The 141,699-nt window shown below is 54.6% G+C and overlaps 2 protein-coding genes and 1 non-coding gene across 3 annotated transcripts; 2 read left to right on the top strand and 1 right to left on the bottom strand.

Moving 5' to 3' along the window:
- Nucleotides 1-2,067: 2,067 nt before the first annotated feature.
- Nucleotides 2,068-3,627, top strand: LOC109575911 (vomeronasal type-1 receptor 90). Its single transcript, XM_019984150.2, has one exon. The coding sequence runs from the start codon at nucleotides 2,286-2,288 to the stop codon at nucleotides 3,198-3,200; it is 915 nt and encodes a 304-aa protein (XP_019839709.2). The 5' UTR covers nucleotides 2,068-2,285; the 3' UTR covers nucleotides 3,201-3,627.
- Nucleotides 3,628-22,699: 19,072 nt separating this feature from the next.
- TRNAC-ACA (transfer RNA cysteine (anticodon ACA)) lies at nucleotides 22,700-22,771 on the bottom strand. Its single transcript has one exon. It is a non-coding gene; the product is annotated as a tRNA-Cys (tRNA).
- Nucleotides 22,772-29,564: 6,793 nt separating this feature from the next.
- Nucleotides 29,565-95,448, top strand: WNT7A (Wnt family member 7A). The gene is made up of 4 exons (XM_019985155.2): nucleotides 29,565-29,884; nucleotides 34,535-34,761; nucleotides 51,317-51,588; nucleotides 93,107-95,448. The coding sequence occupies exons 1-4, from the start codon at nucleotides 29,814-29,816 to the stop codon at nucleotides 93,584-93,586; spliced, it is 1,050 nt and encodes a 349-aa protein (XP_019840714.1). The 5' UTR covers nucleotides 29,565-29,813; the 3' UTR covers nucleotides 93,587-95,448.
- Nucleotides 95,449-141,699: the final 46,251 nt, after the last annotated feature.

The raw sequence follows: 141,699 nt of genomic DNA on the forward strand, positions 1-141,699 counted from the left end.
GCATTGTTATGATCCTGTTGCAGATGAAAAAGCGCACACGTCCTTTCTTCTCTTCTCCTGGTGTCTATGAAATATTCAAATCCTCCAGGATGTTTTCTAATAAAAACACTATGTTAGCACAGAAATGGCCACATATCTTCATAATGCAGTCAGTTCTCTGTATGTGTGGGTTTCATATCCACAGAGTCAACCAACCAGGGTGGAAAATATTTTTTGTAATTCCAGAAAATTCCAAAAACCAACACTTGAATTTGCCACATGCTGGCAACTAGTTACACAGCATTACATTGTTTTAAGTATTGTAAGTAACCTAGAGATAATTTGGGGCTTCCCTGGTAGCTCTGCTGGTAAAGAATTTGCCTGCCATGCCGGAGACTCCAGGTCAATTCCTGAGTCGGGAAGATCTTCAGGGGAAGCGATAGGCTACCCACTCCAGTATTCATGGGCTTCCCTGGTGGCTCAGCTGGTAAAGAATCTGTCTGCAACATGGGATATCTGGGTTTGATCCCGGCGTCGGGAAGATCCCCTGAAGAAAGGAATGACAACCCACTCCAGTATTCTTGCCTGGAGAATCCCACGGACAGTGGAGTCTAGTGGACTATCCACAGGGTCGCAAAGAGCTGGACATGACTGAGCAACTACGCACAGCACAGCATGTTCAGAGCAACTAAGCAATAGAACTTCTTGCTAAGTACCTGTGAAAATATCATAGCCCTATACTCTTGATTTACAGATAACAGATCTGTGAAAATGTCTAAAGCCATTTTATGATGCTAGGTACCTCATATTTATAAGGCTTGACTTAAAGTAAATACATGCATCGCACAGATAAGATATCCCAATAGGCTATCACCAAACTCTTGAGTATGAACTGTGTGCTCGGTCCTCCTGACTATCGAGATAGCAGTGCTTGCTTGAAGGACACCTGCCGGCTTGAAGTCCTGTACTGAAGCCCTATGAAAGAAACCTCCTTCAGGGTGGGGTGAACACCAGTTTTCTAATTAAAACCTGCAAAGAAAACAATCCATAATCTATTTAAACTGCTGTTATATTTACCACCCTGGTACCACACGTCAAGGGGCGGAGAGAAAAGAAATCTGTTCCTGCTAATGACTGACAACTCAGAGTCATAAAGTAGTGTTTTCAGGTTAGATAATGAAATATATGTAGGATGTGAAGTTACCTTGGAGGATTCCAAGAAAAGAGCAACACTCCATCAGGGCACGATGTACAGAGATTTTTTAAATGGTCCCCAGTTTTCGTAGTGATTCCCCTCTCACCTGAGGCAGGAGCAGGGCTAAGGAATTATTAAGAGAACTGCACCAACTCTCCCAAGTCACATGTATGAGGAACTAGATAATACTAAATTCTATAATTCTATAGAGACTTATATGCATCATACACTCTTCTGTTATATTATGCACGCTTAATCTGTTTATTTTCATAATATCTTTAGCATAGAGGTAATGTGTTTACCGTGTTCTACACAAGAGATAAACAGTTGAGGCTCAGACGTAAAGTGGCTGCTGGAGCCACACTTGCACTCGGTGTCCACTCACACATTTAATCTCAAGCTGCCTCTCAGGGACTGTGCCTGTCAACATTTAGTCTTTGTATATTTGGTCTGACAATCAATAAGCTAGAGGAAAGAGAGAACCGAGATAAAACAACTCTGTGCGTGGCCATCTAGTTGACACCCTTTGTTTAAGAGGACCTGCGGTCCACCCGTAGGCATTTCTCCTCATTCTAATTCAACAAAAGCGATAGAGCTCTTTTTACACATGTAGCCTTACATCACGTTTCTGCAGATGAAAGGCAAACTATTTCTCACTATAGAGGAAGTCTCAGGTACTATGCAAGTCCAGCAATGACATACACAAGCCAGTGAAGACTGGGAAGTAGTCAGGCTAGAGGAATACTGGGGATGGTGTTGGGGCAGGGGATAGGTAAAGCAGTCTTGTGCACTGAATAGTGGTGAAGCGTAGACTGGGGTCAGCCCACCTGCTCCTTTTTAGTGTCCACTCATTTATGGAGCTGCACCTGGCCTTAGTTGTGGCACGTGGGGTCTAGTTCCCCGACCAGGGATAGAACCCGGGCCCCCTGCCTTGGGAGCTCAGAGTCTTAGCCAATGGACCACCAGGGGAGTCCAAGCCACCTATTCAGACAGTGGCAATAGTGCCAGCTGAGGTTGTTGATATTGGTCATATTATAAAGAGTTAAAGATAAAGAGTTTTCCTTGAGTTTCTCCACAGGTACTCACTACATGCTTATTTTCCTCCACAAAGATGAATAAAAATAGACTTTCCAGTTTCATTGACATAAGAAATGCCTTTTTCTCCGAAGTTGCCATTGGGATCTTGGCCAACACCATCCTTCTTCTCTTCCATGCCCACAACTTCCTTCTTGAGCACAGACCCAAGTCCACTGACCTGACCATGGGTCACTTGGCCCTAATCCACATAGTCATGCTACTAACCGTGGCATTTATGGCTACAGACACCTTTGGGTCTCAGAAAACCTGGGATGACATCCAATGTAAGTTGGTTGTCCACCTGTACAGTTCGATGAGGGGCCTCTCCATTTGCGCCACCTGCCTGCTGAGTGTCCTCCGGGCCATCACCCTCAGCCCCAGAAACTCCCGTCTGGCAAAGTTCAAACCTCACTCATCCCATCACAACCTGTACTGCACTCTCTTCCTGTGGGTCTTCAACATGTTCATCAGTGGTTACTTCTTAGTGTCCACTGTCGCCACCCCCAGTGTGACCTCAGCCCATCTTCTACGTGTCACTGAATCCTGCTCACTTTGCCCCGTGATTCACTTCCTTAGGTACGTACACTTTGTACTGAGGACCTTCCAAGACGTCTGCTTGTTGGGGCTCATGGCCCTCTCAAGTGGATACATGGTGACTCTCTTGTACAGGCATAAGAGGCAGACCCAGCATCTTCAGAGCACCAAGCTTTCTCCAAAAGCACCCCCAGAAGAAAGGGCCACTCAGACCATTCTGTTGCTCATGAGTTTCTTTGTGGTCATGTACTTTTTGGACATAACTGTCTCTTGGTTCTCAAGAAAGTTGTGGGATATTGACTCTGTGCATATGTGTGTCCAGATGCTCGTGGGAAACGGCTATGCTAGCATCAGTCCTTTGGTGCTAATCAGTGCTGAAAAACAAATAATCAAGGTCTTAAAATACATATGGTGAAATGGCATTAAATATGTAATTATTCTGCAACGGAAGTGAGAGTTGCTAAGTCATGTCCGACTTGTTACAACCCCATGGACTGTAGCCCACCAGGCTCCTCTGTCCATGTGATTCTCCAGACAAGAATACTAGAGTGGTACCCATTTCCTTCGCCAGAGGATCTTCCTAACCAAGGGATTGAACATGGATCTACTGCATTGAAGGCAGATTCTTTACCACTGGTGCCACCTGGGAAGCCCATTCTGCAATGAATGAGCCGTTTAAAAGATGATGTAAGGTACTGACTTCAAAATTATTAATCACAGTGTGCAGCCTGTGCTCTCTGGGTTAACTGAAATATATGGCTTAGGCTTTGTCTGTTAAGTCTCTTCACTTTGATACATGTAGCTCACAAACACATGGAAGGTCATTTAACAGCATATCTGTTTGAGATAATTCATGAGTTTCACTCGAATCCCAGTCTTAAGATCTAAACCTCTTACCCAGTAACAAACTGTAAAGGGATAGAAAGGATATCAATGACTGTCTGGGAATGCATGAGGGGAAAAAAGAAAAGCAGAGTAAGATTTACAAATGGCGTGAAGAAAATTTGGGGGATTGTGACAGTTGTTTTACATGTTTAATACACATTGAAAAGAATCCATTCAGTTCAGTTCATTTCAGTCGCTCAGTCGTGTCCAGCTCTTTGCGACCCCATGAATCGCAGCACGCCAGGCCGCCCTGTCCATCCCCAACTCCCGGAGTTCACGCAAACTCATGTGCATCGAGTCGGTGATGCCATCCAGCCGTCTCATCCTCTGTCGTCCCCTTCTCCTCCTGCCCCCAATCCCTCCCAGCATCAGGGTCTTTTCCAATGAGTCAACTCTTTGTATGAGGTGGCCAAAGTATTGGAGTTTCAGCCTCGGCATCAGTCCTTCCAATGAACACCCAGGATTGGTCTCCTTTAGGATGGACTGGTTGGATCTCCTTGCTGTCCAAGGGACTCTCAAGAGTCTTCTCCAACACCACAGTTCAAAAACATCAATTCTTCGGTGTTCAGCTTTCTTCACAGTCCAATTCTCACATCCATAGAATCCATTGGCATGCTTCAAATTCATACAGTTTACTATATATCAGATAAATCAAACAAGGTGTTAAACAACAAAGTTAAAGAAGACCAAAGACAGCACAAGGAAAGAAGTCATAAAGATCAGGCAGAAATAGAGACAGAAAAAAAAAAGGAGAGAAAAGTTCAATGAAACCAAAAGCTCTTTTTTAAAAGATAAACAAAATTGGTAAGCTTTTCAGTTCAGTTCAGTCACTCAGTCATGTCTGACTCTTTGTGACCCCATGGACTGCAGCACACCAAGCCTCCTTGTTCATCACCAACTCCCAGAGCTTGTTCAAACTCAAGTCCATTGAGTCAGTGATGCCATCCAACCCTCTCATCCTCTATCATCCCCTTCTCCTCCTGCCTTCAATCTTTCCCAGCACTGGGGTCTTTTCTAATGAATCAGTTCTTCATATCAGGTCACCAAATATTGTAGAGTCAGCTTCAGCATCAGTCCTTCCAATGAATATTCAGGACTGATTTCCTTTAGGATGGACTGGTTGGATCTCCTTGCTGTCCAAGGGATTCTCAAGAGTCTTCTCCAACACCACAGCATCAATTCTTCGGTGCTCAACTTTCTTTTTAGTCAAACTCTCACATCCATATATGACTACTGGAAAAACCATAGCTTTGACTAGATGAATCTTTGTTGGCAAAGTAATGTCTCTGCTTTTCAATATGCTGTTTAGGTTGGTCATAGCTCTTCTTACAAGGAGCAAGCATCTTTAAATTTCATGGTCGCAGTCACCACCTGCAGTGATTTTGAAGCCCCCCAAAATAAAGTCTGTCACTGTTTCCATTGTCTCTCCATCTATTTGCCATGGAGTAATAGGACCGGATGCCCTGATCTTCGTTTTTTGAATGTTGAGCTTTAAGGCAGCTTTTTCACTCTCTTCTTTCATTTTCATCAAGAAGCTCTTTAGTTCCTCTTCACTTTCTGCCAGAAAGGTGGTGTCATCTGTGTATCTGAGGTTATTGGTATTTCTCCCGGCAACCTTGATTCCAGCTTGTGCTTCATTCAGCCCAGCATTTCACATGATGTGCTCTGCATATAAGTTAAATAAGCAGGGTGACAGTATACAGCCTTGATGTTTTCCTTTCCCGATTTGGAGCCAGTCTGTTGTTCCATGTCCAGTTCTAACTGTTGCTTCTTGACCTACATACAGATTTCTCAGGAGCCAGGTAAGGTGGTCTGGTATTACCATCTCTTTAAGAATTTTCCACAGTTTGTTGTGATCTACACAGACAAATGCTTTGGCATAATCAATAAAGCAGAAGCAGATGTCTTTCTGGAACTCTCTTGCTTTTTCGATGATCCAATAGATGTTGGCAATTTGATCTCTGGTTCCTCTGCCTTTTCTAAAACCAGCTTGAACATCTGGAAGTTCATGGTTCACATTCTACTGAAGCCTGGCTTGGAAAATTTTGAGCATTACTTTACTAGTATGTGAGATGAATGTAATTGTGCAGTAGTCTGAACATTCTTTGGCATTGCTGTTCTTTGGGATTGGTAAGTTTTTAGACACCTTCATTTAAAAAAAAGAGGGAGGACACAAATAAATGGAATAATACATGATAAAGGAAAAGTTATAACTAATATCACAGAGACACAAAGAGTCATAAGAGAACTCTATAAATAGTCATATGACAATAAGTTGGACAACCAAAAAGAAATAGATTCCTAGAAACAGATAATCTCCCAACACTGAATCAGGACAAATAGACAATCTGAAAAGGCTGATTGATATTATATAGTAATTATAGTAATCAAAAAACTAACAATGTCTGAGACCAGGATGCTTCACAGGGAACTTCCACTGAACTTTTAATGAGCTACTACCTATTCTTTTCAAATGATTCGAAAGTATGTGGGAGGAGGGAACACTCCCAAATTCATTCTACGAGGCCACGATTATTACCTTGTTACCAAAAGCAGACAAAGGGATTAAAAAAAAAAAAAGAAAATTATAGACCAATATTTCTGGTAAATATAGACGTAAAAATTCTCAACAAAATATTAGCAAACCAAATTCAACATTACATTAAAAAAAAAGTCACACACCATGATCAAGTAGGATTTTTTTCCCCAGGGATGTAAGGATGGTTCGATATTCCAGAAATCAATCAATGTAGGACACCATATTAACAAAAGGACAGGAAAAACAAATCACACAATCATCTCAATAGATGCAGAAAAATCAGTAGACAAAATTCAACATCCATTCATAATAAACTCTATCAAACTGGATATAGAGGGAACAAACGTCAATAAAATAAAAGTTATGACAAACCCATAGTTAACAGCATACTCAATGGTGAAAAGCTGAAATCTTTTTCTCTAAAATTAGAAACAAGACAAGGATGCCCACACCTGCCACTTGTATTTAACATAGTGTTAGAAGTCCTAGCCACAGCAATCAGACAAGAAATAAAAAGCGCTCAGATTAGAAGGGAAGAAGAAAAAAGCCACTATTTTCTGATGACATGATACTATCTAGAGAACACACTAGAGTTTCCATCAAAAAACTATTACAACTAATGAAAGAATTGGTAAAGTTGCAGGATACAAATTAACATACAGAAATCTGTTATTTTTCTATACACAATAATGAACTATAGGAAGAGAAAGCAAGAAAACAATGCTGTTTAAAATTACATCAAAAAGAAAAAAATACCTAGGAATAAACTTAACTAAGGAGGTGAAACACATATACTTTGGCAACTGTAAAACACTGATGAAGGAAACTGAAGATGATACAAAGAAGTGGAGAGATATTCTGTCTTAACAAATTGGAAGGAATAATATTGTTAAAATGTCCATACTACCCAAAAGAATCTACAGATTTAATACCATTCTTATCAAAATACTCATGATATTTTTTGAAGAATTAAAACAAGTAAGCCTTTAGGATTTTAATGTATACTGAACCACAAAAGACCCTACATAGCCAAAGCAAACTTGGGGAAAAGAAGAAAGCTGGAGATATCATGCCCCCTGACTTCAGACTATACTACAAAGCTGTAGTAATCAAAACTGCCTGGTACAGGTAGAAAAACAGACATACAGATCGTAGAGAGCTCAGAAATAAACCCATATACCTATAGTCAATTAGCCTAGGACAAGAAGGCAAGAATACTCAATGGGGAAAAGACAGTCTCTTCAATAAATGGTGCTGGGGAAACTGGACAGCTACATGTAAAAGAATGAAACTGGAACATTTTCTCACAACATATACAAAAGTAAACTCAAAATGGATTATAGACTTAAATATAAAACCTGAAATCACAAAACTTCTAGAAGAAAACACAAGCAGTATACTCTTTGATATTGGCCTTAGCAGAAAAAAAAAATTACATTTCTCCTCAGTTAAGGGAAACTAAAGCAAAAGTAAACAAAGAGGACTACAAACTAAAAATACCCTGTGCAAAAAGACCGTTTATTGAATAGGATGAAATATTTGCCAGTGCCATATCAGATAAGAGGTTAATACCCAAAATATACAAAGAACTCATACAACTCAACATCAAAAAATAAACAACCCAGTTAAAAAGTGGGCAGAGGAACTGAATAGACATTTTCCCAAAGAAGACGTACAGATGGCCAACAGGCACAATGAAAGATGCTCAACATCCTCATTGTCAGACAAAAGCAGATCAAAACCATAAGATATCATCTCACACCTGGCTATTGTGAAAAACACAAAAAACAAGTGTTGGTGACGATGTGTAGAAAAGGGAACCCTCATGGTGGGAACGTAAATTGCTGTAGCCACTGTGGAAAACAGTATGCAGGTTCCTCAAAAAACTAAAAAGACAACTGCCATAGGACCCAGCAATTCTACTCTGAGACATTTATCCAAAGAAGACACAAAGACTAATTAGAAAAGACATATGCACTTTATGTTCAGTGCAGTTATTTTTATAATAACCAAGATATGGAAGTAACCTAAGTGTCCATGTGGTTTATATATACACAACAGTGGAAATCTTGCCATTTACAAGGCATGGTTGTACCAAGAGGGTATAGGTGAAATAAATCAGACAGAGAAAATCAAATATTGTATGATTTTAGTTATACGTGGAACCTAAAAAACAAAACAGATGAACAAACCTAACAAAACAGAAGCAGAGTCATAGACACAGGGAACAAACAGGTGCTTGCCAGAGGGGAAGAGGTGGGGGAAAAGAGAGAAATAGTGAGGGAAATAAGAGGTACAAGCTTGCAGTTACAAAATAAATGAGTCATAGGGATGAAATGCACAGTGTAGGGATTACAGTCAATAATTACGTGACATCTTGGAATGTTGACAGATGGTAATGAGATTTCTGTGGTGATCCTTTTGAAACGTATGGGAATATCAAGTCCTTGTGCTGCGCGTCTGGAACTAACACAGTGCTGCGGGCCAACTGCACTTCAGGACTGAACAAGCAGACTCATGGACAGGAGAGGAGCTCTGTGGTGCCCAGAGGAGAGTGGGGGGAGAGGAAGTGTGAACGGGGTGATGGTGCTTAAAAGGTACAACATTTCAATTATAAGACAGGGAAGTACCTGAGATGCAGCTGCTGCATGTTACATAGGAAAGTTGTTAAGAGAGTAAGAAGAGTTCCCATCACAAGGGAAACGTTTTTTCCATTTCTTTAACTTTGTACTGTATGAAATGATGGATGTTCACTAAACTTACTGTGGTCATCATTTCATGATGTATATAACTGAAATCATTTGCTGTACACCTTAAATTTTTACAGTGCTGTGTGTTGATTATATCTCAATAAAACCGAAAGAAAAGAAAAGATATTGGAAGACTTCCAAAATGTAAAGAGTAAACATAATAAATAACTTACTATATTTTAAAAAATAAATAGATGATCGTCATAAAACTACCCAAATGTGATTACAAACGTGGATTTCAGCAAACTTCAAACAGGAAAAATTAAAAGAAAACCATCCCTGGGCAGATCATGATTAAACTAAAGATAAAAATCATAGATACATATTGGGAAACAATGATTCATATGACCATAGATTTCTCCTCAGCAATAACAGACATCAAAAGACAGTGGAAGATATTTTTAAGAGCCAGAAGGGAAAAAAAGAAGACCAAAAACCCTGTTTTATACCCAGAAACAATATATTTCAGGAAAAACAGTAAAATGAATTAATTCTCAAAGTACAACTGAGAGGATTTGCCAACCAATTGGCTCCTGGAGGAAGGCTGAACAACTTCATGCCGAAGGGAAACACGGTACCTCAGAAATTAAAGGAGAGCCCAGAAATGGTAAACAGCTGGGTGCCTAGGAAAGATTATTTTTATCTCTTCTCAGATTTTCATTCAAATACACAGAACAGTTTAAAGCAAAATGTGTAACATGGACTAGTGGGAGTTTCATTATATGTAATAAATGTAACAGCGATGGTGCTGTGATAAACCTATAGGGTACTGAGGGTCTGAGAAATTACACGAAGTGCTACTATGTTAATTCTAAACTGACTGGAAATATTAAAAATGCATATTGTAATGCCCTGGGCTACAGCAAATAAAAATGTTCAAAGACATATTGCCAAAATGTCATTTGTTAACAGAATATTAATATTATTCAAATAGGGACTTCCCTGGCGATCCAGTGGTTAGCACTCTGTGCTTTCCATGCGGGGGGCAGAGGTTTGGTTCCTGGTCAGGGAACTAAGATGCCACATGCACACAGTGCACCCAAAAAAATAAAAATTAAAGGCATATATTATTCAAATAATTCAAAAGAAAGCAAAGGCGAGAGAAAAATAAACAGAGGAGAAAAATAGAAAAAACATAAAACATGATAGATCCCAAAATGTTAAAATCATCTAAAGCATCCAAATAAATGCAAAGATGGAGAATGATTTTTGGAAGTCCATATTAGCTGTATCCTAAGATAGGAACACTTTAATACAGAGTGAGACAGACACCACATAGAGAGTGAGCAGGAGGAGTTTCTCTTTAATGTCAGGTAAAATAAACATAGGGTCAATGCATTTACTTTTTAAAAACTGGGATAAAATACACAAAACAAAAAATGTAACATGTTCACCATGTTTAAATGTATAGTATAGTATAGAGGCTGAGCAAGCATACACACCACCCATTGAAAGAACTCTCTGCACTTTGAATAACTGAAGCTCTGTCCCCATTACACACAACTTCCCAGCCACTTCCCCAACTCCTGGCACCCACCATCCTATCAGTGCTTCCTGTCTCTATGACACTCACTATTCTAGGTCCTCATGTAAGTGGAATCATTCAGTACTTGTTCTTATGTCACTCAGCACAATGTCCTCAAGGCTCATCCTCACTGCAGCAGGAATCACAATTTCCTTCCGACTCTCAGAGGCCCCTCCTCCTGTCTGCTCTTTGTCAAAACAACACGGTTTCTGAGAAAAGAAACGGGAAACTCACCCTCATGCAGTGTCCATCTCCAAAATGCTCCTTCCATAACTGGCCCACTTTTGTTTACTTTTCAGAGATCTTCAGAGTTGTCTTTTATACTTTGTCCAAAGATTTTATGTGCAATCAGCAAGAGCAATGGGTCTCACTATAGCACAACTGAAGCATTTCCACTGCATTTTCACTTCAGTTTACTTTTTCATTTAATCTCCAGAACTATGGGATTATGAATCTCCTTCATGTTGGTTTTGACTTCGGATTAACAAGCATATGCGATAAAGGATATATATTCTCTGAACTATGAGATTATGAATCTCCTTCGTGTCGGTTCTGACTTGGGATTAACAAGCATATGCGATAAGGATATATATTCTCTGAATTATGGGATTATGAATCTCCTTCGTGTTGGTCTGACTTCGGATTAACAAGCACATGCGATAAGAATATATATTCTCTGAATTATGGGATTATGAATCTCCTTCGTGTTGGTTTGACTTGGGATTAACAAGCACATGCGATAAAGAATATATATTCTCCAGTTGTTACTCCTCCAGAGCAAGAAAGAAGCAAATAACAATTCAGTCATAAAACATTCTCCAGAAGATGAGCTACATATGAGCAAAAAACCCTAAATTTTCCACACACTGAAAAATCAAGTATCTGTTGAAATTAAAGAGGAAAGAACTATGTATCTCTAAAAATACAGATCCTGTAACGATCAAGTATGTAACATAAGCATAAAAACATTAAAGAAGCAAGTATGGGAATTTAAACATGAGCAGAGGTCTAAGGACTTTAAAAATACATAAAAAAAATAAGGTTCCTATTTCTTCTCTCTCATGGATTTTTTTTTCACCCATGAATTGGCCTGGCAGTAGTAATAGGAACTGTAGCCATCTGGATGGAGGATCCAGAAGAGATGCCTTTGAGGGCCAGAGAGTGTGGGAGGGAATTCCAGAGGGGAAAACCTACAGAGGGGTCCTAATTCCACGTGTGCGCCTGCAGGTGTCTCAGCCTAACCCCGAACACACCCAGCTTACACCCACAAGAAGAGCTCGTGGGTCCAACACACGGAAGCGGATCTAGACACACAGGCTGAACCACACCAGGCTAACGGCCTTCCACAGCAAAAGATCTCAAAAGGGAGAGAACAGGGCTGAAACATAATACAACATTCAAAATGTCCAAATACAATTTAAAGTTATTCACTATACAAAGAATCAGGATAATGTGACCAATTTTAAGGGATAAACAGGATCAATGGATGCCAAACCTTCACCACACAGATGCTGAAAATATTAGACATTTGTTACATCAGAAGATCAGACTTCAAAATTGGATTTAATGAAAAGCACAAAATTACAGAAAGAAGTCCAATTCATATTTCAGCATTATTTCAGATTTTTGGTAGAATGAGAAAGACTTCATTTTGTTTAGGGTTCAAATTCAATGCTCTTTCTCTCTATACGTAAGGAAATATTACTGAATTGCCATGTAGATGAGCGGCTCTACAACTCACTTATGACCCACATCTCAACATCTCTGATTCATGTTGGATCTTACAAACATTGAACTGACACAGCTTGATTGGGAAATTTTTTTTAAAAAGTCTTAATGATACATACGGAGAATTCTGGCAATGGCACCCCACTCCAGTACTCTTGCCTGGAGAATCCCATAGATGGAGGAGCCTGGTAGGCTGCAGTCCATGGGGGTCTGTTAAGAGTCCAACATAGCTGAGCGACTTCACTTTCACTTTTCACTTTCACGCATTGGAGAAGGAAATGGCACCCCACTCCAATACTCTTGCCTAGAGAATCCCAAGGATGGGGGAGCCTGGTGGGCTGCCATCTATGGGACCGCACAGAGTCGGACACGACTGAAGCGACTTAGCAGCAGCAGCAGCAGTGATACATAAAATAATGTTACTTCTTAAAATATGTAACAATTCTAGTTTGATATGTGGTACATGACCCTCATAAAAATACATATTTTTTAATTTGTTGTTTAAAAGTGAAGTAAGATACTGAAAGTTATAACTTCCAGTTATAACTGAAAAATATAACTGAAGTTATATACTAGTATATTCCTATTCCATTCAAATATATGGAATTTTTACACTGTTACCCGAATTATTTAACATGGAAAAAATTATAAACTTTATCCTGAAGGCTTATGGTCTTATAAGTTTTTATCTTTAGTTTGGTATCAAACAATACCAACTTTTGAATATGTTTATATGAGTTTCACATTTTCCAAATTAATAAAATAATTAGGTTTGTACACAACAGAAATTTAGTGATGAACAAAGAGGTTTCATTTCCAGATGATTTTCCCAGACTGGTTTTTCCACTTAAATGTATCTCACCTATTTTGTACTCACATGCATGAGTTCTTGCATGATAAGGAACTTAGGGGCTTGCACACATTCTGATGAATTTCGTACATTAGTAAGGGTAGTGTGGCTTCCCAGGTGGCTCAAGTGGTAAAAAAAAATTCAGCCATTATGGAAAACAGTAAGGAGGTCCCTCAAAAAATTAAAAACAGAACTACCATATGATCCAGCAATTCCACTTCTGGGTATTCACTCAAAGAAAACAAAAAACAGTAATTTTAAAAGATATCTGTACGTCCATGTCCACTGCAGCATTATTTACAATAGCCAAGATATGGGGAAAAAACCTGTATCCATCTATGGATGAATAGATTTTTAAAATGTGATATATATATGAAATACATACAATGAAATATTATCCAGTCATAATAAGGAATGAAATCTAGTCTTTGTGCCATAGATGGACATTGATGGCGTTATGCTAAGTAAAATAAGTCAGAGAAGGATTGTACAAATGCTGTGTAGTTTCACTTATATGTGGAACCAAAAAAGAAAAATGAAAGAAACAAAAAAACCCCCAACACCTCAGCTCTCTACAGAGAACAGACGTGATTACTAGAAGTGAGGGTTGGGGGACAAAGTGGGTGTAGGGGGTCAAAGGGCATAAACTTCCAGTTATAAAACAAATAAGTCCTGGGGATATAATGTAGAGCATGGTGACTATAGTTAATAATGCTATATTGCAATTTGACTGCTGTTAAGACAGTAAGTCTTTTTTTTCTTTTTGTTTTTTTTTCAGTTTTATTTATTTCACTTTACAATATTGTATTGGTTTTTGCCATACATTGACATAAATCCGCCATGGGTGTACATGTGTTCCCCATCCTGAACTCCCCCTCCCACCTGCCTCCCCATCCCATCCCTCTGGGTCATCCCAGTGCACAAGCCCCGAGCACCCTATATCATGCATCGAACCTGGACTGGCGACTCATTTCACATATGATAATATACATGTTTCAGTGCCATTCTCCCAAATCATCCCACCCTCACCCTTTCCCACAGAGTCCAAAAGACTGTTCTATACATCTGTGTCTCTTTTGCTCTCTTGCATACAGGGTTATCGTTACCATCTTTCTAAATTCCATATACACGCATTCAGTTCAGTTCAGTCACTCAGTCGTGTTCGACTCTTTGCGACCCCATGAATCGCAGCACGCCAGGCCTCCCTGTCCATCACCAACTCCCAGAGTTCACTCAGACTCACGTCCATCGAGTCAGTGATGCCATCCAGCCATCTCATCCTCTGTCGTCCCCTTCTCCTCCTGCTCCCAATCCCTCCCAGCATCAGAGTCTTTTCCAATGAGTCAACTCTTCGCATGAGGTGGCCAAAGTACTGGAGTTTCAGCTTTAGCATCATTCCTTCCAAAGAAATCTCAGGGCTGATCTCCTTCAGAATGGACTGGTTGGATCTCCTTGCAGTCCAAGGGACTCTCAAGAGTCTTCTCCAACACCACAGTTCAAAAGCATCAATTCTTTGGCGCTCAGCCTTCTTTACAGTCCAACTCTCACATCGATACATGACCACTGGAAAAACCATAGCCTTGACTAGACGGACCTTTGTTGGCAAAGTAACGTCTCTGCTTTTGAATATGCTATCTAGGTTGGTCATAACTTTCCTTCCAAGGAGTAAGCGTCTTTTAATTTCATGGCTGCAGTCACCATCTGCAGTGATTTTGGAGCCCCCCCCCAAAAGTCTGACACTGTTTCCACTGTTTCCCCATCTATTTCCCATAAAGTGATGGGACCAGATGCCATGATCTTCGTTTTCTGAATGTTGAGCTTTAAGCCAACTTTTTCACTCTCCTCTTTCACTTTCATCAAGAGGCTTTTTAGTTCCTCTTCACTTTCTGCCATAAGGGTGGTGTCATCTGCATATCTGAAGTTATTGATATTTCTCCTGGCAATCTTGATTCCAGCTTGTGCTTCTTCCAGCCCAGCGTTTCTCATGATGTACTCTGCATAGAAGTTAAATAAGCAGGGTGACAATATACAGCCTTGAGGTACTCCTTTCCCTATTTGGAACCAGTCTGTTGTTCCATGTCCAGTTCTAACTGTTGCTTCCTGACCTGCATACAGATTTCTCAAGAGGCAGGTCAGGTAGTCTGGTATTCCTATCTCTTTCAGAATTTTCCACAGTTTATTGTGATCCACACAGTCAAAGGCTTTGGCATAGTCAATAAAGCATTATGCATTAGTATACTGTATTGGTGTTTTTCTTTCTGGTTTACTTCACTCTGTATAATAGGCTCCAGTTTCATCCACTTCATTAGAATTGATTCAAATGTATTCTTTTTAATGGCCATGTAATATTCCATTGTGTATATGTACCACAGGTTTCTTATCCATTCGTCTGCTGATGGACATCTAGGTTGCTTCCATGTCCTGGCTATTATAAACAGTGCTGCAATGAACATTGGGGTACACATGTCTCTTTCAATTCTGGTTTCCTCGGTGTGTATGCCCAGCAGTGGGATTGCTGGGTCATATGGCAGTTCTATTTCCAGTTTTTTAAGAAATCTCCACACTGTTCTCCATAGTGGCTGTACTAGTTTGCATTCCCACCAACAGTGTAAGAGGGTTCCCTTTTCTCCACATCCTCTCCAGTGTTTATTGCTTGTAGACTTTTGGATCGCAGCCATTCTGACTGGCGTGAAATGGTACCTCATTGTGGTTTTGATTTGCATTAAGACAGTAGATCTTAAAAGTCCTTATCACAAGAAAACAAAGAATTTGTAACTATGTATGGTAATGGATGTTACCTAAACTTATTTTGCAATACATACTGATAACAGATCATTATGTTGTACACCTGAAAGTAATATAACATTATATGCCAATTTTACCTCAGTATAAACATAAAAATATATTAATAAGTTTGAAATCTTTGAGGTAAATGGGCTCCACTTTCCTGCTAAAGTTTTGCTGACATTATACTCTTGGGATTTCTGTCCAGTGTGCAGTTTCTGTGGTTAATGAGGCATCTGAAAGCTTTTAAATATTGATTACATTCAGAAGATTTATATACACTATGAATTTTTCTTATTGAATAAAAGAGAAGTTATTTTGAAAAGTTTTTCCCCATTAATTGCAGTTATAGATGAGTACTCTCTAGGATGAATTCTCCAATTCCTAACGAGGATCATTTAGAGTTGAAGACTTTCCTACACTGTCTGCACCCAACGGAGTTCTTACAACTGCTGGAAAAGAGTTGAGCTATAGCTGAAGGATTTCCCACATTTACTACATTCCTAAGAGTTTAATGGATTGAATGGTGTCCCCTTCAAATTTAGAAGTTTTATAATTGGTTAAACAGCAACCTCCAAAATTCACCCAGAACTTCAAAAGGTTGTCCTATTTGGAAATGAAGTCTTTGAAGATACAATTATTTAAGACAAGGTCGTACTAGACCAGGGTGGGTCCTAACTCCACTGACTGGTTTCCTTATAAGAAGCAAGAGGACACACAGACGCATGAAGGAAGAACAGCACAAGGAAGGATGCTGAAGGTTACTGGTGATCCGGAAGGCTGGGAAAGAGGCATGGGACACGAGGAACTAACCTCAACTACACCTGTTTTTCAGCTTCAGGTTTATTTGCTCAACTGTGAGAGAATAAACTAATATGTGTTCAAGCCTAGGTGTGCATGAACAGTACGTCCATTCATTCGTGTCTGACTCTTTGTGACCTCATGGACTGTAGCCCTCCAGGCTTCTCTGTCCATGGGATTCTCCAAGCAAGAATACTGGAGTGGGTTGCCATTTCCTCCTCCAGGGGATCGTCCTGACCCAGGAATCGAACCCGCATCTCCTAAGTCTTCTGCATCAGCAAGCAGGTTCTTTACCGCTAGCGCCATCTGGGAAGCCCATTTAGGTTCATATTTGGAAAATTAATTAGATACATAAAATTCATTGAGAGGTGTGCTAAAAAGATACAAACTGCTAATAAAACAAGTTTTAAGTGGCTTTCTAAAAGGCCCAACAACCGAGCCAGTTCCCATGTTCAGTGGGCGCTAGAGAAAGCCTTAGGAGAAGGCAATGGCACCCCACTCCAGTACTCTTGCCTGGAGAATCCCATGGATGGAGGAGCCTGGTGGGCTGCAGTCCATGGGATCGCTAAGAGTCGGACACGACTGAGCGACTTCGCTTTCACTTTTCACTTTCATGCATTGGAGAAGGAAATGGCAACCCATTCCAGTGTTCTTGCCTGGAGAATCCCAGGGATCGGGGAGCCTGGTGGGCTGCCGTCTATGGGGTCGCAGAGAGTCGGACACGACTGAAGCGACTTAGCAGCAACAACAGCAGCAGCAGAAAAAGCCTTGCGCACAGTTTTGGCGCCATCTCGTGTCAACACCGAGCCGAGCACGTCTAAATATTCTAAACAAGAAAGCGGGTGAAAAAAATGCAAAGAGCAGAGGGATGTAGCCAAGCGTTCCTGAAAATCTGGGGAGGGAAAGGAGATGCGCCTGAAAAGGCAGGCAGGGCCAGCTCTGAGGGAGGCCTTTATCTCATTGGCACCGAAGGGCTCTTAGCACCTAAGTGACACGATCAAATGTATGTTTTAGAACAAACCATCCTAGGAATACAGGCACGGACTGTGAGAAGGGATCAGATGACACGTGGACAGCTGGTCCAAGCTGTGCTTCTGCCTGAATTTTGGGGCCAGATCACAGGAATAGCTGCCTCCTACCAGAATACAAGCAGGGATTACTCGGTTATATGTTCATGTCTATGCCCCCCATCCCACCCCGGCTTAAACAGTGCCTGGCACGTAACACTTTTTATTAGGAATTAAAAGGGGTGACATCTTACCACATACAGACCACAGGATAATACTGCCGAAGTCCTTACCCCGAGCATCCCCCAAGCCTCTTTCTGAACATTCCGACAGGAGGGCGGGTCCACCCATCTCACGGGTGAGGTCGCCCCCGCCCGGGCCAAGGCCGTCCTCCGACTCCCGACTCCTTCACCGCCCGGAGCCCAGGGAGCGCCTCCCACATCAGGTCCAAACGCCGGCGCAGCCCAGGCTCGGCTGGGGTCGTTTGTCCGTCCCACCCCCGCCCCGGACCGGGGACACGTCCACCAGACGACGAGGCGGGGACGCGCTTCTCCGAACAACCTGACGGGCAATTTCAGCCTGAGACCTGTCCCCCAGGACCCCTCCCAGGTTAACCGGACCCGAGGGCCCCAACCCAGAGAGGTGATACCCAGTCCCGGCAGACAGGGCACAAGGTCTCCACCATCCACAGCCCGAGCTGTGCAAACCGGGAAACCGAAGCCGCCACAGGAAAAGACTCCTCTGACGTTACCTCAGGGGCCTAGCGAACGAAGCGCCCCGCTTCCCCTGTTTAGCCTGAAAAGGTGGGGTCTAAACGCGAAGGATCGCAGGACTTCCAGAGCAGCTTCACCCCTATCAAGTCCCGCCACCGCCTCCACTAGGCGTGACCCACTCAGTCACCCTTGCGGTCACCCGCTCGCCTCCCGGGGACTAGCTCGGCCCCGCTCGGCCCCGCTCGGCTCCGCTCCGCTCTTCTCAGCTCCCCTCGGCCCCGCTCGGCCCCGACCGGCTCTACCCGACCGGCTCTGTCCACCTGCTCGGCTCCACTCGGCTCCCCTCAGCCCCGCTCGGCTCCTCTCGGCCTCGCTCGGCTCTACCCGACCGGCTCTGTCCACCTGCTCGGCTCCGCTCGGCTCTCCTCAGCCCCGCTCGGCTGCTCTCGGCTCCGTTCGGCTCTACCCGACAGGCTCTGTCCACCTGCTCGGCTCCACTCGGCTCTCCTAAGTCCCGCTCGGCTCCTCTCGGCTCCGCTCGGCTCTACCCGACAGGCTCTGTCCGCCTGCTCGGCTCCGCTCGGCTCTCCTCAGCCCCGCTCGGCTGCTCTCGGCTCCGTTCGGCTCTACCCGACAGGCTCTGTCCACCTGCTCGGCTCCACTCGGCTCTCCTAAGTCCCGCTCGGCTCCTCTCGGCTCCGCTCGGCTCTACCCGACAGGCTCTGTCCGCCTGCTCGGCTCCGCTCGGCTCTCCTCAGCCCCGCTCGGCCCCGCTCGGCTCCGCTCGGCTCTCCTCAGCCCCGCTCGGCCCCACTCGGCTCCACTCGGCTCCGCTCGGCTCTACCCGACAGGCTCTGGCCAGCTGCTCGGCTCCGCTCGGCTCTCCTCAGCCCCGCTCGGCTCCGCTCGGCCTCGCTCGGCTCTACCCGACAGGCTCTGTCCACCTGCTCGGCTCCGCTCGGCTCTCCTCAGCCCCGCTCGGCCGCACTCGGCTCCGCTCGGCTCCGCTCGGCTCTACTCGACAGGTTCTGTCCACCTGCTCGGCTCCGCTCGGCTCTCCTCAGCCCCGCTCGGCTCCGCTCGGCCCACCTGCTCTGCCGCTGTCGACCCGTGGAACAATCGCGATTCGCGCGCTTCCCTGGCTGGGCGCTACGGTCCTTGCTGGGTCCAGCTCGGCCCTATTTGGCCTCCCTTCGGCTTGTGTCCCGCACAGCCGTCTCCACCCGCAGCCTCGTCGCCTTCGGTCACCCGAGGAGCCCCCTGCCCCTGTCCACCCGTCAGCGGCCGGGCCGCTCTGAGAGAGCCGGTCGTACACCACCCCGCAGAGGCCACGCGGGCTGAGGGGCAGCCCCTGGGTTTCGGACCGTCGCGGCCTCGGCTCGCGTCCAGGCCCCCACATCGCAACCGGAGGACCTTGGGGCCGACCCGTCCCCGCCGAGTCTCGGTCTCTGCATCTGCGGACTGGAGCTGCTGATAGCCCCGTGGTCCCGGGGCTCGCGGCGGGGCTGAGGAGCCGGGGAGCGCGTGTCGCTCTGTGAGCTAGACGGAGGGTGGACGCAGGGGAGAGCCGGGGACGGGGCCCCCAGAGCCCGGGCCCTGAGTGCGGAGACGTGCACGGAGACCCGGCCCGCTGCCTGTCCGTCCAGAGCTGTGTGTCTTCCAGTAAGTCGCCCGGTTTCCTCATTAAAGGACCAGTTCCTTTACAAGCACGAACTCTGGGCGCCCCTGCCCAGGACCTGGAAGAATGAGGCTGCACACGTCTCAGTCCCATTCCGTGTCCTTCAGAAGGTTGGGTGGAGGGAAGGATAGCCCATAGCCTCCACTGAGTTTCATCCACAAACCTTTCCTAGCCTGTAACTCAAAGCTGGGGAGGCAGGGCAACAGGTGGGTACTTGAATTGCAAGCTGCAGAAACTGGATTTAGGAATTTAAATGAAAATAATTGTTTGAAAGGATATACTGAAAGGTTGGGGAATTAAGGGAGGCCTGAAGACAAAAAAACAGTAGAAGTCAGTACCCAAGACCTCTGAACATTAACCCTGGGACTCTGAGCTGTCACTGCTTGGACTGTGTCCAGAGTAGAGGATCTGATTAATGGGACATATGTGTCAGGAAATTCTTCACATTGGAGTCGGCTTTGAAGGATGAATAGACATTTGCCAAAGGGAGAAGAATGGGGCTTCCACGTGGGAGGAGCAGGGACAGGACATGATATGACAAGGCAGGGATCTGGGGACCACGCTACACCAGGTGCTTTCCTGGTCATCTTATTCAATGCTCACAAACCCTATGAACTAAGTGCTGTTAATTTTGGGGGGAAATGATTTTATCTTCATAAAATTGCTAAATGCCTTTCTAAAGAATTCAAGCTAGATAGCAAAATGCTGCGAAAATTGGGGGTGGGGGTAGGGGTAATCATAGCAAATTCTAGTACCCCAAATGTCCAACATTAATATTAGCAACATCATCACAGATATCTTTGTAGGCCTATATATGGCAGGAGGCAAGAAGGAGAAAAAACTGGGGGGAGATTGGATGGAAGGGAGGGAGGGCAAAAGGAATCAGAAAGAATTCTGTGAAGGGGATCACACTATTTGCTAAATTTTAAAATATATGAAGCTTATTGAATTTAACAAAGAGAATTTAAATGAAATAAAAGCAGTTGCTAATTTGATTGTTTGCTACCATAACAGATATTTCCTACAAGACTCCCCCCGCCAAGATTATGAAGAACATTGAGAAGTTGGGGGTCACTGATTCTCTTTAAGTTACACGTTTTGCTCTTGGCTCAATTTTTCCCTACTATGAAAGTGAAGTTGCTCAGTCATGTACGACTCTTTGTGATCCCATTGACTGTACTCTACCAGGCTCCTCTGTCCATGGCATTTTCCAGGCAAAAGTACTGGAATGGGTTACCATTTCCTTCTCCAGGGGATCTTTCTGACCCGGGGATCGAACCCAGGTCTCCCGCATTGCAGGCAGATGCTTTACCCTCTGAGCCACCAGGGAAGCCCTTTTCCCTAATACGGAGCATGAAAAAAGTAAGTTCCTCACATTTTCTTCATGCCCACACCCAACATTCTGCTGTTGGGCTATTGTTTTCATAATTCCAAGGCCTTTGATATTACATTTACTCTGCTGCCTCCCTTCCCTTGGATATTTAATTTCAGTTCTGGGTTTATTGGGAGCATTACTCACCTCCAGCCCTATTACCTTGGCTTTTCCCCCTCTGATATACATGCTTAGTTTTATCTCTTGGTGGGCACAGCCTCGACTGATGAATGTGAACCTCGAGCTTTGTTCAAAGACACGTTGCCTATGGCAGATCAGTGGAGGAGTCAAGATTCCGAGTTAGATTTTCCTGACTCCAAAGACTACCCAGGAGACAGGAGCTTTTGGTACGAGGTTGGCATCTGGGGAAGGGGAGAGTCACTCTCTCTCCTTGAACCTTCTGGGGAGGCCAGAGGGGGCTGGACAAGACATATAGCTAATTCTGCCCCAGGGCTCAGTTTCAGAGCTGGGCAGATTCCCTATGGTGCCTCTAACCCAGCCCCAGAGGTCTGAGGAGGGAATGAGTGACACAGGCTGCTAGTCTTGTCCTAGATTTACCTGGAGGCTGAGAGCTGTGGACAGAGAGCAGGACAATGAGGAATTTCAGCGCATCCCCTTTCCTATCGTAGAAACAAAAGTTCCCAACCAGGGGTCTACGCCAAGTTTCTTTCGCTTGGGGGAAAATAATGAAGCCCAGAGTTGGGCAGCCTGAGCTGCAATGGCAGCTCGACCACGTCCCCGGATCCTTCTTGTTTTCCAGTCTGCCACCTTTCTCAAGATGGTGGCCAGAGGTCAGCAAAGAAGGGGGAACCCAAGGGACCAGGAGCCTGGAGACTTGCACCTGAGTCTCCCTGGCCAGAACAGAGTTCTGCGGACAATGCTGGGAAATGTAGCTTTTTAAGTCAAAAGACAGAAGCTTCATCTTCAATGGTAACTTGTGTTTCTTCATCACCTTTTAATCTATAGTCACAACAGCCTCATCATTTACTCACAGATGTTTGAAGTGCCAGCTGTGGGTCAGGCACAGACTTGTTGGATGTTTAGTGGTGACTGGATAAGGGTCCATCCTCACAGGGTCACTTGAGTGCTTCCTAAGTGCCAAGCAGCTGGTAGGAATCACTCCCTTTAACTCTCCTACCAGCACTGGGAAAGAAAGTGAAGTCGCTTAGTCCTGTCCGACTCTTTGCGACCGCATGAACTGTAGCCTACAATGCTCCTCCGTCCATGGAATTTTCCAGGCAAGAGCACTGGAGTGGGTTGCCATTTCCTTCTCCAGAGGATCTTCCCAACCCAGGGATCGAACCTGGGTCTCCCGCATTGTAGGCAGATGCTTTACCATCTGAGCCACCAGGGAAGTCCTTGATGACTTCACTGGGAAGTGAGTACTATTTTCCCATCTGATGGACAAGTCAACGGAGTTTCTAAGAGGCTAATGATCTATTCAAGGCACCGTCATTATATAACAGAGCCAGAATTCAAACCCATGTTGGTCTGCTTTAAAGCTTTGGCAATTCACCATTTTTTCCATCCTTCACTGTGTTCAGTGCCTGGGACCTACCCCTCAGAAATGCTGATTTACTGCTTGGAGGTAGAACCTGGGCATCAGTGTACCTGTATTACCTTCTTTAGTCTCACAGCAACTGGAGATGGTATTTTCTATTTAAAATTGGGGAAGCTAAGATCGGAGAGGTAGACTCGCTTGCCTAAAGTCACAGAGCAAGTTCTCTGTGGAGCTGGGAGGTGTGTGCCCATCTCCTGACCTTCTCCAAAGAGCTGTCCTTGGCTCCAGAAAAAGATCGCTTCCACAAACTTGGGGGGAAGCTTCCACACTGGCCAAGCCCTCTGCCCCAGCCAGGCCGGAAGCCGCCCTGGAGATGTGTGTGCCCGAGGGGTAGGGTACCACGTGGCAGCCGGGTGATAAAGGGCCAGGCTGGGCCAGGATGTGCGGCGGAAGCCCAGCCCACTGAAGGCAGAGGCGCGGCTGGACCAGGGTGGGGGCCAGACATAGGAATGCACTTTTTCCCCAGCACAACACGCTGCGGGTTTCCTCCGCCCCGACTGAGCCCTGCCTAGTATGTCAGGCCCAAAATGGGTCCCCAGCCAGGGACTGGAGGACTGGCTGGCGGGCAGGGGCTCACGGCCAGTCCCCGGAGGAAGTCACATGGTGTGTGGGGGGGTCACAGGCCTGACCCAGGAATGGTGGAGGGAGGGAGATATTTCAGGCCCAAGAGGAAGGACCCAGCCCATGAGATGAATCACCAGGGACAGATTATCCTGAGGAAGACCTTGGGGGCGGAATTGTGATAAGCACCTTGCTCCCAAGGTGACCAGAAGCCCACGTGAGCTGCCAGCAGTCCTTGAGGCCCGTGCGGCTGGAGCACTCAGATGTGTGTTTAAGAATAGCTCCAGGTGCTTTCCAAAAGGGGCTTCTCAGGGACCTTACAGCAGAAGGATGAGCGCCTGTGGCAGGAAGAGGAGAAAACAGAGTCTTGGGGATGAGTCGCTCGTTCAAGGTCACACGGGCAGAAATGGGCTCTGAAGGGGGACTTGGCCTCTTCATCTGTTGCCACCAGCTCCTCGTGTTCCTGGTACTCTGGCCTGGACGTGAAGTCTCACAGATAAAACCACTGGCTGCAGACTCCTCATGGCAAACAGGCGTCCGGTCCTATACGTGCCTCTGGAAGATGCACTAGACTTGCCCAAGCTGCTCAGCGTACAGACGGGAAGGATGGAGTCCAGAAGTGACAAACAGGATTCCGGTACCACCAAGCTCCAAGCTCCCCATCCCCTCCCACACACTATAGTTAGTGTACAATGGCCTTGTAATGACTTTAACCCCAAGGTCAGTGGAAAATCCCATGTGAGGCTCCACCTATGGGCTCACAAACCATGACAGTCCTCGGAAACAATCATGGACAGTGCTTCTCGAGCTTGAGGAGGCTGTCTGTGTGTTCCTCCCCTCCACCAAATGTTCACTTGACCAATTTTTGTTACAGGCATGCCTCGCTGTAGTGGTTCAAAGATTTTTTTATTTTTATTTTTCACAAATTGAAGGTTTGTGGCAACCCTGTGTTCAGTAAATCTATCAACGCCCATTTTCCAATGGCATTTGCTCGCTTTGGGTCTCTGTGCTACATTCTGGTAATTCTCGAAATATTTCAACTTTTTCAACGTTATTCTATTTGTTAAGGTGATCTCTGATGGGTGGGCATTACGTTACTGTTGCAAAAAGGCCACAGCTCACTGAAGGGTCATATGATGGTTAGCGTTTTTTAGCAACAGAGTATTTTTAAAGTGTGTACTTTTTTTGGACATAATGCTATTGCACACGTAACGGACTATCGTATAGTAAAGTATAAACATAGCTTTATATGCACTGGGAAACCAAGAAATTCTTGTGACTTGCTTTATTGAGATATTTGCATTACTGTCTGGATCATTGGTGGTCTGGAACCAAACCCACGATAACTCAGAGGTCTGCCTGTATTACATTGTTTAGTATATACTATCATAAAACTAAGTATAGGCTCTTCTAAAGTCAGCAAGTTACAGATTAAATATAGTCAATGGCAGTCAACACAGAGATAAACTCAAGCAGGGCAGTCAGTGGAGGGTGGCCTTCAGTCAGAAAGCTGTCATCCCCAGTCGTCCAAGATCTGTGGATGTTCTATTCACGTTGCACTGAAATAAGACAATTTTAAAATTCTCACTCTTGGACCCTTGGGCTTGTCTCTGGAAAACTAAGTGTCTGCAGAAGTTCCTTTGGGGGAGATGCACATATAGGGCAGCCAGCTGTGTCTGAGCTGGAGACATCAAGGCCCAGAAACGGTGGAGACCTGCTCTTCCCCTACCTGAATCGAAGTGAGCTCCAAGCTCCCCATCCCCTCCCACACACTATCGTTAGTGTACAATGGCCTTGTAATGTAATTTGTGAGTGTGTAATGTAATTTGTCGGAGAAGGCAATGGCACCCCACTCCAGTACTCTTGCCTGGAAAATCCCATGGACGGAGGAGCCTGGTTGGCTGCAGTCCATGGGGTTGCTAAGAGTCGGACACGACTGAGCGACTTCACTTTCACTTTTCACTTTCATGCATTGGAGAAGGAAATGGCAACCCACTCCAGTGTTCTTGCCTGGAGGATCCCAGGGACGGGGAGCCTGGTGGCTGCCGTCTCTGGGGTCGCACAGAGTCGGACACGACCGATGCGACTCAGCAGCAGCAGCAGTGGTGTAGTTTGTCATTCGTGAGCGCTCTGGGCACGGTGGCCGCCACTCAGCCAAGACAGGTCCCAAGGGGGCTGGGCTCTGCGTGAGGCCTGGACTCCAGTGAAGCCAGACTTGGCCGGTACCTGGGGAGCTGGTTATAAGCAGAGAAGCCATGCCCACCTCCACCAGGAAATCCAGGAGAGCACCTGGGCACTTTTTTTTTTTTTTGTAACCAAGTCATTCTGTTGCACCTGGAAGTTTGAAAAACACTGATCTAGATGACCTTTAAGATTCCTGAAGGTCCTAAAGGGCTGGATCCCAATATACAATATTATCACGGAAATCATCTTCATCAGCATCAAATAGCTATCACATGCTGAGTGCATGGTATCTACCAGACGCTCTGCTAAATGCTCACATACATGACTGCATATAATTCGTGAGGTAGCGTTATCATCCTCACCCCAGTTTACAGAGGAGGAGACATGCAGTGACTTCCTCGGAGCCAGGCAGAGTAGCGACCAAGGAGAATGTCACTCTCCGGGCTCCCACATGAGCTCCCTGCCCCATGCCCCACGGCTCTGTGTTGCTCGTGCTGGAAAGGCCCTGACTTTCACCACAGGCTGCCCCAGGCAGCAGGTCACTGGGAGCCTGGCTCTTGGGAATCTCCATGCCCTCCAAATACTTTAGTGATGAAAGCTTCATCTCTGGTTTGCGTTGCTGACATTTTTCTCGTAAGCACAAATGAAGGCAGAGACTGTCTTACACACAATGTCCTTTCCTGATCAGTGGTGTCGCCGAGTGACATCTGTGGCCACCCCCATTGATTTAACATCCCAAATGCGTGCACGGCCCTTTCTGTGCTCCAGGCCGCCTTCTGAGCCCTTTATGTGAGTGTCTCAAACCTCACGATGCTCAGAGGTAGAACCTGTTACCACCCCCAGTTTACAGGAGTGCCAAGGAGAGCTGTGAGGACCCGCCCCAAGGTCACAGAGACAAACGTGGAGCCAGGCTTTGACCTGTTCTAAGAGCCCACACTTAAGAGTTGGTCTGGCAACCACTCCACCAGGGGTGTTAGGACCCATTACTGCAACCCTTGGGAATCAAGCAGCCTCTCTCTGACTCCAGCAGGGGGCGCCAAAGCCCCCTGCCCCAGCCCTGCCCCAGGCGCGCTGCAGGTGGCTCAAGAGGGGGTCTCTAAATGCCAAATGCCCTCGCCTCCCTGGCAGGGTCTGACCCTGCAGGCTCCTTGCTCCTTCCTGGCTCTCTCAGTGACTCCCAAGCCGCTCCTGCTGCTCCTGCCCCTAGCTGGTTCTCTCCATCATACTCAGCCTTTCTTCCATCATACTCAGCTTCCCCTGTGGCTCAGATGGTAAGGAATCTGCCTGCAACGCAGGAGACCCGAGTTCAATCGCTGGGTTGGGGACCCTGGAGCAGGGCATGGCAACCCACTCCAGTATTCTTGCCTGGAGAATCCCATGGACAGAGGAGCCTGTTCAGGCTACAGTCCACCAGATGGCAAAGGGTTGGACTAACACTTTCACACTTTCAGCCTCTCTGCCTCCCAAGGCAGTATCCCATCCCTGCCTTGGCTTAACCAACTGCTGGCTGCGGAGACCTCAGTCACCCTCGGAAGCCCACACCCTCTCTCCCGGCACACACATTCACCTGTCCAATCAGTGACCTACAGGCACATCAAACTCAGTACCTCCAAAACCAAGTTCATGGGCCTCAGACCAGCTTCTCCTGCCCGGCTCCGTGTTGTCCTCATCAACCACCCTGCCTCCTAGGGCAGAAGCCTGTTTTGGGGCCTCTTCACCCCATCTCCCTGCCTTCAGACTGTCTGCATCCACTGGTCTCCTTGAGTCTTCACCAACCTGAGCCCTCTCTCCCAACAACCTCCCACCTCATGTCCTGCCTCCCTCTACTGGTCCCATAATAGCCACCATGTGCCTTCTGAAGCACAAACCAGAGCCTGTCACACCCCACTTGTCTTTCGGAGAAGGCCCATACTTATTCACTTTCCTTGTTGTGCAGTCGCTGAGCTGTTCTGACTCGTTCAAACCCCACTGAGGCACCCCAGGCTTCCCTGTCCCTCACCATCTCCCAGAGCTTGTACCCTGAATTTATCCCCAGGCCTCCTCTTGGGCCTCACCTCTGCAGCCCTCCCCACCCCATTCCCTCCAGCACTCCGTTCATATTAGCAAGAAGAGTAACACCGATCTCATCGTATCGTGAGAGGACTGAGTTAATCTGCTGATGTTCTTGATGACAGCACCCGGCATGCAGCACGTTCTACCTATGTGATGGTTAAACTGGCCCTCAAACTACTTGCCTCTGGACGGCAGACACTGAATGATTTATTTGATCCACCTGCCCCAACGTCCTGGTCGTGAACCTGGTTCTGAATGTTCCCTAACATTTGTGACCTGAGTGTGTCATTGGTCTAAGACTGATGGTGCGTGTAGAGAAGAAAGAGCACATTTGAGGGGCCTTCTGGAGGCCGGCTGCTCAGGGCTGAGAGAAACAGGCGGAGGATAGCTGCTCGCCTGCCATGGGGCTCCACGGGGTCCACATGCCATCTCCCCGCTCCGGCCTCGCTGGCCTTCCGTCTCTCTGCAGCACAGCCCTCATCCCCTCCTGGGGCTCCTGCCCACCTGTGAGCCTCTGTCCTGCCTTCCTGCTCTGCTGGACCCTTTCATCCCTGCCCTTCAAGTCTCATGTCTAAAATCAACCCTCCAGCCCCAGTGCTGTCTCTCCCCATCACTCTGTCTTATCATCTGCACCTGCCGCTCTGACGTCTCCAATTATGCACTTGTTTACTTCGGGTCTGCCTCCCCCATCAGCTCGGAGAGAAGGATGTTGTACTTATTCCTTAAAATATCCACGGCGCCCATCCTGGGGCATGGCACAGACATTTGTGCAACGGGAATGGACGCTAGAATAGTGGTTTTCATTGACCTTGTGTGATTTAGCAAAGCCATTCAGAAGTGATAACCCTGGGGAGCTGGGAGCTGTTCACTAGAGTCACGCACGCCTTGTTTGCAATCTAGCTCGGCCACTCCTCCAGCTGGTGTCTTTGGGAAAACACTTTCGCTGCCCTGAGCCTCGATTTCTTTCGTTGCAATCTGAGTCCCAAAGCCCCTAGCTCACTGGACTGGGCTGTGTATCACGGGAAGGGGTCAGGACCTCTGGCCAGCTCGGACGCTGTCCCCGCGAGAGAGCCAGGCCTACCTGCACCGCCCGCCAGGTGTCGCCGCGAGCGCGCGCTGAGCCGCCGGCTGCGCCCGGAGCCCTCAGGCGGCTCGGCCGCCCCGCGTCTGGGCTGCGAGCGGGGAGTCCAGGCCTCCGCCCGACTCCGACTGTCCTCCAGGAGCGGGATTCCAGCGGAGGCTGTCTCACCTGGGCACCCACCTGCCGCCCCGCCTCGAATAGACGGGGGTGAGGAGGAATACGCTGAGCCAAGTCATCCTCCTCCGCCACTAGCCCTGCTAAAGGGGGCGCCCTCCCCCAAAGCTGGGGAGACGGGGGGTGAGCTCTCCACGACCCCTCCCTCCCCCCCACCCAGCTCCGAGCACTCAGAGGGACCGGGAGGCAGGCCCGGGCGCGAGCGAGGGTTCTCGGCTTAGCTCCGATTCCCCCCCAACCGGAGGGCTGTCCCTGCGCGTCCGTTCGCCCCGCAGTTGGCGAGTTGGAGCCGGAGTGGCGGCTCGTGAGGACTCCCATTGCCCCCCACCCGGCTGGGCGCCCCGGAGCCGAGAGGGGGCGCCGCGGGAGCGCGTGGGGCAAGCGCGAGCGCGCTCGGAGCAGGAGGCCCTGTCCCGCGGGCGCGGGGGCGCGGGGCGGGCGCTCCGGGGAGGCGGGCGGGGAGGGGGCGGGGGACGGTGGGAGGGGCGGGGGCGGGCGGCTGCAGCGCCCCCGCACGCCCCGCGCCTCGCACACTCGCCCCGGCCGCTTGCGCGCAGCCCGGCGTCGCCCCGCGCCGCGCTCGCTCCTCCCTCCTCCCCGGGGCTCGGTGGCTCCCGCGCTCCCGGCGAGGCTCAGGCGCCGAGCGCGCGGACGGGCGCACGACAGACGGCCTCGGGAAGCCTCGGCCCGCGCCTCCAGGGCGGGCTATGTGGATTGCCCCGCCAAGGCCGGCCCGCGGGATCAGCCCGGCCCGGCCCGCGGCCCCGGCGGCCAGCGGGGACTATGAACCGGAAAGCGCGGCGCTGCCTGGGCCACCTCTTTCTCAGCCTGGGCATGGTCTACCTCCGGATCGGGTAAGGGCCGCTCGCACCCCCTGCACGCGCGTCCCGGCAAAGTTGGCGTGTCTCGGGGAGGGGTTGAGCTGCCCGCGAGCCGCCGCCGGCCGCCAACTTCCTTGGCTCCGCAGATAGGCTGAGGGGGTGAGGTGCGGGAGCTGTGGGCGCACAGAGGGCCCCCGCAGGCGCGAGCCCTAGGGGCGCGCACAGCTCCAGAGACACGGCCGTCCTGGGAATGCCCGAGGGAGGAAGCCCCCCCCCACCCCAAGCTAAGGACAGCCCAGCTTGGACGCTCCAGTGCGGAGGACTCTGAAGAGGGTCCCCCGCTGCAAAGGGTCAGCGCCTCCCAGGGACACTCGGACCGGGGCATGGGACTACCAGCCAGGACCACAGCAGCTCCCAGGGAGCTCAGCCCCCCAGAGCCCGAGAGAAAGTGTCCACAGAGGGGCGGGCACAGCCGCTCCTAGAGCAGGGCAGTCCCCGGGTGGCAGGCGGGGCGGGTCTGAGAGCAGGGAACAGGTACCCGCAGGGAGGGACGTTCGCTGGGCCAAAGCACAGAAGCCTGGGCACCACGCGTTTCTAGGGACCCTCAGACCCCCGGGCCGAGGGGACAGCGCCAGCCACCCGAGCAGACGCACACAAGGGTAGAGCTGGAGATGGCCCGAGACACCCAGGGACGCAAGCTCGCGAGCCAGCGCTGGCGAGAGGCGGGGCAGCCCGCCCCCTAAAGCTGGGCACCCGAGGCGGCCGGCGCGTCCGCCGAGCGGCCCTCCCCACCTCACCCTGGCGTTTCTAGTAGGTGGGCCGGGGGGGTGGGGGGGCCGCTCGGGCTGGAAGGTGGGAGGGGGCGGCCCGGGACGCGTCTTGGAGCTGCGTTTGCAGGGCCAGTCACCCTTTGTACTTCGGAGATAGTGCGCGTGAAGCGTGGGGGCAGGGGCTCCAGGGATGGATGGGGGGTTCCGACGCGCCGGGGCCACCTTGGCAGGTTTCACACGAGCGGCGCCCCCAGCTCCGCTTGGGGAGGGAGCGGACTGCAGGGTCTGCGGCGAGGTGTGTATGTGTGTGTGTGTGTGATGGACCCTTTGTGTTTTGTCACTCGCTTCCCCCGCCTCCCCGCCCCGCGGCTCCGGCGATCTCGCAAGTTGACCGGCCGCGGCGGCCAGCAGGTGCGCACGAAGCGGACCAGGCGGCTGCCAGCCGTGACCGCGGGCCGGGAGGCGGCTGCGGGGCTCGCGCGCTGCCTGCCTGCGGCTGTTTTAAGTGTTATTGATTCGCCCGCGTCTGGGTGGCTTTGCTTTTTTTTCTCCCCCCTGCTTTAATCTTCATCTTGGCCCGCGCCCCACCGCCCCGCGCGCATCCAGGAAGCCGGTGGGGCTGATTGGCGCTGGCCGCGTGCGGCTTTATCTCCTTTTTAATTAGAAACGGGGCGGAGGGACCCGGGAGCCGAGAGAGAGAGGGAAAACAACAGAAAATAACCTCCCCTGGCCGCCCCACCCGCCCGACCTCCCGCCGCCGGCGCCGAGACCTCACGGTCCCCGCAGGGATCCAGCCGCCCAGAGGGACGGAGGGAGGGAGCACTGGAGCGCCCGCCTTCCGTCCTGCGGCCGCCCTTTGGGGTGGGGAGAGAGGGCCAGGTCAGGCGGGGAGTGGCAGGGTGGTTTGCGGCCAGGCCCTGCTGCTCTCTGCACCTCGGCTTATCCATCTGTAAAATGGGCATGAAGGGTGAAGTTTCACAGCTCTCTCCCAAGAGGCCTTCTGGTTCCGATGGATGGCAAGGCACCTGTGTATTCTTATCTGGATAGTTCCGGTGACTCAGGCACCAGCCTTTTGGAACAATCAGACCCAATAACAGTAACTACTATAGCAGCTCATTTATTGAGTGCTCCCTGTGTGCCTGACACCTTGGGAGCACTTCCCACGTTTAATTTTTCAGCCGCCCTTTGAGAGGAGGCCTAGTTAATACCCTCATTTTAGCAATGGGGAGACCTAAGCGCAGAGAGGAGATGTAACTTGCCCAAGGTCACACAGCTTCTAGGTGAAGGAAGCTTTGGTGGCACCCTAGGCCTGAGCGCTTAGCTTTGAGACTATTTGTGCCTCTGAATTTTATTTTTCCCCCAAATGTATAATTTCACTCTCTGCTGGTGGAGGGGGTTTCCTGGTGGTCAGCTAGGTGTTCAGAGGCATCTCCCGTCTTGTGGCCAGAGCATCTCTGCTTGACTTATTCTTCTTATGCTGTCTCTTCCTCAAATAGTGCACACCCTTCTAGCTCCATGTTTTAGAGGCTGAGACGAATGACCGAGAGCACTTGTCAGTCTCCAGGTCTCACCCTCTGTGAGCCTCGGCTTTCAGCTGTGCAGAGGGGACACGTGAAATGGACGTGACGGTCCCTGCCCAGGAGGGCTGTTCAGAGAGGCCTCGTGGTCCAGTGTGTGTGGCGGCACAGCCATGCTGCCTGTGCGTATAGTAGGCACCCTGCAAAGCTCACGGATGCGTCCGAGTTGGGGGTGCCTCTGTGTGGCAGGCACGCAGCCTGAGTGACGTTTCTGAGGCTCGTGATTGGGATGGAAAGTTAGGAGGGATGGAGTGGGAAGACAGGTTCCCTTAGGCGGGATGGTCAGGGAGGGGACCCTCGAGGTCACATGGCTGATGGCAAGAGGCCAAGCACGTGAAGCTCGGGGGGCGAGAGCTTCCCGGGAGAGGGACCGGCGAGGATCAAGGACCCGAGGCAGGAGGAGGAGGGCTGGTGTGTGGCAGGTGTGGTGGGAAAGAGGGCAAGGGTGGTCTGTTACACACTTAGAGAGCAGCAGGGGCCCCTCCCCTTGGTGAATCCCAATCCCAGATCGACTTCCCACAGCCCAGGATGGGCAGGAAGGATGAGGCACTTGGTCGGTGGGGCCACTGACCTTGGCCGTGTCAACAGGAGCTCATTACTACAACCCGACTGAGGTCTTCTCGTTCAGAGGATGCTCGATGACTTTTCAAGGATTACACACAACGGGAGCTCCAGACACGTGGGCCATCTTTGTGTAAGGAGAGGGCTGGCTCCATGGTCAGCGCTGGCATCAGAGCCTCTCTGGGGTTACCTTGATGCTAGGAAGTGGCCCCACACTCAAGCCAGACACCTGCAACTCACACGGTCGCCTCTCTTTTCCTGTGTCCTTGCCCGAGCCCTCCACAACGCTGGGTCACTTCATCTGCAGCCACCCCGCACCACTTCCACCAAGGCCAAGCCATGGCCACCTCTGGCCTGCCCACGCTCCCTGCCTCGTCCTGTCCCGCAGTGCTCTCCCGCCCGGGGCTGGAGGTGGGGGGACCCTGCCAGTGACCGGCTTCCAGCCCTCCCGTGCCTCGGCACACATGGAGAAAATTCCTGCCGCCAGCCATCACCTCTCTCTGGGCTCTGCCCTTCCCTGAGCCCTGGTTCTCAGCTGGCTTTTGTAGCTTCTTTCTGTTCCTTGGCGATCCCAAGCTTGTCCCCCTCCCAGGACTTTGCATCTTCTGTTCCCGCCACACCCCCTCCCCCGCCCCCCTGGAATACTCTACCTCAGTCCTTCCCACGGCTGGTTCCCAACCCTTCAAGGCTCCACCGCACTGTCACCTCCTCCGGGAGGCCCTCCTTGACCACTCCAGCTGAAGCGGCCCCTCCCCTCCCCTCCCCTCCCCTCCCCTCCCCTCCCCTCCCCTCCCCTCCCCTCCCCTCCCCTCCCCTCTCCTCCCCTCTCCTCCCCTCCCCTCCCAAGCCCACCCCTACTTGCTATCACAGCATCTTCATTATTTTCTCAGTAGTGGGCATCGCTGAATGGCCTGTTGTGTTTATCTGGTGCATGCATTGTGGCCTTTGGTGACCCCTCGAGGGCAGGGCCTCGCCTGTCTGAGCCTGGTGCCCTGACAGGTGTCTGGTATGGACCCGTGCAGCGAGTGAGTGAGCAAGACAGGAACCTCACTGCCAAGGTCGTGAGCGTGCTCTAGGCCACTCATGTTTGGAGTGGGATCCACATACTCCATGCACCTGCAGGAAGGAAAGACTGCAACTTTTATTCACAATTGCTTTTTAATTTTGCTTTATTTTTTCTATTTTTTCACATTAAAAATTTTTTTCTGTTTTTTTCTTGTTTATTTTTCTGTCTTTTTTGTTTTCTCTTTAGAGTTGCTTTTTAAAGATGTGTTTATAATGAAATGCGTACATCCGTGATACATCTATAACACGTCTAAGTGTTTTTTCTTTAATATCTGTGCACCTGCTGCCCTATTAGAGGCAACTGCTTCGTGAAACTGAGGGGTTACCTTTGCAGTTTCATCCAAGATGAAACAGAGATGATCCCTAAACAGTTATCAGTTCCATTTCGCATGATTCTAAACTTCGTCTCAATTGAATCCTCCCAAAGATGCAAAGGCAGCTGGCTGAGTTCGTGTGGCAGTATGTTTGTTGCCGGCGTCATCTTTCTTTGTGTCTAAAAAGGGAATTACGCCTAATATTGAATATACACAAGTGCTGGGAATGACAAACGTGTGAACGTGGGCTGGGCGTGCAGTGTCAGAAGCTGAGAGGCCTGTGATGGGAGCGGTCGGGGGAGGCAGAGCTGGACACCCAGGCAGGGTCTGCAGGCTGTGCCCCGCCCGTCCACCTTGCTGGCCTAATGCTCCGTCTCTCTGTGTCCCCTGCTCCAGTGGCTTCTCCTCGGTGGTAGCTCTGGGCGCAAGCATCATCTGTAACAAGATCCCAGGCCTGGCTCCCAGACAGCGGGCGATCTGCCAGAGCCGGCCCGACGCCATCATCGTCATAGGAGAAGGCTCGCAAATGGGCCTGGACGAGTGTCAGTTTCAATTCCGCAACGGCCGCTGGAACTGCTCGGCACTGGGGGAGCGCACTGTCTTCGGCAAGGAGCTCAAAGTGGGTATGTGCTACCTGGGCGCCCCGAGTGGGGTCTGACAGGCCATGGGGAGACCAGGAGGCCTCGGGACTGCTCCAGGATCTCCTTCCCCTGCCCCAGGGTGGAACACCCCAGCTGTGGGATCCCGCAGGTGCAGAATTCAGGTCCGGTGAGGGGGTCAGCTCTCTGGTTTGCATCCACGCCACCATCTGTTCACGGCGGAGCTGCAGACCAGGGGCCCAGAGGCCAACTGGCTGATACAGCACTGGTGCTAGTCTGCAAGCTGATGCTCAAATTTTCAAGTTATCCGTTTCACCAAAAACATGAACTTCCGGCTGCTTTTGCAAAACTCGGAAGAGCTACTGATAGCTTATACCTGTGTCCGCTGAGCTAATGATGGGCTGCAGCTGAGAACACCGCACCCTGTCAATGGAGCCTGGGCAGCCCAGTCACGCCACAGGGCCCGCCCCTACATGTCCACCCGCTGCCCTGATACGGGCCACCTGGCCTCTGTGGGCATTCGGGTCTCCAGCCCCTGTCTTACGGGAATGGTGCCTTGTGCGGTAAAACACGCACAGCCACACACACGGTGCCAGGCCGCGCATCCGGTCTCCAAGGCGATCATGAGGGAAGCCTGGTGGAAAGGGCATCGGAGGGGTGTTGGTGGCCGGGAGGCCCGCGCTGGGTGGGGAAGGCCGCGTTGTGTGTTTTCTCGCTTGTGTGCATCTGGACCTGGTGGGGCCGGGAACCCTGCAAGCCCACTGCTGAGCTGAGAAGTGGGGCGCTTCTTTGGAAGTGAGGTCAGCTTGGGGTCCCTGAGCCGCTGTGGTTCACCCCAGCCCTCTTGACTGCTCCAGGGGCATCCCTGGGTTCTCCATCTCCCGCGGCCCTGACAGCAGCAAATTGAGTTCGTGTCGGAAAGATCCAACTGGATCTGCCCACTGCCCCGTGTCCTCACCCCAGCCTTCGGGAGCACCTCGGGGCTCCCCGGGCACCCCAAGCCCCCTACCTGTCCCTGGCCGCCCTGAAGACCTCATGTCCCTTGTAAATGGAAACTGGAATCTGTCGTCTCCCGATTAGCCTCCTTGGGAGGCTCTCCCAGCCTTGGGATGAAATCCCACCTGCTTATCCATCTACCGCACCCCCGGTCCTCATCTGTTCTCACCTTCTCATCCTCCCGCCCACCCAGCCTCACCTTGTTCCCCGAGCACACGACACCGAGGTACCGTGCATCCCTTGCACCTCGTCTCCTCTCCCGCCGTCTTCTGAGCCCTCGCTCGTGGTCCCTCGTGCTTTTCTCACCTTTTCCTGCCCACGCCCCTACCCCCTGTTTCTGGGACCCACGCCCGGGCTCTGGCATTTTAGCTGGATCTTTGTTAACAAGTGAGGTGTTACGTATGGGGAAACTGAAGCTCAGGGGGACTTGCCCAAGGTCCGCAACAGCGAGTGGCACGGCCTCCTGGGGCTGGGCTGACCCCAGTCTCACTGGCAGTCTTGGAATAGCTGCCTGTTGGTGGCGTGGTGATAGTGCCAGGCATGGTGGCATCCATGTAATAGTGGGCCTCCAGCATAGGGAGTCCCGGGATGAAGCTCCTCAGCTGCCCAGAGCTGCAAAATTGAGGGGTCTGCTGCAGGCTGAGGCGGGGGGCGGGGCGGATACCACCAGTCTGCACTTCTCATTTATACTACCAGTATATTCCCAGCAGGAGCAGAGGCCTGGGGCAAGGAGCATTCTTGCAGAGGAGGCTCCAGTAGGAGAGGTGGCCTCGGGGGTTTTAAGCAAACAGAGGCTCCAGGAATACCCCTGGGATTGCAGTTTTAGAGTGACAGGCCTGCGAGGGACCTGGGACTCAATCTGATCGAATCTGGGGCCTGACTCGGGAGCGTCCATCCATCCCAAACCATCACAGGGACCGTGGACAACAGGGCTGATGTTGTACGGGCCTGGGAGCCGCACTCCGACCATTTTCCCGGGAGGGGGGCAGCTCGGGCGGCCATACAAGCCAAGGGCCGCAGGCTGGGCAGCTCCCACGCACAGTCCTGGGGATGGGGTCTGTGATCAGGGCCCAGGCAGGGTCAGCTTCTTCTGAGGCCCGCCCCGTGCTTGGTGTGTAGATGGTCTCCATCTTCCTGTGTGCTCACTTGGTCTGCAGGTGCCCTGATGTCTCTGCCCTAATCTCCTCTTCTAAGGACACCAGTCAGGTTGGAAGATGGCTTAGCCTAGTGGCCTCATTGTAACTTAACCCCCTCTTTACAGGCTGTGCCTCCAAATACAGACACGTTCTGAGGCCCTGGGGGTTAGGGCTGAATGTATGAAGTTTGAGGGACACAGCTGAGCCCTTAACAAGCAACCAGACAGCAGGATGGTCTGCACTTTAGGGAAAAGCATATGAGGAGAGCTGGGTGCTCAGAGGTGAGACGCCCAGGTGGAAAGAGCAGACTGGACAGTGGAGATGGCTTTGCTGGGTCCTGAAGGGTGGGAGGAATTTCACTGGCCAGTGAATGGGATCCCAGGTGGAGGGAACCGCAGGGAAAAGACATGGGCGTGTGATTGCTAAGGGGAAGGGCAGCGGGGGTCTGTGGCCTCAGGGATCAGGAGCCTCAGGTGAGACCATAGGCCAGCTATCAAGGGCCTTACACACCAGGCATTCTGTGACCCCTCATCAGGCTTATCAACAGTGTGGCCCCGGGGGACCCAGGAAAGCATTCAGCCCCCACTCCAGGCTTTTCCTCTGCTGAAATAGAACGATGAACTCCCCCTAGAATCCACCAAGATGACAAGAACCCTTGTGAGCATTTCTCAGGCAACTTCTGTCTCCGCCTCCCAAGCCACACTTTGTCTCTCCTGAATCTTGATGTCTGATTTATCCTACTGATAGATCCCCCTGAAGCACATTGTTTTGAGTTGTGTTTAATTTTACAGAGGAAAGGCATCACGTAACATGCGGTCTTTTGGAATTTACTTTTTTTCCCATCGCCGCTAACAGAGCTGGTATGTGTCGTTTCTTGTAGCTCTTTTTTTAAAAACATATTTTTTATTTGGCTGTGTCGGGTCTCAGGTGCAGCATCGGGACCTTTCGTTGCCATACGTGACCTTCTACTTGTGGTGCTCGGGCTGCAGAGTGCTAGGGCTCAGTAGCTGTGGTGCGCAGGCTTAGCTGCTCCGTGGCATGTGGGATCTTAGTTCCCGCCACCAGGGTTCGAACCTGAGTCCCCTGCATTGCAAGGCGGATTCTTAACTGCTGGGCCACCGGGGAAGTCCCCCTTGTGGCCGTGGTTGAATCATATCAGCCATGGTGAGTAGATCCCATCTGTGTGCCCACACACTGGCTGAGGGCCATCTGGGTTGTTACTAACAGGGCCCCTGCAGGCCTCCCTGTGCGCATGTCCCTGGGCCCCCGTCTGTGTCTCTGGCGTCTGTAGTGAGCCTCAGAATTGCTGGTGGCGGCGGGTGAGGACAGAGCTGCTTGCCCCAGTGACTGCACACTTTCCGCTGCCCCAGCCCGCATTGCTGACCTGCACCCGCTCCAGCACTAGGGATCGCCCAGAGGTCTTCCTCGCTGCCTGCGGGGCAATGTGAAATGCTTTCTCACCCTGATTTGCATGTCCTTGAAGTCAAGGGGTTGCAATCTCTTCCCGAATTTGCTGGCCGAGCAGGTTTAGTCTTGGGTGAGTTGCCCATTCATTCTTGTTGCCCATTTTCCATCAGGTTGTACGCGGTCGCGTCGTGCCATGGGTAGAGGGTGAGAGCTGCATCCCAGTCCCTGGGCAGGGCCCCAAGGAGGGTGGGTCACATGGGGCTTCACCCCATCTTTCATCTTCTTATTGAGCCTTGATTGGGGGTGGGGGGCCCTTCCTCACCCATCACCGCGTTGGTCTCTCGCACCTGCATCTCAGCTCAGCACCAGGTGGAGGCTGACCATGTCACATGGAGGTTTTGTGTTGAGATTGAGATGGGTGCCGAGTTTCCTGTGGCTGCAGAAGTTCTTGTTCGTGTGGTCCTAACAGACATACGACTCCCGAGGCCGCCATGTATCCAACAGGCTGGTGGTAGCAGTGGGCCGTGGGCCATCCAAGTGAGCGCCCGTGTCCACCTCCCGCGGCCCACCTTGCCAGGAGGCGGGCAGCAGCACCCCCAGGACGTAAGGCCCTGGCACCCAGACGATGTGGGCCATCGGGGGCATCCCTTCACCCTTCCAGGAGGCCCCCGTGCCTCTCTGCTATGAAGACAAACTCAAGGAACTGGAGGTGCTCTGGACTTTATTCCTGGTTTTTCCAGGACAAGTAGAAGTGGAATAGAAAGGGGAGAGGCTGTCGTTCCCGTTTCTAACCTGAGCTCCTCATTTTGATTCTACGAAGCACATCGCCCAGTCTGTCCACTTCTCCCCAGCTCCATCATCACCTCCTGGTTGGAATCTCCATCTTCAGAGAGCTGTCGCCCAACTCCATCAGTCCCTAATACACTGCCCCCCAACCCCGCCAACCACACGGCCCCCAGCAAAGCCTGTCCTCTTGGTTGCTTGGACCATGGCGTTTCCCTTTGTAAAACCCTCCCTGTTGCTCTGAGAACAAGATGCTAACCGTCCCCCGGTCCTTTGCTGACCTCCGTAACCTGCATCCCGACCCCATCTCCCCCCCCACCCTCACGCGTGACAAGTCCTTCCCACCTCGGAGCCTTTGCCCCGAGGCGGGTCCCCAACCTGGATGCCCTCTGCTTCTTCCACCCTCGGCTCACGTGCCCGCCGCTCACCAGGGCCTGCGCAGCGTAGACTGCCCGTCCCTCGTTGCCCCTCCCCTTCCGTGGTTTTCTTCACGTCACTTGCTGCTCCAGGGCACGTTCTCTATTTGCTTGCTCGTGCAGCCCTGAGGGACGGTGCAGACCCCCCCACCCCAGTTCCTTCTGGAACAGGGGTCAGAGCAGAAGGGCCACAGGGCCAAGCTGCTGAGCGATGGTGGGGACCTTGCATAGCCCAGCGTCGTGCAGACCTCCCCCTGGATGCCACCTCCTCCAGGAGGCCTTCTTTGACCACCTGGCCGTGACAGCCGCCCCACAGGTCACTCTGTCCTGTTGTCTTTACAGCACTTACCGCTTTCAGAAGTGACTGCGTGCTTTGGGAAGGCTGTGTGTGTCTGACATCAGTCCGCGGCCGTGGGGAAGTCCATGGAGCATGGGCCTGTCAACCGTCTTCTCTGTGTGACCCCAGGGCCCGGCGCACAGTAGGTGCTCAGGAAACACATGGAGACAAGCTTGCTTCCCGGGCAGGCCCGCCCCACTCTGCCCTCCGCGCCCAGCCGCTCTGAACCCTCCAGGGTCTTGGTCGTCTTCCGGCCCAGGTCTGGGCGCACTGCACACGGGGGACGTGCTCCGTCCTCTTTGAGCGAATGCTTTCTGTTTCTGACCCGAAATGCAACCCTGATGGTTCAGTCCTGCCTGCGGTCATTCTGACCTGTCTTAGCCCAGCTTTCTGTTAGCTCTCTTCCCACGTTTGCGTTGCTTCAGGTAGAATGAGTGTTGTCTAGGTCACTGCCTCGGGGAAACCGCTCCCCCACCAAGGCGCGACTCAAGAGGACCTGTTACTCTGTCTGTTCTGGGGAACACAGGTCTCTAGCCCTCCCCACCCCCACCTGCCGCTCTGGGGTGAAAAGGAGGGCTCCCCGGATGATCAGTTTGGGACCTCAGCATGCTGTACTCCCTGCATTAGAGGCTCTGAGAAGTCCTGCAGACAAGAGAGCACCTTGAATAGGCTTCCCTGGGGGTCCCGTCTCCCCAGACCTCGGGCTCATTGCCAGTCTGCTGGAACTGCTCTTCCAAGGCACCCACCCCAGGAAACGGTGCTCTGGGGACCCTCACAGATGGGCCATGCCCGTCCCACGGCTTTCGGACTACCCATGGGGACCCTCGTAGATGGGCCATGCCCGTCCCACGGCTTTCGGACTACCCATGGGGACCCTCACAGATGGGCCATGCCCGTCCCACGGCTTTCGGACTACCCATGGGGACCCTCGTAGATGGGCCATGCCCGTCCCACGGCTTTCGGACTGCCCAGGAATCCACTGAAAGTGTGTCACCGCCCCCAAGTCTAGCGTCCTTCCCCGAGGGCACAGCAGGGCCACGTCCCAGTATCTGATGTGGATGTGGACTGTGAGGTCCAGCCAGCGTCACTCTCCAAAGCCTTAAATCAGCCACAACATTCGGAATCCCTGCTTCTCTATACACGTACAGGAAACCATTCCTGTGTGCCTGTAACATACGTACAGCAGATAGAGTGAAGATGCGCTGTGTGCAAAGGATTCACGCGGTATTTTTTTCATATTTTTTTAAGATTCCACATAAAGTGAGATCATATAGTATTTGTCTTTCTCACAGTCCATCCAGAATGTTGCAGATGGCAGGAGTTCTTTCTTTTTTTTTTTGTGAGTAATATTCTGTTGTATGTATACACGTGTGTGTGTGTGTGTGTGTATTTATATATGTATATATATGGGCTTCCCTGGTGGCTCAGATAGTAAAGAATCTGCCTGCAGTGCAGGAGACTCGGGTTTGATCCCTGGGTTTGAAGATCCCATAGAGAAGAGAATGGCAACCCACTCCAGTATTCTTTCCTGAATTCCATGGACAGAGGAGCCTGGTGGGCTAGGTCCATAGGGTCGCAAAAGAGTCGGACACGACTAAGTGACAAACACCTTCACTTCTTTTCGTGTACACGCACATGCCTCTATGTACGTATGTATCACTTCCCTATCCATTCGTCTGTCAGTAGATCCTCAGGATACTTGCGTGTCTTGGCTAGTGTAAATAATGCTGTGATGAGCTTGAGGGTGCAAATATTTTTGAGTTACCACTTTCATTTTCTTTGGCTGCATAACCAGAAGTAGAATTGCTATATGCTAGTCCTATTTTTAATCTTTTAAAAACACGTTCGTCTGTGTATCTGGCTGTGCCGGGCCTCACTTGCGGCACGATGCAGGGTCTCTAGCTGTGGCGTGTGAACACTTGGTTGCACCCCTTGGATCTGGTTCCCCGACCAGGGATGGAACCCAGGCCCTCTGTCTTGGGAGCACTGGGTCTTAGCTGCTGGACCACCAGGAAGTCCCTGTTTTTAGTTTCCCAAGGACTCTCCACACTCTTACACCAGGTTACAGCCCCATCCGTGCAGTATGTAACCTTTACTTCTGCTTTAGGTGCCTTTGGTTGAATTCATGGGACTTAAGTGCCCGTGGGACTCCCCCGCCCCATGTGTCCACCCCTCATTCATTCATTGGCCCCACAGATATTTACTGGAGTCTTCCGTGTGATAAGCAGCTGATGAATCAGCCACCGGGCCTGCCCTTGGGGTGCCCACCATCTGCTGGGGACAGACAGCGAAGTCGGGGCTGAAATGTGCCCTGGGAGTCTGCTAGAAGAGGGCTGGGCGCCAGGCGGATGGCACCCGGCTGGAGCATGGAAGGCTGCCCGCAGGGTCACCTAGAGTGGGCCGCCGCCACCCAGGAGAGGAAGGGCGTGGTAGGGAGGGGCAGTCACAGGCGGCCTGCAGGTGTGGCCCCAGCAGAGTGACCTGGGCACTGGCGGGATGCTGGGGGCCGGTGGGGGCAGAAAGGGGCTGGAGACAGGGGTGGGGAGGGATCCTTCCCACAGGGTCTGCCAGGGGACGGGAGTGGGGAGAGCTCTCTGAAGACCCTCTCTCCCTTGTGTCTGGGGAAGAGGCAGGATATGGGAACGATCAGATTCTTAGCACATATAGAAATCTGCTAGGAGTCCAGCATTATCGTCAACAGAGAAACGGTGATTTCCTGACATGCGCTCCTGGGGACGGCTGCATTCTTTTTCAAATACTCACGACCTCCTGTTTGGTACGCCCCTGCGGAATTTTTCCAGGGAAGGGCACCGGTGACCTAGGACTCAGGCGCTGGGGGCCACCCTCCTCTGCCTACAAGCAAGGCTACATGGATGCGTTTCTGGGCTTCTGCTCCCACCCCATTTCACTGCTTCTCCTCTCAAGTGGTCTAGAGCAGCTCGCCCCTCTCCCCGCGGTGGCCGGTTTGGGAATCCGCATGCCTTGCACAATGGCTCCGTCTTTCCCCCATCTCGGGCTGGGCGGGTGGATGGAGCCCATGTCTGGTGAGCGGATGACAGCTTGGAGGGGTGATCTGAAGACCTTCCCAGAGAGACACACAGAAGCAAGGGGCGGGCCAGCTCCACTTTCTCTCTGCCATTTCTTAACAATACGCCATCTTGCCAGAGCAAAAGACCTATTCTTTCCCTATTCTTGTTTAGAACACGGCTAACAAAGGACTTTTTGTCTTGTGTGCATTTTTTTTTTTTTGCAAGCCTCAGTTCATCCTGGGTTTTAGCTCTCCTGACACTATTCTTTGAGATGACTCTTTTGTTAAAACGTTCTCTTGCCAGCTTTCCTCTGGTCGACACACACACTCTCACACTCTCGCACGCCTTCACACGCACGTTGATTCATTCAACTGCCGAGGCGTCGCAGATCAGTAGCCTGGGTCCTCTGTGTTGAACTGGTCTTTGAATTCAACACAGAATAAGGATGGTGAAGGTGCTGAGCCACAAGCCACAGAGAGGATGTCAGGAAGGCCCCTCAGAGGGGACCCCGAGCTGCGCCTTGAGGGAGACGGTGACCACAAACCCTCCTAGGAAGAGCCGCTGCTTACCCGCCCCTTCCAGGCCTGCTCTTGATTTGGTGGCTGGTCCCTTGGCTTGTTTCATCTTCCTAACATCCTTAGGAGGCAGGTGCTTTATTATTCCCATTTCACAGAGGAGGAAACTGAGGCCTTGAGAGGTCAGACAACTCACCCCAGGCCCCACCCCCGGGAAGTGGAGCTGGGATGTCAACCCAGCTGGATCGGCACTCCCCTGCTCCGGGCCCTGCTCTGAGACCACTGGGTAACATGGCCTGTCACCAGGTCAGTGGGAGAGGAAGGGTATTTGCAGACTGAAGGCAGAAAGGCTTGGAGGAAGGAAGGAATGCCTTGAGCCTTTCTTCTTTTTTTGTAAATGTATTTGTAATTAAACCACAGGAAGATACAGTACGCATGTGTGTGTTAACTGCTCTGTCATATCCGACTCTGTGCGACCCCATGGACTGTAGCCCGCCAGGCTCTCCTGTCCATGGGATTCTCCAGGCAAGAATACTGGAGTGGGTTACCAATTCCTTCTGCAGGGGATCTTCCCAACCCGGGAATTCCTGCATTGCAGACAGATTCTTTACCATCTGAGTGAGTGTCAGTCAATTGTATGGCTATTTTGAATTAGATTCTGATACACCTATGGGCCAATGTACTGCACTGTACGAGTATTTTAAAAGAACCTCAGGTGTTTGAACAATCTTCTGCAGGTTTGTTGTTGACCCTTGACGAGCAGCAGCAGTGCGCTCCAGCCTTGCTCACCGGGTGGAGATGCTTGGTTGCAGTGGAGGCAGGAGAGAAGGGCGGACGCTGGGGACTGGAGATCAGCTCTGTGGGCCTGTCCCATCAGCCAGGCTCAGCCAAGACGCGAGCCCCTGAAGCCCCCACTCTTCCGTTCATCCAGGGGTACCCCAGTTCCTCGGCTTGGAGACAGCCAGGTGTGGCATTCTGAGCCCAGAGAGGGCTGTGAGTGCCACGCCATGGGGCTGGCAGAGGCCACCTTTTTCCATCTGTATGTTTTCCAAATCATCATATATTTCGGCCGGTGTCACTGCAGATTGCTCACTCTCTGACCCATCAGCTTTAAATAGCAAAAGAGAAAAAAAAAATACAGTGCACTTTGTGGTTTCCAGTAAGATACCGTAAATACACCCAGATAATATTCCGGTGCAAACCATTTGCAGCGGCTGCGCAGGGCGGTGGAATGGAATCTTTCGGGCAGGCTCGGACACCAGTTCATTTCCTCTGTCCCCGCCGGGATCATTACGGAGCTGGAATGCGGGGAGGGCGTCAGCCGGGCTCCCCGGGTTCATCTCCCTGATAACTCCAGTCTTTACGAAGAACCTCCCAGGGAACTGGGCTTCTCTGAACACAGAGGTTTCGTTTCATCTTCAGGGCAGCTGGGTCATGTCCTCTGGGCGGTTCCCACTTCCTAGGCAGGGAAGCTGAGGCTGGGGAGCCGGAGTCCTTGCTGAGGGTCACCCCGCTGAGTAGGGAGCAGGTAGGAGGGACGAAGAGGCTCCATCATAGACAAGTTCGGAGCTGAGGCCACCCGGGCTTCTGGCTGGAAAATTACCTGCAGGTGCAGGTGGCCTAGTGGAGGATCCAGAGGCAGCGGTGAGGGCAGGACTCCTGCTGGTGGCCAGGAGACCCTGCTCCTAACCCTCAGGTCTCGCTGACTCACTGGTGACCCTGGGCAAGTCTCCCGGCCTCTGTGAAGCTCTGGGTCCAGGAGGAACCTTGGGCTTTATGTCTGTGGTGCTGGGTACTTTTCTCTGGTTCTGAAGACAGAGGGCCCTCTGCCCAGGCCAGGCGGTGGGGCTGGCAGGATCTCCTCCCATGCCTGCTCCCACCGCTGCCCATGCCAGGGCAGGGCTGCCTGACCCTGGTGGCCGGGAGCCCTCTCTCCCTGTGCAGAAGCCCCACCCCAGAGCTCCCTGCCCCTGTCATCTCCCTGTCCTACACTCTGCAGGGCCCTGGGCTGCCTGAGTGATGCGATCTTGCTGTCTGTCCCCCCAGAAGGCAAGGCTTCGCCCAGATCCCTCCCTCAGGTTCCTCAGCCCCCAGCGTAGTAACCCCCACCCAGGAGGTGCTCAGGAAATAGCTGTGGAGTGAAGGAACAGGGCACTTGGCTTGGTCGGGGGCCAAGGAGAGGCAGGGCGGATGGAGGCTTTTCCTCTGCTCAGGGACCGGAGGGACGCGGGGTGGTCAAGGCGAGAGGGGGCCGAGTCTGCCCCTGGAGGGCATGGTCAGCGATGGCCAAGCCCACTGGCCCCATGAGGAAGAGTCCGGAAAGAGCCTGGCCAGGGACTGGAGCGGGTGTCCTGACATCAAGGCAGGAGAGAGGGTCAGACTCTGGGGCCAGGCTGACCGGGTTTGGGTCCTTGTCAGAGCACACCACCTCTCTGGGCCTCAGTGTTCACGTCTGTAAAATGGAGATAATGACACCACACACCTCAGGGGATGCCAGAATGAGGCGAGTCGATCTGCACTGAGCGTTTAGGAAAGAGCCTGGTGCACAGGAAGCATTTCACGACTTTGCTTTTCCTCTTATGAAGCGGGTGCCAGTGGGTCACCACCTCGTCCCGTTCCTGCAGCAGTAAAGCAGACCCCCAGGGACACGTGTGTACGTGTGTCCAGGGAGACTCACGTACACAGCTTCGGGAAACCGCCCCACCGGAGGGCCTTCCCCAGGCCGAGAGAGGGGGGTCCCGGGAGCACGCATGTGATCGGGGTCGGGGGAGTCCTTCGAGGCGACCCGTGACCTCCGGGTTGGCATCCTGGCTGTGCTCCCGAGCTCCGCTCCCCGAGCCCCCGTTTCCCACAGACCCAGTCAGGAACTGCTGTTTGCCTGGGCGGGCAGAGGGCGTGGGTGGGCGGCGTGTAAGGTGGCCTCTCGCGGAGAGTCTGAGGGTTTAAGATTTTGGGACCCTTGTCTACCTTCTTTCTGCTGTCAGCTCTGTTCTCAGCAGCCCGTCCCATCTGAATGGGTCTTATAAGTGATTTATTGATGTTTTAACCAATAACCATTGAATGGCAGAAATAAAGGCATGTTGATTGGGGTCGATGCCTTATGCCAAAGGAACCTCTCTCAAGTGTGGGCTTTCCCATGCAGTGAGGAGCCAGGAAGGGAGGAGGGAGCTGGGACTGAGGAAGGACCCTGCCGACTGACCGGGGCCCGGAATCCCAGTCCGGGCTGGTTTGCTTCTCAGAGCCTCGGTCTCCTCCTCCTTAGTAACGTTGTGGAGAATGGTGGCCACCCGCAGGGCCACTGGGAAACAGCCTCAAGTGTGGGTCTGGAACAGAGCAGTTGCTTCACCAAGGTCCCTTCTCTTCTAGCCTCTCCCTGCATCCCCAAAAGCCCCCAAACCCCAGGCCTCAGGCTGACTCTGTGCCGATGCCCTGAGTGGGGCGACGGCGAGGTCGTGCCAAACAGGCGCAGCCCATCCCTGCCCTGCACCTGCCAGGTCAGAGCCTCTCTGGACCCTGATCAGCTGGGTTCCTCGCCCACAGCTGAGCAGAGCTCTTCCCCAAAGCGCCGAGCCAGTAATAAGTGCTCAACGAAGCGCCCTCGGCTTTTGGCTCCTGTTGGGAGCCTGCCTTCATTCATTCACTAAACAGATGACGTACTGAGTACCCGCTCTGCAGCAGGCCCTCGGGACACGACACGGCACTGCCTTGCAAGGGGTGAGGCTCAGAGCCAGCGGGAGTGGTCGGTGCGGCATGAGCAACAGCCAGCAGACGAGTCTGACACTGCAGGAGGGCGATGGAGAACGCAGAGGCATGGAAGTTTCTCTCCGTTCTTCCCAGGAGGCCTGGGATTCCATCTGTTACAATTATCATAATTCTCGCCCCCGCTTATTCATGCGCCGGCCACGGGCCAGGTGGGTGAGACTCACAGATACAGAAATGGAGGTTCAGAGAGGCTCAGTGATGTGCCCAGGGTCACCCAGCTTCTGGCAGGGTGGAGTTGCTCATTCATTCAGCCCGCCCTCACGCGCTGTCATGGGGGCTGTCAACAGTTGGAGCCAAACAGGCCAGGAACCCCGAGTCTGGCCGGGCAGCCGGATGCTGGGTCATTCCCACACACCGGCCTCTGCATGAGGCAGCCGTGTCCTTCAGCCCTGGTGGACCAGTGGCTAAGACCCTGCCCTCCCAATGCAGGAGGCCCGGGTTCGATCCCTGGTCAGAGAACTAAGAGCCCACCGCAACTAAGAGTTTGCATGCCACAGCTCAAGTTTCCGCATGCTTCAGCTGAAAGCCAGCACAGCCAAATACGTATATTCTCTTAAGAAAGATCTTTAATAACAGTCACAGCAGCGGTATCAACTGTTTACGGGACGGTCACTCCGTGCCGGGCGCAGTGAGTCGGCCTCCTGCCGGCCCATGACTCACAGATGCTCTTACACCCATTTCACAGAGGGAGCAATAGAGGCCTCGACAGGTGAACAGGCTTGACAAGAGTTGCACAGCCAGCCCCCTGCCCAGGGGAGCTTCCCTGGTGGTCAGTGAGGAAGGGGAAGTATGGGGCTGGGCAGTCCTAGTCTCACACTGGTGGGCAAGGTCTAGGCCAAAGTCAGTAGCAGGAGTCAGCAGCGGCCCTTCCGCATCTGGACCTGAGCAGCCGGTTCCTGGGTCCTGGGAGCTCGGAAGCTAAGAGTAATGGTCCCTTTGTTTCCCAGGGGCCGTGGGTGCAGACGTGAGGGCCAGCTTGGGGGCGGGGGGGAGAGGGGAGGCCATGACCCATGATAGACTTCACCCTGGTCAGGGAGTGACCTTGAACTCAGGGGAGCTGTGTGTGTGCAGGGGTAGCTGCCCTTCTCCCACCCATTTGGGATAGGCTGGGGGGATCCCGGTGGGAACAGAAGCCATCAGCATCGCTGTTGGGTCTGGGTAGGTGTCCTCCCTGAACGTCTGGGTTGCCACGTGTTACACAGGGGCCTCAGAGGCCCGGGACCCTGGGTGGGAGAGCCCCGCCCCTGTCCCAGCCCCGCCCACTGAGTGGGAGAGCCCCGCCCCTGTCCCAGCCCCGCCCACTGAGTGGGAGAGCCCCGCCCCTGTCCCCAGCCCTACCCCGCCCCAGGGATGAGCCTGGGGAGCAGGGCAGGTCTCAAGTGGCAGGCCAGGGCCCCACCCCTCCTCAAGTTGCTGCTCTGCTCTGGGGCGAATAAAGGAGACACAGTGTCCGCTCACCTGCCAAGGCCACCAGCCGGGGCTCCGCACTCTGCGGTCATCTGATCCCCAGGGACAGTACCTGGTCTGCACAGCTCAGCACTGCCGCCCTACCAGTTGGGTGGCCTGAACGAGCCAGACTTTTCTCTCAGCCCCGGTTTCTTCAACAAATGAAGACTCCTTCTTACCTCACAGCCTTCTCCTAAGGGACTGTTAACTACCATCATCAGTAGGAATAGTAATCAATTTGATACCCGGGGTCAGTTTCTCACGCAGGGCTTCCCTGGTGGCGCAGATGGTAAAGGGTCTTACCTGCAATGCAGGAGAGCTGGGTTTGAACCCTGGGTTGGGAAGACCCCCTGGAGAAGGAAATGGGAATGCACTGCAGTATTCTTGCAGAGGAACCTGGTGGGCTGCAGTCCATGGGTCTCAAAGAGTCAAACGCAACTCACACACGCTTTCTTTCTCATGCCAGGCTCTTTGCTAAATTCTCTGTTAACTCTGCCAAGTCCTCTCAACCTCCCTAACAAAGTGGGTGGTCGTTCTCCTACTTTGTAGTGCAGGCACTGGAGCGCAGAGCAGTTAGGTGACCTGGCTGAGGCCACACAGCCAGAAAGTGGTGGAACGGGGCTCTCCTCCCCATCTCACTCTCTGTGTTCCCTCCACCTGGCGATTCTCTGCTGTCTGTGCGGCTCTGACTTCGCTGTCGTCTGTGTGCTCCCGTGGGTCGTTTCCTTGTGGGTCTGGTGTTCGGTAGTGTGAGCTAGAGCTTGAGCCTCAGGACGAGGAGGAACTTGTCTGCGTTGCAGTCACTGCATGGCCGAGCTGGGGTTTGGACTTGGGTGTTCGCGCTCTGGAGCCCCTGGGTGAGCAGAGCTGTCGTAGAATGCCAGGGTCTGGCCGTAGCACAGTGAAGCAGTGGGTCCGGCAGGTGGACAGGCCTACGTGTCTGCAGGGTTGGTGGAGCAGGGGCCGGCGGGGGAAGGTGGCTGGGGGGCAGGGTGCTCATGTCCTGGCAGCCTGGGTGGGGGGCTGTGCAGTGAAGGGCGGGGAGTGTGAGAAAAGGCCTGCCTGAGTCAGGTGACAGTGACCCGGGGCTTGAAGCATCTTGGGGGTCGCTGCCTCCTCCACCTCCCCGGCCCCCGCTTCAGCCACCGTCACCCCCCTCCCAGACCCTGAAATGCTTCTCTGCCCGCAGAGCCTCTTCCTCCAGGGGCTTCCCTGACCCCCACCCATCCTGGCTCTGAGTGCCCACACCACACGCGGGGCCTGGGATCCTGTCCTTCCTGGTCAGACGGTGCTGCTCTCAGACCCAGAGGGGCCGGGAGGCTGTGTCACCAGCCCAAGTGACTCCCCGCTGGGTTCTGTCTCCTGCCCCCCAGCTATGCAGGACCCTTGCACCCCGCTGACCACCCCAGCACCCTCTTGCTGGGCCCATGTACCTCCTTCCACGGGGCCTGCAGCCTCCCTCCCGGCCAGGCCCCATCTCCACGTAGCTGGGAAAGCGTATGGGGAAGCGACCCCTCAGCGCTGGGTCTCAGCCTTCCCTCTGTAAGGTGGGGATCCCACCACAGCGCCTTTCTCATGGGGACCCCAGGGAGCAAGAGGTCAGAGTTTAGAACAGTGTCTGAAGGTGGAGCCCACATGCTGCGCAATTGATTCAAGCCTGTGAGAGTGAACAGAGAATGAGGACTCGATGCCACTTTGAGCGGGGTCCCCAGGACCCCGCTTCCCGATGCCGGTCTGTCCTCCCGTCCCTGCGGGCGGTCCCTCTCCCCTCCCCCAGCTCTGATATCTGTGTCAGACGGAGGCTGAGGATGCAGGTCCCAGCCTTGTCTGCACGTGCTCACAGTCTCGTGGGCTGGACCTCTGGACCGCAGGTGACCTGGGTGCAGCAGGAGCAGGACCCCGAGCACAGGAGCTGCTGTTCAGGCAGGCGCCACGGGCCAGGTGGGCGCCCAGAGCTGCAGACAGACTCTCATCTCTCTCTCTTTTTAATCCTTACTTATCTTTTGACTGAAAATTTTGCTTTTATTATATTGGGAAGAGTTATTAAGTAGTTGTATTTAAACATTATTGTTCAAAAAATAACAATAAAATATATATTGAAGCGTAAGGATACATTTGCACACCGCATTTTGCAAAAGGTCCTTTCATTAGTTACCTGAAGGCTCAAAGTGGCAAAGAGCCGTCACTCTCCGTTCACGTTCGTAGGCTTGACCCAGTTTCATAGCAGGTGTTCGCCACCATCAGACACCGGTGAAAAACTCTGATCTCCTATTCCCTGGGGTCCCCACTTTATGGGGGAGGCCGAGACCCAGGGGAGGGTGGCAGCGGCTGAAAGTACCAGAGGAGAGGCTGATGTTCTGTGGTTTCGGCCCAGGCCTGTGGCTCCAGAGCCTTTGCACGCTGCGGGTGTTCGGCGTGCTGTTTGACGGTCGCCAGGGCCTCGTGTGTGTGTGTGCGCGCCGTGAGCGCAGCCACGTCAGTGTGGAGCGTGGGTGGTAATCGGTATGCTGGGGGGCCCCTCCTCTGACGTCACAGGGGCCAGGCAACCAGGTGCCCCTCTCCTGCGCTGCCCCCGTCCACTCCCCAGGGCGTTCAGTGACTGGGGATTGAACTGGGGTGCACGTGATGGGGGGGCTCTGGGGGCCAGGGACGGGCACTGGGCTGGTCTTGGTGGACCCCAGCGGAGCTCAGCCTGCCTCCTCACCCCAGATGCCCGGACCTGAGCCCAGTGTTTCCGCTCTTGTCCCCGCAGGGAGCCGGGAGGCCGCCTTCACCTACGCCATCATCGCCGCGGGCGTGGCCCACGCCATCACGGCGGCCTGCACCCAGGGCAACCTGAGCGACTGCGGCTGCGACAAGGAGAAGCAGGGCCAGTACCACCGGGACGAGGGCTGGAAGTGGGGTGGCTGCTCTGCCGACATCCGCTACGGCATCGGCTTCGCCAAGGTCTTTGTGGATGCCCGGGAGATCAAACAGAACGCCCGGACTCTCATGAACTTACACAATAATGAGGCAGGCCGGAAGGTAGGTGGCCGGGGGGTGCCTGGCGCAGGTGCCACGAGACGGCTTCTTCGTTAACGGCTGGGGTTGGGGGTCTGGCGATGGGGCACGGGGCTCTGCCCTTGCCTGGTTCGCCTGGAGTCCGTGGTCCATTCGCTGCTGGTCGGGGGTCCTGTGTGGTATGACGCTGGTCAGTTACCCACAAGGCTGAGTAATTGTGTCCCTGTTAGAACATTGTAACCCAGCAAGATGGGATGAGGTGTGGATATGAACTCTAGTCCTGGGATCCACAAGATCAGCTGTAAAAACTCAGACTGTGGGCCAGGGGGGCCTCGGGAGTTGAGATGAGTTCAGTAAAAGTCATCCCCCTGGGGTGCATGCCAGGGCTGCTAACACGTCCTTGGTCAGATTAACCAAGATCTGGAGCTGAAAAGGATGGAGGGGACCACCCCCTCTTCACTATCTCCTCACGCCCTCCAAGAGTCTGGGCTCAGCTTGGAAGACGGTCCGGGGTGTCCCAGAGTGGCTGCCGCCTCTGGCTTTAGACCCAGATTTTCATGCACAAGCACTTCATTTTTTCGCTGTTTGTTTTTAAAACTGGTCGTCACCAGTGACTCTTGAAAAATGTGCAAGAGGGAAAAGAGAAAGAAGGTTACTCCAGGGGCTCAAACACGTGTCCTGGCAACGGGGCCTGGCGCTGCCTGTTTGGCTGCCAGGGATCCTTGCTTTGCTCGAGCGTGTCTGGGGGCCAGCGGTCTTCTCCCTTCGTCCTCACGGCATCCTTGTGAACGGGAGCACTGTTACCCCATTTTGCAGATTGAGAAATTGAGGCACAGAGGGGTTGACTGACGTGCTATTCAGGGTTAAAGCCAGAATGTGAAGCCTGGAGTCTGGCTGGCGGGCTGGCCCTCTGCACAGCGTGGGCTGGAAGCGGGCCCCCTGGGTTCTGATCATGGCTCTTGCCACTCTCCTCCTCCTGGGAAGTAAGCAGGGCTGGCGGGAGTGTCCTCGGTCCAGGGCAAGAAGAGACAGGGAGGGGGCAGGGGAGCCCTTCCCAGGGCCTGGCACACGGCTGGCCCTCAGCACAGGGTGGGTGTGACCGCAGACGGTGCGTACGTGTGGCGTGGGAGGGAGCTGTCTGGTACCGATGTTGGGGGTGGCCTGCCCGTCTCAGAGGGGAGCCGGGCTCCCTGCAGGCGGACAAGGAAGAGGCACCAGCGGCCGTCTGTCCCTCCCGCTGTGTCAGAGCCTCCCGGCTGGCCATGGTGAATCACCGGGCAGGTGATGATGGTGGGACGGAGGGTTGGACTAAAGGCCCTGCCGGTCCAGCCCTGTGCCGGGAGTGCCTGCCCAGGGAAGTCTGTCCCACCCGCTTGCTATGGTCGGAGCACTCCTTAGGGCTGAGGTCATGGGCTCCCTCCTAACCTGGAAGCTCCCGTCCCTGGGAGTGGACAGCTCCACTCTGGTTTGAGAGGACACTTGAGGGTGGCCTCCTGGATGGCCATTCAGCCAGACGCTGTATTTTCCAGAGCAAAGAGGCTGAATCTGGGGCTCCCCAGTGCACACTGATCCACCCCCAGCACAGCTGCTCTGTGGTTTGGGGGTGCAAGCAGAGGCCCGGAGCGGGTCCTGACTAGCCTTCAGCTACCCGGGGCAGTGGCCACACCACTCGGTCGGAGCACAGCAGGAAGGGGGTCTCCCTGCCTGGCTCCTCACCCGCAGAACCGAGGCACCCCAAGTGACCGGACCCAGATCCCAGCGGCCAGGAGCAGGGCCTAGCCCCAGGCAGCCGAGGCTCAGCCTGGGCCCACCCCTTTGGGGGCCTCAGTGTCCTCATCTGTCACACGGGTGATGAGCCTCCGTTTGCTCCGGGGCTTGGCGGGGGCGCAGTTGGGGGATGCCCAGGACCCTGCAGCCTGTAGGCATGGGACCCCGCACCAGAAACTCTGCCCACCCCAGGCTTCCGTGGGCCCCAGGTGCAGTGGGGCTGGAGGTCTTGGTGAGCTGGAAGTCCTGCTGAGCGTCTTGGAAGGAGGCGCAGATGTGTTTATCGCCGGCTCCCTCCCCCTGCTGAGAGGAGACAAGACTCAACCTGACCACGGGGCTCTGGGCTTGCTGGCAGCCGTACGAGAGAAAGGGGGGCGGGGGGCGGGGTGGTGGCAGACCCCACGAGGGGTGGCCCTGGGGCTGCAGGGGCGCCCCCGACCCAGCTGACTGATGACGAATAACGCGCAGGGACCACCCTGTCTCCAGTTTGCTCTGGGGGGGCGCCGAGCCAGGCTTTCACCTGCAGATGTGTCCGAGGGGCTGCGCTGGGGGGGCAGTGGGCACCCCTGCAGCCATGACCTGCTGTCCCGAGCAATCGTGTGGTCAGCAGTGTTGAATCAGAGGGGTCAGGCGAGAAGACAGAGCCAGCAGATCCTTTGGAGATGTGATGTTCCAGTCAGAGTCGCTGTTGGAATTTTGTTGTTCAGTCGCCAAGTTGTGCCCAATACTCTGTGACCCCATGGACTGCAGCACGCCAGGCTTCCCTGTCCTTCACCATCTCCTGGAGCTTACTCAAACCCATGTCCATTGAGTTGGTGATGCCATCCAACCATCTCATCTTCTGTCGTCCCTTCCCTTGCCTTTAAGTTTTCCCAGCACCAGGACACATATTTTGGAATTTTAGGGTCACCGTATTTTGGGGTTGACATCGCAGACTGTTGAGGTTGGGGCTGTAGAATGTTAATGTTTACACTCTCACACTTTAGGTTTGAAATCAAGGTCTTTGGGAGGGAGCGAGGCGTCCAAAGCGGTGCGTTGGAATCCCTGGACGGTGTTGGGATCTTTGCGGCTTTGCGTCATCTCTTTCCCACCTTTGGGGCTGTGTGAGGGGATGAGCTCACCACTCCTTTTGCCCTCAAGGTGCTCAGTCTAGTGAGAGAGGTGGGTAGAGGAGCAAAAATGATAATTCGGGACTGAGCGTACAGGAGACACGCAGCTGTTCAGGAGGCTCATAGGGGCTCAGAGGTGGGAGCAGCTTCTTCTTGGACAAGTCCAGACACCTCTAGGGCAAAAAGTAGGGACCCTTGAGCAGGGCTTTGAAGGATACCTAGGAGTCCTCCACGTGGAAAAGGCAGGCGGGAGGGAGGGAGTTCGGGGAGAAGTCACGGCCGCTGTAAAAGCATCGTGTTGGTCGCTCAGTCGTGTCCACCTCTTTGTGACCTCATGGACTGTAGCCCCCCAGGCTCTTCTGTCCGTGGAATTCTCCAGGCAAGAATACTGGAGTGGGTTGCCATGCCCTCCTCCAGGGGATCTTCCCAACCCAGGTATTGAACCTGGGTCTCCTGAGTTACAGGCAGATTCTTTACCATCCGAGCCGCCAGGAAAGCTCTACAGGGGCATGAAGTCCTACAAAAGCATGGGCCCTTGGGGCAGACTGCATATACGTGGGAGAGGGGCCCGCCGGTGACGGGGCCGCAGAGGGGCTGGGGTCAAGTGTAGGCCCAGGAGAAAGCATCCCCCTTGGGCTGGCGGTTCTTGCAGAGGCTTTGCAGGAGGGGTGCCGGGGGCAGGTCTCTGGGACCAGGTGGGAAGCAGAGTGCAGGGGGTGGGATGGCAGCGGGTGCCCCAGCCCTGCAAAGCCCACAGGTGGGCAGGGGGCACTGCCATTTAGGGGCCAGAATGGGCGGGAACCCAGCTCGGGTTGCATCTGGGGTGGATGGGTGGGAGCCCACCTCCCTGCAGTCAGGCCCTGGGGCGGGTGGAGACTGGACATGAGGGGTGATGGTTATAAGGGTGCACTTGGGCTTGGGAGTGGGGGGCCCCACGAGCAGCAGGTGGGGAAGCCCAGGGACCACGCGTGCCTGGAGGGAGGTTCTGGTTGGAGCCACTTCTGGAAGCCACCAATGGGAGGTGAGAGCCGACGCCCTGGGGTATTAGCAGGACAGGCTAGCCTGAAGATTGTACTGGGAAGGCCCAGAGCCGGGCTCAGCCCTGGGGAAACAGGCACTGGGGCAGGAACGTATGGGCCGCAGAAGACAGGGAGGTGGGCCTTGTGGATGGTCCCTGATCGCTGCGCTTGGAGCCGGCTTTCTGCTGGGGGCCTGGGGGTCAGTCTCTGTGCCTCCATGACACTCCTGCACCGGGCTGGGCTTGCCTCCGAGCCCTCGCTGGACATTAAGCGCCATGCGTGCAGAGGAGCTCTGGAGGCCCTTCTTGGGCGCACGGTGCCTGAGCCCCGTGGAGGCAGCCCTGGGGATGGGGGCCCAGCTGGGATGGGGCTGGCCCCGCTGGAATGTGCCGCTTGCTCCAAGGAAGGTGAGCTCAGGGAGATGGAATTCCACCCGAATGGGAGTCACCTCCCAGTCCCTGCCCAGCCCCTGCCCGCCGAGGGTGCCGGTCTTGTCCCTTCCTGCCCTGCCCCGTCTGGTCTGGGTGCTCCCAGGAGCGGGCTTCCCACCCTGCCCTAAGGCCCCGGAGCCAGGGGACGGCAGGGCGCTGGCCTTGGGTGGCTGGGGCGGGGCCCAGATAAGGCTGCTTAGCTATGCTCCCCTCTGCTGTCCTGAGGGCCACTTGCATATTTGATCGGATGGAGTGGTCAGGTGGCACGCTGAGGGCCTGAGCCCAGCCAGGTCCCGCCTGCCCCGGAGCCGGCCGGCCGCCCGCCCAGGCTGAGCTCTGGGGAGGCCTCCGAGGGCCTCCATGTCCTTCCCGGCTCCAGGTCTGGTGCCCCTGTGGGTTCTTCCCTTTCCAGATGTGACGGCTTCCAGCTGCAGCTTGAGGGAGGTGGACCAAGGGTTGCTGTAGGCAAACCCCGACCCTCCAGGGCTTCCATGTCCTCCACGGCGGGACCCTGAGTGTCAGAGGGTCTTCTAGTTCTGACGTGAGGGGATGGGAGGAGTGCAAGGTGCTTAGGACCGACTGGACACCGGCCGTGTCCCCGGCCGTATGCTCTGGGAGACCACCGAGCTTGTGTTCCTGCCTCAGGGCCTTGGCACGTGCTGTTTCCCTGGTCTGGAATGCCCTTCCCTCAAACGTCTGCGTAGCTAATTCCTGCTGGTCTCTGCTCAGAGGTCTCCTTCCCTGGGAGTCCGTCCCTGACTTTCCACCCGTCTGTCCACCTCAGCTCTGTTCACTGTCCTGCTTTGTCACATTTACCGCCATGTGAAGTCATCTTATTCACACATCTCTTTATGTCTCTGCTCGGGGCTTCCCTGAATGGCTCAGCGGGTGAAGAATCTGCCTGCAATGCAGGAGACACAGGAGACGTGGGTTTGATCCCCTGGGTCAGGAAGATCCCCTGGAGGAGGAAATGGCAACCCATGCCAGTATTCTTGCCTGAAAAATCCTCTGGACAGAGGAGCCTGGCGGGCTGTGGTCCAGAGGTGTGCAAAGAGTCAGACACGACTGAGTGATGAAGCACATACTTAATGCGTCTGTCCCCCATCTCCTCCCACTACAACATCAGCACGGCAAGGGCTGGGTGGCCTGAGTTTGCAGCTGTCTCCTCCGTGCCTAGAACGGGGCCTGGCACACAGTAAGTGCTCAGGCAGCGTGTGTGAACTGACGAGTGACGTGCCAGGCATCGCCTCTCACCTGGGGGGATTTCCCAGGCCTAGGGCTGCTAGATAAAGAACAGGCCTCCCAGTCCAGTTCGAGATACTGAAGGGTTTTTTAGTACGAATGTGTCTCCAGTGTTGTGTGGGGCATATTTAGAGCAAACATGTATTCATTGCGTATCTCACAGTAAAACTTCAATGGATTTCTTGCATTTTTACATTAAAATGTTTATGTTGAGATGTCAACCCACGTGCGGTTATAAGAATTCAGAAGGCTCCTGCATGCCTGTTGCTTGGTGTTCCCCGGCAGCTTGTAAAATTAACACGGCATCCCAGCCGGGTGTGGCTCGGCACGGTCAGGACACAGAACGTTCCGTGGTGAGGATTCCTGTGCTTCCCTTTGGCAGCCGGAGCTGCTTCCCTGCTTCCTTGTACCCTCCTCAGCCCTTGTTGTTCAGTCGTGCCTCTGTCTTTACCTAAGTGGACTGCAGCACACCAGCCTCCCTGTCCTCCGCTGTCTTCCAGAGTTTGCTCAAGCTCATGTCCGTGGAGTCGATGATGCCATCCAGCCATCTCATCCTCTGTCTCCCTCTTCTCCTCCCACCTTCAATCTTTCTCAGCATCGGGGTCTTTTACAGTGAGTCAGCTCTTCGCATCAGGTGACCAGAGGATTAGAGCTTCAGCATCAGTCCTTCCATTGAACACCCAGGACTGATCTCCTTCAGAATGGACTGGTTGGATCTCCTTGCAGTCCAAGGGACTCTCAAGAGTCTTCTCCAACACCACAGTTCAAAAGCATCAATTCTTCGGCGCTCAGACTTCTTTATGGCCTTCCTAGCCTTTGGCAGCCACTAATCTCTTGTCCATTTCCACATTTTATCATTTCAAGGTTGTTATATAAGTGGAATCACACAGTAGGTAACCAGTTGGCATCGGCTTTTTTCGCTCAGCATAATCGCCTCATGATTCATTCAACTCGTTGCGTCGATGGAGAGTTTGTTCCTTTCTATGACGGAGTGTGGTTTCATGGTATGGAGCCCTTCCCCCATTCAGGGCCGTCTGGGTAGTTTCCGGGCAGGGGCTGTGGCACACGAGGCGGCTGTGAACGCTGGTGGACAGGTTTCGGTGTGAACACACGGTTCCAGGTCTCTGGGGTCGGTGCCGTGGCTGTGTGTTGAGCCTTGTGAGGAAGGCTGCGTGGTCTTAGGTGGCCGCCAGCGCTGTGCCAGGGAGCGTGTTTGACTGCATCCTCTCCAGCACTGGGAGTTGTCACTGGCTTTCAGTTTTGCCGTTTGAGAGGTGGGTGCAGGTCCTCACTGTGGTTTCAACGACTGTTTCCCTCGTCGCTAGTGACGTGGACCGTCTTTCCACGTGTGTATTTGCCAGATGAGCATGCTCTCCCCGGGAATGTCTCTTCGTGCCTCATGCCCATTTCTGATTCGACTGTGTTTCTTGCTGCTGAGTTTTGAGAATTGTTTGTGTGTTCTGGATGCTAGTCTGTCAGACGCACGGTTTGCGGTGCCCCCTGCTCTGGTTTATGCTTCTCCTTTCCTCCTTTTCGTAGATTCTTTTGCAGAGCAGATGTTTTTAATTTTAATAAGGTCTAATTTATCAGTTCTCCCTTTTACGAATAGTGCTTTTGTGCGGAGAACTCTCTGCTGAGCTCTCGGTCCCGAAAATTTTACCGTTTTTTTCCTCTAAAAGCTTTGTAGTTTTACATTTGAATCTGCCTTTTGTGGGGGGGGGCCTTCCTTGGTGGGCTCAGATGGTGAAGAATCTGCCTTGCAGGAGACCCAGGTTCGATCCCTGGGTTGGGAAGACCACCTGGAGAAGGGAATGAGTACCCTCTCCAGGTTTCTTGCCTGGGAAATCCCATGGACAGAGGAGCCTGGCGGGTTACAGTCCATGGGGTCGCAAAGAGTCAGACACGACTGAGCGACTTAACATACACACATAGCTTTAAATATTTTTATAACGTATCTGTTCCGAAGTAAAACTCAAAAACCGAAGCCCCTACTCTGGTCCCCAGCCTCTACTGTCCTGGTCTCCAGACGGCGCTGAGAACTGTGCCATTTAATAAATGAGAGACCCATCACAGAGACCGTGCCGAGGCCACAGGCAGCGGGTGTGGGGGCAGGACGTGCAGCCCGGCCCAGCTCAGCACCCGCTTGCTGTTTCGACCCCTCCCCACCCCGTGACCGGCCGAAGCAGGGGGTGGGCTGGATGGGGTGCTGCCGTGGGGCTGGGAGGTCCCCGGGGACAGCCCGCAGGCATGGCCAGGCCGGGACGTGCAGGCCCAGAGGAAGGAGTCAGGCAGGTCCAGAGCGGAAACCGCGAGGAGGGGCTGGAACGGAGCCCGCAGGGGCCTGGGGGGAGGATGCCCGGGAGGCCTGAGGGCTTTTTTCCAGTTCTCCGTGGTGACACAGCAAGGGCAGGGCACAGCCAGGTCCGGTGGGTGATGTTGCCGTGGCGATAGCAGTGGGAGGGGTAGGGAGGTGATGGGAGGCGGGGGCAGCCCCAGCCCTTCCCCGGAGAAGGGAGATGTCTCCGGGACCCCAGCTCCACGGGGCCTGGTCTTCAGCACCCCGCTTAGCCCTGGGTTGCTGAGACCCCCCCCTCCCAGCCCAGTCCGGGTAGGCAGAGGCAGGCCCAGAGGTCTTGGGAGGAGCTTAGGACCTCAGCCTGAGGCGGGTGACCTTGGGGAGGCTGTCACTGTCTCCCGGTTAGCGAGGGGCCCGGGGTGGGGGCGTGGGGAGGCAGGCGGCAGGACCAGGCAGAGGAGGCTGGGAGGCTGCCGGTTGCAGCTCTGATGATGGGATGAGCCAGAAGGCAGGTGCCTGGTTGCTGGGAGAAGGTGGGGGCCGGGTTCTGAATTCTCGCCAACTTCATCCCCACGGTCCTGTGAGGCTGCCATTCTCCGTTGTCGTCTCCATCTTACAAATGGGGAAACGGGGGCCCAGAGAGGTCAAGACACAACCCAGGCCACATAGCAGGCAGGCACTGCCTTGGCTCTGGATCCGGCTTTTAACCTCTCACAGCTTCTCCTGCCCCAGGACCTCTTGGACCTAGACACGTTTCTCCCCATTTCTTCCATCCCGTGGTTCCAAGACGTTATCCTGAGATTCTCCAGCACCCTGTTTGGGGCACCTCAGATGCTCTGGGGCCCCCACCCCCCCAGAAGGCCCCAGTGTCTGAGGTTTGGGGCTCGTAGGTTATTTGGGCACCTCCTGTCCTCTCCTGTCCTGGCCGCTGCAGTGCTGGGGCAGCCTTGGCTTCGTCCTGGGAGAGGACTCTCCTGGGCCATGTGGAGAGGAAGTTGTGTCCATTGTCCGTCGCCAGCAGGAGAGGGGCTTGGGCCATCCTGGGGGTGCAGGACGAGGAGGTGCCAGGGGTACCCAGGCCCATGCTGGGACTCGGCACACCTCCTGCCATCGTGGGACCTCTGGGATGGCTCAGCCTAGGGAAGCTGGCCAGGGACCCCCATCCTGTCCCCCTGCCAACTCCTCTCGTCTCTCTGGGCAGGCATGAGAACCACCTCAGCACCTCCCAGAGCCCATCCTGGAGGTCAGCGCCCAGTGGGTGCACTCTGCAAGGTGGGGCGACCTCAGTGTGATGCCCGCTGTCCAGAAGGGGTCCTGGAGGGCTCGGGGGTTGCAAGGGCCTGTCCCCTGCCTTCCTGCACACAGCTGTGGAGCTGAGGGGCTGGGCTGAGGCTGGCTTGGCCTGCTGTGGGGACTGGGCTCTGGAGATGGTGCCCAGCTTTCCTGTTTCTCGGCTGTGTGACCTTGGGCGTCTTAATACGCCTCTCTGTGCCACAGCGTCTCCCTCTGCAAAACGGTGACGATCGCTTCGTATTATGAGGGTTGGAAGAGCAAAGGCATTGAAAGTGCTCCTAGCCCTGCTGTCCTGCGTGGCCGCCACGGGCTCCGCGTGGCTGCTGAAGTTTGAATTCATTGCCAATGAGTAAGACAAAGCATGGCCCTCAGTCTGCGTTTCCAGGGCTAGGTGGCCACGTGGCTTGTGACTCGGGCAGGAAGGCCCAATGGACAGGCTGGCTTGGGGTGGTGGGCACTGGGCTCATACCTCTGTGTCACTTCTCGGGGGACACGGAAAGGTCTGGCAGCGAGGGGCGCAATCGTGCTGCCTCTCTGGGCCCCAGCCAGCCCAGGACAGGGCCTTGCAGAGGGGCTGTGGGTGGCGGTTCCCTTGGAAGGCGTCCCCAGAGCGGCTGCGGGCCCTCCGGGGGCGGGGTGGGGGGGACACGCATTTGAAACTGGCCAAGGTGGGAGGGGGCGGCCTGGCGAGGCCCCGTGAGGCCCCCCAGGCGGGGCGCAGCAGACGGGGCTCAGTTTCAGCGCGGCGAGACCAAGTCAGAAGGCGCCCAGCAGGGCCAGTTGCCACCTTTGTGCTCTGCAGGGGGAGTGGGACTCAGGGTGTTATCAAATCTGCCCAGGCCGGGGAGGGGGAGCGGAGTGGGGGCGCGGTGGAGGGCTTGGCACCCGCGCAGCAGTGTCGCTTGCCCTGATTCTGACACTTGTGTGTCCCTTGAGGAGCAATCAAGGTGCTGTCGTGTCCCCCAAAAGGACCCCTGGGCTGACAAAGGGCTTCTTCAAGCACCCCCCTTGCAGCGCACCTTCGCGACGCGGGTCCTGTGCTCTGTCTACACGAGGACGTCCATTTCACCGGCCTGACCACCTTGGGCAGAGGTGGGGCGGTCCTCATGAGCTCCATTTCGCAGACAGGCAGCCGAAGCCCCGGCTCGAGGGCTGCTGCAGGTCGGGGGCTCACCTGACCTCAGGGCCACCCCGGGACATTGCGGGGAGGGGGCGGGCCAGGCAGCGCCCGCTGTGGGTGGACAGGGCCCACCCAGCCTCCCCTGCTCAGCGCGCCCCTCGCAGGGTCTGTCTCACCCTGTGTGTTGGCCTAGTACCACTGGTCTCCATAAATGAGCCCCCGGCCCCCCAGGGGAGGTGCTGTTGCTCCCATTTTACAGATGGGGAGAGTTGGAGGCACAGGTGGTTAAGGGGTGGACTGAGGTTGCCCAGGCAGAAGACGTGGAAGCAAGCTTCCCTCTCAGCCACCTGCCTGTGCAGCCCACACTCTGCCCGGCCTCTCTGGGTCTCTTCTTAGTGTGTGTGTGTGTGTGTATCTGTGTGAGTCTGTGTGAGTCTGTGTGTGTGTGTCTGTGTGTGTTTGTGTGTGTGTGTGTGTGTGTGTCTGTGTGAGTCTGTGTGAGTCTGTGTGTGTGTGTCTGTGTGTGTTTGTGTGTGTGTGTGTCTGTGTGAGTCTGTGTGAGTCTGTGTGTGTGTGTCTGTGTGTGTTTGTGTGTGTGTGTGTGTGTATCTGTGTGTATCTGTGTGAGTCTGTGTGTGTGTGTCTGTGTGTGTTTGTGTGTGTGTGTGTGTGTATCTGTGTGTGTCTGTGTGAGTCTGTGTGTGTGTGTCTGTGTGTGTTTGTGTGTGTGTGTGTGTGTATCTGTGTGAGTCTGTGTGAGTCTGTGTGTGTGTCTGTGTGTATTTTAGACCTGGAAGGATTGGTAGTAGTTTGAAATAATAATGATTCTAACAACGTTTGTAAAACACTTTATAATTTGCAAAGCCGCCTGGTGGCTCAGGCAGTAAAGAATCCCCCTGCAGTGCAGGAGACCCTGGTTGGATCCCTGGGTCGGGTAGATCCCCTGGAGAAGGAAATGGCAACCCACTCCAGTGTTCTTGTCTGGAGAATCCCAGGGACGGAGGAGCCTGGTGGGGCTGCCATCTCTGGGGTCGCAGAGTCGGACACGACTGAAGTGACTTAGCAGCAGCAGCTCTGAAGCTCCGTGTGTCCCATGGACCATTTGTGTGGCTCGCTGAGGACTTGGGGAGGAGGTGTGCGGGAACTCGTGGAGATTGGTCACTTCACTGGACAGAGGAGAGGGGGTCGCTAGGGGCAGAGCCCGCTGTGTGGGCCCTCCCTGCTCTGCGACAGGTGAGGTCCCCCTGGGCCTCTTGGGGGTGTCAGAGCAGCTCCCCCAGGAGAGAGCTCTGCCCCGGCCCTTCCCAGCCCGCCCAGAGGTACCCAGGCTCCGCCACAATCCTGGAGCTGCAGAGCTGTCTGTGGAGTCCACTCTCCTGTCCAGACGTCTGTCCAGACTCGAGCCTCAGCTGCCCCTACCCCTCTCCAGGGGGTCTGCTGGCCCGGAGCCCACCCAGCCCAGCCCTCACTGTGGCTGCTTCTCCCACAGACACGCCCCTGCCTCCACCCGCCCACCCACTCGGGGGGAGCAGCCCCGTCCTTCCCACCATCCGGGCCCCAGACCTGGGCTCGGTCCCGACCCCTGCCACTCCCTACATCCAGCACGTCGGGTTCTGCCTTCGTGCGTGGCGTTCGCTGTCCACACCCCATCCCCTCCTCCCTGGCGTAGTACAGCAGCCACCTCCTAACGCGTCTCCCTGCTGCCAGCGTGCCCGGCAGCCTCTTCAAATGGAAGGTGTTTTTTTAAAATATTTATTGATTTATTTGGGGCTGTGCTGGGTCTCCATTGCTGCGTGTGGCCTTCCTCTAGTTGCAGAGAGCGGGGGCCACTCTCCAGTTGGGGTGCGCAGGCTTCTCACTGCCGTGGCGTCTCTTGCTGCAGAGCGTGGGCTCCCGGCGCACGCGGGCCCCCATCCTTGGGGCTCACGGGCTCTGGAGGGAGCGCTGAGCAGCTGTGGTGCACGGGTTTGGTTGCTCCGTGGCACGTGCAGTCTTCTTGAACCAGGGATTGAACCAAGGTCCCTGGTGTTGCAAGGTGCACTCTTAAACGACTGGACCACCAGGGGAGCCCTTCAAATGTAAGTTACCTTATCCACTCTCCACTCCCAGCCTTACATCAGCCCCCAACTCGCTCAGAGCAGAAGCTGAAGTCTTCACAAACGCCAGTGAGGCTGTTCACGACCCGGACCCCGGGGACCCTCTGACCTCATCTCCTCCTTCCCTTTGCTCGCTCTGTTCTGCCTGTGTGAGTGCTTGTGTCTCCTAAGTCACTTCAGTCGTGTCCGCCTCTTGGAGACCCTATGGACTGTAGCCCGCCAGGTTCCTCTGTCCATGGGAGTCTCCGGGCAAGAATCCTGGAGCGGATTGCCATGCCCTCCTCCAGGGGATCTTCCCAGCCCAGGGGTCAAACCCTCGTCTCCTGTATCTCTGCATTGGCAGGTGGGTTCTTTACCACTAGCGCCACCTGGGAAGCCCACCCTTATCTTACTCCAGGCTCTGCTCTAAGTACTTGATGTATATTAAGTCATAAAAATCTCATAAGAGCCTAGTGAAGCACTATTTTTAAAAACACTGTAGTTGATTTACAATGCTGTGTTAATTTCAGCTGCATAGCAGAGTCATTAGCTTGCATATACACGTAGTCTTTTTCGTATTCTTTTCCACTGTGGTTTGAGACATTGACATAGTTCCCCGGGTTACACAGTAGGGCCTTTTTTGTCTCTCCATCCTGTATATAACAGCCTGTGTCTGTTAATCCCAAACTCCCAACCCTTCCCTCCTCCGACCCTTAGCAGCCGCGGCCGTCCTCCGTCTACGAGTCCGTCTCCGCTTCGTGGACCGGTTCACGCGTGCCCTGTTTTAGATCGGACATATAGGTGATGTCATGCGGTGTTTGTCTCTCTCCTTCTGACTGAGGAAGGAAGTACTGTGATCTCCTTTTTACAAATGAGGACACCGAGACGCAGAGAGGTTCATTAACTCACCCAAGGTCGTACGCTAAAAAAAAAAAAAAATAGAGAGCCAGGATCTGCCTCCAGGCAGTATGGCTCCAGAATCTACTCTTGCCACAGCTCTTCTCTCCTGCGCATTCACTGACTCATTCACTCAGCACGGGTAACACACCTGTTTGCGTCAGATGCGAGATTTTAGCAGCAGATGACTAGAAAATGGCCTTGGCCATCAGGGAGCTCACAGTCGAGTATGAAGTGCAAAACAAATAAATACAGGGAAAAGAAAAATCTGCTTATTCAGCGAACGTTCACTGGCATCTCCTACATGCCAGCCCTCTGTCAGGCGCTGGAGAGCAGAGGGAAGGCACAGCCTGTGCTTCCGAGGTGCTGATGTTCTAACAGCAGAGGGAAAGAGTGATTGCCACATGGAATCATGGCAGCACGAGCTGAACTCAGTGAAGGAGGGTGGAGACTGTGGGTCCTGGCAGTAGGAGGTCCCAGCGTCTGGGAGCTGGTTTGTGTGGGCGGGAGACTGAGCAGTTGGGCAGGTCGATTATGTGGATCAGTTCAGGTCAGTTGCTCAGTTGTGTCTGGCCCTTTGCGAGCAACCCCATGGACTGCAGCACGCCACGCCTCCCTGTCCATCACCAACTCCCAGAGCTCAAACTCAAACTTACCAACTCAAGCTCATGTCCATTGAGTCGGTGATGCCATCCAACCATCTCGTCCTCTGTCGTCCCCTTCTCCTCCTGCCCTCAATCTTTCCCAGCATCAGGGTCTTTTCCAGTGAGTCAGTTCTTCACATCAGGTGGCCAAGTATTGGAGTTTCAGCTTCAACATCAATGATTCCAATGAATACTCAGGACTGCTCTCCTTTAGGATGGACTGGTTGGATCTCATTGCAGTCCAAGGGAGTCTCAAGAGTCTTCTCCAACACAGCAGTTCAAAAGCATCAATTCCATATGTGGATAGTTGGATGGATAAATAGATGATAGGTTGTAGTTGGAAGGATGGTCAGATGAATGGTTAGATGGGTGGACGGATGTGTGATTAGATGGACAGATATTAAAAGATGGTTAGGTGGATGGTTGAATGGTTGGTTGGATGGATGAATGATTTAGGCATGGCATGGATATAGACATGGATGAAAAATAATCATGGCACCCTGGCGTGGTTCACTGGCTCCCCAGTTCTATGTTTATGATTAGATGGGTAGATATGAGGAAACGGTTAGATGAATGGATATGTGGACGGATGGATAGATGTTTGGAAGGGTAGGTGGTGCTTGTGGTTTAGTCACTCAGTCGTGTCTGACTCTGCCACCCCGTGTAGCCCACCAGGCCCCTCTGTCCATGGGACTCTCCAGGCAAGAACGCTGGAGTGGGTTGCCATTTCCTTCTCCAGGGGATCTTCCTGCCCAGGGATTGAACCGGGGTCTCCTGCACTGCAGGCGGGTTCTTTACCACTGAGCCACCAGGGGAGGAAAGATAGATAGGAAGTGTTTGGAAGGGTGTTTGGATGAAGAGTTATATGGATAGACAGTTGGATGGATGGATGGATGGATGGATATTCGGAAGGAGGCTGTGTTGAAAGGGCGCATGAAAAGCTGAGCTCACCGCTGGCAAGTTGGACATTATCTCAGTGAGATCACAAGACCAGCTGAAAGAAAGAGATGGAAATCCATGCATTCACTCTTTCAACAAATGTTTATCAAGCACGTATTTCTGTGTCTGGTACTGTGTTAAGCTCTGGGATTAAATGCTACTTGCCTTTATGGAGCTGACATTCCAGAGGGAAAGCAGGGGATAAACAAATAATCACATATATAGACTCTACTGTCAATGTAATGAGTGCTGTGATGAGAAGGGAGAGCAGGGTGAGAGGGCAGAGATGACCGGAGGTGGGGGGGCATTTTCTACTAGGGAGTCAGGGGAGGCCTCTGCTGAACGGGAGGTCAGGAAGCGAGCCGCGCGGGGAACAGCATCCCAGACAGAAGGAACGGCAAGTATAAGAGCTTGAGGCCAAGAGGCCAGTGTTGCTCACTGACTGAGAGAGACAGGAGGTGAGCTCCCAGGCGGTGTGTTTGGGGTCTGGGGTAGGGGCGATGGGCAGATCACCTCCTGGACTCTGGAAGGAGTGTGTGTGGCACAGCTTCTGTCTCGGAAAACCAAGGGCAAGACTCTGAACCTGGGCTGCTTTGCGCGTAGAGAGGCCCTGCCCTGCCCGCTCCCCTGACAGGTCCCAGCCCTGCTCCTCCTCCAGCCTGGAGGCCCGTCAGCATTTTGATTCCAGCGCCCAGCTCTCCATGGTTTACACCTCCACCGTGAAACAGCCCTGCGCCCCGGCACCTCGAGTGATTCACTTGCTCACCAGTTCTATATTTAGTGCCGTTGAACACCTCAGGGCCAAGTTTTCAGAGAGAAAAAGGAGGAGGAATTTAGGGAGAGTTGGTTACGTGTTTTATTTATTTATTTTTTTAAACACGCAGATCCATTTTTCAGTTGTTTTCTGAGATTATTTCCCAGCCTTTACCAAGTTACATGGCTTCCCTGATAGCTCAGCTGGTAAAGAATCCACCTGCAATGCAGGAGACCCTGGTTTAATTCCTGGGTCGGGAAGATTCCTGGAGAAGGAATAGGCTACCCACTCCAGTATTCTTGGGCTTCTCTTGTGATTCAGCTGGTAAAGAATCCACCTGCAATGCAGGAGACCTGAGTTCGATCCCCAGGTTGGGAAGATCCTCTGGAGAAGGGAAAGGCTACCCACTCCAGTATCCTGACCTGGAGAATTGCATGGACTGTATACTCCATGGGGTCACAAAGAGTCGGACATGATTGAGTGACTTTTTCAGCAAGTTACAGGATGCCAGCGCATGGTGGATTTGGGAGAGCGCATGGCTCGTTTCAAGGAGAGCCCAGTCCCCGCTTAACTACCCCTTTCTCTTGAAAGTTTGTGTTTGTTCTTGGTGAGAGCCAGCTGGCAGAAAGGACACTACAGACCAAGCGTGTGACTCAGGGGCCGAGAGATCGATTATTTAGTATCCCACGGAACACGGCTGGACTTCAGGCTGTTCGTTCTCAGTCCCCCAAAGCCAAGTCCCCCAGACCCTAGGTCAAGGCGCCCGCAGGGCGTCTCAGATTTTCATTCGCACACACGTCACCTGAGGGGTGTGTGAAGGTACAGCTCAGGAATTCTGACCAGTGCTGTCCAAGAGAAACTAATATGAACCACATACGTAATTTCAATTTTCTAGTAGCCCCGTCAAAAAGGTAAGAGAAGATGACATTAAACTTAATAATATTATTAACATAATATTAACATAAACTTAATAATAATATTTTTAATATGCCCCAAATATTGTCATTTATTTAATACGCAACCAATATGAAAGTGGGCTGCCCAGGTGGCGTTAGGAGTAAAGAACTCGCCTGCCAATGAATGCAGGAGACATAAGAGACGACGCGGGATCAATCGCTGGGTCGGGAAGATGTCCTGGAGGAGGAAGTGGCAACCCACTCCAGTAAGCTTGCCTGGAGAATGCCATGGACAGAGGAGCCTGGCAGGCTACAGTCCAGAGGGTCACACAGAGTCAGACACGACTGAAGTGACTGAGCACGTGTGCAATATGAAAACACAGGGAGGGTTGACTCACCTTTTCTTCCTGCCCCCCTCCGATAGTGAGTCTTTGAAATCTGGCCATCACTTTACACTTAGAGCACACCTCTGTTCAGACTAGCCCCAGTTCAGATGCTTGTGTGGCAGGGGGCTCCTCTCTTGGACGGCACAGTCCGTCTTGAGTCCTCTCAGTCCGACTTGAATACCTCTGGTGACAGGGCGCTCACTCCCTCTTGGACATTCGCTCCATCCCACAGACTCTTAGTTGGGAGTTGCCCCCAGGCCAACTGGGAAGAACCCAGCATCACTGCCTGCATTCCCGGGCTGGCTGGCATCCTCTGCAGGGAATAAACAGTCCTGCCCATGTGCAGAGGTCCCCTCCTCCAGCTCCCCGCTGCGAGCAGGCCCCTCGGGGCCCTACCCCAGCTGTGGTCTCTGCTGTTGTTCCTTCTTGTTGAACCAAGCTCAGGGACTTTAAATGTTGTCCCCCGATCACTCGGCCAGGATGCGGCAGAGCTGGAGCTCCAAGTCAGGACACTGATGCCTCTCCTCTCTGCTGTAAAAGCACCAGGGGCTTGGTGTGACACGGTTTCAATGGACCTCCTGGTCCTCCCTAGCTCCTGCAGGCACACAGGGCCGCCCACTTGCGCTGACAGCCCTCCTGGAGACCAGCACAAAGGGAGCTTCTGCTCTGGGGCGGGGGCGTTCGGGGGCTTCAGTCGTGCCTGGTCACCCGGCGCTGCAGAGCAGTAAGGAGCTGGCTCTCCCTGCACCACGCCCGGCCCCTGGCAGGGGGAGAGCCCCCCCCCGCCACTGCTGCTGGAAACTGCCCTGGGACAGAGATAACCCGGGGTGTTTTTCCCTCTTGTCAGCCTGGAAAAAACCTGCCTCCTGCGGGGACAGGAAAGAGGCGATCTCAGGGGAGGTATCCCCGCGCTGTGGCCCCTGGGCTGGCTGCCGGCAGCAGGGGCTGCAGGTCGGGCCCGCCCGCCTGCCTGGACACCAACACAGAGGGCGCTTCCACTGTGGGACGGGGGCGCTCACAGGGCTTCAGCCGTGCCTGGCCACCCGGGCAGGACCTCGCAGGGGTCCAGGCCCTTCATCTGGGGGTGGCCAAGGGCACAGAGGGTGCCAGGCAACAGGGCCTGGGCCCTGTCCCAGTACTCTGGGGAGTCCACTCCTCTGTCCTCGGTCCCAAAGCTGCTCCCTGGGGCTTCGGCGTGGTCTTCTGCGGACTAAGTCAGGGGCCTATTAGACCCCACCATGAAGGAAAAGGCCATCCGGGCTCCTGAGCCAGGCCGCCTTTGTTCATTCACTCACTCATTCATTCACTCATGCATTAATTCTTTCATTCACTTATTCACGTACTCATTCATTCATTCACTCACTCATTCATTCCTCACTCGTTTCTTCATTCACTCATTCACTCACTCATTTCTTCACTCATTCATTTCTTCATTCACTCACTCATTTCTTCATTCACTCATGCATTCATTCACTCACTCATTCATTCACTTATTTCTTCAGTCATTCATTCACTCACTCATTTGTTCATTCACTCACTCATTCCTTCATTCACTCACTCATTCCTTCATTCACTCATTCATTCACTCACTAATTTCTTCATTCACTCATTCATTCACTCACTCATTTCTTCATTCACTCATTCATTCACTCATGCATTCATTCACTCACTCACTCATTCATTCACTCTGCAAATGCTTGCTGAGCACCTCGGCCCCCTCTGGATGCCTCCTGAACAGGACAGACGAGGAACCGAGGAGGGGTGCTGCAGGCAGAGGGGAGCGCAGGTGCCGAAGCCCCGAGGGTTGGAGTGGTTCAGAGCGGCCTGGCACGAAATGCACAGAGGGCTTCCCGGAGCCACACAGCCGTCATCACAGTCCATTCTAGAACTCTTTACTGCCTCGAAAGGAACCCCCACGCCTGTCCGTGGTAGCTCCCCGCTCCCCGTCCCCCAGCCCCAGGCAGCCAGCAGTCTGCTTCCTGTCTCTATGGATTCCCCTGCTGCTAAGTTGCTTCAGTCTGTGCAACCCCATAGACGGCAGCCCACCAGGCTCCCCCGTCCCTGGGACTCTCCAGGCAAGAACACTGGAGTGGGTTGCCATTTCCTTCTCCAATGCATGAAAGTGAAAAGTGAAAGTGAAGTTGCTCAGTCGTGTCCGACTCTTCTCAACCCCATGGACTGCAGCCTACCAGCCTCCTCTGTCCATGGGATTTTCCAGGCGAGAGTGCTGGAGTGGGGTGCCATTGTCTTCTCCTACGGATTCCCCTATCTAGGCCCTTTTGTGCAGATGGAGTCATTACAGTGTATGACCTTAGGGGTCTGGCTTCTGTCACCGAGCATCATGCTGTCAAGGTCCATCCCTGATGTGGCCGGTGTTGGCACTTTGCCCCTTTAGAAAACCGTTCTTAAATTCCTTGGCCGCGCCAGATTTTAGGGGCGGCACGTGGCTCTTCGATCTTCACTGTGGCATGCGGGGCCTTTTAGTTGCGGCATGTGGAGTCTAGTGCCCTGCCCAGGGATCGAACCCAGGCCCCCTGCACTGGGAGCTCAGAGTCTCAGCCTCGGGACCACGAGGGAGGTCTCCACCCCGTCCCTTTTTAGGGCTGCGTGACACTCCCCCTGTGGTCCAGGCCACGTCTTGTTTATCTGTCCGTCCGATGCTGCCGTTTGGGTTGTGTTACCTTCTGGCTGCTGGAGCAGTGCTGTCGTGAACACGCGTGGGCAGGTTTTGCGAGGACGCTCGTCTCTGGTCTGAGTGTTGCACCATCCTTGTGTCCAGGTACCACACGTCCTTGAAGTCCATCCTCTTCGGAGCCATCCCTGAAAGAGCCCAGGTCTCTGGGTCAAGACCAGAAGGAGGGTCTGGATGGACGCAGGCAGGACCTGTGCCCTGGGTGCTCTGGCCCTGCCTCTTTGTGGGGCTGGCTGGGGACAGCAGCCCAGCAGGTGCCGTGGACACAGGCTCGGTCTGTGGGGGCTGCCCCTGGAGGGAGGCGAGCGGTTCTCCAGCATCTCTGCTTCCTGGCTTCCCTCTACAGTTGCCCCTGGCTGAGCCACGTCCTCCTCCTCCCCACATCTGATCAGGTCTGTCCTCTACTTGGTGGCCGCAGGGAGCCGCTGCAATGCCAAGTCCCCGTCCCACAGGAGGCGGGCGGCCGTACAGCTAGGCCACCGGCTCCCTCCCCACTTTGGGGCTCCCTGGCTCCCTTCCATGCAGGCCTTCGCCCGTGCTGTTCTCTCCACCTGGCCTACCCTTTCCTCCTCTGCGCCCAGCCTGGCCCTCCTCGTCCCGTGTCAGCTCAGGGGTCATTTCTTCACCCACCCCCACTCCAGCCGGGCCTGCTCTCAGCCATACCCTCAGTTACTGAGCGCCGGGCCTGCTCTGGATGCCAGTCTGGGTGCCGGGGCCATGGCAGGAGCGGGCAGACTGAGTCCCTGCCCTTGGGTAGGTGGCGTTCCCGTGGTAAACAAGAGAAGCCGAGGACAGCAATGTGTGCTATGTCAGATACTAATGTCCGCGGGGCTCAAGACGAACCAGGGCAGGGGTCAGGGAGAGTCCTGGCAAAGGTGAGATCTGAGCCTAAGGCCCCCAAGAAGCGGGGGCGGGAGCCGTGGAGAGAGCGGGCCGTGCAAAGGCCCTGAGGCAGGAGCATGCCAGGGGTGTGGGAGGAGCCACAAGGAACCTAGGGCGATCAGGGTGAAGAGAGGAGGTGTGGATGAGGCAAGAGAGGCGGCAGCGACCGCGGGGGTGGAAGAGGGGGACGGGGAACCCACGGAGCCAGCGCTTGGCCAGCAGCCGTTGTCATTGTTCCAGGGTCCTCCCCAACCCCCCCAAACCTAGAGCAGCCAGAACAGCCCCTCCATACTGCACGACAGCCCACCTGACTCAGCTGCTCCCGTTGTCTTGCAAGCACTTTCCAGTCGGGCCGTGGGGGGGCCGGGGCCGCTGCTGGGGGTCCGTGAGCACAGCAGGCACTCCTCTTCAGGGCTGACAGCAGGGGAGGGCAGCGTCAGCCTCGTGCCCGTGTGACAGTCGGGGGCACGGCCGCCTCCCCACCCAGGACGTCAGCTTCTGGTGAGCGAGGCCTGGCCTCTTTCTGCCGCCCGGTCACCGACCTCAGGCCTGCCTGGGGCAGAAATTCAAGAACACGTGCTAGAAAGTTGAAATTAGCGAGTGAGTGAGCGAATGGATGGGCCTCCCTGGTGGCTCAGCGGTAAAGAATCTGCCTGCAATGCAGGAGACACGGGTTCCATCCCTGGGTCAGGAAGATCCCCTGAAGGAGAGCATGGCAACGCATTCCAGCCTTCTTGCCTGGAAAATCCCACGGACAGAGGAGCCTGGCAGGGTGCCATCCATGGGTTCGCAGAGTTGGACAACAACTCAGCGACTGAATGATGGGTGAATGAATGAATGAATGCCAAGGCCAATCCAGTGATGTTAGAAGTCGGGAGGAACATGTTTCTGTGGCTCCGCTCACTCCCATCAGCCTCCTTGCCCCGCACCCTATAGTGGGGGGTACCTGACTGCCTTATTTGGGGCCACAGTCCACGCCCCAGGGCACCGAGCTTGCACAGGAGGTGGTGACACGTGTGTTCTGAATGTGTGAGAGACAAGTCAAGAAAGAGACGAGTCTGCAGTGAGGGCTGTCTGTCCCCGAGAAGCAGCTCCTCCCAGACCCCTCCGTGGGCAGAGGCTGGCAGGCCCCAGGCCCCAGGCTTCAGCTCCAGGACGACAGGGAGCCAGGGGTGGCGTCTGAGCGGCCGTCACCTGGCCAACATCACTTCAGCAGGTCCCAGTCCAGACCCGGGAACGTCTCCCTCAGGGACAGGACTGACGCTGCTCGTTCTGAGGCCCTGGCCATTGTCCGCGCCCCTCCCCAGGCCGACCCAGCCGCATTCCAGCAGCTCTGCTCTGTGGAACGCGGCCTCCCCAGCCATCCCCACCGGAGGCAGGCAGGAATCCTTGCTTGGAGTCAGCGCATCCAGAGTGACTCAAAGAATGTGACCAAGGAGAAAATACTCCACGTGTTTACCAAAAAAAAAAAAGCTGTCTTTCCCCCCCTTTCATCTGAGTCGCCCAGAGGAACACAGCTGCAGCTGAGTGAAGTGAAGCTTTTCTGCTCATGATGGATCGACGTGTGGGGAGGAGGGGCAGTGGAGAAAGGAGTGGGAGTTGGGGGGCGGGGGGCAGGGGATGGGGGTGCTGGCAGCCCCCTCCCAGGGCGGCGCTCACACCTGTGGCACCTCCTGTGTCTGGGGGGTGGCGTCCTGCCCACGGGTTCCACGGTACCCTAGATCAGGGTCCTCGGAAAGGGTCCCCGACGTGGACACTCACCCGCCGTGCATTTCCCGGGAAGCGGGAGAGAAGCCAGGCGAGGATGCCATGTCTACAGAGACTCCAGTGGGTCCTGGGAGTGGCTCTGGGCTCCAAACGTCCCTTTAGCATCATCCCCAGAGGGAGGCAAGGGACCCAGCATCAACCAGGCACTGGCCACGGCCGCCCTGACGAGGGCCCGCGAGCTCGGTGCGGGGGCTCCTTCGTGTGCTGAGTCCCATCAGTCGTCTTAGACTCTTCGCGACCGCATGGACCACAGCCCCCAGGCTCATCTGTCCAGGGGATTCTCCAGGCACGAATACTGGAGTGGGTGGCCATGCTCTCCTCCAGGGGGTCTTCCTGGAGGATGATTCCAGGAGGCTGTGGGCCTCACAGGCTGACACCCTGCGCAGCCGGTTGGTGAGTGCTCAGTCCTGGAGGAGGGCCTGGGTGGGTGCCATGGCATCACTGCACTGTCCAGCCCTGTGACTATGGCCCAGGGGGACAAGGCCGACCCGGCACGCATGTCTTCCTTCCTTCTGTTCAGCTGTATCCTACAGCCCGACAGTCCGGGTTCACACCAGCCCAGCGCTGCCCACCTATGATGGCCCTGGCGCCTCTGCTTTCTCCCCTGGAGAGTGGGGGTGATGAGGATGAATGTGCCTGGCGGGGTCACTGGGCAGCTTCAGCAAGTCGCTGTCTGTTGCGCGCTCAGGACACCAGCCGATGCTGTCAGCGGCTTGGACTGGAGTCGGGCACGGTGGTGCCTGCCCTCCAGGGAGGTGCTCACAGTCCGGCGGGAGGAAGGGGTGTGCAGACGGGAAGTTGTGACCCCGGGCAGCTTGTCATGGAGTGGGCATGGGGCCCGGATGTGGGCAGTCGTCCCTACGCTCACCCTCGGGCGACGCAGGGACTTCGTGCCTAAGCGCCTGGCAACACGGCTGCCCTTCTGAGGGCTCCTTGGACCCGGCACCTCGCTGTGGGTCACTGGTCCTGATGCAGCCACCACGGGCCGTGTCCCCTCGAACACAGAGACAGAACCGAAGCCTGTTCTGTCTTTGGGGTGGGGCCTGGTGGACGGCACAGTTGGGGAAACACAGGGGAATTGAATGAAGGGGCTACTTACAGGCGCGGGCGGCATCAAGGCGCCTCAGCACCCGGGCCGGCGACCAGGGCTCCCCCGACTGGGCCTGGCTGGAGGCTGGGCACAGGGCGTCTGTGGGTGCAGCCTACACAGGTTGCCCTTGGGGGATGGAGAAGGGGGCACAGAGGTGCCCGGCACACCCAGGCCCTCTGCCTTGACTCCAGCGGGGGCCCCACCTTGTCGGGCTCCCTAGGAAGTAGGCACGGGGTACCTGGCACAGGGCGTGGCCCTAACACACACAGCGAGGGACACCTTGGATCACGCGCAGAGGTGGAGGGGCCCATGCTGGCCTCCCTGCAACAGGCCGTGTGGGTCACACGCTGCCTGGAGACCGGCAGCTGGGGCCCGGGGACCATCCCTGTGCCCACGTCCCCTCCCTTGGTCCAGCCCGGCCCTGGGAGAGGAGGCCTCCGCACCCAGCAGCTCTGCCCCCTGCTCTCTGCTCCCCTCAACTGGTGCGGCCTCTCCCAGGTGGTCGGCTGCCTTGGGGGAGCTTGGAGAAGGTTCCGAAGCCAGGTCTCCTGCTGGAAGGGAGTGGCTGGGGTCTGAGCATGGGAGGAGGCACAGTGTCCACATGGATGATGGGCAAGGATGCGGCAGGGGCCAGGGCAGTGTCCAAATGGAAGGGCAAGGATGCGGCAGGGGCCAGGGAGGTGTCCACACGGATGATGGGCAAGGATGAGGCAGAGGCCAGAGCAGACGGCGTGCGGGGAGGAGGCGGCGATCGTGGGGGTGCACCCGGGCAGGCGGCAGCAGCTGGGCGTGGGGTTCCGACAGGAGAGGTGCCTGGGTGTGGGAGGAGGCGGGAGGGAGGGGCCGGGCCACGGTGGGCACTCACAGTGCCCCCCACCCCGGGGGGGATGGTCACCCCCTCACTTCTGTCTCTGCTCCTGCACCAGCCAGAGCTTGCCTCCTGCCCCAGCGACACCTGGGAGAATGTGCCCGTCTCGTCCCTGTGTCCCTGTCTTCTCTCTTGGGAAGTCCCCTCTGGGGCCTTCGTCCTAGAGGCAGAGGAGACCGGGGCCCAGAATAGGAAAGGGACTTGCCAGCAGCCACACAGCAACGTAGGGGCAGAACCAGGACTTGGGCCTGCCTGCTCCCTCCACCCCACGACCCTGCCCCCCACCCTGTGCCAGCTCACCCCAGCATTCATTGTGCAGAACAAAGAAAACTCGAAAAGGTTTTTTTAAAAAATATTTATTTGGCTGCACTTGGGATCTCTGATCTTCCCTGTGGAGTGAGGGATCTTTAGCTGTGGCGTGTGAACACGTGGTTGCCGCCTGTGGGATCTACTTCCCCCACAAGGGATCGAACCCAGGGCCCCCTGCATTGGGAGCTCAGCATCTTAGCCAACAGGCCACCAGGGAAGCCCTGCCCTTCTCTCCTCAATCTCTACCTTTTCCTCTGAGGAAAGACTTGCTCCTGCTTGACGAGAAGGAGCAGATCTCTGAAGGTGCAAGGTGCCAAGTACCAGCATACCTTATTAGGTGTGGCTTCGATGACAGGAGTTGGCTTTTTCCTGCAAAATGAAAGTCTGGATACAGTTTCTTTCAGAGGCTCTGCAGACTCTGAGAGGCCCAAGCTGTTTCCATCCTTCCGTATGCCCTTGTCACCTTGTTGGCCTCTGGTTCTGTTGCCTTTGGGTCACAAGGTGGCTGCCTAAGCTCCTGCAATCATGCTTTCACACCACAGCATCCAAAGAAAAAAAATGGAAGTTGTGTTCTCAGGTCTCTCTTTATCAGCTGGGGTCCAGTGTTTTCCCCTCTGTGGTCAGAGGCGGCCAGCTGTGGTCAGGGGGCTGGACAGGCAGGCAGTGTGCCCTGTGTCCTGTGGCCATTTCTGTCACCACCATCGTGTGGTGGCCGGAGGTGGGATTTGAAGCAGGTTCTTGGGCTGCCTTGCTGTGGTGCCTGCTGCCCTGCTTCAGGCTGCTCTTGTCACACCGTACTGCTGTGCTAAGACTGAGTCTGACTGCCTGGGTCACTGCTCACCAGCTGGGGTACAGACAGTCCAGAACTGAGCTCTCCCTGCAGAGCCACCAGGTGGGCCAACAGGGGAGGCGGGGCTCAGATGGACTGAAGCTGGAGATGTTCAAGGCTCTCAGCTCTGCTTCCTGCTGTGACTTCAAACCCACCAACTAGGGACTGGCTGTGGGGTTTACGTGAAGCATCGCTCTGTACAGGCAAAAGGACCTCTCGGCCAGGCTCAGCATTTCAGGCCACAAGGACAGAAACCCAAGTCAAGCCAGCTGAAAAACAAAAGGGAAGTCACTAGTTCATGGAAGCAACTGGTCCCGGGGTAGTGGGTTCAGGACCAGCGTGATCCAGGGCACAAATGATACTCCCAGGAAGCACGTCCACACACTCCTCCTCCTCTCTCCACTTCTCAGCTCTGCCTTCCTGGTTAGACCACGTGGCTGTGAGATGCCCGTCTGTGGCTCTGCCCTCTGTAGCCCCTCCTGCTCCTCTGGTGGGAAATTACGGTTCTTGTTCTGAAAGTCACACGGCCAGGCCGTCTCCTCCTGTATTACGAATGTTACACGACTGTTAATACGGCTTCAGATGGTTGCCTTTCAGCAGCCTCTTAGTTCATAGTGAGCTGGTGGTCGTCTAAAGCGGTCGATATTTCTCGGTCTGTCGCCGAACCCCGAGGACTCCCTCTGATTGGTCCCAGCCTGCCTGAGTCACCAGCCCGGACTTGGCGGTGACCAGTGGGAACTGGAGAGTTGACTGGTGGCAAGTGGCAGTGAGGGCTGGCTGGGGTCCCTTTAGTTTCCATGGCTGGAGAAAGCCTCACCGCGGAATCCACGTTTGCAGAGCTTGGAGGCCACGCGGGTTGGCGGTAAACAGGCGCACAAAGAGAAAGGTGTCAGGCGTGGGAGAGGTCCGTGCTGGAGGAGTCCTCCTGGGCTGGGTGGGGCAGGGCCAGGGCGCTCCGAGGAGGAGGAGGAGGAGGAGGTAGCATTTGCAGAGGCCCCAGGAGGGCTGGGCTGGGCAGGGCCGTGCGGGGATGAATGGAGGTGCATTCCTGGAGGAGGGCCGGTCACCACAAGGTGGGGAAATCGTCCTGGGCTGCGTATTTCGCTGGGCGAGGGCTGCAATTTGGAGGGAGGGCAGTGGAGCTCAACACTGGCCAAGAGCTTTTGGTCTCAGCACTCAGCTGCCTCTCACAGTGCTGTGGGGGGTGAGAGAGGCCCTCGGTCACTGCCTGCCCTCCCTCCCCAGAGGACCACTTCCTCCTCCAGGAAGTCCACCCCCAGATCATCCAGGCAGCCCCAAAGTCTGGGGTGGCCCAGGAGGCCAGCCCCGATAGTATCTGTTGGGTGTCATGAATCAGGAATTTTTTCTGGAGCGAGTTTCTCCTGAGGCCCCTCCCAGGCCTGGGAGCCCCGCCCTGGTAATTCCGGGCTCTGGGCAGCACCTGGTACATTGTTGGCACTTCCTGGGGGACCTGTCAGGGAGAGATTGATTTTTCTCCCTCCAGCGGTGCAGAAAATCCTTCCTACTACTCCAGACAGGTTTGGTTGCCAGGCTGGGGGACAGAGGAGCAGGTTAAAAGTGGCCCCGCCCCACCTGGTTCAGGAATGCCCCCTGCAGACCCCAGCTGCCGCCCCCCACACCTCCCAGGACAAGAAGTCCCCACGTCTCGCGGCCCCTCCAGTGCTGGCCAGCGTGCTGGGGTCGCCTGGCTTTGCACGGAGCTGGGATCTGCTGCCCGTGACTCCCCTGCAGCTGGGGTACTGGTTCTGATCCCTGGACACACAGCCCCTCCCATTCACCCCACCCCAGGACAGGCCAGCAGAGTGTAGGGGGTGGTGCCCAGGACCGCAGAATCTGCCTTCTCTTGGCGGGAGGGCGGGGGGCAGTTCCAGCTCTGTCAGCCTGGGCTCTGCAGCGCCCTCGTGTACGCGTGCTCTCTGGGTCTGTCCATCGGTGGCGGCATAGCCCAGTTCTGAAAGTCACACGGCCAGACTGTCTCCTCCTATGTTATGAACGTTTGACCTCTGTTAATATGGCTTCGGATGGTTGCCTTTTTAGCAGCCTCTTACTTCATAGTTAGCTGGTGGTCATCTTTCTCAGTCTCTCGTTTCCTGTGCTCTTGTAATCTTTTTTTTTAATACCAAAAATGATAGAGGTGGGTGTCCTACTTCTAGCTGTTTTCATCCACGTTTTGAGTCTTTGGAAGTGACTGGATCCTGACCGGGATCGTCTGCTGTGGTTGCTCAAGCTGACCGGGGCCAGATTTCAGATTTCTGCTCCCGGAGAGGCCCCCCCTTCCTGACCACTCACTGAGCCTGAAATGTCCCCATCATGCCCTCGACATGTGCCCTTCCCTGAGGCTGGCTCCTGGCCTGGCCCCTGGTCTCTGCACGGCCTCCATGTCCATCAGAGGCCCGTGAGTCACCCCGGGGCCCCACACCCTTCCCCACTGGGTGTCACCTCCCTTTCCCCCCACTGCCACTGCCTCCATCGGGGCCTCCAGCGTCTCCGGCCTGGGTGATGGGGACGGCCTCCCCGCCCTCCACTCTGCTTCTCTGACCTCATTTCCACCCTCTCTGGAGTCGTCTCTCAGGGGGTCAGCCAGACCTCATCCGTCACTGCACGAAGGCCCCTTCCCAGAACCCCTGGGCCCTCAGGTCATCAGGAGCGCCCCTGCCCTGCGCGTGCAGCCCTGTCTCCTCCCGCTCCTCCTGGGGGGTTATCCGCATGCCGCCCACCTCCGGGCCTTGGCATGTGCTGTTCCCTGGCTTTAACTGCCATTCCTCCATCTCCCCTAAGTTTGACGTTTTTAAACTTTTTATCGAAATATTGTTGCTTCACAGTGTTGGGTTAGTTTCAGGTATATAGCAGAATGACTCACCTAAACATACACGTTTCTATGTTTCAAATTCTTTTCCCACTTATTACAGAATCGTGAGCAGAGTTCCCTGCTCTGTACAGGGCGGTCCTTGATAGTTTTATTTTTTTAATGTCAGGGCTTCTCGTGTGGCTCCGGTGGTAAAGAAAGAATCCACCTGCAGTGGGGGGGCGCCCTGGGTTCCATCCCTGGGTCGGGAAGATCTTCTGGAGGAGAGCATGGCAACCCACTCCAGTATTCTTGCCTGGAGAATCCCGCAGACAGAGGAGCCTGGCGGGCTACCGTCCACGGGGTCGCAGAGACTCGGTATGTCTGAGCGACTAACACACATATTTAGAGAAGATTTTAGTTTCTTTTCCTTTACATTTTTTTACATTCTCTCAGGTGCCACAGAAACTTTTTAATATTGTTCCAAGCTTGAATTTTCTTTTAAAATTTATTTTGTATTGGAGTGCAGCCGGTTAACAATGTTGTTAGTTTCAGGTGTACAGAAGAGCGACTCAGTTATACACACATTCATTCTTTTTTCAGACTCTTTCCCCATTTGGGTTATTACAGAATATCGAGCAGAGTTCCCCGAGCTATACAGTAGGGCCTTGCTGGTTATCTGCTTTAAATACAGCAGCGTGTCCGTGTCCTCCCCGGGCGCCCAGCCCGCCCCTCCCCGCCCCTTCCTCGTCGGTATCCGTCCATCCTTTCTGTTTCTGTTTTGTGAATAAGCTCGTTTGTGTCACTTTGTAGATTTCACATATAAGCAGTGTCGTATGTGCCTGTCTTTCTCGGTCGGTCTTCACTTAGTATGATAATCTCCAGGTGCATCCACGTTGCTGCAAATAGTGTGATTTCATTTTTTATGGCCGAGTAGTATTTCTAAAGGGAATCAGTCCTGGATATTCACTGGAAGGACTGATGTTGAAGGTGAAACTCCAATCCTTTGGCCACCTGATGGAGAAAGCTGACTCATTTGAAAAGACTTTGTTGCTGGGAAAGATTGAGGGTGGGAGGAGAAGGGGACGACAGAGGAGGAGACGGCTGGATGGCATCACCGACTCGATGGACATGAGTCTGAGTGAACTCCGGGAGTTGGTGATGGACAGGGAGGCCTGGCGTGCTGCGATTCATGGGATCGCAAAGAGTCGGACACGACTGAGCGACTGAAGTATTCCATTGTGTATATGTACCCCATGTTTTTTATCCATTCAACTGTTGGTGGACGTCTCGGCTGGTTCCGTGTCCTGGCTGCGTTTAGTGCTGCCATGGACACTGGGGTGCGTGTCTTCTGGAATTACGGTTTTCTCCAGATATACTCCCAGTAGTGGGACGCTGCATCATAGGGTAGTTCTATTTTGAGTAGCTCAAGGAACCCCCATATTTTTTCCATAGTGGATGTACCAATTTACATTCCCACCAGCAGTGTGGGAGGGTTCCCTTCTGTCCACACCCTCTCCAGCATTTATTGTCTGTAGACTTTTTGATGATGGTCATTCTGACTGGTGTGAGGTGATATCACACTGTAGTTTTGATTGGCATTTCTCTTAATAATCATCCGTGCTGCGCATCTTTTCATGTGCCTCTTGGCCATCTGTGTGTTTTCCTTGGAGAAAGGTCTATTTAGGTTCCTCTGCCCAGTTTTGGATGGGACTGGTGGTTGTTTTATTTAATATTGAAGCCCCTGAGCTGTTAGTAAATTCTGGAAATGGATCCCTTGTCAGTTGCATTGTTTGCAAGTATTTTGTCCCATTCTGTGGGTTGTCCTTTTGTTTTGTTTTGTTTTTTAATTTCATTGGCTATGGTTGCTTTCCAGTGTTGTGTTAATTTCTACTGCACACCAAGGGGAATCCGTTCCACGCATACACACATCCTTCCTGCTCTGGACCTCCTTCCCGTTTAGGTCACCACAGGGCACGGAGTAGACGCCCCTGTGCTGCACAGCAGGTCGAGTCAGTCATCTGCGCTACCCACAGTGGTGCGTATTCGTCAGCTCCAATCTCCCAGTTCACCCCTCCCCATCTTATCCGCTTGGTATCCATTCGTTTGTTCTACATCTGTGTCTTTATCTCTGCTTTGCAAATAAGTTCATGCGAACCACCTTTCTACCTTCTGCCTATAGATGACAGTATACGAGTTTTTCTTCACTCTGTACGACAGTCCTAGGTCCATCCATGTCTTTGCAAACAGCACGATTTTGTCCCTTTTTATGGCTGAGTAATATTCCATTGTGCATACGTGCCACATCTTCTTTATCCATTCCTTTGTTGATGGATACTTAGGTTGCCTCCATGCCCTGCCCATGGTAAGTAGAGCTGCAGTGAAGATTGGGATGCCTGGTCTCTTGGGTTTATGGTTTTCTCCGGCCATACGCCCAGCAGCGGGACTGCTGGGTCATATGGCAAATTCTATTTTTAGTTTGTCAAGGAGCCTCCACACTGTTCTCCACAGTGGACGCACTCCCGTTCCTACCCACAGTGTGGGAGGGTTCTCTCTTCTCCACACCCTCTCCAGGAATTCCTGTAGGTTTCTTGGATGATGGCCATTCTGACCCATGTGAGGTAATAAGACCTCCTTGTAGTTTTAATTTGCATTTCCCTGTGTCTTTTCATTTTGTTCATGATTTCCTTTGCTGTGCAAGAGCTTTTGAGTTTAACTTGGTCTCATTGGTTTTCTTTCTGTTACTCTAGGAGATGGATCCAGAAAGATATGGCTGCAATTTATGTCAAAGAGTGTTCTACTTCTGTTTTCCTCTAAGGCTTTTATAGTATCCAGTCTGTCATTTAGATCTTTAATCCATTTTAGGCTTACTTTTGTGCGTGGTGTTAGAGAGTGTTCTGTGTTCATTTTTTCCATGTTGCTGTCCTCCCGGAACCGTTCACTGAGGGGACTGTCTCTCCTCCTCTTTTTATTTTTTATCTTCTCCTCTGTGTCGTCTTGAGTTGGGCGGGTTCTCGCGTGTCCTGCCTGGTTTCTGGTCCTTGCTGCGCAGGGCAGCTCCTCCCGGGTCAAGTTTCGTTTGCTGTCTGTCTCCCTCCTTCACAGCACTCTCCGACTTCGATCTGGGGGCGGTATTAATTCCAGGGCTGCTCCGTCTGGGTCCTCAGGCTCAGAGAAGGCAGGACGGCCCGTGTCTGTCTCACAGAACCCCCGGGGCCTCCGCAGCAGAGGTGAGCAGGTGCTCGGTGCACGACGAGTGAGGACTGAGGAATGCACACGGGAGCAGACGCACAGCGAATCCTCCTCTTCCTCCGCGGCTGGTCGACACCTACTCCGTGCTAGGTTCTCTGCCCGAGGCTGGGGGTGGAGGGCCATGTCCTGGCCCCAGCCCCCCCAGGAGTGTCACAGCCTAGTGGGGGGGTCTCCTCATTCTCGTAGCCCCAGGAGCAGAGGCTGAGATGGAGTTCGGTCCAAGCTGTTCATGAGGAATCAGTGAAGGGGGGTCCCAGGTGGCTCAGTAGTAAAGAATCTGCCTGCCAATGCAGGAGACGCGGGTTTGATCCCTGGGTTGGGAAGATCCCTGGAGGAGGAAATGGCAACCCATTCCAGTATCCCTGCCTGGAGAATCCCACAGACAGAGGGGCCTGGCGGGCTCCAGTCCATGGGGTCACGAAAAGTCAGACATAAGTGAGTGCGCACACACAGGGAGGGTGGGGAGGAACAGGGTGGGGCACGAGTGTGCCTGCAGCGCCTCGGTGGGAGTGCCAGAGCAGGTACCGCCCGTCAGAGCGGCCAGACCGTGGGACCCCCAGCTTTCTCTGTCCCCGGCTGTGGGGAAGGCGGCAGGTACGTGGGGCTGGGACGGACGCTGCAGGGTCTCACAGCTGGAGGCTGCCTGGTCCTGTGGTGTGCTGCAGCTGGCTCCTGGCACTCACAAGACCCCGTATTAAATACTGGAGATATGCAAGCTGATTGCTAAACCACTGGGAGCTTCAAATTGGCCATGGTGGGAGCAATTATCCCACACTGGGCTTTTTCTTCTCTTGGGAGCCGGTTTACCAGCACACCGCTACAGGCAGGGGGTCTGGGTGGCATGGCTCCATGTCCACCGCGGGGAGCTGCTGGCCTGACGCCAGAGGCTATTAATAACTGGCACACAGTCAGCAGGGGGACAAAGGGAAAATTACCCAACAGCCCAGGACAGGGGTGGAAACCATGGGGGAGTCCGTGACTGCCCTGGCAATCAGGGAAGGCTCTGTGGAGGAGGTTATGCTTTTCCGAAGTGGTAGAATATTCAGATGGCGCCAAGAACAATCCTATGGCAAGGAAGGTACCAGGTATCCTCTCCGGAGGCAGCCCCTTCTCCCAGCGTCTCCTGCTGCTCGGGGCGCGCACTCTGTGCTCTCAAGTACACACACACACAGTCTATCTCGCGCAAACAACGCGTGCTCCGCATGCTTTGCACACCCCTGCTCTCTCCACTGGTGCATCTCACTGGGAAGCACAGGGCAGCCTCGTCCTCTGGCAGTTCAGGACATTCCAGTTTATCGATGCCCCGTGATTCGCAGAACCGGTCCCATTGGTGGATCCCGAGAGCGCTTCGGCCTTTTGATATCTCAGATAACGCCTCTCTGAGGCTGTCATTTTACACATGCATGCGCCTACCCCGGAGGGTATATATTCTGTGGTGGAATTGTTGGGTCGAGCCTCTGTAAAGGCAGTAAAGATTGGCCTTCCAGATAAGGGCCGGCAGGTGCAGAGCCCAGAGGTGGAGGGAGGGGAGAGCGCGTGGGCTGGGAGTTGAGGGGCAGCTCATGCCCGGGCCTGCTGCGAGGAACCAGGGTGTAGCACTGGGTCAGGGCCGGGTGGCCGACACGCTCCGACTCGGAAACCCAGGACGGTTTTAACCAGAGAGCCTGAGGCCAATGGCTGGTGGCTGGGCGGATGGAGTGCCACACGGTCCCACAGGGAGTATTATTCAGCCATGAAAAGGAATGGGGTGCTGACCGCTGTGGCAATGGGGTGAACTCTGAAAGCTTTGTGCTGAGTGCAGGGAACCGGACACACAAAAGGCCACACGCTGTATGAGCCCGTTTATGCAAAATGTCCGGAACAGGCAAAAAAAAATCTATAAAGAGAGAAAGCAGATGAGCAGTTGCCAGGGCCCGAGAGGGGGAGAAATTGGACTGACTGCTGCTGCGCAGCATGGGCTTTCTCTCGGGTGATGAAGCGCTCTGCACTTAGCGGTGATGGCTGCACACGACATGTACTAAAGCTGCTGACGCGCACACGTTCAGGAGGGTGGACTCTGTGGCTTGTGCATTACACTGCAGGAAAGAGAGGCGAACAGAATAGAGGACAGAGGCAAGGGAGCCCGAGGGAGGGTGCAGCTCCCTGGGGCTGGCAGCAGGGGGGCCGTTACTCCTCAGGCCGGATGGGCCAGGGGGTCGGGCTGCTGGAGCCCAGTGGGCGCACAGAGCACATGGGAGCTGTGACCTGTGACCTTGGTGAGGGGGATGCGGCCACCCCGTGGAGCCGGTGGGGAGGAGCGGGAGGAATGAGAATCAGGACTTGGCTCTGCCCCCAGGGCTCCCTCCGGGGCCTCCACTGGCCAGAGCCTCTGCATTCATCCCAAGGCAGCTGTGCTCGGAGCCAGACCACTCGCCCCTAGGAGTGAGAGCCAGCTCAGGGGTGCAGCCTTCTGGGCCAGTTTCCTGGGGGTGGGGTGGGGGAGGCGGAGGGTGGGGAGTGCTCCGGACAGATGTATGGAGGAGATGCAGCCTGCACTGTGGTCTTGAGTCCCCTTCCTTCTCTGAGCCTGTTTCCTCACCTGTGAAATGGGATGGACGTGCCCATCTCTCAGTGGGTGTCAGACCCCTGAAAACGCTTTGGGTTGAAGAGCAGTACTGGTACGAGGTCGGGATTCTTAGAGTCAGAAGCAGCCTTGGGAATCATTTACTTCAAACCCTTGACTTTGAAATGGGGAAACCCAGGTCCAGGGAGGCCCCGTCAGCAGCAGAATCAACCACGTCTGGACTCCAGCGACTCTCCCTGAGTACAGCCTCTTGCCTGGGGGTTTTTAAAGACCATGTTTCAGACAAGTTTTAGGTCCACAGTGCAATTGAGCAGAAGGTGCAGAGTTTTCCCAGATGCCCCTGGAGTCTCACACACACCGTCTCCCGGGACTGGAGTGAGTGGTGCCTTTGTTACAGCCAATGAGCGGACGTTAAACAATCATAAATCCTGCTCCTGGCCGCCACTGGCTGTCCTGTCCTCACACAATAAGACCCCGTCTCGCAGCCCAGGGAGACAGGCAGACTGAAGGTCATGGGGTGGCCTGGATGGATTCCTGGAACAGGAAGGGGACAGAAGGTCCCAACCCAGGGGATCCGAATGAAGTACGGACTTCACTGAATAAGCGGATATTAGAAGAAGAGAGTGGCTCGGTCGTGTCTGACTCTTTGTGACCCCCAAGACATACAGTCCATGGAATTCTCCAGGCCAGAACACTGGAGTGGGTAGCCGTTCCCTTCTCCAGGGGATCTTCCCAACCCAGGGATCGAACCCAGGTCTCCCGCAGTGCAGGCGGATTCTTCACCAGCTGAGCCGCCAGGGACGCCCTTAGCTCGTTCGTTAATTTACCGTGCTGATAAGTGTACGTTATGCTGAGCGGAGGTGTTAGGCGCAGGCAAAACGGGCGAAGGATGCACTGGGGCCTCTGCTTTCTCCACACTTGCCCAGTGAATGTGGAGCTTCTTGGCGCTTCTCCCCTCCCTCCCATCCACCCCGCATGCCAGCCCTCTGGGTCACCGCAGGGCACCGAGCTGAGCTCTCCGTGCTGCACGGCACCTGCTTTGCACACGGCCGTGTGTACACGTCAGTGCTGCTCTCGCAGCTCGTCCCACCCCGCCCCTGCCCCACTGTGTGCACGAGTCCGTCCTTTCCAGCTGCATGTCTGTTCCTGCCCTGCCGTAGGGCTTCATCGCCGTTTTTCTAGATTCCACATATGTGTGTAAACGTGTGTTTTTCTGACTGACTTCACTCTGCGACAGGCTCCAGGTTCACCCACATCACCTGGTATACATATGACTGATGGACGATGCTGTACACCAGGAATACACATCATATTCCACTAAAAACAGAAAAACCAAGCCACTGCTCCTGAGCATGGTCAGCAGAGCCTGTGGGAGGCCCCCTCCTGGGCTCCGCGCAGCCCTGGCCCTGTTCAGCCGAAGCCTCGGGACCTCTGCCCTCTGGCCGCTGGCCCCAGTGTCTGTCCCATAAGGGGCCTGTGCTGCCCCACCCCGGCCTGCCCTGGGCCTCTGCTTCTGCTGGAGCATCCCCTCCTTCAGAGAGGATGTCCCGCCCGGCGGTGTCACGCGGCTGCCTGCCTCCCACCCCCACACTCCGCACCCTTGACCCAGCTCCACCATCTTCATCTGGCTTATTCTCTTATTTGAGGCAGGTGCCTGCGCCCTGCTTCCCCACGGGCTCTTTGCAAGGGCGCAGGTTCTGTGGCTCAGCGTTACTCACCAGGTGAGTCACCGGTCCTCACCTAGAGCCACTTCCATGAAGGCCAGTCCCTGCCCTGCCTGACCGGCGGTGACAGGTGGGGTGAGGGGCAGGAGCAGAACTCAGAGGGCCTTGCAATCTGCTTTCTCGGTGGCCTTTCCTTCCATCTCGAGAGGTCTCTGCATCAAGAATGCCAATGTGGCATCGCCCGGGCAGTCTCATGGGCCCGGTCGTTAAGCCAGGAAGGACCCAGAAGTGCAGCCATGGGCAGAAATACTGACAGTGGTCCACTCAGGCGGCTCCAGGCCCCCACTGCCCCTCCCCGGGGCCCCTGACCTTCCCTCCATCGGCGATGCAGGGCCCCTAGGACCCTGGAAGCTCGGGATGGGTGCTTGAGCCTGGGGTACCAGCTGTGCCAGGGTGTGAAGGCACTTGTTGCTGATTTCTCTCTGGACATCTCCTGAGTGCACCGGCCACGGGCCAGGCCACGGGGAAGGTGCACGGACCCGTGACTGCCTGACCCAGAACTGCAGCCCAGGCCCCAAGTGGGAGGGCCCCGGAAGGCCCCCCGCCCCGGGCAGCTCGGACGCTGGCAGCCAAGCCTGGCTTTGTCCCACATGCATTTCCTCTGCTCGCGCCCCCTTGCCTGGGGGAGAGGGCTCGGTGCCCGTCCGAGTGACCAGTCCTGGCCAGCGCGGCTGTGATTCCGCCCAGCTTAATGCGGACTTAATGTGATCACCGAGCTCTCAAAATGCAGAGTCTGCAGGGTTAATTAGCGGGCTGGGTGTCATGCGATCAGGGGCCCATGCAAGTGCTGCCAGGGCCGCAGGTCATGGTGGTCCCGGAGGAGGAGGGAGGCGGTGAGCTGGAGGCGGCCGCCCGGGCGTCTGGCCCTGGCGCTGGGGCTCGCCGCCTGGGGGGCCGCCACCAGGGACACACTCGGTGTCACCCAGTGCTTCCTCACAACCGGCCAAGAACTTGTTTCTTTTTAAAGCCAACTTAGTTACAGTCTACTTCACACACCATGCGTGGCCCTCACCCAAAGGGCGCAGTTCAGCACTGTTTGATATCGTCACACGTGTGCACAGCCACCCATAGTCAGCTTACCTGCAGAAGAGCCCTGCACCCTCCAGCACTCGCCCCCCACTTCTCGGGCCTGCCTCCTGTCTGCACAGCGCTGCCTCTCCCGGACGTCGCCGGTAAACGCGATGAGACCGGACCTGGTCCTGTGGGTCTGGCTTCGGTCACAGCGCCGCGTAATCAGGGTGCTCTGTGGCAGGGTTGGCACCCCATCCCTTTTCATGGGTGATACTCTGCGTGCGGGCGGCCCACGTTTTCTCTCTCCACCCATCGGTGCTCGTCTGGGTCGTTTCCACTTTGGGGCTGTTGTAAAGGGTGTTGCTGTAAACGTTGTTTAATCCATTTTTTACATGGATGTGTGTGTGCAGGCTTCTCTTCTGTTCAGTATATTGACTCGCCGGGTTACCTCCTCCTGAAGGCTGAGCATCTGGGGTCAACAGGACCCTGGACACGGGCCCATCCCTGGAGATGGGGATCTGATCTGGTCACCTCTCTGGCCCCAGCACCCACAAAGGCCCAGCCCAGAGATAGAACTAATGGCAACTTTTGGAACATCTGATTCTCTCCCAGCCACACCCCCCTGCAACTTTTGCCACAAAAGATCGAATTGTCTTCACTCCATGTTTACTGAAGGCAGCTGAGGCTCAGAGTGGGAGTGACAATCCCAAGGTCACACAGCAAATAAGCAGCCACCAACCACTTGACTCACACCCTCGGCAATAAGACCCGGGCCTCCGAACACCGCACAGACCAGCTCTAGGAGGTAGCTGACCCTTAGCTTTTGCCTTGTTAAGTGGAATCATGAAGTAAGACACCACCTATAAAAGCATGGACCCAGGTGTGCACAGGTGATGAACAGATTTCTCGTTATCCTTGCTCTAACATCTTACAGAAAAACTGAAATGACCTCTGTGGCCAACCCAACACCTAGGGAGAATTGCTGGGTGTCTCGGGGTGCCCGAGCAGCTCCAGAAGAGTGCCCCAGACTGGGTGGCACAGGAGCAAAACAACAGCAACGTGCTTCTCCCAGTTCTGGGAGCAGGGGGCTCAAGGTGCGGCTTGTGCCCTGGTGAGGACCCGCTTCCTGGCTCTCAGCCGGGACCTTCTCTCGGTCCTCCTGGGCTGGAAGGGGCTCTCTGGAGCTTCCTTCACGAGGCACCAAGAGCATTCATGAGGGCTTCATTTGTGACTGACGACCCTCCCAAAGGATCCCCACTACCCTCCCTTTGGGGGCTAGGATTTCAGCCTGTGAGATGAGGGGTGGGGAGCACGGTCCCGGGTCATTCGGTAGCCATGTGTTTAACACGGAGGAGCTGCCAGCCTGTCTCTGGGGGCTCGCCTGCTCACATCCCCCCAGCAGCACACGAGGCCACACTTCTCCACATCCTGCTGCAACGGCGGCCCTCTCTTTCCTCTCGCGCACCCCGGTGGGTGGTGCGTGCTGTCTCACCGCGGTGCTGATCCGTGTTTTCCCGGAGCTACTGACGTGCATTCTCTCTCCCTGTGCTTGTGGGCTCCTGCGCCCGTTGCATTTTTATAAATTGCAAGCGCAGCTCATGTACAAAAAGAGCTCTCAGATCGTCCACGAGGATTTAAAGGAATAAAGAGAAAGCGCCCATATCAAGGAACAGAATGCTGCCAGGACCCCAGGAGCCCCTGGGTGACCCTAGCCAGCCGTGCCTCGCCTCCCACCCCAGGGATACCCTGTCTCGGTATACCTGTGACTCTCCTTTCTCTCCAGTCCATTCTGCCGCCTTTGGACGTGATATGCACGCAGTCATTCCGCGCAGCGCTCCCATGGCTGCCCCCTTCCCTCTCCACTGTGTTCCGAGGTTGACCTCTGCTGCTCTGGCTGTTCAAGGTCCCTGTCCTCGAGGGCCCCGTTGAGCCCACTCACCTCCGTTTATCCATCTTACCATGGACGGACATCAGATCGTGCCCACAAAGCCGTCACAAACACTGCTGGCAGGAACATCCCTGAACCTGTTTCCGGGCATGTGATTTCCAGGGCAAGCGCCTCGGAGGGAACCACTTCCAAGCCAGGTGCTCCGTGTCCTCACCCCTGCTCAGTGTCAGAACCTGTTCTGAATGCCCCTCACCCCAGGCATCCGTGTGGGAGGCTCTGATGCTCTAAGATCCACCAGCCAGGGCATCAGGCCCCAGAAACGCCTGCTGAACTCTGCCCCCAACACATACGACACCTGCTTTTTAGGCCAACACGGAAAGGTGACACCTGGCGACTGTCTGCTCACTGATGACCACAAGGGACATCTGTGTGACTTGGGGGGCTGCTCCCCCCACCAGCTGCACCATGTGGGGATCACACAACAGGTGTCCTGGAAGCAGGCGTTCAGCTGAGTCCCAGGACACTCTGGTGCCCTGGCCTCGCTGGCGTGTTTAAGTACAGACACTGTGGGTTTCCTTCCTGTTGAGTATCGTGACCAATCACCTCTTGGACTCGGAGCGTCTGGGGCCAAGAGGACCCTGGACACAGGCCTGTCCTTGGAGACAGGGATCTGACCTGGTCACCTCTGTGTCCCCAGCACCCACACAGGCCCAGCCCAGAGGCAGAACTAATGGCTACTTTTGGAACATCAGGTTCTATCCCAGCCCCCTTAACTTTTGTCAGAGAAGATGCTCCCATCACTCCATGTTCACTGAAGGCAGCTGAGGCTCAGAGAGGGGGTTGACAACCCCAAGATCACACAGCAAGTATTCAGCCACCAAGCACTTGACTCGCACCCCTCGACAACAAGACTCTGGCCTCCGAACACCTCACAGACCCGCTCTGGGAGTCAGCTGAGCCTTGGTTTTTGCCTCATTAAATGGAATCCTACTAACCCCAGAGTTAAATAAGACGCCAGTGCACGGGCTTCCCTGGTGGCTTGGTGGTAAGGAGTCCACCTGCCAGTGCAGGAGACGCAGTTTGACCCCTGGGTCGGGAAGATGCCCTGGAGAAGGGAATGGCGACCCACTCCAGTCTTCTTGCCTGGAGAATCGCATGGACAGAGGAGCCTGGCGGGCTGCGGTCTATGGGGTTGCAAAGCGTCGGACACAACTTAGCAGCGAAACAAGAACATAAACGCCTGGACCCAGAGTGTGCCCAGGCCACTCCCTCCCTCCCGCACTCAGCCTGTCGCTGTCACAGGCAAAGGCAGCCGGGCAGTGTGGATGAAGGACCGCTCACACGCTCACACGCAGTGACCCAGAAACGGCGCCCACCAGCACGTGCCCATCCCGTGCCTGGCGCACAGCAGCGAGGGCCTGTTAGGATGACATCAGGCTGAAGATGGCCTGGAAGGAGGAGACACTGTGACCCCAAAGATGCCTCTTCATGCACAGAGTTTAAATCAATTTACAACAGAAAGAAAGGAGGGAGGGAAGGAGACAAAAACTGGAAAAAAAAAAACTCAACCTAGATAGCAATATAAATATCCTGTCCTGTGGGGGGGTTGGTAAACGTTGTCTTCTTTAATTGTTGGGCTATTCCAAGAGCTGCCTCATTGGAAGAGGCCCTGATGCTGGGAAAGATTGAGGTCAGGAGGGGAAGGAGGTGACAGAGGATGAGACTGTGGGATGGCATCACCGACTCGACGGACGTGAGTTTGAACAAACTCCGGGAGATGGGGAAGGACAGGGAGGCCTGCTGCACTGCAGTCCATGGGGTCGCAGAGAGTCGCTCAGACGTGTCCACAGCGGGGCCAGCAAAATCCAGGCCATGGGCCATCTCGGCCCATTTCTGAAAATAAAGATGGCACGGAGCCCAGTCGTCAGCTTTGCCTTTCCTGGAACTTTCTGTCACTGCCGTCACGTAGTAGGTCCTCTTTTGTGCCCGGCTTCTTCCGTGCCACGTTGTGTCTTAGATAGCTGAGCTTCCTGTGTGTCTCAGAAGTCCGCCCTCTCTCCTTTCTGACCAGCATCTCACTGGAGGGTTATAATGAAGTACAGCCGTCGCCCTGGTTCTGCACATGGGGAAACAAGCAAGCTGCCTGAGGGCGCTCAGCAGGCTCATGTTAGATCTGGGACTTAAACCAGTCCTTACGGCTCCAGGGAACAGTAAGGACGGGGGCGAGCTGAGGGCTGCCAGCCTGGGAGGGAGGCGGAGGCTGGCACAGCTCCGTGTATCACTGCCCGGGTGGCCGAGCTGGTCGAGGTGAGCCAGACGCCGCTGGACCGCCGTGCTGGCCTCTGTGGCCAGCTCCCACGCCAGCAGGTCAGCGCCCAGCTGCTCTGGTTATGAATAATTTCGAGCATCACTCCGGAGTTGCCGGGTACCTGTTCTGTTGGCCTGGCAGAACACCTCGCAGCCTGCCTTTGAAAGTCTCCTCCTGGCTTTCAAACGTTGGTTCTGAAGTGATTTTAAGCCGGCGCAGCCCTGAGAGAACCCACGTGTGGTTAAGACGGGCCTGCGTGGATCTAAGCAGCGGCATGAGGCCCCCTCGGGGTTGGGAGCAGGGAGAGCAGGTGAGTCCTGGGGAGGCTTTGCATCCAGGTTTGAGCTTCCGGCACCAGAAAGATAGTAAGCGAAAGTGGAAGTGGCTCAGTCGTGTTCGCCTCTTTGCGACTGCATGGACTATACAGTCCATGGAATTTTCCAGGCCAGAATACTGGAGTGCGTAGCCTTGCCCTTCTCCAGGGGATCTTCCCAACCCCAGGATCACACCCAGGTCTCCCACATTGCAGGCAGATTCTTTACCAGTTGATCCAGCAGGGCAGCCTCCCGGAAAGAAAAGCACAGGCCAAACCCGCCAGGCGGGGCAGCAGGGCGGGTGGGGGGTGGCCCCGGGGCGCCCCGCGGCCCTGCCATGACAAGCTGTGCTCTCCCCACCGCCCCCACAGATCCTGGAGGAAAACATGAAGCTGGAGTGCAAGTGCCACGGCGTGTCGGGCTCCTGCACCACGAAGACCTGCTGGACCACGCTGCCGCAGTTCCGCGAGCTGGGCTACGTGCTCAAGGACAAGTACAACGAGGCGGTCCACGTGGAGCCCGTGCGCGCCAGCCGCAACAAGCGGCCCGCCTTCCTCAAGATCAAGAAGCCGCTGTCCTACCGCAAGCCCATGGACACTGAGCTGGTGTACATCGAGAAGTCGCCCAGCTACTGCGAGGAGGACCCGGCGACGGGCAGCGTGGGCACGCAGGGCCGCGCCTGCAACAAGACGGCGCCCCAGGCCAGCGGCTGCGACCTCATGTGCTGCGGCCGCGGCTACAACACCCACCAGTACGCCCGCGTGTGGCAGTGCAACTGCAAGTTCCACTGGTGCTGCTACGTCAAGTGTAACACGTGCAGCGAGCGCACCGAGGTCTACACGTGCAAGTGAGCGGCGGGCCCAGGCCACGCGCGCGGCGGGGCGGCGGAGGGCCTGCGCGCTCCCGCAGCCCGGCCCCAACCTCCATAGCTTCCCGCCCCAACCTCCACAGCGCTGCTGAGCTTGTCTTGTCTGCTGGCACGGTGGGCGGGGCGGGGGGGGACCCTGACGGTGGGGAGGGGGGCGGGGGACCCCTCCCGGGCCCCAAGACGTCATCCACGCCCCACCCAGACGCCGCCTTCTGCCGGAGCGGAGCCTGAAACACCAGACCCCGGGGGCCTCAACAGTAATAGCAATATTTAACAATTTATTCTGATATTAAATAATATTAATTTATTTAATTAAACAAGAACCCTTCCACCTCCTCGGGATCCGTTTTCTGCAATCAACGTGGACCGCTGGCTTTCCCTGTGGGATGTTCTGCTGCTAGGACGAGGAGTGGAGTAGAACTGTGCGTAGTGATTCTTCAGGCAGATCTTTTTCCTAGCTGATTTCGCGAAGACCCCCTTGCCGCACTAGATGTTCAAGCGCAAGGGCAGACATCCTTTCTACGTATATAGATACACACACACACACACATTTTTTTTTGCTGTTTGCTGCTAATTCTCCAGAGATTTAAGCTGGTGTGGAATTGGGAGACGTTTTCTAGAATACGGTTCCCAGCCTGTAGTCCTCCCCAGCTCAAATCTCCCCATTAGAAAAGTCCGGTTTGGAACAGAGAGAGAGAGAGAGGGGAAAGGTAATGCTAACCCCCCCAGCAGTTCCCACCTTCTAGAAAGTGAGCCACTGGATAAGAGAGAATATTTTGTAAGAGACTATTTTTATATGAATATTTTATTTATATTGAGTCCGCCTGTATCATTCCACAGCCTGTGCTGCTTCTTAATCCCGGTACTCCCTTTGGGGTAAGGAGGGGCCAGGCCTCACGGAGACCCTGACTTACACGGCTGGCTCTCCAGCCCTGTTGGCCAAGTGGGTAGGAGCAGCCCCAGACGCCTGGGCCGTGGTGTCGTCAGCTTCCCCGAGAAGGAGGCAGGGCCCTGACCCCGGCCTTTGGAGCAGGGCCCCCGAGTGGCGACCTTGAGCGGAGCCGTGTGGAGCACAGGCTCGTGTCCCGGGCCCCACGTGACTGTCACAGGGACACGTCATAACCGCTTGGCAGAAGTCACCAAGGGAGCCCGCTCCTCCTCAGGATGCCCTGCCGCTGCTGGGCACTCTCAGTTACGGGGCAGCAGAGCTGGGCGAGGGGCTCCCTCGAGCAGCAGGGCTTCCTGGATGGCACAGTCCCAGGGCACAGAAAGGTGTGGATGAGGCCTCTGCACTGGGTCCACCGGTGTCCAGCGCCTCTCAACCTGGAAGTCTCTCCTCCAGGAGGGTGTGGGTGTTCTAATGCGTGTGTTTGCATTTCCCTGTGTGTGTGTGTGTATGTGTGTGAGACACACATACACACACACTTTAGGGATGCTTAGCACTGTCGTGTGACGCCCCCTCAAGCACCTTCCGGGTGCCAACGTGTACGTCTTGTGTGCTCCTGCATGTACATGGCTATCTGTGTATCTCTCTCCACGTGCCTGGGAGATTCAGGGTGCTGTGTGCCTGTTGCTCTTCTGGTCCTGGGGGTGTCTGCTTGCGGGTGAGGGCTTGTGGTGTGATGCAGGTTGCTGGGATCTTTGGCGATTGTGTTGAGCCACCAAGAAGAGATGGCACCTCTGAACTCTGTGCCCACAGACACTGATGAAACTGATACCTCTGAGACAACAGCCCCCTGGCCCCACACACTGGGAGCCCCTCGGTGCCTATAGGCTGTGTCAGACTCCCCGATGCTAGCAGTGGGCCTGGATCACAGCATGGACAAATAAAATGACTGGACAGTTGCTTGACTTCTTCCCTTGCACCTTTTTTGTCTTCTTTACATGGGTGTCTGGATGTGCAGGCACGCAAAGGGATGAGTGGATGGACAGATGAATGAGTGGATGGGTGGATAGAAAGATGGATGGGTGAGTGGGTGGATGAATAAGTAGATGGTAATGGATGGGTGAGTAAGTGGGTAGGGGGTGGATGAGTGAGTGGATAGGTGGATGTATAGATGGGTGAGTAATGGATAGGGGGGTGAGTGGGTCACTAGATGGATAGGTGAATGGATGGGTGGATAGAAAGATGGATGGATAATGGATGAGTGGATAAGTAGATGGGTAGATGGATAGCTAGGTGGATGGATAGGTGGGAGGTCAGTGGGTAGGTGGATGGATCAGTGAATGAAGAGATGGATGGATGAATAGATGGGTGGACAGATGGGTAAGTGGAAGGATAAATGGATAATAGATGGGTGGGTAGGTGGGTGGGTCAGTGAATGGGTAGATGGATGGGTGAGTGGGTGGATGAATAAGTGGATGGTAATGGATGGGTGGGTAAGTGGGTAGGGGGTGGATGAGTGAGTGGATAGGTGGATGTATAGATGGGTGAATAATGGGTAGGTGGGTGAGTCGGTCACTAGATGGATAGGTGAATAGATGAATGAGTGAGTGGATGGGTGGATAGAAAGATGGATGGATAATGGGTGGATAGGTAAGTGGGTAGGTAGATGGATGGATGGATGAGTGAGTAGATGGGTGGATGGATAGATGGATAAAAGGTGGGTGGGTAGGTGGATGGGTACATGGATGAGTGAGTGGACAGGTAGGTGGATGCATGGATAATGGATAGGTGGGTACATGGGTGGGTCACTCAATGGGAGAGGGATGGGTGGATGGATAGGTGGATGAATGGATAGGTAGATGGACGGATGAGTGAGTGGATGGAAGATGGGTAAGTGGATAGATAATGGATGGATAGGTAAGTGAGTGGGTAGATAGATGGATGTATTATTGGCTAGTAGGATGGATAAGTGGATGAGTGGACGGATAATGGGTGGGTAAGTGAGTGGGTTGGTGGATGGGTAAATGGATGAATGGATGGATGAGTGAGTAGATGGATGAATGGATAGATGGATAAATAATAGATAAGTGGGTAAGTGGGTGGGTGGATAAGTGGATGGATGGATAAAGGATGGTGGGTAGGTGGATGGGTAGATGGATAGCTGGATGGATGGATGAGTGAATTGATGGATGGATGGATGATGGGTGGGTAGGTGGGTGAGTCAGTGGATGGCTAGATGGATGGATGAGTGGGTAGATGAATAGGTAGATGGATAATGGGTAGGTGGGTAAGTGGGTGGGGGGTGCATGGGAAGACAGATGGGTGGATGGATGAGTGAGTAGATGGTAGATGGATAAGTGGATGGATAGTGGATGATTAGGTAAGTGGCTGGATAGATGAATGAATGGATTAGTAGGTGGATGGATAAGTGCCTGGGTGGGTGGGTAGAAAGATGAATGGATGGATGAGTGAGTAGATGGGTATATGGATAGATGGATAGGCCTGTCAGGTTCCTCTGTGCATGGAATTTTCCAGCCAAGAATCCTGGAGTGGGTTGCCATTTCCTTCTTCAGGGAATCTTCTGGACCCAGGGATTGAACCCATGCCTCCTGCTTGGCAGGTGGATTCTTTACCACTAAGCCACCTGGGAAGCCCAATTGGATGGACAGACGGATGTTAATGGATGGGTGGGTAAGTGGGTGGGTAAGTGGATAGATAGATGGTTGGATATGGATGAAGGGGTAAGAAGGTGGGTTGGTAGATGGATGTGTAGATGGACGGATGGATGGGTAGATGGTTGGGTGAATGAGTGTGGGTGGATGAATGAGCTGATGGGTGGGAGGGTAAGTGGACAGATGAGTGAATGGGTGGATAGGTGGGTGGACAGATGGGATTAGGGAGAGGAAACATATGGACGTTTCTTGCACCCCACCCCAGGTCACAGTTTTATCCCCACCTTGGAAAACCTCCGGCATCTACCATGAGTAGAGGCTCCCCAGTCCTGCGGTCCTGCTCCTGTCTCACAGCACCTGACAAAGGGGAGGCTCTGACCACACTCCCCAGACCACTTAATGTTAATCACATAACATGATACCAGAAGTCACCCCATGACTTCCATCTCTCCAGGTAAGGAACGGGCCTGGCATGAGGGCAACCAGGCCTTTAAGAAGAATGCCAGCCTTCATGTGGCACCTTCAGTTCAGTTTAGTTCAGTCGTGTCCCACTTTTTGAGACCCCATGGACTGCAGCACGCCAGGCCTCCATGTCCATCACCAACTCCTGGAGTTTACTCAAACTCATGGCCATTGAGTTAGTGATGCCATCCAACCATCTCATCCTCTGTCTTCCCCTTCTTCTCCTGCCTTCAGTCTTTCCCAGCATCAGGGTCTTTTCAAATGAGTCAGCTCTTCACATCAGGTGGCCAAAGTATTGGAGTTTCAGCTTCAGCATCAGTCCTTCCAGTGAACAGTCAGGACTGATCTCCATTAGGATGGACTGGTTGGATCTCCTTGCAGTCCAAGGGACTCTCAAGAATCTTCTCCAACACCACAGTTTTGGCACCGTAGAATAATGTTAATTCCCAAGCCTGTGGCCTGCCTTCTCTCCAAGATGCCCAGCTCAGCTGTGCTCTGAGCCCCAGCTTCTTCACCTGAAAAGTGGGGAATAATCCCTACTTCACAGGGCTGTTGTGAAGGTCCTCCCTCCCAGTAACAAGTGCATGGCCCTTTCAGCAGCAGAGCAATGGGTCAATGCTAAATATTAGTATTATTAATTATTGCTGTTACTATTATTCTCCCCATAAGGGTGAGATTCTTCAGATACAGTGTAGAGCAATAAATATTTGGCTCTGTGTTGGGCAAAGGTATTTTTTCCCTCTTGAGCTTATTTCTAAAGTGGCTTTTCAATAAAACAGACTCTAAAAAGGCCAAAATCGTAAGAAGCTGAATCAAAACTTAGAAAATCCAGGACTATGGTGTTGAATGCTCAGATGCCGGGGCCCTGGTGTAACAAAACTGAGGGAAATGAGTCACTCAGCACGGGCCCACTGCAGTCGCCCAAGTCTGGGAGGCATAGAGAGTCCCACACAGGACAAACCCAGGGAGAAACTCGCCAAGTCACATATTAATCAAACTAGCAAAAAGTAAATTCAAAGCAAAAAGTATTAAAAGCAGCAAGGGAAAAGCAACAGATAGTATACAAGGGAATCCCCAAAAGTTTATCAGCTGATTTCTTCACCAGAAACTCTGCAGGCCAGAAGGGAGTGGCCAGATATATTTAAATTGATGAAAGGGAGAAACCTACAAACCAACATTACTCTACCCAGCAAGGATATCATTCAGATCTGATGGAGAAATCAAAAGCTTTACAGACAAGCAAAAGCTAAAAAAAATTCAGCACCACCAAACTAGCTTTACAACAAATGCTAAAGGAACTTCTCCAAGTGGGAAACACAAGTGAAGGAAAAGACCTACGAAAGCAAACCCAAAACAATTAAGAAAATAGTAATAGGAACATACATACCAATAATTACCTTAAATGAAAATGGATTAAATGCTCCAACCAAAATACATGGACTGGCTGAATGGATACAAAAATAAGACCCATACAAGATGCCCACTTTAGACCTAGGGACACGCAGAGACTGAAAGTGAGGGACTGAAAAAAGATATTCCATACAAAAGGAAATTAAAGGAAACCTGGAGGAGCAATACTCAGTTGAGTTCAGTTCAGTCGCTCAGTTGTGTCCGACTCTTTGCAACCCCTTGAACTGCAGCACCCCAGGCCTCCCTGTCCATTACCAACTCCCAGAGCCTACCCAAACTCATCTCCATCGAGTCGGTGATGCCATCCAACCATCTCATCCTCTGTCATCCCCTTCTCCTCTTGCCCTCAATCTTTCCCGGCATCAGGGTCTTTTCAAATGAGTCAGCTCTTCGCATCAGGTGGCCAAAGTATTGGAGTTTCAGCTTCAACATCAGTCCTTCCAATGAACACCCAGGACTGATCTCCTTTAGGGTGGACTGGTTGGATCTCCTTGCAGTCCAAGGGACTCTCAAGAGTCTGCTCCAACACCACAGCTCAAAAGCATCAATTCTTCGGTGCTCAGCTTTCTTCACAGTCCAACTCTCACATCCATACATGACCACTGGAAAAACCATAGCCTTGACTAGACAGAGCTTTGTTGGCAAAGTAATGTTTCTGCTTTTTAATATGCTATCTAGGATGGTCATAACTTTCCTTCCAAGGAGTAAGCGTCTTTTAATTTCATGGCTGCAATCACCATCTGCAGTGATTTTGGAGCCCCCAAAATAAAGTCTGACCCTGTTTCCACTGTTTCCCCATCTATTTCCCATGAAGTGATGGGACCGGATGCCATGATCTTCGTTTTCTGAATGTTGAGCTTTAAGCCAACTTTTTCACTCTCCTCTTTCACTTTCATCAAGAGGCTTTTTAGTTCCTCTTCACTTTCTGCCATAAGGGTGGTGTCATCTGCATATCTGAGGTTACTGATATTTCTCCCGGCAATCTTGATTCCAGCTTGTGCTTCATCCAGCCCAGCGTTTCTCATGATGTACTCTGCATATAAGTTAAATAACCAGGGTGACAATATACAGCCTTGACGAACTCCTTTTCCTATTTGGAACCAGTCTGTTGTTCCATGTCCAGTTCTAACTGTTGCTTTCTGACCTGCATACAGATTTCTCAAGAGGCAGGTCAGGTGGTCTGGTATTCCTCTCTCTTTCAGAATTTTCGACAGTTTATTGTGATCCACACAGTCAAAGGCTTTGGCATAGTCAATAAAGCAGAAATAGATGTTTTTCTGGAACTCTCTTGCTTTTTCCATGATCCATCAGATGTTCGCATTTGATCTCTGGTTCCTCTGCCTTTTCTAAAACCAGCTTGAACATCTGGAAGTTCACAGTTCACATATTGCTGAAGCCTGGCTTGGAGAATTTTGAGCATTACTTTACTAGCATGTGAGATGAATGCAATTGTGCAGTAGTTTGAGCATTCTTTGGCATTGTTGTTCTTTGGGATTGGAATGAAAACTGACCTTTTCCAGTCCTGTGGCCATGGCTGAGTTTTCCACATTTGCTGGCATATTGAGTGCAGCGCTTTCACAGCGTCATCTTTCAGAATTTGGAATAGCTCAACTGGAATTCGATCACCTCCACTAGCTTTGTTCGTAGTGATGCTTTCTAAGGCCCACTTGATTTCACATTCCAGGATGTCTGGCTCTAGGTGAGTGATTACACCATCATGATTATCTGAGTCATGAAGATATTTTTTGTACAGCTCTTCTGTGTATTTTCTCTTCTTAATATCTTCTGCTTCTGTTAGGTCCATACCATTTCTGGCCTTTATTGAACCCATCTTTGCATGAAATGTTGCCTTGGTAGCTCTAATTTTCTTGAAGAGATCTCTAGTCTTTCCCATTCTATTGATTTTTCCTCTATTTCTTTGCACTGATCACTGAGGAAAGCTTTCTTATCTCTTCTTGTTAATCTTTGGAACTCTGCATTCAGATGGGTATATCTTTCCTTTTCTTTTTTGCTTTCACTTCTCCTCTTTTCACATCTATTTTTAAGGCCTCCTCAGATAGCCATTTTGCTTTTTTTTGCATTTCTTTTTCTTGGGGATGGTCTTGATCCCTGTTTCCTGTACCTCAACATAATAAAGGCCAAATACAACAAACTCACAGCAAACATCATTCTCAATGGTGAAAAACTGAAAGCATTTCCTCTAAGATCAGGAACAAGACAAGGATGTCCACTCTCACCGCTATTATTCACTATCACTTTGGAAGTCCAGCCATGGCAATCAGAGAAGAAAAAGAAATAAAGGAAATCCAAATTGGAAAAGAAGACTCACTGTTTGCAGACGACATAATACTTTACATAGAAAACTCTAAAAATGCCACCAGAAAACTACCGATGTAATCAATGAATCTGGTAAAGTCGCAGGATACAGAATTAATGCACAGAAATCTCTTGCTTTCCTATATACTAACAATGAAAGATCAGAAAGAGGAATTAAGGAAACAATTCCATTTATTATTGCAAAAAAAATAAAATACCTAGGAATAAACCTACCTAAGGAGGCAAAAGACCTATACTCGGAAAACTATAAGATACTGATGAAGATGCAAACAGATGGCAAGAAATACCATGTTGCTGGATTGGAAGAATCAATATTGTGAAAATGACCATACTACCCAAAGCAATCTATAGATTCAATGTAATCCCTATCAAATTACTAATGGCATTTTTCACAGAATTAGATTAAAAAAACTTAAACTTTGTATGGAAACACAAAAGATGCCAAATAGTCAAAGTGATCTTGAGAGAGAAAAACAGAGCTGGAGGAGTCAGGCTCCCTGACTTCAGACAATACTACAAAGCTACAGTCATCAAAAGTGTCTGGTACTGACATAGAAACTCACACACAGGTCAATCCAACAGGACAGAAAGCCCAGAGATAAACCCACATACGTCTAATCACCTCATCTGACAAAGGAGGCTGGAATATACAATGGACAAAAGACAGTCTCTTCAGTAAGTGGTGCTGGGAAAACTGGACAGCTACATGTCAAAGACTGAAATAAGAACCTACTAACACCATACACGAAAATGGATTAAAGACCTAAATGTAAGACTGTTCACTATAAGACTTAGAGGAAAACATAGGCAGAACACTTTTTGACATAAATCACAGGAAAGCCTTCCTGACCCACCTCCTACAGTAATGAAAATAAAAACAAAATAAACAAATGGGACTTAAAAGCTATTTCACAGCAGAGAAAGCCATAAAGATGGAAGATCATATTCTCCTCTGAATAGGAGAAAATATTGCAAATGAAGCAATAGACAGGAATTAATCTCCAAAATATACAAACAGTTCATGCAGCTCAATATCAAAAACAAAACCAACAACCCAATCGAAAAATGGGCGGAAGGCCTAAACTTCTTCTCTAAAGAAGACTGCAGATGGCTGTATGAAAAGACGCTCAACACCCCTAATTATCAGAGAAACACAAATCAAAACCACAGTGAGGCATATTACCTCACACTGGTCAGAACGGCCATCATCTGAAAATCTACAAACAGTACAAGCTGGAGAGGATTTACTGGAGAAAAAGAGCACCGTCTTTCACTGCTGGTGGAAATGTAAAGTGATACAAGCAGTGCGGAGAACAGTAGGGAGGTTCCTGAGAAAACTAAAAATAAAACCGTCGCATGAGCCAGCAATCCCACTCCTAGGTACATACCCTGAGGAAGACACGTGTAGCCCAAGGCTCCCTGCAGCGCCAGTTACAGCAGCCAGGACACGGAAGCAGCCTGGATGTCCATCAACAGATGAACGGGCAAAGAAGAGGTGGTGCACACACAGTGGAGCATATACGCAGCCAGAGGAAGGCACAAAGTGGGTCATTTGTGGTCATCGTGGAGCGCTGGGATGAACGCCCTGTGCGTGCAACAGCGTCTCACTAGCCGCCTGTCTCACACCCGTCAGTGCATGCGTGCCAGTGCCAGTCTCTCGATTCATGCCACCCTCTCCTTCCCCGCTGGTCCTCAAGTCCATCGTCCACATCTGTGTCTATTCCTGCCCTGCAAATAGGTTCAGCAGCACCGTCTTTCTAGGCCCACACACTAACACGTGTACAATAGATAGCTGGTGGGGAACCAGCTGGTGGGAAAGCACTTGGTGTTCTAGACCACACTGCAGTGTGCCTGTGCGTGAATGCACTATGAGGGATTGCCGTTTCCTCCTCCAGGGATCAAACCCAGGCCTCTTGCATTGCCAGCAGACTAGGAAAGAAGTACGTCAAGGCTGTATACTGTCACCCTGCTTATTAAACTTACATGCAGAGTACATCATGAGAAATGCCAGGGGGGATAAAGTACAAGCTGGAATCAAGATTGCTGAGAGAAATATCAATAACCTCAGATATGCAATGACACCACCCTTACGGCAGAAAGTGAAGAAGAACTAAAGAGCCTCTTGATGAAAGTGAAAGAGGAGAGTGAAAAAGCTGGCTTTTTGAGTTCACACTCTGAACTCAACATTCAGAAAACTAAGATCATGGCATCCAGTCCCATCACTTCATGGCAAATAGATGGGGAAACAATGCAAACAGTGAGGGGCTGTATTTTTTGGTCTCCAAAATCACTGCAGATGGTGACGGCAGCCATGAAATTAAAAGACGCTTGTTCCTTGGAAGAAAAGCTACGACCAACCTAGACAGCATATTAAAAAGCAGAGACATTACTTTGCCAACAAAGGTCCATCTAGTCAAAGCTATGGTTTTTTCAGTAGTCATGTATGAATGTGAGACTTTGCACTATAAACAAAGCTGAGCACTGAAGAATCGATGCTTTTGAACTGTGGTGTTGGAGAAGACTCTTGAGAGTCCCTTGGACTGCAAGGAGATCCAACCAGTCCATCCTAATGGAAATCAGTCCTGGGTGTTCATTGGAAGGACTGACACTAAAGCTGAAACTCCAATACTTTGGCCACCTGATGTGAAGAGCTGACTCATTGGAAAAGACCCTGATGCTGGGAAAAACTGAAGACGGGAGGAGAAGAGGACGACAGAGGATGAGACAGTTGGATGGCATCACCGACTCAATGGACATGAGTTTGAGTAAGCTCCGGGAGAGTTGGTGATGGACAGGGAAGCCTGGCGTGCTGCGGTACATGGGATCACAGAGTTGGACACGACTGAAGTGAGTGGGAAACTGCTGTGTGACACAGGGAGTTCATCTCAGCGCTCTATGATGACCTAGAGGGGTGAGATGAGGGGGTGGGAGGGAGGCTCACAAGGGAAGGGACACACGTACTCATATAGCTGATTCATGACTTTGTACAGCAGAAATGAACACAACGCTGTAAAAGACAATGGGGCTTCCCTGGTGGTCCAGTGGTTTAAGAGTCTGCCTTGCAACGCAGGGGACGCCAGTTCGCTCCCTGGTCTGGGAAGATCCCACATGGCACAGAGCAACTACGCCCACGTGCCACGACGACTGAGCCCGCGGCTCTAGAGCCTGCGAGCCACAGCTAGAAGCCTGTGTGCCCTAGAGCCGTGCTCCACAGGACCCCACAGCCGTGCTCCACAGAGCCACCCCAACGAGAAGTCCGTGCATCACCACTAGAGCCTAGCTCCTGCTCGCTGCAACTAGAAAAGGCCCATGTGCAGTGATGAAGACCCAGCACAGCCAAAAGTAACTAAATACAATTATTTTTTAAAAGACAATAGATAGTTAATATATTTTATATTAAAAAAGCAATGAAAAGACAACCATCAGAATGGGAGGAAATATTTTCAAATGACGCAACTGACAGAGATTAATCTCTGGGAGTTGGTGACGGATAGAGAGACCTGGCGTGCTGAGGTTCATAGGGTTGCGGAGATTCGGACATGGCTGAGCGACTGAACTGAACTGAATCTCCAAAATGTACAAACAGCTCATGCAGCTCAATATCAAAGAAACAAACAAAAAACAATCAAAAATTGGGCAGAAGACCTAAACAGACATTTCTCTAAAGAAAACACAGAGATGGCCAACAAATACATGAAAAGACGCTCAACAATGCTCATTATTAGAGACGTGCAAATCAGACTACAATGAGGTATCACCTCACGCCATCGTCCAAACATTTATGACCAATAAATGCTGGAGCGGATTTACTGGAGAAAAAGGGAACCCTCTTTCACTGCTGGTGGAAATGTAAACTGATATAGCCACTATAGGCAACAGTGTGGAGGTTCCAGAAAAAAATAAAAATAAAGCTACCATTGATTTAGAAATCCCACTGCTGCTAAGTCGCTTCAGTCGTGTCCGACTCTGTGCGACCCCATAAACGGCAGCCCACCAGGCTCCGCCGTCCCTGGGATTCTCCAGGCAAGAACACTGGAGTGGGTTGCCATTTCCTTCTCCAATGCATGAAAGTGAAAAGTTAAAAAGTGCAGTCGCTCAGTCGTGTCTGACTCTTTGCGACCCCAGGGACTGCAGCCCACCAGGCTCCTCCGTCCATGGGATTTTCCAGGCAAGAGTCCTGGAGTGGGGTGCCAGTGCCTTCTCCGATGGTTACACCCTGAGAAAACCGTAATTCAAAAAGACACACGTAGCCCAATGTTCATGCAGCACTCTTTACAATAGCCGGGACATGGAAGAAACCTAAATGTCCAACAGCAGATGAATGGATAAAGAAGATGTGGCACCTAACACAATGGGATATTACTCAGCCATAAAAAGGAATGAAACTGGTTAACTTTCAGAGACATACATCGACTTAGAGACTGTCATACACAGTGAAGTAAGTCAGAAAGAAAAAGAAATACCGTATATTAACACACACACACGTATATATGTATGACATCTCCGAAAGTGGTACAGATGAACATACACGCAAAGCAGAAAGAGAGACACGGAGCTAGAGAGCAAACACGAACACCAAGGGAGGAAGGGGCGGTGGAGGGGGCGGTGGAGGCCGGGATTAGCGCATGCGCACTGCTACTTATAAAACAGGTCACTAGGAGAAGTACCGTGTGGCACAGAGAACTCTACTCAGCGCCCCGTGGGGGCCGAAATGGGAAGGAAATCCAAAACGGGGTACACATACACGTATGGCTGATTCACTTTGCTGAACAGCAGAAACCAACACGACCTTGCCAAGCAGCTATACTCCGGTGAAAATTGAAAAAACCCACTACTTCTACTATTACTGCCATTCCCCCCACAAGGATGAGGCTCCTCAAACACGGCATACGGTAATAAGCATTTGGCTCTGTGTTGGGCAAAGGTATTTTTTTCCCTCTTTGGTTTATTTCTAAATGTGGCTTTTCAACAAAACAGACTAAATAGGTGAAAATCCTAAGAGGCCAAGTCAAGAATTAGGAAGTCCAGGACTTTGGTGTTGAAGGTCCGTGTGTAACAAAACTGCGGGAGGTGAGCGGCTCAGCTCGGGCCCACGGCGGCCGAGTGGGGATGTGGGCCGCCCTGTGGCCAGACCGTGTGGTTTTTCAAGAAGGGCTGAGTATTCAGGTTTTCAGGGTAAAGCCTCCTCCTCTTTCTGTATGTTGACAAGCACCGCGAGGAGGGCGCAAAGCCTGACCGCACGCTGAACGTGGCGTTTGTGCACGCAGCACCCGGCCTAGGATGTGCACCAAACCTCCTGTTTTCAAGACAGAGAAACTGAGGTCCAGGGAGGTGCGGGCCTCTACCCCAGACCACACGCACAGCAGAGGGACCATCAAGGCCAGGACTCGTGCCTCCTGGGGGAGCCCTTTCCTGACACAGGGCACCCCAGAGGCGGCAGAGTCATCCGCATGCGGGTGGGGAGGATCAAGTTTGCATGTCGTCCAGATGTACATACGTGAGCACACGTCTGTGTGCACACACTCACATGTCTTCTGCAATTATGTTTAAAACCAGCTCAAAGTTCCCCGGGCTGGGAACTGGGCCTTCCCGAGGCCTCACGGGGATGTGCTGTGCCCAGCAGAAGGCCCAGGGACCCCAATCCTTGCAGACTCCCTGCCCCCAAACTCAAGGGACTCACTCAGCGAGACCCGGGTCAGGGGAGTCCTTTTCTCCACCTGAGTTGCAGCCGAGCCCTGCAGCTTCAGAAGAGACTGCAACATGTTCCCTGAGCCCCTAGGAGGTCGCCCATCCCCAGGTTCAAGGGAGGACAGTCTCAGGGGAATGAGAAGTGACAGCTTCAAAGCCCCCCACCAGGAGGAGGGACAAGGGCTCTGGCCGAGGCTGTCCCACGCCAGCCACACACAGGGTCCCGAGCCTCCACCGGCTCCACAGAGGCTCAAGGAAGACAGTGGATTCCGGTCGGGACGCCCATGCCAGGCACAGAGTGCCATGAACTTCCTCTAGCCACCTCTGACAGGTCACCATGCTCTGGCCCTGCTTCCCTGGGCCCCCCCTCTGTCTGCCCGCCCTCTTCACTGACCTGCCATCGTCTCTCCCCCGAGGAAGTCACAGCCTCCTCCCAGGCCTCTCTGCCTCCACCCAGGCTCCGTCAAGCCAGCCTCCCAGCTGCAGCCAGGTGAATCCACTCCCAGCGTGCTGTGCTTGTCCCTCTGGCTTCTGCGGGGCTGGCTCTTTCGGGTTCATAAGACTCAGTTCAAATGCCAACACTTCAAGGACACAGCACCAACCACCCTGGCTTCAGCACCCCTCCTCCTCCGTTTCTGTCTCCTTATGGCGTGTACCGCTATCTGAAACGCTACTTCTCACTTCCTAGAGGCTGTGCAGGATAGTGGTAGTTAAAAGCAGGGACGCTGGAGCAGACACCCTGAGTTCAAGCCTGCCTCTGCCATTTACTGCTGTGCGGTTTAGGGCAAGCGACATCACTTCTCTGTGCCTGCCTGTCTCTATTTATAAAATGGGAGCGGTGACAGAATTATCGCAGTGATTGAATGAACTAATGCATGTAAATTGCAACACACAGGACCTAGTGCGTTATACGGACTGAGGAAGCACGAGGTTTAATTAACATGCTGTTAACTTTCCCGAGGGTAGGACTTTGTCTGTCTTTATGGCCACTGGGTCTCCAGTGCCCAGCACATAGCTGAGGGTTAATATCTGTTAACCAAGAAAGAATGATGATAAAATGGACAACCTAGGAGAAGTGGACAAATTCCTAAAAGTGTACAATCTCCCCAGACTGAGTCAGGAAGAAATAGAACGTATAAACATACAAATTACCAGTAATGAAATTGAATCGGTAATTTTAAAACTCCCAAAAAAACCAAAGTCCAGGACTAGACGGCCGCAGAGGTGAATTCTGCCAAACACTTAGAGAAGAGTGAACACCTATCCTTCTCAAACTATTAAAAAAAAAAAAAATCACAGAGGTAGGAACACTTCCAAACTTATTCTAGGAAGCCAGCAGTACCCTGACACCCAAACCAGACAAAGATCTCGCAAAAAGAAAATTACAGGCCAACGTCACTGATGAACATAGACGCAAAAACCCTCAACAAAAGAGTGGCAGACTGAAGCCAACAACAAAGGGCCAGACACCATGATCAAGCAGGATTTATCCCAGGGACGCAAGGCTTTTTCAGGATCCATAAATCAATCAGTGTGACACATCGCACTGACAAATTGAAGAACTGAAATCACGTGATCACCTGACTAGATGCAGAAAAAGCTTGTGACAAAGTTCAACATCCGTTTATGATTTAAAAAAACCCTTCAGAAAGTGGGTATAGAGGGAACATACCTCAACATGATAAGCACCATACCTGACAAACCCACAGCAAACAGCATTCTCGGTGTTGAAAACCCAAAGGCGTCTGAGATCAGGACAAGATAAGCATGCCCATCCACTCTCACCATTTTTATTCAGCATAGTTCTAGAGGTCCTAGCCATGGCATTCAGAGAAGAAAAATGAAAGAATTTCAAGCTGGAAAAGGAGTAAAATGTTCACTGTTTGCAGATAACATGATACTATACATAGAAAAATCCTAAAGATACCACCAGAAAGCTACTAGAGCTAATCAATGAATTCAGTAAAGCTGCAGGATACAAAATTAATATACAGGAATCTGTTGTATTTCTATACACTAACAACAAACTGTAGGAAGAATTTAAGGAAACAATCCCATTTACCACTGCATCAAAAAGGTTAAAGCACCTGGTGATCGGCCTACCGACGGAGGCCAAAGGCCGGTGCTCAGAAGACTGTGAGAGTCTGACGAAGAAACTGGAGACGCAGACGAAAAGACAGCGCACGTTGGGCTGCAGGAATAAATGTTGTTAAAGCATCACACGATATCACTCATATGTGGAATGTAATTTTTAAAAATGAGATACCAATGAACTTGTTTATAAAACAGAGACAGACCGAAAGACACAGAAGACAAACTTACGGTTCCCCAAGGGGAAGCGCGTGGCAAGGGATAAACCCGGTGCTTGGCATTTACATGCACACACCCCACACACGAGAGAGAAACCAGCCAGGAACGTGCCTCAGCATTCTGTGATAGCCGAGACGTGAAAAGAGCCGTAAAAACAGTGAAGACATGTATTTGGAGGTGTTGCTCAGTTGCTCAGTTGAGTCCGACTCTGCGACTCCACAGACTGTAGCCCACCAGGCGCTGTGGGGTTCTCCAGGCCAAGACTACTGGAGTGGGTTGCCATTCTCTTCTCCAGGGGATCTTTCCCACCCAGGGATCAAGCCTGCCTCTCCTGCAAGTCTCCTGAATTGCAGGCAGGTTCTTTTTACTGCTCGGCCACCGAGGAAGCCCAGATAGACGTATATGTGTAACAGAATCAATTCGCTGTGCACTTGACATTAACACAACATTGTAAGTCGACTCTACTCCAATAAAAGTAAAGGATTTAAAATATTCAGAGACTGTTACAGTGACCACACTGCTCAAGGCAATCTGCAGATCCAACGCAATCCCTATCAAAACACCAAGGGCACGTTTCACAGAATTAGGACAAATAATTTTAATATTTGTATAGAAACGCAGAAGACCCCAAGTGGCCAAAACAATCTGAGAAAGAAGAACAGAGCAGGAGGAATCACGCTTCTTGACTTCTGACTATATGCAAAGCTACAGTAATCAACGCTGTCTGGGACTGGCAGAGAAACAGATGCACAGATCAACACGACAGAACACACAGCCCGGAAATAAACCCACACACTTACGGCCAATCATCCCACAGCAAAGAGGGCAAGAACACACAACAGAGGAAACACAGTCTCTTCAATAAGCGGTGCTGGGAAAACTGGACAGCTACCTGTAAAAGAAGGAAATGAGCACATTTTTTCATACCATATACAAAAATAAACTCAAAATGGATTAAAAGGCTTAAATATAAGACCAAAACACATAAAACTCCTAGAAGAAAACATAGGCAGAACACTGTTTGATATAAATGGTAGCAACACTTTTTTTTGGATCTGTCTCCAAAGCAAAAAACAAACAAGGAATCAAATGGGACCTAATTAAATGTAAAAACTTTTGTATGGCAAAGAAAACCATCAGCAACATGAAAATACAATCTACTGAATGGGAGAAAATATTTGCAAATATGACGGATAAGGGGTTAATATCCAAAGTATATAAACAGCTTATACTGGAAACAGACAAAAAAACTGATCTAATTAAAAAACAAAAAACAAAAAACAGGCAGAAGACCTGAATAGACATTTTTCCAAAGAAAATATACAGATGGCCATCAGGCACACGAAAAGATGCTCAACATCATTAATCACCAGAGAAATGCAAATTCAAACCATAATGAGCCATCACCTCATATCTGTCAGAATGGCTATCATCCAAAAGACTGCAAATAGCAAATGTTGGTGAGGATGCAGGAAAACGGAGTCCTTGTATACTCTTGGCGAGAATGTAAATTGGTGCAGACACTGCAAAATAATACGGTAGTTTCTCAAAAAACTAAAAAACAGAACTACCATATGACCTAGCAACTCCACTTCTGGGTGTACATCTAACAAAAATGAAAACAGTAATTGAAAAAAGATACATGCACCCCAATGTTCATAGCAACACTATTTACAGTTGCCAAGATACGGAGCAACCTAAGCGTCCATGAACAGATGAACGGATAAAGAAGATATGGTACATATGTGTGCACATGCGCACACACACACACACACACACAGGAATACTGCTCAACCATGAAAAGGAATGAAAGTTTGTCATTTGGAGCCACATGGACGGACTTGGAGGGCATCACCCTAAGTGAAATGAGTCAGAGACAAATAGTGTGTGATATCAGTTATACCTGGAATCTAAAAAGGACAGCTAGCGAGTATAACAAAAGGAAACAGACTCGCCCGCACAGAGCACAAGCCACCGGCTACTCTCGGGGAGAGGGGAGTGGGGAGGGCAGGACAGGGGCTGCGTGTAAAATAAAGGAACCACAGAGGCACCGTGCACAGCGCAGGGAGTGCCGCCCGTATTCTATAAAAACTGTGCACCGTGAGCCATGATGTTGTACACGTGAAACTTACATAATACTGTCTACCAACTCTGTCTCAAGAAAAAAAACATTTTTAATAAAAATAAAAACAACAATAACAAAGAGCGAGTGAAGACGCACATCCACTCCCAGACGTGCCAGGCCCCTACCCGGGCCGAGGCTGGGGGGCAGCGGGCTCAGGTGGGCTTCTGGGGCCCAGGCCTGGGGGACAGAGGTGGCCTCCCCTGGGGGCTGCTCAGGGGGGTGGCAGGGACAGCTGGAGCCCCCGGACGTGGTCACAGGCCCATCTGCTCCATTGACAAGGTGGCCGCTGGTCGCCACGACGACGCTCCTGGCCCCAGAAGAACGTGCTGGAGACAAGGGGAGAGCCTGCAGTCACCCCCGGCTCCGCCCCCAGGATGGCCGCCTCTGACGCAAAGGAAGTGTCACACACGTGCTCGTGGGCAGGCACGCACAGACCCGCGGCCACACGGGGGAGGAGCCAGACACCCAGGGGGACTGCACACACCGGAGGGGCTCACACCAAGGGGCAGACCAGACACCCACACGGCGAGGGCACACGCGCACCCGCCCAGGCCAGACCCAGACAGACCCCACGGGAGGCCCCCCACCCCCAGGGCCCCCCACGAGACGCACACCCACCCAGAGGCCAGACACGGACCAGGCAGCCAGCATCCCCTGGGAGGCCACATCAGATCTCACCGTTCACCCGCGGTCCCGGAACCCGCCCTGTGCAGGCCCCCAGCGAGTGTGTGCACGGTGTGTGCGTGTGTCTCTATGTGTGTAAAGAGAGACCACCTCCGAGGCCCGAGCCCTGTTCCCACAGGGCAGTGACCCCGCCTCCCCCCCACCAAGCCCCGGCTCTCAGCCCAGGACGCAGGCCTCCAACCACAGCTCGCCCCTCTTACCTGGAGAGATGGGGGGATGGATGCAGATACCAAGGGGACACCCCGTTGCCTTCAGCGCCGACAGCAGCTGGGAAGGCCCGCCGCGGAGTGGGCAGCGCCCGGACCACCACCTCGACGCCCAGGCCTGGGGCAGCCCCACCGCCATCGCGGCCAGGTGAGGCTCAGGGGTCGGCGGGGCAGGGGGCATCTTCCCAAAAGGAGTCCTAGACAGGGATTCTCAAAGCGAGGTCCCAGAACCTCTCAGGGGATCCAGAGAACAAACGATCAAAACTACTTTCTTGATGATAGTAAGAGATTTGCATTTTTCACTCTCACTTTCTCGCAGGCAGGTGTTCCACGGAGTTTTCCAGAGGCTACGTGAGGCGTGATCTCGCGAGAGCTTCAAAGCCCTGGCAGGTGTGAGAACCCAGCTGGCCTTGTGTTAACCTCACTCAAGAGAGCTGCAAAGTGAAACACAAGGCCACTCTTTGGGCTGCTTTGCTGGTTTTAAGACAGAGCTATTTTTCATTAAAAAAAAGTGCATTATTCCTGTGAGTACAGTGAGTTCGTTGTCATGAAGCAACGAATGCATAAAGACCTCTGTTTTTTCTCAGCTTTAATTTCCATCGCTGCAAATGTCGATATACACATACACAACAGCTCTGGGCCTGCAATGATTTTTTAAACGCTAAGGGGCCCTGAGACCCCCAGTGTCTGAGACCTGCTGCCTGAGACACGTGGCTAATGATTGATTACAGCTCCTCTGCGCACCCAGACTCAGTGGAGGACACACACAGGGAGCGCGTATTGAGTCCTTTCTGCGCCCAGCCCCCAGCTGAAGGCTTTACAAGGTCATCTCAGGGAATCCTCACACCAGCCTTATGCGGGCGGTAATGTCAAGGCCGAGGAGGAAACCCAGGCTGAGCTGTGAGTAACCCAACGGGGTTGTGGGACCAGTGAGTGGTAGTCAGGACTGAAACACAGAGTTTCTGGCCTGAGAGACCCCAAGTCGAAACCCCACCATCTCCCACCCCTCCCTGTCCCAAATAAGATACGAAGTGCCCAGGTAACTCTCAATTTCAGATAAGCAAAACATTTACTACAAGCGTGTACCCAGCATTACACGGGACATACTTATACTAATTCATCGTTTGTCTGAAATTCAGATTTAACTGGTGTCCTACATGCTTATTTGCTAAATCTGGTGACTCTAGCTGTGCCAGGCCTGCTCTGGGTGCTCAGGGTCCCCGCCGGGCAGCGTGGCCTGGCCGCTTTCTGGCTGTGCACCCTGAGGCCAACCCCTTCCCCTCTCTGATGTGCTTTATGGTCCCCCTCCCCAGGGCCAAGATGGAGGGGTGTTGGGAGCAGAGTTGTAGTGATCGCGGCTGCTTTTCATTCTAGTAAACTTTCCCCTAAAATTCAGTCCATAGCATCCACTTACCCACCCCACACACCAGCCCTGGCTCCGCCCCCGCCCCCCGCAAAGCTGGTCAGGGCTACTTGGCAGGATCGCCCCAGAGCTGTTGCAAAATGCACCCCCTGCCCCCACCCTGGGTGCTCCGGAAGGACTGTGTGTTCTGCAGCCTCGCCCTGATCCTCTCTGACCTCCCATGGGGCGTAGCTGGGGAGGGGCCAGCCGGCAACAGGTTCTTGAAAGGCCACAGGTCCTGGAGCTTCCTCTTCAGAGAGATACCCATTTTACAGACAAGGAAACTGAGGCTTAGCTCTCAGGGCCTGTAATTTAGTACTTGATTAGGTGCCAGGCCACTGCATCCTGAAACGCCAGGCCCTCTCCCCAGGGGAAGGTCTTCTGCCTGGAGCAGCCTTCAGTCCACCTGCCTCTGGCCCCTACCCGCCAGCACACCTGGATGGCGGCAGAGAGGCGACCGCTGGTAGGCATGCTGACACATTGCCTGCCAGTGGAAGGCAGCCAGGGCTGCACATCCCTCAGGGACTCGGCGATGCTGAATCACTAAACACACCGGTGGACTTTTCCACTTAATGCATAATTACTTCCTTGAGTAAGAGCCTACCTCCGCCAGCCTGGCCCCCTTCTCTGCTGTTCCGTTTTTTTCCCTTGACCTCTGAAAGGATGATCAGTTGGCGTGGTTGAGCCCCAGCTACGGGCAAAGAAGGCCCAGGCTGGCAGGAACCCAGCAAAGCGCCCTCGGAAGGGGACTTCACACTGGAGCTCAGCAGGGTCACCAGGAGATCAGGCACCCCGGAGCTGTGTGACCCAGGGCAAGTTGCTTAGCCTCCCCGGGCCTCAGCTGCCTCATCGATGATGGAGTAAGGCCCTTTTCTAAGCACTGTGCACACCTCTAATGTACTTCTCTCCATATGAGACAGGACTCTTATCAGCCTCGGTATGAGTACCATAGGCTCGGTGGCTTAAATAACAGAGATTTATCACCTCTCAGTTCTGGAGGCTGGAAATCCCAAATCAGGGCATCAGCAGGCAGGTTCCTTCTGTGGCCGTGGCAGACTGTCTGCTCAGGCCTCTCTCCTCAGCTTGTATATGACCCTCTCCACACTGTCTGCCCTCAACGCATGTCTGTGTCCATATTTCCTCTTTTTATAAAGACTCCAGTCATACAGCCAACCATGGCTTTGACTAGACGGACCTTTGTTGTCCAGTCATACAGTCAAACCATGGCTTTGACTAGACAGACCTTTGGCAAGGGACCAACAGTCCCTTGCCAACAAAGGTCCGTCTAGTCAAAGCCATGGTTTTTCCAGTAGTCATGTACAGATGTGAGAGTTGGACTATAAAGAAGGCTGAGCACTGAAGAATGGATGCTTTTGAACTGTGGTGTTGGAGAAGACTCTCGAGAGTCCCTTGGACTGCAAGGAGATCCAATCAGTCCATCCTAAAGGAAATCAGTCCTGAATATTCATTGGAAGGACTGATGATGAAGCTGAAGCTCCAATACTTTGGCCACCTGATGCAAAGAACTGACTCACTGGAAAAGCCCCTGGTGCTGGGAAAGATTGAGGGCAGGAGGAGAAGGGGACGACAGAGGATGAGATGGTTGGATGGCATCACTGATTCAATGGACATGAGTTTGAGCAAACTCCAGGAGATAGTGGAGGACAGAGGAGCCTGGTGTGCTGCAGTCCATGGGGTTGCAAAGAGTTGGACACAACTGAGCCACTGAACAATAATAAAGGAGGTTGGGTGGGCAGGCAGGTGGTCACTGGCACCGCTCACACATAAGCTGTTTCTCCACCCCTCAGGTGCGTCCAGGGCCATGGTCCTGCCTTGCAGCTGGCCGTGTGACCCGCACTGGCCAGTTTTCAGGGGAAGTCATGCGTTTCATGTCCAGGCGGACACCCTGGGAGCTGGCAGCAGCCCCTGCTTCCTTCTCTCTGCCACAGCGACTGGCAGCGTTCCCGATGCTGGCTGCCCCGTCAGCCTGACTCGACGGCACACAGCAAAGCCACAGCTAGCCCATTTGGGGCATGTTGAATGGGTGAAAAGGAAACTTTTGTTGCACTAAAGCCACTGGGGATTTGGGGCTTTTGTTACTGCAGCAAAACTTGGGCTCTCCTGACTTGACGGTCCTGACGAATGGGATTCCACGGCCCTCATGCTCCCCGGAGGATCTGCAGGAATAACAATGCCAGGGGCTTATCCGCGTTGTGTGTCTAATGCCCCGACTGGCTCACTGCACGGTCGCAGCAATCCGGTGACCAGGCACCGCTGCTGCCCTGCTGGCGGCACAGATGGGTGGGACACTTGCCCGGGGAGCCCCGGGTGGTAGGCCGGCTGTGAGCTGGGCCCCACTGGTTCCTGGTCTCTGCCTCTGAGAGTTGGAAGGTTCCAGCCACCCCAGCCCAGCGGCCAGCTTGACCCCGAGGAAGGCTGGCGGCTCAGCGCCTGGCCTCTCTGCTCGGTTTGGGCCCAGGCTGAGCTAGGGTGCCAAGTTCAAGGGTCTTTGCTCAGGCAGTCAGGTGGGTGCGGCTCCGGTGCTCAGAAAAGGGCTGGGCTCCTGGTTGCTATGAACCCCTCGACATGCCCCCAGGCCCGGGTGCAGGCTTGTCCACACCCCCCTGGGGAGTCTGCCTTTCCCCTACCTTGGCTCTTCCATCCAGAGCACCCAGGGCCCCTGGCCCCCGATAGGCAGCACTGCTCAGGTAGAGTCCAGCAGCCCTGCTGGGCTATCTGCCTAACGGAGGGATGGCGGCTGGGGTGAAGGCCTGGATTCAGCTTCTGCAAACCAGTTTCCATGAGTCCCGCCCCTCTGAGAAGCCTTCCTTACTGAATTTTCAGTGGTGATGGGAGAGCTCTCCCATGTGCCTGGGGAGTGGGGAGGAGGAGAAGAAAGAGTTGTGTCAGGGGTTGGCCCAGGAAACCTCACTAAGGCCTCTGAGGTGGGTGCCCTGTGCCCATCTCATAGATGGGAAGCTGGAGGATGCCGAGCAAAGGGGCGGCCGGTCTGAAGTCGTACAGCTGCTGAGTGGCAGAGCCCGGACTCATGCCAGGATCCTGTTCCCTCGTTCAGTCATGGCCAGCTCTTTGCAACCCCATGGACTGCAACACGCCAGGCTTCCCTGTCCACCACCAACTCCCGGAGCTTGCTCAAACTCACGTCCATTGTGTCAGTGATGCCACCCAACCATCTCATCCTCTGCCGCCCCCTTCTCCTGATGACGGACAGAGTGCAGCCTGCACGCCCACCTCCTGCCGGTTTCTCAGCCACCTTCCAAGCAGAAGCCACCCCTGTGATGGGAACTGGGTTAGGAACTGAAGACACACGACAGCTGCCTCAGGGTCAGACCTTAGCTCCGGACACTCAGTGCCTTGGGCACCAGGGCTCCGACCTGCTGAGCCTCAGTCTTCTCGGCAGTACAATGGGCACAAGAGAGATTCTTTCTGCAGTGCAATCATGAGGTCAAGTGCACGCATCTGTGAGCTCACTGCCCCAGAGAGCACTGTAGGACGGGGGCTTCACAGGGACCTGTGAGCAAGTCTGGGGACCAGTTCCAGGAGCAGAATTGCTGAGCCCCGGAGGCGGCCCCACCAGCTACTGTTCCCACGCAGGGCACCAAGGGGCCCTCACGCCCACATCCTCACCTGGCACTGCCCAGCCCCACCGGCCCCAGTCTACTAGATGCAGGCGAGACCTGGGCTTCCCTGGTCACCAGTGAGTTTGCCCATCTGGGCCTTTTCCGTCTCTGCTGTGAATGGTTTGCTTACACCCATGGCTCTATTTCTACTGTGGCTACCACCTGAGAAAACCCTCCCGAGACCCCGGCCTGACCAACCTCCCTGCTCCAAGGCATCGTCTCCTTAGGAAGCAGGCAGGGGCCCCACGTTCGCGGGGTGCCTGGACTCGGGTGGTTGGCTGCACTTGGCTCTCCCTGCTGGGACGGGCCACACTGCGTTCTCACCCCTGCCTGCTCCTCTGGCTCCTTCCTTCAGCCACTGTGATGGTTTATTATCAAACTGGAATAAATTCAAACTCCTTACTGTGGCCAGAGGGGCCCCAGGACCGGGCTTCTGCTGCAGCCCACCTCTCCTGACCGGCCTGCAGCCTGCCCAAGCTGGGGCTTCCAGGCTGGTTTCACCTGCCACGCTCACCCCCACCCTGAGGACTTGGCCTGTCGCTCCCTCTGGGCCAGTTCCTGCCCACAGAGGCTGCCCCTGCCTGCCCCACCATGAGGCTTCTGCAGACTCAGGAAAAGCAAGGAGTTGGCCTCGGTTGCAAGAAGCAGGGGGCAGCCTCTGTGAAAAGAAGTGATCTCCTTACAGTCCAAGGGACTCTCTAGAGTCTTCTCCAGCACCAGAGTTCCAAAGCATATGTTCTTTGGTGCTCAGCCTTCTTTATGGTCCAACTCTCACATTCCGGCACGTGACTACTGGAAAAAACACAGCTTTGACCAGATGGACTTTTGCCGGCAAAGTGATATCTCTGCATTTCTAACACACTGTCTAGGTTGGTCATAGCTTTCCTGCCTCCTAAAAGTGGGGGTTCTGGGTCACACAGTAGTGGCTTTTACATTCTGATGGGACCACCGAAGGGGGGCGGTCTTCCCCCAGGATGACTCTGGCTCAGCCCTGGAGAGCCCCTGAGGAAGTGAGCTTCCCTTTGTTGGAGGAAGTCAAGGGACTTTTAAGCCACCCCCACCCCCCAGATGAGACCTGCGTGAGGTCCCTTCACAGCCACGGTGTGAAGGTGGGGAGGGGGCTGTCTGCTGGGGAACTAGAGCCGCCGCTGCCTGTGGTTGATGCTCCTCCGCCCCCCGCCCTGGGATGGCCGTGAAATCAACAGGAAAACCGCAGGCCTTGCAGAATCACGGCACTGGTTGTCACCAGATGCTCTGAGGCGGGGGTGCTAATTTATGCAGACAAGTGGGAAGGGGGCTTCGCGGAGGATGTGCGGGCTAGGGGAGCGAGAGCCCCATGCTGGGCCCGGGCAAGGAGGTGCACCCGTGTCTGTTGCTGTTCAGTGGCTCAGTCGTGTCTGACTCTGGGACCCCATGGACTGCGGCACGCCGGGCTTCCCTGTCCACCACCAACTCCCAGAGCTTGCTCAAACTCACGTCCATTGCATCAGTGATGCCACCCAACCGTCTCAGGCTCTGCCGCCCCCTTCTCTGTTTGCCTTCAGTCTTTCCCAGCCTCCTAGGAAGGACTGAACAGGTGGGGGACCCCGGGACATTCAGGGGCTCTTGGCAGTGAGACATAAGGAGCCTGACAGTAAAGGATCTCTGATTTCCCTCTAAGATCTCATAGTGCCATTGAGAATTTCTGTCTTCGGTTTCCTATATCCAACTCTGCTTTAAAATGCTCCATCACGTGATTCTGAGCCCCTGATTCTACGTGACAGCTTCAGAGGGGACCACACAGAGCAGCCGAGGTTCCTGGAGATCAGACCTAACCCCTAGGAGTGGTGAGAACTTGGGGCTCTACCTGGCGGCTCCATGCCTTGGCTTCCTGGCTGGTCGATGGGGAAAGAAGGTACCAGCTCAAAGTGTCCCCGGGAAGGTTTGAGGAACCAACCTCCGTGGGCCGTGGCGAAGGGGGCCAGGCTCACAGGGGGCGCTCAGCAATGCTGGCTTGGGCCGCTCCTCAATGGCTCTCGACAGCCAGGGGGACAAGAGGTGAGTCTGGGAGCTAAGGTTGAGGACTGAGCTCTGGGGCCCGGGTCCACCGGGTGGCCAGCCCTGCACAGCCGACAGCTGCCAGGAAGCTCAGCAAACACGCAGAGGGAAGGGAGCTCCGGGGGCTGTGAGAGAGCAAACAAGGGTACGCTGTGGGCGCCAGCCTTTTTCAGGGCTGCTGCTTGGGGGTCCTCTTGGGGCACCTGGCCTGTGTTTGGACAGCTTGAGGGGCGTGGGTGCAGAGCAAGCGGAGATGCAGAGAGCCAGGCCCAGCCAGCCAGCGCGGCCCTGACCTGCCTGCCCCCAGGCTGGGCACCGCGGGCAGTCTTCCTGGCTACATGCTCAGCCGGGCCTTTGGGGCTCCCAGGATGGGGCACTGGGGCCAGGTATCCAATGACATCAATAATAATTATTATTATTTCCTTTTCCAGGGGATCTTCCTGACCCAGGAATCGAACCTGAGTCTTCTGCATTGCAGGCAGATTCTTTACCAACTGAGCTATAAGGGAAACCCATAGTAATAATTAGCATTGGTTAAATGCTTACCACTGAACACCTGCCGACCTGGGCTGGGGTGGGGGTGGGGGCCTCATCTTCCAGTGTCATATCTGTTTGCCTTTTCCTACGGTTCATGGGCTTCTCCAGTCAAGGATACTGGAGTGGGTGGTCACTCTCCTGCAGTAGACCACGTTGTGTCAGAACTCCTCACTATGACCCGTCCGTCTTGGGTGGCCCTGCATGGCATGGCTCCTAGCTTCATTGAGTTACATGGCCCCTTCACCACGACAAGGCTGTGATCCATGAAGGGGATCGTTTCACCGACTCAATGGACATCAGTTTGAGAGAACTCCGGGAGACGGTGGAAGACAGAGGAGTCTGGCATGCTGCAGCCCGTGGGGTTGCAAAGAGTCGGACATGGCTTGGAGACTGAACGACAAAATGCTTACCAGGGGCCGGGCACTATGCTAGTGAGATATGCAGAGCGTTTCGTTTAATCTTCACAGTATCCCGTCACTACTGCAATTCTACGGATAAACTCATTGAGGCAAGACAAAGTACTTCTACAGCCCAGAGGGTCCTGTTCTGGATACCACACCGTCACAAACCACACACTGCCTTTCAAGAGATTCTGACGATGATGCCAAGAGGGAGCATTTTCTGAATAACCTGCTTGCACTGAACCCTATTAGGTGGGCATCATTATGAGACCCATTTTCCAGCTAAGGTAAACTGAGGCACAGAGAAATGGAGCCGTTTGCCCGAGATTGCGCACTTAGAAATGGTAGCAGCTGGGACTCACAGCTGTTTCCGTCAGGCGCTGAAACCCGTGACGCTGACCACTATGCAGTGTATTAGACTCCTCTTGCTGCTGTAACAAATGACCACAAACTGAGTGCAGACTTACCCACTTCCAGGTCTGGAGGTTAGAAGTCTGCAGTCACTTTCCCTGGGCTGGAGGCAGGTGCCGCCTGGGTTGGTCACTTCTGGGGCCTCTGAGAGGAAGACCCACGCCTTCACCTTTCTCAGCTTCTGGCGGCCACCTGCACTCCTCGGCTCCTGGCCCCTTCCTCCGTCTTCAGAGTCCCTCACCCCCTGCCTTCCTCATGAAGCCACGATGATCACATCAGGGCCATCTGTGCAACTGAGGCTCATCCCCCATCTCAAGACCCTAGATTTATCCACATATTCAAAGCCCTTCTGCCACTCGAGGTTAACACACTCAGGCTCCAGGTACCAGGACACAGGTGATTTGGGGGGCCATTATCCCGCCTGCCACAGCCATGAACAGGCTGGGCTGCGTCTTGCTAAAGAGGAGGTAGTGGCCGCCCCGTCCCTGGATGCACGGAGCACATCTCGGGTCCACAGAACACTGGTGGTGGGAGTCGTGGGTGCTCACCTCAGACCGGAAACCCTGGCACTCACTCTCAGCCCAGCCTGCACATTTCGGGGTGGAGAAACAGAAGCATCCCTTGCCCCAGTTCAGGGCTGGGGGGCTCCTCCACACCAGCTCCCAGCACCCGGCCTGCACCTCCCTTGGGGACCATCACCCTCAGGGCTGTGTTACCCCACATGCCTCTGCCGTGTGCTGTGAGCTTGGCCGGGACCCTGCTCTCTCTGGTGCCAGCAGTGTGCATGCCGCACACATGCACGCGGGGAGAGTGAGCAGCAAGGCTCAGAGGGCGCCTCCGACCCGCCGGTTTGCAGACAGTCAGGGTGGAGCCTGGCACACGGCAGGTGCCCAGCAAGTGTGTGTTAGTCCACTGTGCTCGGGCTCGACGGCCGCGCCGCCCAGAGACAATTCCACGTGGAGCAGTGTGGCAGCCACGGCCACGCCTGGCCAGGAGCACGTGAGACGCGGCCAGTGCGATGGAGGAGACACTATTTCATCTTTCTCAAATGTGAGTCGCCACACAGGGCAAGCGGCTACTTCATGGACGGTCCGGCTCGCCCAGCACCTGGCCCACCCAGACCCACAGCCTGTTTTTTTTGGGGGGACAGGCCACTGCGTGGGCTGAATTCCCTCAAGAGCCCCAAGTCCCAGACTTCCCTAGTGGCTCAGTGGCCAAGATTCCATGCTCCCCACGCGGTGGGGGGGCCTGGTTCAATCCCCACTCAGGGAACTAGATTCCGCATGCCGCCACTAAGAGTTCGCGTGCCGCAACGTAGAAGATAACACAGCCAAGACCCAAGACCCCACGTGCCGCAATGAAGACCTGTGCAGACAAACAAATATTGAAAACAAAAGAACCCCGAGTCTCAGCCTGCAACCGGGCGTCTTCAGGGTTAGCCCCTGAAAGGTGTGGCTGGGAAGGTCTCAGGGGAGCCTGGCCTCTGCATGTCCCCGTGGGGACCCCTCGCACCTGGCTACAGTTCTGCCCGGCCTGAGGTCACCACCGCCAGCTTGTGCTGCGGAGAACCACAGCCTGCAGCAACCGGGCCAGCGGCCGCCATCAGCTTGGACCCACAGGTGAAGAGTCGAGAGGGCTCCACAGGGGTCAGAAAGGCTCCTGGGTTCCCCAGGAAGGCCTGGGCCTGTCCTCCTGGACCATGAGTCCTGGCCTCCCGTGCGCCGCTGCAGAGAAACTTCTAGAGCAAAGGAGTCCGGCGTCCAGTGGGGCAGGAAAGAGACAAAATTAAGGCCACCTGAGGCGACAGCAGCCTCGCCCCCCTCGCCCAGCAGTACCCCCACCCCCGACCCTGCCTGCCTCCTGGACATGCTGCCTCAGCCCGCCGGGGTCTGAGGGCCCTCGGGGGGCAGCGGGCTCTGTGGGTGGAGGCGGGGCAGCCCCTCGCCCGGCAGGGCCCAGTTTCGTCCAGGCCCGGGAACAAAGCGCTTTCATGGGGTGAAACCCAGGCCCAGGTGTAGGGGGGCAGGTTCACACGGAGGGGAAGAGGCAGCCGCGCGGCCTGGCTGGCACGGGGGGCCGGTTCCGGCCGCTCCCCGGGCGCCGGCAGCCGCTGAAGGCCCTGTTTGTGCACCCTGTCGGCAGGGGAGGGCAGCCTCTCTGAGGGGCGAGATCGTGTGGCCCGATAGCTCACCGGGGCCTCTCCCTAGGCGGGGAGCCGGGCCCCCCGTGGGGACTGTCGGCCATTGTTAGCTGCCCTCGTGTGAAGGGAAACGGGACCCAGGCGGTGAGCTGATACCTGTGTGATCCGGCCCTGGCCAGGCTCCCCGCGCTGCGGCTCTGGTTACACGGCCGGGGTTGGGTGGGGTGGGGGGTGCCTGCCCTGAGAGGGGCCGTGATGCTGCTGGCCTGGTGGAAGGCCCTGTGTGTCCCCAAGGGCAGATGGAGTGACCCCCCACACACCCCAGAAGGAAGGGCGCATACCCTGAGGCCACAGAGCCCCCGGACCTGACACCCCTCCGTCCGAGAAGAAAGGACCCACATGCAGCCTCCGGGAGCGCTTGGCCACGTCCACCCGCCAGCCACATGGCAGAGGAAGTTGAGGTGGGTGACCGGAGAGGCAGACGAGGCCCTGTGTGCCGGGGTCTCAGCTTCCACTCTGCAAATGCTGGGGGTGGGGGGTGCCTGCTGCTCCCTGCAGACCACGGGCGCTCAGCTTCTCCCCCGCACACGTGGGCATCCGTGGCCACTTGGGAAGGGCAGGGACAGCCCAGCTGGTGAGCGTGCAGAGTCCTCATGTGTGAGGTGCTCTAGTAACTACCACTCCCGATTTACAGGCGAGGCTCAGAGAGGCTGAGCCACTGGCCCAAGGTCACACAGCTGCCACACGGCCAAGATGTGATCGCAGTCCAGACCGTCCAGCTCCAGAGTCAAAGCTGTTGACCGTGGTGGAGCCCTCTCCGCCTGCCCCCTGCAGCCCAGTTAAACAAGAGCCGTCTGCCAGGAGCGGGCGATGGGCTGGCTATGCCACTGGGATTCTCTGCCTTAACCTGTTCAGCAGGGTGTGGTGCCTGTGAGCACGCCCATTTCACAGAAACCGAGACTCAGCTATGCAGGAGGACTTGCCTGGTGTGTCAGACGGGGTCCTGGCGGGGAACGGGCAGCCTGTGGGTGGGTGATTCACACTGTTTCAGAGGCGCCGGCCAGAGAAGCCAGGAAGATATGGGGGTGCAGGTGGGGAGACATTCCCTCTGAGGCCTGAGGCTCGGAAAAGCTGAAACCAGTGCCCGGGGGAGCAGCGGGTGGCCAGGCAGGAGCCACAGGCCCTGGTGGACTCAGTGCCCCCCTGCCCTGCTGCCAGCCTGCGGGAGGGGCAGGGAGCCCCACTCACCCTCCGCCCAGCGGCTGGGAGGCTGTGGGAGCCGCCCCAGGGTCAGCCCCCCGGGCCTGGAGCAGGGCCGCCAGGCGGTCTGCAGGGGCCAATGTAGAAGGGCCAGCCCAGCTGTCTGCACAGAGCGAGCGACGGCCAAGCCGGGGGTCCAAGGGGTGCACGAGCTGCCCGCACGCACGTGCCTGCCCACGAGCACGCTGCCAGGAGCCGGGCCCGGCGCTCAGGCCAGGCGCTGGCCACAGAGATGATGCAGAGTCCTGGGTGCAGGGCCCCTGTCTCGCAAGCACGTTCATCCATTTACGGAACGTGTCGTCCTGCCCCGGGGGCTGCGGGCACCGTGCTAGACGCCTGCTGGGCACACAGTGATCCACGTATGCCCTGGAGGCTACAGAAAGTGCTCCCCGCTCCCCGGTTGGAAGCCGCCTCGCCCTGGCATCCAACTGGCATTTTCTAACAGTTTTTACAAACTGAAGATGCCTGACCACACCAGTTCACATACATAGATGCGTACGTGTGTATACGTCTCTATGTGCCACTGTGTGAAGCACACAGATGTGTGTACACGTGCAGGTGCTGTGTGCTCACATGTACACGCGTGTGCATGTGTGCACACACTGGATACAGTACGTGCGTGTGTACTATGGCTTCCCGGGTGGCTCAGGGGTAAAGAATCTGCCTGCCAATGCAGAAGCTACAGGATACGCGGGTTCGATCCCTGGGTCAGGAAGAGTCACTGCAGGAGGAAATGGCAACCCACTCCCATGTTCTGGCCTGGACAATTCCACTGAGCTACCTGGGAAGCCATACACACACAGACACACACACACATCCATGGACAGAGGCGCTTGCCGGGCTCCCGTCCACGGGTGCATGTGTGCTAGACACACACGCCTGAATATACCAAGCTCACAGATGAGGGAGTCACAGAAGCCGCTACGAGGCCGCACACGTGTGGGCTCAGGACACGGCAGCAGGTGGGACCCGGCTGTTAGGCCCACTCAGACAAGGTGATGATGCCAGAGATTGGGGCGATGAGGCGGGCGAGGGGCTCCAGGCTCCGGGAGGACCGTCTCAGCACTTCCCACGCCCGGACGCCCCGGACGCGGTCACTGACCTTGCTACCGACCTGAACACCCTGCAGCACCCGCTCAGCCCCATCGGCTCTGAAGCCACCCGCTCTCTGCCTTAAAGCCCCGCATCTGTGGGCTTTGTTTTAAGGACACACACCCCGCCCCACGCCCACCAAGACGGGGTCCTAGCACAGCCTCCCAGCAGGGGGCCGTCGGCCAGCAACTTCCTCCTCCGCGCCTCCTTCTCCCTGGTGATCAGACCGACAGTATGGACACGGCGTCACGGGGTTCCGTCCGCATGAAACGAGCCCCACCCCCGTCCACAGCAGCCGCCACCATTGCCATTGCTCCGTGGTTACCCCTGTTAACGCCATTTGCAGCAGAAACACAATGCAAACCACTCAGCTGGCTTAAAATTTTCTAAAAGTGAAAAGAAGGCAATGCGAGCCACTCTAATAATATATGTTGTTTAACCCAATATATCCCCAACATTGTCTTAAAACACAGTACCGGCCACATGTGAAGGACTCAGTAGCCACACATGGGCCCGTGGGTACCGCACAAAATGGCACAGGTTAAAGAACCCACGTGTGAACATGAATGAGTCAAGGAGGGTTTTGCTGCAGCCTGGAGCCCTCCTGAGAGTTCCTGCAGGAGGGGGCACTGGCCCGGGAATTGCAGGGTGAGTGGATGTGACCCTGTGAAGATGGGGTGGGCATGACCCAGGCACGCACCCTTCCCATTCTACAGATGCAGAAACTGAGGCCCAGAGGATCTGGGAGCAAGAAGCCCTGAACCGCAGGGAGGAGGCTCAGCGTGTGAAGGTGAGAGGGGAGCAGGTACGACCCCTCGTGTGAGCGCAGCGTTGGTGGGAGGGAAAGAGAGGGGGAAGGAAAGAGGAAGGAAGGGACGGAACAGTGTTAAGGAGAACTGGAGCTGCAAGGGGAAGGGAGGGTGGGGGTGGAGCAAGGATGTGTGGAGCCTGAAGGGGAACCATCTACGGCTTTAAAAGATCCGGCTGCATCCCACTGCTGCTTAAGATGCTCAGCCTGCTGTCGCCCTGGTAACGGGAGAAAAATCACAGAGCAATTTGTAATCAGCAGTGGTTCCCACTGCTCCCTGGGAACATTGTTCCCCGCTGGAGGCCTGCGTCTCTGAGCAGGAGGGGCCCTGTGGACCCCGGAGTCCCGCCCCCCACTCAACACCAGAGCCCACTTTTGCATCTATCAGCCTCCACGTGAGGCTCCTTGAATGTGGCGCTTCCCCCTCTACGCGTCAGCCCGCCCCATCCTGCCGAGCTTGCCTGGGAGGACATGCTCCCCCAAGCCAAGCAGGAGCCCAACTCTGTGCTCTGGCCACCGGAGCCCCGCCTGGCCCTCTGGGCGCACAGCCCCACCTCCTCCCCTACCGGGGGCAGCCGGCAGAGACTCAGACGGAGCTGGGCATCTCCCCAGCCTCACTCACTGAGTGGTGTGTGCAGTCACCTCCCAAACCTGGTTGGCTCCTCTCACCCAGCTCCAGGCACAGGAGCCAGGAGGGGCTGGGCAGCCTAAGCACAACTTCACCTCCCTTCTTCTAGGTATAGACCTTGATTAATGGGACCCGAGTTCAAGTCGGTCCAGCTTTGAGCCCATCCTCCCTGCTCTCTCCATGTCTGTGTCCAGGTGATCTCACCCATGCCTGCATGTCCTGTCCTTGAAGGTCTCCCTGGACGAGGCTAGTGTGGAACCCCTCACTGTTCCCCAGTTCTTCCCGTTCAGGCCAGGACCTAGGATGCCCAGGGTCGAGGGTCAGACAAGTGTGTCCTGAGGGCTGAGGCTATAATGGTCTTTCTCACGTGGCCCCCAACTGCTCCGTGCTGGTTTAGCTGCTAAGTCGTGTCCAACTCTTGCAACTCCATGGACTGTAGCCCGCCAGGCTCCTCTGTCCGTTGGATTTCCCAGGCAAGAACACTGGAGTGGGGGTTGCCATTTCCTTCTCCAGAAACCAGCTGTGAAATTCACTCTCCACGTTACAGATGAGGAAACAGACTCAGCGGGAAGCGACTGGGTTAGCATCACGGAGAACGTAAAGGTGAAGCAATGTGCCCCTCAGCCTCCGGCAGGCAGAGCAGATCCAAGGCCAGGGAGAGGGCAGATTTGAGAGCTTTGAGGCTGACCCTCCCAAGTGCTGGAGCACGTGGGCGACAGCGTGTGACTCAGGCTGCTAGGAGGGTCCCCAGGTACCTCTGGACCAGGAGAAAGGGTCCCAGACTCTAGAGGTCACTTATTCTGTGACCCTGGACAAGCCCCTTCCCTCCTCCAGGCCTCAGTCTCCAGTTCCGCCTAATGGAGCTGCTTGGCCCATCTAAGTGGTGGCGGATGGGGGCTGGGGGGAGGCTCGGGGGCTGGGGGAGGCTCAGATGCTGGGGCGTCGGGGAGAAGAGGGGCAGGGAGGCAGAGGGTGGGGGCATCCCACACCTGCGTGTCCCAGCCCCCATCACCTCCTCCAGGCTCGCCCCCTCCGCCCCGTGTCTGGTGGCTGCATAACTCAGTCTGCGGTCGGTACCAGCTGTGCCCGCTCCGGCCTGGAAGGTGTCCAGTCGCAAATGCACTGGCTGAGCAGGCGAGTCTGTGGTTCTGAGGATGGGAGCCTCCTGTGATCAATGGGGTCTGGTGAGGGGGAAGGAGAGGGGCGCTGTGTCCACACCCACCCCCTCTGCCCTCCCACCCTTGGCCTGGGAACCGCCCTTCAAAGCTTGCAAGTGTCCGCCTTCCTGCTGTGGGTGCAGAGACCCTGGACGTGCCCGCAAGACGCTGTATGAGGAGGGCAGTGACTTCCCTACAGCTGCTCAGCACACATGTACCAGAGGCTGCCCCACCCAGCTGCCCCTCATCCCAGCTTCCCCCACTCCGGGGGCAGTAACAGCATTTTCACTTTGTAAGTGAAGGAGCTTCGCAGATCTTTGAACAGACTGGAGTGGGGAGGACTCTCCTAGCTAAATGTCGATGAGGGGCAGGTCAGAGAGTGGCTCAGCTGCGCCCTCCCTCCGCGTCTCTGTGTGAATGGGCCTCTGTTTCCACATCTGTGAAATGGGTGCAGTGAAGGCAGATCCAGCAAAGGGACTGCTGCCGGGCTTGGGAGATACCCCATCTAGCCCACCCCGACCTGCACTACCCCGGCGCCCCCACCCAGCCCCCCAGAGGGGCGGGACAGGAGCTGCGGCTGCCCGGGGTCACCGGGGAGGGTGGGCGTGCCCGCTGGCACCCTGCGGAGCTGAGCCACCCAGCACAACAGCCACATGTGGAGTCTCGGCAGATACAAGAGGACTGAGACATGCGGTGCGGGGGTCTGACACTCACCAGATTTCAAAGGCCCAGTGTGTTTCATAAACACAATGTCTCGTTAATAGTATTTCCAATAGAGGTTATGTGCTGAGGTGAGATTTCGGGCAAGTCCCATGAACTGTACTCCTGAAATTCATTTCACCTGTTTCCCTTTCCTTTCTTTTACTGTGACTGCGTGGAAGTCACACGCATCATGAGACGCCTGGCCTGCACCTCGTTTCTGCCGGACAGCCCTGCCCTCCTTGCCCCCTGCAGTCCCCCACCACGCCTCCTGGGCCCCCCGAGGCCTGCTGACTTGGTCTGCAGTGTGACCGTCGCAAGCTGGAGGGAGTGCCGGGTCCGGCCCAGGTCACCAGACCTGGAGTCACCGTGGGGCTCAGGGCAGGGCCCGCCTGGCAGGTGCTCCCGGCGAGCACTCGGAAACGCTCCTCTTGGGGGCGAGTGCTGCTGCCGAGCCCCAGAGAGGGGTGCCCGCCCTGGCTCCCAGCAGCCGCATGGCCGCTCCAAGGGCAGCAGTCTGGGAGCCCCTCTACCCACACCCGCACGTCCGGGCCTCGTGTCAGGAGGGCGGAAGGCGGGCAGCAGCTGGGGGGCCGTCTGAATTGTTCAGGTCCGAGCTCCGGACACAATGGAAGCACTGACCGGGCCAGGCCGGGTGGCCCCTGTCTGCTTAGCATACCCGGCGGAGGCCCCCGGCCCGCCCCCGGAGGCTCTGGGAGCAGCCGTAACGTCCCGGCTGTCGGACAATGCCATGATGGAGGGCCCTGTCACACTTCTGCCCCGGTTACTGGGGTCCCCATTCACGGCCACTGTCACCGGGCTCAGAACAAGCCAGGCCTGGCAGCCTCCTTTGCATTAAAATGGGACGAGAACTAAGCCTTCTCCGCTGTTCAGCTGGGCAGAAAACGGGATTAGGCTGAGGGACGGGGCTCCAGGCCCCCGATGAGGGCCCCCCACCCTGGGGAAAGGGAGTGTCAACTGCTGCCCCCAAACATCCCGCCCCCCACACCCTGCTCCAGGCAGGGCCTTGCCCTCCAAGCCCCTCTGCCTGGACCTCAGGGTCCCTGGATCTAGAACATGGAGAGAGAAGGGCCTTTAGACATGGTTCCGCAGCTGAGAAACTCCACATCTGCAGGAAAAGAAACCCATCTAAAACTAGACAGGGCGGTGTTGCCCCAGCTGGCTGGCGCTGATCGGGGTGGAAGTTTCAGGGACAAGCCCATCTGTCCCTCTTCTCACCCTCGACGGCGTTTCCCATCAGAGCCCTGAAGCGGGGCGGGAGCCATGGGATAGGTAAGGCTTCTAGACCCTCTAAAGCAGAGCAGAACAACCGAGCAAAGAGCCACGGAAAGAGCGAAGCACTGAGAGCAAGGGAAAGGCCCAGCAGTGCGGGGCAGGCCCGGCCGGTCGAGGGACCTCACCGCTGCAGCAGACACACAGGCTGGGGCCGTACAGACTTGCTCCTGCAGCCTGGCCCAGGGGCGCGAAAACCAGAAACTGCCCATTGTCTGCACACGGCGGGGGGTGGGGGGAGGGTGGGGGAAGGCTTAATAGAGCACAAGGTACCCGGACCTCGGAACACCACGTTCCACGAAAACCAGTGGGGTGGTCTGTGAACTCCGCAGCGGCAGGATTTTCACTAGCAGATTAAAAGAGGAGACGCAGAAAAGTGTGTCTCGAGGGTCCATGTGTAGAGAGAAATACATATTGTGTGCAGAAGCACAGAAAACGTGTGCAGTGGAGAACCAGAGACTCAACAGTGGCTGCCTCTAGAGGAATCAAGAGGTTGACAAGGAAAATGTTACTTTTACTCGATGTAATTATTTACTGCTTTATATATATATACACACATATATATATTTCCCCTTATGAATGTTTCGTTTTTTAAACAAAACATCCAAAAACATCTACCTTGGCATAGAGTCCCCCGAGTCCCCCCCTCTCCTTGCTCGCTAATTCAATCAGATCAGTTCAACCAACATTTAGGAAGTTCTTCTGAGCGGCCGTGCCCACTGCGGTTACGATGCCAGCCACCAATGTGCCCCCAAACACTCCCACTCGGAGACAGAAACAAGCCAATGGCCTCGCAAACGTGATGCCACCGGAACAGGCGGCACCTGATGGATGATGCCTCTGAGAAGGAGGAGAGCAGCCAGCACTGGACTGAAGAGGGGGAAAGCAGCTGGGTTTCGAAGGATGAATAAGAGTTCGCCAGGCAGATCAGCAAGGGAAAGTTATCCAGGAGAGAGACTTGTGCACCTGTGCAGGAACACGGGCTAGCCTGTCCCCTGCTTTACCCACAGCTCACTCCCAGCACGCAGCGCAGACTCACAGCTGACATTTCTTTTTATCGAAGCCCTTCCTATTCATGAATTCATTCCACAGACTCTCTGAGCTAGGCAGCAGTCCTTACAACCATCCCCACTTTTACAGACAGAGAAACAAGGGTTGTCCAAGGGGAGGCAAGTTTACGAAGCTCACGGGTGCCAGGGCTGGGATGGGAAGCCAGGTGGCTGGCTGCAGAGCCCACACTCTTACCGCAACGCTAGGCCATCCTTGCAGCTGGAGAACATGTTGCCTGAGCCTGCAAGCTGAGCGTTTTATGCACGCACATAACCGCTTGCCCGAGGCCGCTCAGCCGGCAAGGGGCAGCGGGCAGAGTTCAGTCCTTGGGTGTCCGGCCCCGAAGCCCACCTCCCTCTCAGCAGGGGCACTGCCTCTGGACACGTGCAGGCAAGTCAGTACCGCCGAGATCGACGGTAATGGTGCACGTGAGCGTGAGAGGCAGGGCACTGCAGGGCGACCACAGGAGCCGAGGGGGGATGCGCTTACGAGAGCGTGGGTGCCCGGTCCAGGACACGCAGCTCTGCCCCTTCAGAGCGCTGTGCGTGCAAAGTCACCTCGGTCATCTGACTCTGCGACCCCGTGGACTGCACCCTGCCAGGCTCCTCTGTCCATGGGATTCTCCAGGCAAGAATACTGGAGAGGGTTGCCATGCCCTCCTCCAGGGGATCTTCCCCACCCAGGTATTGAACCCGCGTCTCTTACATCTGCCTGCATTGGCAGGCGGGTTCTTTACCACTAATGCCACCTGGGAAGCAGCCCAAATAAAAACACACCCGCAGGCACTCCAGCCTCTAACTGGTCTATCCTGCAGGTACGAAGGCAGCCGGCACAGCCAAGCCCTTGTCTCGGGGCTCCCACCTGCCGAGACCAGCCAGCAGGTCGACCTTCCTGCTCACCCTCCGATCTCTTCCGGCTCAGTCTGGGTTTGACCTCAGCCTCTCCTGTTGCAGTTTAAATTGGAGCCTGTGTGCAAGTCCCCCGTCATGGCCGGGGGCTGGGGGTGCAGGGTAGTTGGCCTTCACAGCCCAGCTCCACGCTATTTGCCCCCCTGGCGGGGACATCACAAGCCAGACGGAGGACGTTCCCAGCACCGTGCCCTGGTCCGCACCCCGCAGACCCTGGCCGGGGCACTCCCCATTAGATTAAACGGCATTTACAGCAGCTGTAAGCACGTTTTGAGTTGATTACCCTATAATTTGTATGCAGTTGCAGGTCATTACCAAAATTACAATTAAACGCAGCACCCTGTAATTAGATGTTTTCATGAATTAGGTCCTGCGGTATTAATGTCAGATTTCCACACTGTGCTCCTCCCCCGACTCCACTGCCCTGGCCCCTGCCAGCCAGCAGACCAAGTGACCTCTGGGCTCTTCTGAACCCTGGGCTGGCTTCGGTCAGAGGCTCTGCCACGTCCCAGATGGCCGTCACCGATGCCTGTGTCTCCTGTCTCCCCGGGGACAGACACGGCTTCCCACAGGCTTACTCCAAGCGGACGGCACGAGTTCATTCCATCCGTCTTTGCTGAGCACCTTCTAGGCGCATGAGCGGTGGAAGTGATGGCAGTGAATGTATTAGATAAACAAACAGATACCCCAAACCCTGTCTGGCTGGAGCGGATAGTTGAACAGCAACCGCAGAACTGATAATGTGTCTGGGGTGCCTGGTATGTTGGAGCCACAGTGAAGCTAGAGAGGAAGATGAATGCGAGCTTCAGACGTGGTACCCAGAGGCGGGCTCTCTGATGCCTGACCTGCAGCCTCTGCATGTGGGCATCTTGCAGGAGCATCACTCACTTGGGATGTCAGGGCACACAGGCCTGAAGCTGTCTCCTGGGAACTGGCTTCCCTTCACCTCCGAGGCACTCCCCCGAGTCCCCATCGCCCCGCCAGGCAGGGAAAGGGCGCCTCAGTCTCCCCCACCACCTCCACAGCTGTGCCCATTCTCCACGGCACACTCTTCCACATCCCCGAGAGATGGAGCGTCTCTGGCAGCCCCGCCAGGCTACCGTCCCCTCACTCCAGGCCCAGAACTGGCCTGGCTTCCTGGACGGCAGCTGGCAGGGGCTCAGGGGCAGGGGGATGAAAGAGACCCGAGTGAGTCCTCGGAGACCCCAGCCTGCCTCCCCAGGCCCTGAGGCAGCTGTGCTCAAACCTGGCACAGCTGGGGTCTATGGGGCTGCTGTCTGATACACCCTCCTGCCCCGGGAAACACCCGTCTTCTCCCACCGGACCCTTCATGGTCTGACTGGTCCCTGTCACTGGACTGCATGGGAAAGCAGCCTGGAATCCCTAAAACAGAGGTTTCCGGGGTGCAGACAGCAGAACCACAGGGAGGCACCTGATGCAGGGCCGTCTTTGGGCACATCCGTGCGCCGCGGCTGACAGGGAAGCACAGCAGCCCAGTGGGGGCTTCCCTGGTGGCTCAGCGGTAAAGAAGCCAACACAGGAGACCCAGCTTCGATCCCCGGGTTGGGAAGATTCCCCTGGAGGAGGAAAGGGCAACCCCCTCCAGTGTTCCTGCCTGGGAGACCCCACGGACAGGGGAGATGGGCGGGCTACAGTCCATGGGGTCGCAGAGAGTCGGACACAACTGAGCAACATCAGAGCAGAGGTGGATGGTGACCCGGCCCCCGGGACACGCCGGATAAAACGCCCTGAGAAGCACCGTCTGGGACATCCTGGCCCATAACGCCGCACCTTCTTCAAGAGATTCGTGCTGGAGGTCAGTCAGCAAAGAAATTGACGGGCATGCTCTTAAAACATAAACCCAGTGACAAAAGCCCCAAGACGAGCCCCAGGTTGGTAGAGACAAAGGCTGCTCTAAGACATCTGAACACACCAGGGCTGGAACGGTTCTTCAAAAACCAAGACACTCGGAAGTTGCAACTCAGCTCAGCGTTCTCCCCTCCTGCTAAGATGCCCCTAAAATATCTGAGGAGAAGAGAGGAGAGGAGATGGTTTTCCCAGCTTCGAGCCACCCTGGAGGGGTATGAGTCAGCTGTGACGGGACAAAGCTTTTGTCCGGTACCGAGATGAACCGCTGGCTGGCTGACTTCCGGGCTCCCTCTCAGCGGGGATGCCATGCCCTCTGGTCGGGCTCCGAGCAGAGCCGGTGCAGCAGCCTCCACAGCCACAGAGCCCTGGAACAGGCTGGGTGTCCTCGAGGGCCCCCGGGCCCCTGACAACCAGGCTCCCTCCACGCCTTCGCTCAGCTGCCTTCAGGCCCCAGTCAGCCTCCTGGCCAGGAGGAAACATCACTTCCCCCAGGAACCCTCTGCTTGAGCCAGGCTGAGGCCGTGCTCACCTCTGGAACCCCACGGCTCCTCTCTGCCCACCCTTGGCCCCTGCCTCACTTCACTGGAATTCTCGAGACTCCTCTCAAGGGTGGGGACAAGGCCACGTCCACCCGTGTGTCCCCCTGGCCCCTGCCTCCAGCCCAAGTCACTGGCTTTTCCGGAGAAAGACGAAGTGAGCCAAGCGGGCAATAGAGCAGGAGCCTCCCAGGCAGGAGAAGGGGACGACAGAAGATGAGGTGGTTGGATGGCACCACCGACTCGATGGACGTGAGTGTGAGCAAGCTCTGGGAGTTGGTGATGGACAGGGAGGCCTGGCGTGCTGCAGTCCATGGGGTCACAAAGAATCAGACACGACTGAGTGACTGAACATCAGTCCCAGGCAGCGGGGTCAGCAAGTGCAAAGGCCCTGAGGCAGCACGTGTTTGCAGCTACAGAGAGTGAGCGGGAGGCTGGAGTGACCCCTCTGAGGGCCTTTATGGCGCCTCTGAGCCACGCAGGGAGCTGAACAGACAGCAGGCCTGCCCACAGGGGTTCCCGCAGAGCACTCCCCATCAGCGTGTGAGCATGGGTGTGAGTCCTGGCCCTGCTGGGCCCCAGCAGTGTGACTGTGGGGTCACGGCAGCACCCGGCAGGCAGTGGGCATCCCCTACGAGCCAGCGTCCCCCACTACTCTGTGGGTCGGAGTCTTCTCCAGATGCTGAGGCTCTGGGTCCTCAGCCTCCCTGGGGAAAGGCGGGACACCCCCACCCCGTATCCCCTCCCCCAGCCCCCTCCCTTCTCCTCTGGCTGCGCATTCTTGGAATTGTTGCTGGTGAGGAATGGCTCTGAAGCCAGGCTGCCCGGCAGTCCTTCTGACTTGGTAGCTTTCATTTCCTCCACGGTGCTGGCTGGGGGGCCACCAGGGAGCCATTTCTCTGGGCCCTAGGCTCTCCTGGCTCCGACCTGGAGGGACAGCCCAGCCTCCGAGGCTCCAGCCTGGACGGTGGGCGAGGCCCCACCCTCCCTGGTCTGCTCCATCCTCCTGCCTCTGCACACGGCGCTTCTTCCCTCTTTCTTTCGCCAGCAGGAACGCCCGCTCTGAGCAACTGTGCTGCAGCCCATGGGGTGCGGGCAGAGGCGCTGGCCTCCGAGGAGCCAGGCCTCTGGGCTGCCGGGGTTACTTAGTGACCCACAAACCTCACTTTTTGCACAACTGATGTGCCAGTACAGAATCGCCTGCCAATGCAGGAGATGCAAGAGACGAGGGTTTAATCCCTGGGTTGGGAAGATCCCTGGAGAAGGAAATGGCAACCAACTCCAGTGTTCTTGCCTGGAGAATCCCATGGACAGAAGAACCTGACGGGCTACAGTCCAAGGGGTTGCAAAGAGTCAGACGTGACTGAGCGCTATCCACACACACACCCCTCACTTTATGGGGTGACCACAGCCCCTGACCCTTCTGACCAGAATCCAGTGAAGACCCTCTTTCTCGCCCACCTCTGCAACCCAAGACGGCAGCTTCTTGGGGGTCCACTGCTTTGGAGGACAGGACCTATCGTGAACCCCATGACAGTGGCTTAGGCTTAATGGGGGACTTACTGACCCTCTGGGGTAGATCTGAAATAAATGAAAAGGTGGGGCTACCCACTTTCTGTGGAAGTTGAAGGAAATGCTCTGAAACCACGCAGAGCCTGTGTATAATAACAGCACCTACCTCCCAGGGAGGGAGCCGGCTAAGACCTTTCGCTGCCTCTGCTTTCCCATTCTCTAGACTTTCTACGACCCTTCAGCATCTACTGGACGGTCACACTGTTAAACCCAGCAGGTGTCAGCCTCCCGCAGCGCTGTGTCTCACTGGCAGGACCGGGAACTCCCCAGCTGAGCGGGAGTGGTGGTATTGGTGACTCGGGAGTCAAGGTGGCCTTGAGCTGGGCGTGGGGAAAAGGGGAGAGGGGCTGGGCACAGTGCCAGGGAGCAAGGGGGTCGGGAGGGTCAGGCTGGACCAGGCGGGGTGGGCAGGTGAATGGAGCGGAGGGTGAGGCACATGTAGGGTCCCGCAGGCCCCGGGCAACCATGGATGGCGTGTGAGCAGAAGGCTGAGTCTGGGAAGTGCAGCGGGCATCTCCCAGGTTCCTTTCTCCCGCTTTACAATGTTGATCCCACGCTTCTGTGCGGTGTGAAGATCCCAAGCGTGCCTGCTCTGGACGGCAGCGTGACCCTGGGCTTAGAAGTGGTGGCTGCGGAGCTTGGCCGGCTCAGACCCTCGGGCTGTGCTCTGTGGCTGCGTGCGATGTCCACAGGCCGTGACCCCACCTCCCTGGGCTTCAGGTCCTCACCCCTGGGTTGAGAACGGCCATAAAACACCAGCCTCCTGGACGGGGCGGGCAGGCCTTCGATGAGTCAGGACACGTAAAGCATTTGAGACGGGGGGCTGGCACACAGCGAGCCCTCAAGATACCTGGTCCCTGCCATCACCCCATTGCCAGTGTCCTCCCGGACTTCAGTCTCCCTCGACGCTCGCTTTCGAGGGTTCCTCGGGGGGCAAGCATGGGCTCAGGGTCTGTCGGCCAGCAGACACCAGCAAGGCCTGTCCTGCCACCCACCTTCAGGACGGTGTCCCCAGGCTCCCTCTCTCCATCCTCAGCATCTGCGCGAGCTGGGCCAGTGCCAGGAAGCCCCGGGTTCAGCCTTGCCTCACCTCGTTTATTCTCCTCTGAGACCCTCTCGGGGTGCTGGGGTGGGGGGGCCGTTCGTTCTCGCCCCCATTTTATAGACGGGGACACTGAGGCTCAGAGAGGCGAGGGAGCACACCCACCAACAGCTCCCTCCTATCGGGGCCCTGCAGTGCCTGCATGCCCAGCTGGGACGCCCCTTCCAAGGCTGGCAGGATGCAGCAGGCGGGACAGAGACTGAAAGGGAAGCACTTCGGTTTCCCAGAAGGCTCTGGGTTCCCGGGCTCCAGGTGGGGAGCTGGGGAGACAGGGGGCACCTCTGGCCTTTCATCTGGAGCCGGAGGTCCCTCCCTGCAGGCCTCAGTGGGGGGTCCCCACATCACCCACCTGGAGCCATCAATGAGCTGCTTCTGAGGCCCACCTGTTGCCCGGCAGGTACGTCAGGACCCAAGACAGGGAGGGGTCCTCCCCCCACCCCGAGAAGGAAGCGTTGCCCACCTTGAGCTGCACCATGCCAAACTTCTGAAGCCCCATAAAAGCTCAGAGAGCTTCCCTCTGCCAAGCCTCACCTGCCTGCCCGGCGGCCAGCCCCTCCCCTCGCCCAGCTGGGGGTCCGTTAACCAGGGGCTGGACCCCTCCGAGCCTCTGCTCCCAGCTCAGGACAGGGGAATGTGCCAGGCATCTCAGGAGGTCAACTCCGGCCGCCCAAGGGTCCACCGCGCTGCCTGCCTGTGGCCCTGCACGGCCTTTCCAACCGAAGCCGGCATCCTGGCAGCCGCCAGCTGGCTCTGCGGCTCTGAGCTGGAGCCCCATAGCGGGCCAGCGGGCTGGGTGGTCCCTGGGGAAGCAAGCCCAGATCCCTACCCAGCCTCTCCCTGGGGGTGGTGGGGACCCCATGTGCCCAGTCCTGACAGTCAGCAGAGGCGGGCGCTCTGAGCTCTTAGGACCTGTCATGCCCCAGTTCTGAGGGACCCAGAAGCGCCTCCCATGCTGTGCTGAGAGGCAGAGGCCCGGCCGGGTCACTGGCCTGGAAGCCCTACCTCCTCTCTGAAGCCCAGCATCCCTGGGGCAACTGGGAACCGGTTCTCAGTGGCCGGGGCCCCGCCCAGAGGGAACCCGAACTCACCTCCCTCGCTCTGCACACCTAAGCGCCTGGCTTTCAGAGGTTGGATTTTCTAGAAAAACAGGTATGCAGTGGAATGGGGACACAGCCTGCCCCAGCACAGGGGAGAGGCAAGCCTCCAGGTAATAACTGTTCCGATAAGCGACTACCGCGGGCATTATTTTTTTTTTTTTCCCTTCAAAGTGGTTCGAGGAATCCAGCCTAATTAGTTTTCCCCAAAGTGGGGAGGACCATCACTGGTCCCCCGCTCTGATGTCCGAGCACACGCGAAGGACGGGGTGTGGGGTGGGTGTTCCCAGAATCCCAGAGACGGCAGAGAGGCCTAAGGGAGGGCGAGGGAGGAACCGGCCCCTGGGAGGCTGCCCGGTGAGACGCAGAGAAGAGCAGAGATTAGAGGGAGGCGGGCGGGCTGGGAGCGGGCAGGCCTCTACCTGCCCCGAGAGCCGCAGGCCGTCCCGGCCGCCTTCGCGCAGAGTCACCTCGGAACAGCCCAGGTGCTGCTACCCTCTGTCCTCGCTCTGCCAGCTGAGAACACTCTCTCGCCAACAAAAACCATTAGCTTCTCGGTGGAGGCCTCCAGTCCTTGAATTAGGAACCGGGACCATATGTGTAAGAGAAACGGAGTCCGTGGACCGAGGCCCCGTGGACCGAGGCCCAGTCCACGGCAGCAGAGACCACCCAGCAAGGGGAGGGACTGACGGGGCGGAGGGAGCACAGAAGGGACACCAAAGCGCAGCTTGGAGACGTTTCACACCACAGGCGACGTTTCATCTCAAACTGGGTTTCGAAGGGTGAGTAGGAGTCTGCCAGAAAGGGCATTCAGGCAGAGAGAACAGCAAGTACAGAAGCATGGAGCTAGACAGGGCCTGGGTGTCTGGGGAACTATGAGTAATTCCAAACGACTGGAACACAGGGTGATTCCTGAGAGGGGCTTGGTTGTCAACAGTTGGACTGGACTCATCGGACCTCAAGAAAGGCTTCCTAGCCTTTGCCCCATCCCTCCGGGGTGTGCAGAGGTGTGTTCAGCTGCTGGGGAACAGACAGCGCTGCTGAAGTCAGAAGCTGCCAGCCTAGGGCTCCAGCCACTCAGCCTGTTCCACCTGCCTGAGGCCCTAGGGAAGTCGTAACTCAAGACTCTACAACCAGTAACACAGAGATAAAAAAGTGTTGCCTGAGACATCACGTTTGACCACACAAGAAATCCCAAAGTAAGGATCCTGCTCTTGTCCAGGGGCTCAGTGATGCCACTGAAGTAACCAGGTTTTCTATGTTGCCACTCTGTGATTCTTTGCATGCTGTGCCACCTCCCCTCATGGCCACAAGACGGCTGCCACAGCCCTCGTGTCACATCCCCTCATGATAGCAGCTCACTCAAAAATGACGGGAGGCTATGGCTAAAAGGCTTACTCGGTGCACATCTCTCTCTAGGAAAATTGTTCCCAGAAGTCCCTGACAGAATTTCCTGTAAATACTATCAGCCAAAATAAACTCGTGCCCATCCCCAAACGAACCCCTGGCCAAAGGAAGTGGGGCAGTGAAGATCAACCAAGTCCGATCAGAATTCATCCTCAGCTGCTGCTGCTAAGTCACTTCAGCCGTGTCCAACTCACAGCGATCCCAGGGACTGCAGCCCACCAGGCTCCTCCTTCCATGGGATTTTCCAGGCAAGAATCCTGGAGTGCGTTGCCGTGGATCTTCTACTCCAGGGGATCTTCCCAACCCAGAGATCGAGCCTGCGTCTCCTGCCTCTCCTGCATTGGCAGGCGGATTCTTTACCACTGAGCCACCTGGCAAGCCCGACCTGCTGTTAACTCTGTCATCTTAACATTTTTGTCTTTTCTTTATTGTCTGTTTCCTCATCAAATTGTCAACCCCATGAGGCCAGGAACCTCTCTGGTTTTACTAATTGCCTGGCCTCTAGGGCAGGACTGGGCTTCCCTGGTGGCTCAGATGGTAAAGAATGTGCCTGAAATGCAGGAGACGCAAGAGACATGGGTTTCATCCCTGAGTTGGGATGGTCCCCTGGAGTAGGAAATGGTAACCCACTCCAGTATCCTTGCCTGGGAAATCCCACGGACATAGCAGCCTAGTGGGCTACAGTCCACGGGATCACAAAGAATCGGACACGACTGAGCACTCTCAGAGCAGGATCTGGTACACAGCACACGCTCAGTATGTACTGAGTGAAGAAATTAATAAGCCAGACGGTGTGAGCAAGCATAGAGGTCAGTCCAACTCGTCAAGACCTGAATGTCCTGCGGGAGCTGGAAGCCATGGAGGGTCTGAGCAGGGCTGGACAAGGTTAACAGTAAATCTGGAGAAGATTTCTCTCAGCAAAAGGATTGGAGGAGCATGCTGGAGGCCGGGAGACCTAAGAGCGGAGATGCTGTGTGCAAGGCAGTGCACAGAGGACCTGAACTCGGCCCCGACAAACAGAGTGACTATCTGACCACCTCCCACATCCCAGCCCCTAGACGCTGACCCCAACCCACTCTACTCACCATGCTCTTGTCCTCAGCGCTCCATGTCCAAAGTCTCCCCACGTGCTGAGCTTTGCCCAGATACCCCCTCCTCCAGGAAGCCCTCTCTGCTGCACCTTAGATCCGCGACCCAGTCTGTGCTCCTTTCACACCCTCCCTGGGTGTTCCCAGGCCCACAGCAAGCCTAGCAACAAGTGTGTGAAGGAATCAGAGACCTAGAGAGGGTCAGGCTTCTGGAGGGCAGAGGCTTTAGGAACGTGAGTGATCACAGATGCAACGCAAGGCCAGCCCACGGAAGCTTCTGGAAGCACACAGGGCTAGGAGGGCTGGCAGCCCAGCTTCTTCGAATGGGAGGAAGAGTAAGGGCTTTGAGGTCTGGTTGAAGACAGCAGGGGAGGAAGGGAGAGCAGCCTGCCACGCATGAATGCACCACCTTGCCTCACAGCAAAAAGCCCCATTTAATAGAGGAGAAAACTGAGGTTCAGGGAACCGTTTATCCAAGGCTGCAGAGACAAGCCTGGCCCCTGCAGCTGCCAGACTCCTTTCTAAACTTGGATTTCTCAAAGGGAGTTTTATCCCCCAGGGGCATGTGGACTTTTACGGGTGTTTATGTTCGTTCCGGTAGCTGGGAGGGCGGGGCTACTCCCACCCAGCAGACAGGATCCCAGAAGCTGGACATCTCAACACGCAGGGCCGTCCCGCCAGGCAGGCCTGTCGGCACCCCGTTTGTGATCTCTAGAGTCTAGAATCCCACTCTATTTTGCATTTAAACACACGGCGGGTTTATTATATTTTGCAAGGTTATTTTATACTTTTTTAAATACACATGAACTTGCCAGGGGTGGAAACACTGTGTAAACCAAGGAAGGCAATGCTTTCTGTCTGCCCGGACTTTGCCAAGAGTTGTTCACCGTTTCATAACACCACCTGCAGCCCCGGTTACCGTAAACCGCACCTGGCTGAGTCTGTACCCGCAGCTGCTGTATACACAGTACACTCTGCCCGTGTGCAGAAACGTATGTTTTAGCCCTGACGTTTTTCAGTTATAAAGAGTCTTATTTCTCTCAGACCCAAACGCATTCATTGTAACATCAAGGACTTCCATGGCGTCCCAGTGGTTAAGAGCCTGTGCTTCCACTGCAGGGGACACAGGTTCAATCCCCGGTCCGGGAACTAAGATCCCACATGCCATAAATTAAAAAAAAAAA

This window comes from Bos indicus, chromosome 22 (genome assembly GCF_029378745.1).
Source record: "Bos indicus isolate NIAB-ARS_2022 breed Sahiwal x Tharparkar chromosome 22, NIAB-ARS_B.indTharparkar_mat_pri_1.0, whole genome shotgun sequence".
Taxonomy (NCBI): Eukaryota; Metazoa; Chordata; class Mammalia; order Artiodactyla; family Bovidae; genus Bos; species Bos indicus.

What these genes read in the sequence shown, in the direction of transcription:
- LOC109575911 (XM_019984150.2), top strand. Translation starts at nt 2,286, where the DNA reads ATGAATAAAAATAGACTTTCCAGTTTCATTGACATAAGAAATGCCTTT.
- WNT7A (XM_019985155.2), top strand. Translation starts at nt 29,814, where the DNA reads ATGAACCGGAAAGCGCGGCGCTGCCTGGGCCACCTCTTTCTCAGCCTG. An exon ending in ATGGTCTACCTCCGGATCGG is followed by an intron (nt 29,885 to 34,534) that starts GTAAGGGCCGCT and finishes CCCCTGCTCCAG; the next exon opens with TGGCTTCTCCTCGGTGGTAG. An exon ending in CGGCAAGGAGCTCAAAGTGG is followed by an intron (nt 34,762 to 51,316) that starts GTATGTGCTACC and finishes TTGTCCCCGCAG; the next exon opens with GGAGCCGGGAGGCCGCCTTC.